The sequence below is a fragment of the Peromyscus eremicus genome, chromosome 6 (genome assembly GCF_949786415.1).
Source record: "Peromyscus eremicus chromosome 6, PerEre_H2_v1, whole genome shotgun sequence".
In the NCBI taxonomy this organism is placed as follows: domain Eukaryota; kingdom Metazoa; phylum Chordata; class Mammalia; order Rodentia; family Cricetidae; genus Peromyscus; species Peromyscus eremicus.
Genome location: NC_081421.1, coordinates 106,703,037 through 106,847,215, shown reverse-complemented (window position 1 = coordinate 106,847,215; position 144,179 = coordinate 106,703,037). Strand labels below are relative to the sequence as shown.

General features: G+C 40.2%; 1 protein-coding gene, 1 long non-coding RNA gene and 1 pseudogene across 2 annotated transcripts; 2 read left to right on the top strand and 1 right to left on the bottom strand.

The window, feature by feature from the left end:
* Window positions 1–31,342: 31,342 nt before the first annotated feature.
* LOC131912723 (uncharacterized) lies at window positions 31,343–33,952 on the top strand. The gene is made up of 2 exons (XR_009379697.1): window positions 31,343–31,460; window positions 33,661–33,952. It is a non-coding gene; the product is annotated as an uncharacterized LOC131912723 (long non-coding RNA).
* Window positions 33,953–52,401: 18,449 nt separating this feature from the next.
* On the top strand, window positions 52,402–56,063 carry LOC131913873 (transmembrane protein 126A-like; annotated as a pseudogene).
* A 13,650-nt stretch (window positions 56,064–69,713) lies between these two features.
* Window positions 69,714–128,609, bottom strand: Slc39a8 (solute carrier family 39 member 8). Its single transcript, XM_059266311.1, has 9 exons — window positions 128,525–128,609; window positions 127,654–128,099; window positions 100,676–100,838; window positions 95,956–96,125; window positions 94,370–94,492; window positions 93,708–93,878; window positions 72,703–72,910; window positions 72,259–72,443; window positions 69,714–70,248 (listed from the first exon to the last, which is right to left on the bottom strand). The coding sequence occupies exons 2-9, from the start codon at window positions 127,870–127,872 to the stop codon at window positions 70,099–70,101; spliced, it is 1,389 nt and encodes a 462-aa protein (XP_059122294.1). The 5' UTR covers window positions 127,873–128,099; window positions 128,525–128,609; the 3' UTR covers window positions 69,714–70,098.
* Between the last annotated feature and the right edge of the window lie 15,570 nt (window positions 128,610–144,179).

Below are 144,179 nucleotides of genomic sequence, written 5' to 3'. Positions count from 1 at the left end.
AACAAGCACAACATGCACTTGCTTCTAACACACCCCAAAATTTCTTCCACCAGGACTGCAATATCTACCTTCTTTACGTCAGATAGTTACTTGGTCACCAAATGAAGAATTCTAAGGTCACCTATTTAATGTTTTATAATTTCCTTTTCTTTTCTTTAGTCAAGTGGGCTTCACAAAACTCACGAGTATAGAAAAAAACAGAGATGAAGGCCTATACGTGAATATATAATACATTACAAATGTCACTATAGTTACTGTTTATATTTGCATTCTAAAACATAAAACCATGTATCAATAAGCTTATCTGTGTATTTTGTTCACTTTTAAATTCTCAGAATCTATAACAATTACAGACAAATAGCTGAGGCTTAAAATATGTTGAATGAATTAATGTATATATTTACATTTTAGAAGATATAATGTTTCATTATTTGAAAACCTGTCTTGTAATTAATACAGCCTTCCTCCTGAACTTCCATCCTTTACACCCAAATTTAAGAAGAAAACACTTGATCTTAATTCCTTGATTTGGCAGCTTTGAAAAATCATCATACAATTGCTTCATTTCAAAGTCATGCAATTTTCATGTCTATTCATTGGTGAAAGCAGGAGGTGGAATTGATGGCTAATATTTTAGAATAATTCTCCCTGAAGTACTATTGTATAAGACAATACATGGTTTTCCTTACTAGGACACATGTTCTTGCCTTGGTATATATTTAGATAGTGGAATCCCTTTGAAACTGATGGGAGGTCTAAGGGCCAAATATATTCATAAGAAATGAAGGGATGTAGCACAGTAAAGGCAAGCTATGGAAAAACATCTTGTAGCTTGCTGTCACCTCATCAGTCAATGTAGACTTATTTTAACATTTGTATCGGGCAAAATGAACAGAGAAATGCCATATATAGTAATCTTTCCATTTTCTTGCCCTGTCTATAAATGACTCCTCTTCATTTGAGTCATGTATTGAAGTAGGAAAAAAACATAGAATATGAATTTTGCTTAAATTATGTTATAATATACCTAATATTGCAAAAAATAAAAATTTTTCAAAAGCAAATAAAATCTTGGAAAAATCTAGAAGTTTTTTTACATTTTCAATTAAAGCTATCACTTCATCAGATTACTTTTCAGTTAGGGTAGATTTTTGTTTGTTTAATTGGTTTTGCTTTTGCTATTTTGGTTTTGGTTTTGCTTTTTTAAAGATAGCTAGAGGTTTGTTCTGATGCTAGCTATTGTTTTAGCCTCAAAACCTAGCATTTTTAGCAAAAATACTTAGCATTTCCTCTACCACATCCACATACTCATTCATACTTCTCTTTGACATGTCTTTATGGACATAGCCATTTGTGAAATGGAGCCAACTTTGCTTTGTTTCCCCAGTCTTTGTTGACTAACACTGTTACTCAGATGGTGTCTCAGGCATATTCCTGGTCTTCCGGACTCTTTTATAGATAAGAACAATTTCATTAAAGTAGCTATGATTCTCTCTCAGAACTTACCACTTGTCGATCTTAGGATCTCAATTGGGATTCTGCCTCAACAGCGGAATCCCAATGCATCCTCCATCACTTACCTCTCCACAGCAGATCTCTGTTCAAGTCAGAACTGCGTTTTGAAACATCTGGTAAATGCTGGGTAGGCTGCTAAACCCTTGGCACAGATTACACAATTGCTGAACAAGATCCAAATGCTAGTGGGAGGGTCAATTTAAGGTCAAAAGGCCTATGTGGGAAATTGAGAATAACTTCTCTTTCTAAAGATTCCATGATCAATTAGCAAAAAGCCAAAGATATCTCCAAGTCAGACTGTTCTGGGAAATCTTTTGCATTTTTCTTTATAATAAGCATAACTACATTATTATCTCTGTCCAAACCCTAAGAGCCCCATCATCCCATTGAGTCAGAAGAACTTACTTTGATGGCACTTGTTAGCATTGTCATTCTGGGCCTAAGCACAGACACCAAACACTACTCTGATGACACAGAGATGTCTTCACGGGTTAATGTCTCACATCATGGCAAAGGCAACATCCTCTGTACTGTCTTGACATAATGGAAGGTGGGGAAGCAGCCTGTAATATCATCCACTCTGGCATTCCATTTCTCTTACGCCTTTGCATACATTTCAGTGTCCCACAGAAATTCTAATATTTTAATTTTATTTTGCAAAAGACACCCTGGGTTTAGGTTCTATAATTAAATAAAAATTCAGAAAAATTATTAGAGCCACTCTCAGCTATTCCAGTCAAAGACTCCCAAATCTCTGCTGAGTGCACTAACGTAAATGCACGCCTGTGACATCATTCCTAAGTCTAGTTTGATATGTTCTACAGGTTTATGTCGTTATAAATCAGTAGAAGTTCACAATTTTTTATTGCTCACTGCCCCTGGTTCACACACTATACCTCTCCCTCTTCTGGGACTTAAGTCTGATTTAGTTCTAAACACAGTAACAGCTGCTAACAGTCAGTCATGAAGTGGGTTAGCGATGTCCTATAAGGCAAGACTTCAGGAGAGGCCATTAACAGGTCCTTTAGAAAAGAAGAAACTGGCATCCTCGGGTAGGGAGACACAGGCTGCTAAAACTGGCAAATGGAGCTTGGAGCATATGTGAGTTCAAAGTCCCGACAGCAACAGAACTGGCCTACAGATTTCTAGCCAAGTTTTGAGAACCCTAGTCTTCCCCAAAATTTTAACTTTTACATAAAAGACAACTCAATGTTATAATACAACCACTTCTATAATTGGGCTTTAGGCTATACTTTCAGAAAATGGCAACAAGGCAGCTACTAGCTTTAATTTATCCCATACAAACAAAAGCCCACACACTGTATGTTGCACAAACATTCACCACAATTTCTCTTGAGTCTTCTCAGAGGAATTCTAGTTTGCTGTAATAAAATACTTACTGAGTCCAACTTAGCAAGCAAGGGGGGTTTTGGCTTACCCTACTAACACCTGCGGGAGCACACAAGGATAAAGCAGGTCCAACATCAGCCACGATATCGAGCATGGATGTCTTTAGTGTTCTGTGGGAGTTGGGATCCTTCACCCCGAGATGCACAGGCCTTGAGGACCTGACAGGGAGAGAGCCAGAAGAACCAAGGGTGATGCAGATGCTCCGAGCCGAGCCAGCAGGTGAGCCACGGGATACACGCACCCTTTGTCCTATCCCCGCTTTTACAGCCTAGGAGACACTGCTTCCGTAGCAACTTCTACAGCTCTCAAACTTCTCCTTAACCCAGCCCGAGCTCTGAACTGTGTAACCAGAGAACTCTGGGAGACACAGACCCAGCTTAGCATGACTGATGAAGTCTGAAGTCACCACATTATCCCGCCAATAGTATTGTCTCCTCAGTCTCTCTTTTTATCTTCCTTACACTTAGAGCAGTCTATCCCCCCCTCTTGTCCAATGGAAGCCCTCATTCGCTTGACTCACTCAAAGATCTTTGAGGGGAAATGTTTACAAACTCTCCCATGTCTAATCTCCTCAAGCTTAAACTCAACTAAGTCACCCTATCACATATGCATTTATATGTGAGTACATAGATACATATATGTTATGTACATATAAATATATAAGTATATATTAACCATGTATATGTATGTGAAATCAAGTCCTTGGTTTTTATTTTGAGATAGCATTAATATTTCATACTTCAAATTTTCCTTTGAAAAAGCAAAGATATCTAAGACCATAAATTCAAATATACACAAAATAATATATAGTGAGTCTATGACAATAATGTGGATAGCAGGATGCATTTCTGGAAATCTGCATTAATTAAGTTAAAGCTGAGTCAAAAGCTCCTATATTAGAGCTGGTGATGTAGCTCAGTAGAGAGAGTGCTCACGGTGCATACCTGAAGCAGTGGTTCAGTCCCCAGCACTGCACACAATGGGCATAGTGGAACGTACCTACAATCCTAGCCCTTGGGAGGTCTATGGAGGAGGATCATCCTCAGTGCTACATAGTGAGTTCAAGGCCAGCTTGGGCTACTTTAGACCTTGTGCCAAAAAACCAAAATCCTGTATAGTATTTCTTTCCTGTCTTTTTTTTCACTTGACTATAATTATATAGAGTATAGGGTATAACTATGAGAAAGGTTTATCACCTACCTTTTGTGATGAGTCTTTGTTAAAAAGCTTCTAATGTGAAATTATTATTATCTAGAATTCTACTTTATTAAAGATTGACTTCGAAAATGGTTTGAGATCCTTATAACATTCCATCTTTGGTAATTTCACTTAAATTTGACATTTTTCTGATTAAAAAAAATAACTTCACTCTTCGATGATTCACTTCGTTCTTCATACAAAATACCCTTTGTATAAATTAATTGTGTGAACGGCCTCATGCCACCACCCACACATGAATGTGCAAAACTTAACCAATAGTGTGGAATCCTAATTCTTCCTCACTGCATATCCTGCCACTGGGTCTGTGGACAAGAATTACAGCAGACAAAATTCTAATACAGTCCAACTTTAGCCTGCTGTACTCCTGTGTTCCTACTTGGTATTGTTTTCTTTATCTCCTGTATCCTCACACATTCTGACTGAGTCTCTTTTCTGTATACCTGTGTGCCACTAAGTGAAGTCCTTAGTACTCCACAATTACATGATACCGGCTCCTAGTGTTGCTGACATTTGAAGTAGAAGCACTTCCACAATAAAAATTCAAAACTGGCTGGAAAGATAGCTCTGTTGGTGCAGAGCTTGCCACACAATCCTGAGTACCTACATCTGGATCCCCAGCACTCACATAAAAATCTGAGAGCATAGTTGTGTTCCTCTGGAACCTCCCCCATCTCTGGGGAGGTATGGACAGGCTGTTTCCTGATGCTCTCTGGCTAGCTAGCATATACAAATTGGTAAGTTCCAGGTTTAGTGAGAGACTCTGTCTCAAAAGATAAGGTAAACTGGGAATATTGACACACCCCTTTAATCCCAGCACTCTGGAGGCAGAGGCAAGTAGATCTGTGAGTGTGAGGCCACACTGGTCTACGTAGCAAGTTCCCGGTCAGTCAGAGCGACATAGTAAGACCTTGGCAAAAAATTTAAAAAAAAAAAAAAGGAAAAGAGAAATAAAAAGAAAATGAAAGAGACAAAGTTCAGGAGATAGGTGGGTAAAGGTATTTACCACCAAGCCTGACTATCTGAGCTTGATTACGCAGACTCATATGGTGGAAGAATAGAATCATCATCTACAAGTTGTTCTGACTTCCAGATGCATGACATGTATGTGTCCCACCATACACACAATTGTTTTAACAAAAAAGGTAGGTAGAGAGTGAACAAGGAAAACATGAATGCACCCACACACACACTCAACATGTCCAAATGTTATTCTCAGTCAATGTGATTGAAACATTACTTAAATTAAAGTTACTTAAGTTGTTGGCATTAAGCTCTACCTTCCCATCTGCTCATAGAGCTGAATATTCCTGCATTGTACTTTGCAGGTAGATAGGAACGTAAGTTCAAGACTAGGACCCAATTTCCCCAAGCTGAGATATTAAACAAGGACTACTATATTGCTGAGTTCTTCCAAAGGAATTGGTCTGCCAATTGTGTGATATTTTATGTTCAGACAAATAAAGCTTGCCTGGAGATCAGAGGGCAGAGCTAGTTAACCATAGAGGCCAGGTGGTGGTGCCTCACACCTTTAATCCCAGCACTTGGGAGGCAGAGAAAGGAAGTGATAAAATGGGGTGGAGACAGGATCTTGGCCCTTTCGGCCAGAGGATCCAGAAAGGTTAGAAGTCACTGGTGACTGCTCCTCTGCTTCTCTGATCTTTCAGGTTATTACCCGGATATCTGATTCCTGGTTTTTATTGATAAGACTAAGTAGGTTCACTCCTCAGCCAATCACAGTTCTATGTGCATATTTAAAAAAAAAAAAACTTACTTCCATGACACTTTATAAAGGTACATACCTGTTGCAAATTAGCATCCTTAACGTATGCATATAACAGCCATGCACAATCGGGAAGCAAGCAGAGAGAGGTTTCTCTTCCACACTTTCAACATATAGTTAAAGTCTGCACCTGAACAAGACCTGGCAGAAACTGAGAATTTTGCTGAGAATTGCAAAATTCCAGTCAAAGGATATTGCAAGGTCATGATAAAACTCAAATTACTGCCCAACGAGAGCTTTCACATTTTCCCTTTTGAAATTCTTTATATATTTTTTGAAACTATAATATAGTAAATCATCTTGATTTGTACTGTTTGCTTTTTTTAAAGATTTATTTATTTATTATGTATATAGTGCATGTATGCCTGCATACCAGAAGAGGGCACCAGATCTCTCTATAGATGGTTGTGAACCACCATGTGGTTGCTGGGAATTGAACACAGGACTCAGGAAGAGCAAGCAGCCAGTGCTCTTAACTCTGAGCCATCTCTCCAGCCCACTGTTTGCTTTTTCACTAAATATTTTGTAGGAAACTTTGATATTAAAAGTTAGTTTTAGTCTGTTTATCATAGTGCAGCATTTAGTACAATTCAGGATTATTATCTGTTATACCAGAAAAGTACCAAAATACCAAAAATAAGACAAAACTCAAGCTGGGCTCTTTCTTCCCTTCAAATCCTGAGTGTTTGTAAGGGGCTATCTCCTAAGAAGGAGATCCCACTCAGGGCATATACTACTCTCTCCTTCTCTTACATGCCCTCCCCTCTTTTTATTCAGGAGCTTTAATTTATATTAAAACCTTTTCTTTTTCTTTTTTTTTTTGATTTTTTGATGATAACTTTTCTTAATAAAGTCAAGCTTTGCCTTCAAAACTGGGGTGTTTCTACAAGTCTGTAAGTCTTAAAGGCTTCTCAACCCATACTCATAGACTAAACGGCACATTTTGTGTTTATGCACTACCACCATTTTGCAAATGTAGACATCTTGGACCCCACCCCCTCTGCTCAGTTTAACAAGTTCTACCTTCTAGTTTATTCTCTCTTTCTCCATCAGTATCTACCATGAACAGCTCTCTGTGCATCTCAACTTTGGCTGAAAATTGAAATCCATAACGAGATTTTAGAAAGCACTAGCACATGCATTCTAGTTCTGGAAATCCAAGTTTAATTTATCTGAGATGGAGCCTGGACTTTGGCCTTTTTTTTTTTTAAAGCTGAAGGGGTCATTTTAACATAAAGTCAAGATTGATAGAGTAAGGTAAGCAATCCCCTCCACACAGGACTCCCTGGCCCTGATCTCCCTCCCTCCTAGGTCCCCACCCCATGCCAGCTAGTAAGTCACCTCTATAATAAAATGAGACTTGACCCGTGTCCCCAGTTCCCCAGGAGGCTCATTTCTCACTACTCCCTGTACAACTCCTTCCAAAATTCTATTGGCCCACACTGGGTGGTACTCCACTGGACAGTTTTGAACCCTAACTCCCCTCGTCATGGTTTCACTGCCCATCATCATGCCCACCTGGAGCCCCATGGTCCCTAACCTTTCTCTGTATAAGCCTTCCCTGCAACTCCGGCTGCACATTCACCAAGGCTTCTCCTGGCCTCTCACGTGCAAAGCCTCAGCTGCTCTCCATGAAACTGACAATCCTGCAGTTTTCATACCACTAATACCATTTTCACAATGGAGACTCTTACACATTATCAAGTTCAGCTGCCAGCTTGACCGGTACCCTTGAGCCCCTCTAGACCACTGTGTCTACATGATGTCTCTAAGAAGATTTCACCTGGATGGTGTTGATATCTTAATAATCACAGATTTTTCAGCCCTGGATAGCCAGCATCAATTGTCTTGTAAAGCAAAGTTTTCACTTCCACAGATTCTTAATACAATATATCATAAAATGTCCTGATAGAGTCTTTGTGGCCCTCTGAAACTTTGTAAGCCAGACCTCCATCACGTGCACTGCTCTCAACAAGCTCCGACTTTTCAAACTTCCCTAACAGTTCATTAAGCTCAGAGAACTCAATATGCTTTACTAGCCCAAATCTCCAAAATCCTTTCACAGTCTTTCCAAAAGCCACATGGTCAGGCCATCACAACAACATCCCACCCTCTGTTACCAAGTGCTCTCTTAGTCGGGTTCTCAGGTTCTCAGCTTCTCAGCTGTGTGATAAAATGCTGACTAAAACCAACTTGGAACAGGAAAAGGTTTAGTTTAGCTTACCAGTTATAGTCCATCACTGAGGGAAGCTGAGGGAGAAACTGAAGAAGAGATCATGAAGGAGCACTGCTTATTGACTTGCTTCCCATGGCTTGCTCAGTTACCTTCCTCTTATATAGCCCAGGACCACCTGCCCAGGGGTGGAACTGCCTACAGTGGGCTGGGCCCTCTCATATCGATCAGTAATCAAGAAAATGCCTCACAGACATGCCCACAGGCCAATCTAATGGAGGGGAAAATTGACTCAATTGAGATTCCCTCTGCCCAGTTGACTCTAGTTAATGGCAAGTTGACCAAAACACCTTAACAATCCAATCCTTTAAGGTTTTCTCTATTTAAAGTGTCTGTTCTATAATCGTTCCCTCTTTCTCCTGTATCTTCAGTCAATTTTCCCTTCTCTGTCTCCATCTATGAGCAAACCTGATAAATATCATCTGACTAAAAGCTCTCTTGATCCTGCATGCCCCTACCCCAATCATTATTTTATTTCCTTTCAAAATAAATTCAATCTTTCCAGTTTCCAAACAATAATCTTGGTGCTATCCACCAAGAATTGACCCTTTTTGATTTGACACTTCCACATCCAGAATACTCCTATGGGTTCCACCTCTAAACTGTACCTGGAACTTAACATGTTCACTACTTCCACTATAACCACGCTAATCCAGGCCACTGCCTTTCCTGGAACTTTGTAAGGCATCCTAACTAGTCTCAGTGTTCTTTGCTATTAGAATCTTTCCTCATCTCCTCAAAGCAAAAGCCTCCACTAGCATTTTGTTATTCAAAACCTAAGCCAGACTTCATGTTATAGCCAATGGGTCCCCTACCACATCTCTAAACCGACTGTCTGCCACCCCAGATCTCCTGCCATCCTGCCATCCTGGCTCAGGATGGTCTGACATTTCTTAACCTGAGCTAAGACATAGAAAACAGACTCACAATAGGCCCTTGTATTTACTTGCCCTTCTGCCTGAAAAGCTCATTGGAATATCCCTTCCTCAGACCTTTCAGATCTGTCTTTGACCATCACCTCAGTTTGAGTTCTCCATTACCATCTTATATAAAAATCCCTATTGGCCAGTCATGATACACACACATGACACTGTTATAATGCCAAGCAGGGCAGATTGTGCATTATATGGGCTGTTTAATTCATATTCTCAGCTGTAAGCATATAGTCTGAGATGATTGTATTTGCCTCTGGACTTGTTTTCTCTGTTCTGTATTGTTGGCCCTTGGGACCCAAGACCATTCTTGGCACGTAATAGGTGTTTATCTTTGATTTGAATTAAGTTGACCTAAACTGAACTGTATGTAGTTTGTTTTCCTTCAGTTCATTCTTTCAAGGTACTGAGATGAAAGGAGCTGGTACATTGAGCACCTAGGAAAATGCATGCCAGTCTAGACTAGAACTTAGAATAGTCATTTGCAATAAAGGAATTTTAAACCCACATACACAGTGTGTTTTATGTGTATTGATTTTATAGCCACCAATATTATCACATTTTATAACAACTATGCAAGATCTTCTGGTACACATTAATAATGTGCACAAATTAAATATAATACCATCTACTTTTTATTTTTTATTTGTGGAAATTAAAATTCCAAACACTTGGTATATGCTTTACCTGATTCTGAGTTTGGGTAAAAAATATTCTTTACAAAAGGCATAGATCTCCTGTTTTGGTTCCCAAAGAATTTCATCACTGAATCATAAATCAGATCAAGCACCTGAGCAGGAAAGATGAGCATTGCATAACCTTGTACAAAGCTAACTTTGCTGTCTGCTCTAATGTAACGTTTACCTTGCCAGTATGAAATACTGCACTAAACTCATGAACGTCTTGTTCTCATCGTAAGGGTTCTTTCACATCATACTCTCAGTGTTGCTCAAACTTCTCCAACCCCATGTTCTTCAGAACTCTGAGGTTAAAATAGTTTGTTTAAGGTCATATTCTGATTTAAAACTTTTGTTGCTAATTTTAAACCCCTCAGGCCCATGATAATGCCCAATGTTGACGGAGAATAATAGTCCCAACAATCTTAAGAGACAGCTATTATTATTATTTATCATCATCATCATCATGATTATTGTTATATCCATATTGCAAATAATCAAGTGGAAAACAAGGAAGTTACCCAGCATGCTCAAAATTGCACAATTCCTAACAGCAAGAGCTAAAGCCAGGCAGTAAAGCTTCAGGGCTGACGCGCCTGTTCTCTATGTAACACTGGTTCCACTCACATGCACCCAGCATCATCTCTGAGTAATATGTACCAGGGTCTAATGATGACCTGGCACCTTTGGTATGTTAAAAGATGGATTGAGAAGGGCTGTAGGAAGCCTCCTTTAGAAACACTACCTGCTACTCTGAGCACCTAGGAAATTAGCCCTTGTCGGCTGATGCTAAAAGTGACTGAGCAATTGCTTGTTCCTGACTCCAAGCAGACCCTCAGTGACACTTTTGTGATGAATAATCAAGTCCCAAGCAAAGGGAATTTGCAGCCCATGTGAAACAAACAGGATAGCCCTCAGGGATGCATGGACACAGGAGCAAAGACCATGCCTGCCTTTTCTAGGGTCCACTGGGTCTATACTGCTTAATGCATGACATGTCTAAAAATTGGAAATAATCATTTTGGAGGTAAGAAAAGTCATTTCTCCCTCCCTTTAATTGTTCTCTGCAACTCTTCTTCCTGAATATTGGGATCTTCTCTGCTTCCTTTTTATTAATTTACTGGGGTTATTCTTGTTCCTAAAAAATCTAAGTGGCATTTACTTCTGAAAGTCCAAAACATTTTCTTTCTTTCCTTTAATGGGTCTCTTTGGAGAAGAGACAAAAAAGAGTTTAGCATTATCACTGGGGACAAACTGTATCCTCATCAATATTCTAAGAGACAATTAGGGCTGGTATGGGAAATTCTGTGTGCAAGCTGCTGTGGCAATTATTTTTAAATATGTCTATAAAAAAAATACCATGGGAAAAAATCTTTCTGAACAATATTTGAAGAATAGCAAAGAAAAATTTTCTAGAATTTTTTTTTCAAACAAACATCCCCAAGAGGATAAACAGTAAGAAAGAGTTTAATCAAAACCAGTAACTAGAAACACAAACATTTTTAGCAGAAGAAAAAAAAAAAGCAAAACCTCAAGACCCAGTTATATTTGAAATAGTTTCTTAGATTGCCAATTTCAATGTTTACCTCAGAGAAGATCAAATTGATAGTAAAATCAAAGGCTGTCTTGTCTGTAATTAAAGACTGTTTTGGCATGTCCCATTTTACTTGGGACTCTTATAGTTGGAAATTACCCAATTATTTGACCATATGCACATACAAATATCATGGCTTGATGCTTGCTCTACTGGTTCTTATCACAGCCACTGAAGGTCATTATTTTGAAAAATAAAAGGTCATTATTATGATTGGTAAAGGTAGAAGCAGATATAATGGAAATCCACTCATCTTAGCACTTTGTCTAGAAACATATTCAGGACATTATGGAATTTATCTATTATGAATTTATTTTTGTATTTATTTATTGTGTAATAGAAAACAATGAAAATGTTACAATTTTATGTCTGATAATTTTCTTCTTTATTTCTTTTTGACTGTCCTAAATTGCTTATTGGGTGTGAATTTCACAAGCATTACCTGTATTAGCAATAACAGTGTTGCTGGTGAGGATTGAGCCTTCTCCAGGCTTCAATCACTGGAGTGGCTTCACCGTGACAGCCACAAATAGTGTGATGGAACTTGTGGCCATTTCAAGGCCATAGCTCTTGAGATCCTCAGGGGTCAGCCCATGCATCTTTTTGTACTAGTTAACACTGTGATGGGCCAGGCTTGCCATAAGTTGCACCCTTAGGAACTGGGTGTTTACAGCCACCATGTAAATTTTGTATATGACCTTGATAGGCCTTGTATCCCAGATTGCTCATTTTATCCAGCCGAGTGGGGCTGGAGCCCTCTACAGAACAGGGAGCTGGCAGAATTGCCAACAGCAGACCCTCAGAAGAAAGCACATCATGTTAGACTGCTTCTTCCTCCATAGGTTGACGTGTATTTGTATGCACCATATTGGCTCACCTAGTGGCTGCTGCCAGATGGAAAGGCTATTTTCTTCTTTAAAAATGACACATCTCAGAAACTGGAATTGAAGAAACTTTGTACTTACATGTGCATGTCCAAGAATTAAAAAAAAAATGTTTGAAGTATGTCATAGGATACAAATTGAAAAGAAGAAGTTAAAGTATCGCTATTTGCAGATGACACAATAGTATACATAAGCCATCCCAAAAATTCTACCAGGTAACTCCTACAGCTGATAAACACCTTTAGTCAATTGGCTGGATACAAGATTAACTCAAAATAAGCAATAGCCCTCTTATACACAAATGATAAAAGGGATGAAAAAATCAGGGAAACAACACCCTCCACAATAGCCACAAACAATATAAAATATCTTTATAAAATATAAGATAACTCTTAGCCAAGCAAGTGAAAGACATGTATGACAAGAACTTCAAGTCTTTGAAGAAAGAAACTGAAGAAGAAGATATTAGAAGATGGAAATATCTCCCATGCTCATGGATTGGTAGGATTAACATAGTAAAAATTGTCATCTTACCAAGAGCAATCTACAGATTCAATGCAATCTCCATCAAAATTCTAACATGATTCTTCACAGACTTTGAAAGAACAATACTCAACTTCATAAGGAAAAATAAAAAAGCCTGGATTGTAAAAGTCTTTCTTTTGGGCCACCAACCAGCTCACAAATCATGACATGGATAATTATTAGATATGAATGCTAGGCCTTATCTTATGCTTGTCCCACTAGCTCTTATAACTTAATTTAACCTGTTTCTCTTCATCTACACTTTGCCTTAGGGCTTTTTTACCTTTCTTTCATTCTGTATTCCCTACTCTGGCTGGCTAGCCCCAGGAATCTCCCTCTCTATCTCCTTCATTCTCTCTCCATAGCCTAGATTTCTCCTCCTACTTATTCTCTCTGCCCACCAACCCCACCTATCCCTCCTCTGCCTAGCTATTGGTTGTTCAGCTTTTTATTAGACCTATCAGGTGCCTTAGGCAGCCAAGGTAAAACAATAACACACCTTTACATAATTAAATAAATGCAGCATAAACAAATGTAATACATCTTTACACAGTTAAAGTAGTATCCCACAACACTTCCCCCTTTTGTCTAAATAAAAAGAAAGATTTTAACTTTAACATATAAGACTGTATATAATAAGAACAAATTATCAGGTAAGAATTCCATTTACAATATCCAGTCCATTTTTATTTGACAAATTCAGAGAAAATATTTCATAATTTATCCTATCTTGATGAGTTCAAAGCTCTGTATCTAGTTTACCTTTCTCTCATAACTAAGGAAAACTGCAACTATAACTATCTAGTTTTCGACTCCATCAAAGACTCTAGGAGGATATAATATTGCCTAAGTAAACAAAAAATGCAGTGAAGCCACTTCCAAAACTATAGAAATGACAGAGATATCTGGCTGCCTGGACAGGCACCCAGGGTTCTTCTGCAATATTGGGGCATCCATCTTTAGCCTATAGACCTAGAATATCTGGCAGACTTTTCTATGAAGCAGGAATTATGAAGGATTGTCCCGCCTTATCTTGGCAAAGTTCACAGTCTTTTTCCTTTGTGTCCTGCTTGTCCAGTTTGTACAATATATTGTCAGCACTCAAGTCTCACTACTCTGAGGTCTTCTATTCACAACCCTGGAGAAGTTCTGGGAGCTGGCCTCCACCTGGCTGCATTATATCATTATACCAAAATCCATGCCAATGTAAAATATTTGAGGTTAATAGTTGTCTTTTTATCCTATATCCCCCCTAAACAATAACAAACATCCATAACCTCCTGAATGACCAAAAACCACCCACCCACCTCTTGGGAATGTGGGTGTTGTATTCTCTAGACTGCATTCCTGTTGTTTGAGGGCAATGGCATCTTTAGGGAACCCTCAAAAATTTGAGATAATGGTCAAGTCCTGAAAAAACTAGTTGTAACATTTTTTGTCCAATCTCAGAATTGTTTCCATGCAGAGAAATCAGTATATATGTCATATGTCTTGTAGTTTTTCCTAGTTTATTTCTTTATGACTATAGCCAAAATTTTCAGGAGGTCTCCCCTAATCCAATCTTGATCTCCATTAACTTTGAATGAATCCATAGCCTTTCATTTCCTGTTGAAACAAAAGCATAACCTCTTCCACAATGCAATACATTTTTTGAATTCCATTTTAAAGTCAAGACATCCCTAAAGTATCCAAGCTAGTTTAATTCAGTAGTCCCTTTTATAATCCAATGTCTCTCAGTGGCTGTCATTCACTCATCGGCATTAAAAAAAATTCAAAGTCAACACAACACAATACAGGATTCAGACTCTCTGTGTATTTTCCATCTTGTCATGGCTTTTTTCTTCTATATTACTTTACTCTCTCTTTAAAGACTTTACTTATTTATAAACTATTTACTTTTTTCTATGACTGTCTATACCCATTTTCTTTTCTTAAGCCTATGCACCTTTTTAGACACATTGTATCCTGTTTAGAGGATTTTTACTGTATCTGTAGCCTTTTCTGACTGAGTGAGCCAAACCTTAAACTGCTAAGCAGGTTTACACTGGCAACTGGGTCCATGAGAGCCAAGCTTTATGGGAGCTATATCTAATTGGAAGCTGCATTTAACCACCCCAGCTCTAGGATGTTGTTGCCCACATGGTAGCAGGTGCTTTTACTTAGCTTATTGTTTCTACTTAACATGTCAGTTACTCAAGTGTTCACTGATAGGCAGATTCTCTTAAAGGATCTGTATCTGTTGTTGGGTTGGTTTTGTTTCTTTTCTTTTCTTTCTTTTTTTTTTTTTTTTTAATTTTTCAGCTTTCTCAGGCTATATGTGGAAATTCAATCCCTACATTGTAACGCCAAATGTAGGAGGCTTTCTTAGACCACCAGCCCCCAAATTATGACTAATAACAGAGACTTGTTATTAGTTATGGATGCTTGACCTTATCTTATGCTTGTCCCACTAGCTCTTATAACTTAATTTGACCTGTTTCTCTTCATCTCCATTTTCCCTTGAAGCTTTTTACCTTTCTTTCATTCTGTATGCCCTACTCTGTGTCTGGCTGGCTAGCCCCTGGCAGCCTCCCTTTCTTTCTCCCTCATTCTCTCTTCATAGCCTAGATTCTTCCTCCTACTTATTCTCTCTGCCTGTCAATCGAGTAGAAGCCTCATGCAAGGGAAACTTCTATGAGTCTACAAGGATGGCCCCAGCCAAGATTCCTACAGCAGTAGATATATAGCCTGAACTGGCCATCCCTTGTGATCAGATTGGTGACTACCCTGGTTGTCGGTGGAGAGCCTTCATCCACTGACTGACAGAGGCATATTCAGAGACCCATGGCCAAGCATTGTGCTGACCTGGGGGAGTCCTGCTGAGCAGAAGGAGCAGGGATTGTAGGAGCCAGAGGAGTCAGGAACACCAGAGGAAAACCCACAAAAACAGCTAGCTAGCCTGCCTCATGGGAACTCACAGAGTCTGAACCAACAACCGGGGAACCTGTGTGGGACCAACCTAGGCCGTCTGCATATATGTGACAGTTGTGTAGCTTGGTCTATTTGTGAGACTCCTGGCAATGGGAGCAGGGTGGTTCCTGGTGCTTTGACTGGCTCTTGGAAACTTATTCCTCATGCTAGATTGACTTACCCAGCCTGAATATAGGGGGAGGTGCCTGGTTTTATGGCAGCCTGATATGCCATGCTTTGTTGAAGCATGTGGGAGGCCTGCCCCTTTCTGAGCAAATAAGGAGGGGTGGAGTGAGGAGGGTGGAGGAGAGGGGGGATGGAAGGAGAGGAGAGTGGGGAAGCTGCAGTCAGGATGTAAAATAAATTAATTAAGAAAAAAGAAAGAAAGAAACTCCAGTGAGCACAGATTTATTTAAATAACTAGGTATTTCCATCAGCCTGGGAACTTAAGTAATGATGTGGGTGGTCAGTCTCTGTTCCCCAACCCATGAGAACTACGTACAGTGAGTGAGAATAAACTTTGCTTTGCTGAGCCATGAAAAAAGAAAGAATAGAGATTGCTTCTATGAAGAATCACCAATTCCTTAATTTTTCACATTCCATATTTCTGAATGCAGTATCTCTTGCAACAATAATCTCATCAGTATTATGAAGCCCTGAAAGTAGTTCATAGGTCACTGGCAGTATTGAGATGTGATGAATTACGTATATATGTTACAGGCATGACATTTCCTCACAGAATGAAAATGAAATGTAAAGAAGAGAAAGAATTCAAAGGTTTTGACCTAAGAATATAGAATGCTGGAGTTGACATCAACTGAGACAGAGAAAGCCACAAATGGAACTAATTCAGAGGGGAAGAGCAGAAGTTCAGTTATAAGGATGTTGACTTTGAAATACCTATTAAAGATTTAGATGCAGATGTAGAAATGAATAGAAAAGTCTTGAGTTTGTGTGTTCTAGACATAGTTTAAAAACTAGTATCCAAGCCAGATGTGATGGCTTATGCCTCTAATACCAGTATGTTGTGAGAATTCGTTCCTTTCAGCCAATGGTTTTGGAGTAGTAGAAAGCCCTAGGGTGTGGCCTTGCCTACATACATGACCGCTTAACAGCAGAGAAATAGGGGTCATGCCCTGGCTCGGGTGAACAGAGCAGGATGGTTGGTTCCCATGACCCCTGGGCAGAACAAAGGACAATGGCAGCTGGATAAGCAGCAACATCTACTTTTTTCTGTATCAATGAGTATATTATCCCCATTTTATACCTTAATAAATTCTTGAGAGTCTTTAACAGACTCTCACGGGTTCACATAACAAGTGGCACCCAACGTGGTCATGGATTCACATAACACCAGTACTTTCTAGGCTGAATGAAGAGTTTGTTGAAGTTCAGGGCCACCCTGAGCTCTTGTGGAGTTCTAGACAAGCCTGGGCTACAAAGTGAAGACTTGTTCAAAAAAAAAAAAAAACTAACTAAAATAATAAAATTAGAAAGACATCACATGTGAATGGCCTTCAAATCCATGAAAGCGCATAGAGTCACTAAGGATGTGAGCAGGTAGGACGACAAGGACAGATCAAAGTGTGAACCACTAGGGGCCTTGACATCAACTGCTAAAGGTAAACAGGAGTGTCTGCTGCTAAATACTGAGAATAAATAATGAGACAGGAAAATCTACAGGAGTGTGAGGCTTGGAAGCCAGGCAAATGAGCATTATGGAGAAGTACATCAGAAAAGAGAAGACCAGCCATGGTACTTTGCAGTGTAAATGTTACTGATGATGCTAATGAGGCTAAATTAGAAAAGCAAAAGAAAAACCTTAACAAAACAATGATCACACAGCTTATATCAGTTTACAGTAGGCAGAAAAATTGCCACCCAAAGATGTCCATTCCTTAGTCCTCATGTCATACAACATGGAAAAGAGTAACTAAAGTTATAGGTAGAATCTAATTAGCTGGGCTTTAAAGAAAAAGGTTATACTGGATTGTCCACACGGTCCAATGTATTCAAACAGTGCTTGAAAATGGAAGAGGGAGGTAGGAATAAGTGATGAAAAGTGGGAAGGAGTCCATTTACTGTTGATAATCTTGAATGAGGAGCAGGCCATGATAGGAGAAGGTAGGTGGCTTCCAGCAGCTGGAAGAAAAAGGGAACATTTTTCTCTAGAGCCTTTGAGAAAATAACACTACTCTGCCAACACTATGATTTTAGCCCAGTTAAGCCCTATATTCTAGGCTTAGATAACTATAAAATAATAAATGGTTATTTCAAGCCACTAATATTGTGTTAATTAGTTATAATAGCAATAAAAAACTAGTAAGAGGAAGCTCTTAGTTGTATCATGATTTTGCCTTAATTTTCAGCATATATATATATATAGTGGCCAGTGTAGTGAAACTGCAAATATGTTTTGTGGATTAGTGTAGCTAAAAGTAATCTTCCATAATCCACCTACCAATAGTGCAAACTTTTACGAAACGGATCCACAACAAGGAAAAGATTAGCATGAAGACAATCTAAAACAAGTGTTAAATGTAAATTCAAAGCATAGATTTGAGAGAGAAACAGAGTAATTGACAATAGTTTTCTTATGTTCACAGGGCATCTGAAGGCCCACAGTGAATGAGAACAAACTGAAAGTAGTTTTTCTTAGAATTTTTACATTTGTTTGTTTGTTTATGTGTATTATGAGAAGGGACATGCCACAGAGTGGGTGTGGAGGTCAGAGAACAACTTACATGAGTCACTTCTATCCTTCTATCACTTCTATCCTTTGACCATAAAGGTCCCGAGGGTCAAACTCAGATTGTCAGGCTTGGTGGCAAGTGCCTTTACTTGCTGAGGTATCTTGCTGGTCCCCATAAAACTGTCAGGAGAAGCAGCATTTTTAGTATATATTTCATGACTTTACTTGGAGAGGGGTCAACAAACATCTATCCACACCAGGCACCAACAAGAAACCAATGAATCCACCTAAGTCTAGTTGGGTGAACCAATGAGACTAATATGGATTATTTGCAGAAGTTTGGGAAACTTATGTGGCAGCTCCCCAATTAAAGCCCCCTCTCTAGAAATTGTTAAGCACTTACACATCCTTGAATTGGGGGCGGGGCTCACACTCCACCTCTGCCACCTTATGTATTGCCTCCTGTGTATGCTGCCTATGAGCTACTTTTGAGTGGTCTTTTACATCAGCTTTTGTTAGTAGACCCAATCTTGTGAGCCCTTCATGCAGGAAATCATATATGCTCTCATATTAAGGTGTCAGTGCCCATATAATACCTGTATTAGTTACTTCTCTGCGGCTATAATAAAACACCATGACCACCAGCAATTCATGGGAGAAGAGTTTGTTTAGGCTTATAGTTCCAGAGGGATGATTCCACCATAGAAGGGAGGCATGGGGATAACCAGCTGGTATGACAGCAGAAGCAGGAAGCTGAGAGCTCACATCTTGAAAGACAACAGGAAGCAGAGAGAGTGAACTAGAAGAGGGAGAGGTTATGCCCACTCCCAGGGACAAACATCCTCCTGCAAGGCTGTACCACCTAAATCTCCCCAAACAGAACCACCAATGGGGAACCAAGTATTTAAATATCAAGGCTGTGGAAGACATTTCTCATTCAAACCACCATAATCCCCAAAAGGACAAGTTTCACAATGTTCCACCCCTTTCTCCTACATTCTTTCTACTCCCTTTTCCATATTTCCTGAGCCTTCGAAAAATGAGATAAATATATAATTATTCTCAAATTAAAGGCTGAGTATTGGACCTCTGTGATATAGAAACAGTCTGTCTCTGCATTTTGCCAGTTATTAATATCCACAGCTGCTGTCGTCCATTGGAAAACAAGCTTTCTTGACCAAAATTTGCAACATCAATAAACTATAGATATGAACATAAATGTTTAGAACTCAATTTGACAGGCATACCATACACACCTAGCCAAACATAGCTTCCACACTAGGACCTATGAACTCCCCAGCTCTAAGTTTTCATACTTGTTTACAGTATAAAATCTAGTCTCCTTTCCATGAAGTGAGCCTTAAATCTAACAGGAAAGCAATTGGTTGCACTCCTAAGAGTCATGCCGCTATTTCACCAGTGAGCAAACCTTGCCTTGTATGGTGAGGTCCATAACCAAGCAAGACAATTGGTAATAGTACTCTTCACCATGAATCAGCACAACCCTTTCTGGCACTATGAAAGTTAGTTAGTAGGGAGGAAGCTTCCTGCTTAGTCCTAGTTTGATTTCTCCGTGACCCATAACCAAAGCATATGGTAACTAAAACAGAGCCTTACCAACCAATTCTAGCACACAATCCATAACAGTAACAATAGCCTATGGTATTTCGGGATCTCCATGGATGAAAACTCACAGAAAGATAACCCACCCCAGCACTTGGATATTCATTCAATAAAGATGATTCGGGGTATGCCTTTTTTTACCTACACACAGTGGATTTTTTAATTTAAACTTCTTACCTAATGTTCTTACACTTATCTGCACAAACAGTCACAGAATTTTTCTTACCCTGTTGAGTGTTATCTATGCCATACCCAGCCATAAAATTCCCATGAATTTCACAGCTGCACCTGACCTTGCACCTTGTGCACACCGATTCCACTGAGTGAGCCTCTATGCCTTTTGGATGCTTTTCTAATCTGTAGGACACTCAGAGGTCAGCATTATATTGTCTATTCAATGAAGCATTTTCACAGCAGGTGGGGAGGTTAATAAAAGAAAGTTCTGGGCCCATGACAAACAGTGAGGCTACAAAGGTAACCTAAGACAAGTACTCTGAACTGAACTGTTGTCCATTCCTGGAGAATGGAAACTGACCTTGGAATTCAGGTGCTAGGAAAATACTAAATAAGGCATTGACAAGGTCTGATACAGCATGGAAAGATCTTATCAATTATTTAATTGTTCTGCCAAAAAGCAACATTGAATACAGTGGGATAGATAAGGGTCACTTCTTTACTTATCACTAATCCACAGTCATTTCTCTTGAGCCATTCAGCTTCTTTTCCAGACTTTCGGAGCTGTTGAAAGGGCTTTGGACTGAGCAAATAACCTCCCTTCTCTAAATCTTTGCGGCTGCTCTGATTTTTTATCACATCATCCAGGCATCCTGTATTTTGGGGTATTTACTACTCTATGGGGAGTGAGCAACTTTATAGACTCCCTCTTTACCCACCCAGGAATGCCTGCCTTTACTATTTGCTGGTCAAATCCTTCAACAACGGTATGTAGAGTGTATCCTAGCAGTACATCCATCCTTGGTATATTTTATGGCAGGATCTATCTCGGGAAGAGGAAGCTGTATTACTCATTGTCTATGTCCCCACTATAATCAAACTGACCTTATCTGCCCCATGTCCCATAACCTCAAAAATCAGGCTGTTATTGGCTTTTTCATTTCTGGCTTAAAAGTCTTTCCCAGTTCAAGGGATTTGGAGGCAGACTGCCTCCTGGTTGTCATAGTTTCTTACACCTGGCCATTATTAGGACTCCTATTTGCATCCTGAACCATAGACTTTTCCCTTTCTTTGTATTAAAGGTCAAACTTGAGGGTGTTGGGGGGTTTTTGTTTGTTTGTTTGTTTGTTTGTTTGTTTTCATCACATTACCTCACCCTCATCACTGTTTTATCCTTCCCATGGACTTCTGGTTTGGGGATCATAAAGAAGTTATTTATCATAAATCTAATTTGTCCTCTCTGTTACATACTCTCCAAGCATAAGAAGAGCAAGCCAACATCTCCATCTCATTGTCCTTTCTTCCATTCTTCTTGGGAGTTCATAGGACAGAGTAAAGGATAGCAAATGTATGTCTTTTTCCCATTTAATTCCCTCCTGATGCAGGCAAGTCCTCTCTTGGCAAACAGTTAAATTTCAGTTGCTGTCTTACCACCCGTAGCAGGGGAAATACAACTTTTGCCACAAAGTACCTTTGATCGTGTATCTTATTTGCTACTTTCATAGATGGCAAAATATTTTCTAATACATCTGCTGTTTGGGGGCAAACCCCTGTGTTCACCTAGAATACCCCATCCATCAAGATGACTCACCCTATGTCATAAAGAGAAAGATGTTCACTGTGGGATTCCCCTCATAGGTACCCCCACCTTCAGATGAAACAGCCTGTTTTATATTTTGTCACCCACAAGAGTCACAGTGCAACTGCTACTACAGCAAGAAGGCATGCCATTCCATTCTTCAGGGGGAAGAGTGGGCATATCAGGAATGCCCTCCATGAGCCCCTGGTCTACTATCTCAAGAGTTCCATAAGAGCCTTTAACTGATCCCAGTCTTGAGAGGTCTTGTGGAGGTAATCACAGCCGTTGTTATTTTGAGATGACTCTGGTTATGTCATACTTAAATGGTGAGCTCCAAAACATGAGAATGAAAACAAAATCCATCAGAAGACAAATTAAATAAGTGTGATAATGGTAAGAAGTCTTAATATGTAAACCAAACTGTGAATCATGGAGAAAAAAAGCATGAGAGTCCATGAGAAGCTGATGGAAGAACAATAGCAAGTAGACAATTTTGCTTTTAAAATCTTAGACAGCACAATTTCCCTTTGATTCTCCCGTGGAACTATCACAATCCACCACTGACTTAAACTGTGAAGGATTCATGGGCTTGAACTCTCTAGGTCTAATCGGTCACTAACTCCAGTTCCTGCCAATAGCCAAATATCTCAACACTGTCAGCTGCTTCTGCAGTTGGAGCCAACACCACTTCTTACTTGGTTTATTGAAAAGCTTCCCAACTTCTCTCCTGGCTCTAATTTTTTGCTTTCCAGTTTCCACCATTAAAATCTTTCCCATGGAGGCCTAAGAGTGGAAATCAGATCATGTATTCCCAGTTAAACACTCCACTGGCATCCAAGGCTTTGTTTGAAATGCAAACTCCTTGTTGTAGCTAGAGTTTTCCTGCCTGGTCCACGGTCAGGGCAAATCTCTATCACCTGCCAGTCCCACAGCTGCTCAGACCCAACCAAGTAAACACAGAGACTTATATTGGTTACAAACTGTATGGCCGTGGCAGGCTTCTTGCTAACTGTTCTTATAGCTTAAATTAATCCATTTCTATTAATCTATACCTTGCCACGTGGCTCGTGGCTTACCGGCATCTTCACATGCTGTTTGTCATGGCGGCGGCTGGCAGTGACTCCTTCTGCCTTCCTGTTCTCTCAATTCTCCTTTCTGTTAGTCCCGCCTATACTTCCTGCCTGGCCACTGGCCAATCAGTGTTTTATTTATTAACCAATCAGAGCAACAGATTTGACATACAGACCATCCCACAGCACCTTGTCATGGATTATGGAGTAGTCCTAAAAATCTAATCACTCTCTTTCTTGTCTTCGACTCAGTACTCTAGTTGTAAACATAATGAACTTCTAACACCTCTTGCAGCACAACAATTTTCATAGCCTGAGCCTTTAGTGTACATTTTACCTGCCTCAACTACACTTCTACATCCCCTACTCCTTGTCCACTGGCCTTCACCAGACTAATTTTACATGTTTTAGATCTCAAATACAAACATTACTTTCTATAGGCATTCTTCTTTTATTTCCAAAACTGAGTCAAGTGACATTTCATGGGCTCCCAATCAAATGCATATTATATTGTAGTTGTTTGTGTGTGTGCTTTCTAATCTCCTTTAGTAAACTGTTAGTACTGTGGAGAGAACAACTTCATCTTGAAGAGCAAGTTAACTGTTACACCAATCAAAATACCTGTCATATAATAAGGTCTCCATATTTTTTCATTCAAATGTGAAATAAACAATATATATCTGTAAAGACATAGAAAGAATGGGAGGTATAAGACCCACACAAATCAAATGTCGGTGTTATTTATTAGAATGAGCTGTTATGGCAAAAGGTTTGGACAGAACACCATTTTCACAACTCTAGAATCTGAGAAATACAAATATTCAAATCCTGGTGGACACACTGTTAGGGATGAGCTACATTCTGTTCATGGACAGTTGCCATCTCATGCCTTCACATGGCAGAAGGGACAGGGCATTTTCTGGTGTCTATTTTATAAGGGTACTAATTGTATTCATGGTGATTCTGAGCCAGTTGCCCCTCGATGTTCCTACCTCTTAATAACATCACATTGGAGTCTAGGGTTTGCATATGATATGTGGAAAAACCAAACAATCAGTCCTATCATAATGTAATTAGTTAAAATTTATCTTAAGAAATTAGAAATTTAGCAATAGGAAATATTATAGCCATTTGTCATCAACTGAATGCCAGATCACTATGCAGGACTTAAATCTGTCCCTTTTCAATGAGTCTTAGCAATATAAAATAGTATCTGTGTCTGTGTCTCTGTGTGTCTGTGTGTGTGTGTGTGTGTGTGTGTGTGTGTGTGTGTGTGTGTGTGAGAGAGAGAGGGGGGGGTATCAGTCCTCATTTTTCCACCTTGCTTGAGACATCTCTTATTGTTCACCAATGTGTATACCAAGTATAAATAGTTGTCTCAGTTACTTTTCTATTGCTATAAAGAGACACCATGACCAAGGCAATTTATAGGAGAGTTTATTGGGCTTACAGTCTTAGAGGATGAGTTCATGGTCATCATGGTGAGGAACATGGCAGCAGGTAGGCAGGTGTGTCACAGAAGCAGTAGCTGAGAACTCATATCTTGAGACACAACCACAAGGTACAGAGGAAGCTGAGAGTCATTGTGGGCTTTTGAAGCCTCAAAGCCAGCCTCCAGTGACATCTCCTCCAATAATGCCACACCTCCTAATCATTCCCAAACAATTCCACCAACTGGGGACCAATTATTCTAATATATGAGCCTATGGGAGGCTGGGGAGTAGAATGTAGTGGTTTGAAAGAGAGTGGCCCCTATAGGCCCAATATTTGAATACTGGGTCTCCAGTTGGTTGAACTGTTTGAATGGATTAGGAAATGTGTCCATGTTCGAGGGGAGCTGTCACTGGTGGTGGGCTCTGAGGTTTCAAAAGTCCACACCATTCCCAGTTAGCCCTCTCTCTTCTTCCCGTGTGTGCATCGGGGTGTAAACTCTGAGCTATTGCTCCAGTGCTCAGCCTGTCTGCCTGCTGCCGTGCTCCCCACCGTGATGATCCTGCACTCACCCTCTGAAACTGTAAGCCTCCATGTTTCTTTTATAAGTTGCCCTGGTCATGATATCTCTTCACAGCAATAAAGAAGTAACTAAGACTGAACTCACAGACACTACAGCACCTGGTTTTTCTGTAGAATCGGGTCCTCTCACTTATATAACAGGCACCTCACCCACTGAGACATCTCCTCAGTCCAGCCTTAGCAATATTTAACCAAGATATAGTCCTGCTCCCTCAGTAAGCAGTGCTGAATACTATCTCTAAGAAAGGACCTCGTGGCTTTTCTCTTCATGGAGACAAGTTACATGAGTTACAGAAAAACCTATCTCAAAAAAATTTCATTTTTAAATAGCCTAGTGTGTTTCTCAGAGATGGGGCAGGTAGGACCCTAACTTAACTATGTGTCCACACTGAATACTCTCTTAGCAGCTCAGGTATCATGTCTTGGAAGCATATAAAATGCCAAGTCTCAGCCTTCTCCAACACTCCCTACAAGGTGAACTGAACTCCTGAATTCAAGAGCCACTGGCTGCTCCTTTTCCATGGCCACTGGCAGACAATATGTAAATAAATGAGCGGAAGTGGGTCCCAATAAAACATTATTTACAAAAATATAGGTAGGTTAATTTTGCCTCATTGTCAATATTTTCTAATATTTGCCCTATTATATATTTTTAAAAATCATTTTATTGTAAACTTTATTAGCATTGTATGCATCAAATAATAACCCACTGGTGGGAAAGTCTACACTCATATACCTTTTTATTCCACACCCCAAAACAATATTCTTAGTGACATGTAGTATGTGCTTATATATGATAGTGGTATATAATGTGTGCTTAGAGTATGTGTGGCCCTAGGCTCAATCTTCACTACCAAAAATAAAATAAAAGCAGTGTTCTGTTAGCCAGCTTTGGCACCGAACAGTCTAGTAACAGTACAGCTCTTGTTAGAGTCAGAAAATGTATGTTTAGTCTCTGAAAGCTGTTTGAATTTTCCTTAGGCTTGAATCTTTTATTTTCTCACCAAAGTATGTACATATGTAAGACTGTGGGAACCCATAAAGATTCTAACTTGTCAGAGTTTATGTTGCTCTCCAAGGCTGCATAATAGGGTGCAAAAGTATGATTACCAAGTGTCTCATCAAGGCTTAAATATAAGATGTTTTGCCGTGGGGCGTGGTTACCAGGTGTTTTGAAGGGTCTACACTTGGTTGTACTTTGTGCTTTGATCTTGAAAGGGGGAGGTATTTTGCCTCTCCTCTTGCTAGTGTATAAAAGGCCCATTAGAAATACACTCAAGGCTGCAGGGTATTGACCCAGGGCCCTCCCAAAACTAGCCTGTGTCTCTGTCTTTTCTCTCCATCTATATTTCCTATCTAACATTTCCCAGTTCCTCCCCTCCCCACTTCAAGGGACCCTTCGATAGATCGGGACTGAACCCCAACACTGGGCCCCAACCTAAGACTTTGTTTAATGACTCTGTTTTACACTGCATGGAACCTTTTTGTTTAATTGTGTGAGTATCTTTCCTTAACACTAGGACAGAAACACCACTAGAAATGCCTCTTATTCTGATATTAATGATACCACACCACCCCTGTTTTCCAGAGCTCTTAGTTTTGTGTTATGTCCACATATTTCTCACCTTGCTGATACCTTCTTGGAAAGGTTTGATGATCCAATTTGGTAATTTATCTTCCATTGTTTCCATTCAGCTACTTAACCCCTCTACTGAGTTCTTTATTGAAGACATTCATGTTTTTCATGCTATTTCCAGTAGAATTTATGCAAATGTATTTTTCTGCTGTAAAAAGCCAATTTCCAATTTGAATCAGTTAGGAATTACTTATCCTGTAACAGAAAATCTATTTATACTGTGGCTTACACAAATTACCCTGTTTATTTTTCACTAACAGCAAAAAATTTGAGGGTATTTTTCAGCATTGACTCAAGAGTTCCAAGTAGGACTGGAGATATGGCTCAGCACTAAAGAGCACTGGTTGCTTTTCCAGAGGACCAAGGTTTGATTCCCAGCACCTACATGGTTCCCAGAACCTCATGGTAGCCACAACCACCTGTAACTCCAGTCCCAGGAGATCCAACACCTTTGTCTGGCCTCCTTGGCCACTTCACAAATGTAGTGCACAGAGTGCAAACTGATGTAGCAAAGGCCTCTTCTCCTACTGCTTTTTCCTAGTGGTAGTGAGATGGTGACTGCTCGCCCCCCCCCCCCCCCGCATCTTGTAATAGAAATCAAGAAGTAACAGGAGAGGGGAGGAGCGAGGCAGAGGGACTATCTCTGTTAGGCAAGCAGTCTTCTCAGAAGTCCTCAGCAGATTTCTGTTTTCCCTACCTCATTAGCTATGAATATGTCATGTATCCAACTCCAGCTCCATGTCTTTATTGCAGACCAGTTGTTGGCTTTCTTAGAACATGAAGGCAATGCAAATTCTGGTTGGAAATGGTACTGAGTGAGCCAACCTGGAGTGTCTGCCACAGTCTCCCTTGTCTGAGGTTTTCTTTGTTTATTTGAAATTCTCTCTCTGGTTCACGAATCTGTTCACCCGGTGTGATGATTAGTCTGTTTTTAATATATTTAAAAACTGAAGAGAAGAAATGAAGACAATAGCTTAAATCCAAGTGTAAAGGAGGGTGAAAATGGCAGAGCTGTTAAAAGAATGATAGATAGAAAAAAGAGAGAGACATTCTTTTGTACTTACTAAAATTAGGATTAGTCCATAAGTCCAATCTGGCACAAAACTATGCTTGAAAAACATTATTTTGTCCTATAAAACTCATATAATAAAATTTCAGTATCCATGTGTTTATATATTGTTTATGACTGCTTTACATCAGCAGAATTGAGTAGTTTCAATACAACTTTATATGGCCCACAACCAAAATTATTTACTGCCTAGTTGTTTTCCATATATATATATATATATATATATATATATATATATATATATATATATATATATAAACAAGGACTTGTGTCATTATAGGGTAGAATTATGTTTTCAAGTTTCAATATAAATGTAGATTAAATTCTAATTAAGTTATTTAGTATTCCTTTCCACTTACATGGGACCTATAAAATCCTTTTTTTTACCTTTGAAGTGTTAAAAAAAAACTGTTTGCATTCTTAGATGCAGGGTGTATAATTTTCAATAAATCATTCAAAGCTGTACACACTTATCCAGAAAACTGATAGACTGTGCCATCCTCATTTGCCCTGCTGGAGGTTTCTGTCAAAGTCGTTTTGATCTCCCTTGCTCCTCCTTCCTCTTAGATGCTTATCAGCATGCAGCACACAGCATGCTGGGTTATCATAGTTCACTCCCATGATTCTGTCAGCATGCCTGCTAATGAGAAGGATCAATTCACGAGTCAGCTAAGTGGTCTTGCATTTGAAATTTAAAAGACACCTTAGAAAAGTAGAAATCTAAAGAGTACAGGAGTCCTATAAGCTGATCTCCAGCACTTTTGCTGCCCATTTTAACCACAAAACGGTACATATTAACATTATTTTAAATAGTCCAAATTTATAGCCACTCTACTTAAACATGGGATAACTTGAGTTGGCCACATAAATTGTAGTTCTATAGAGAGCATAAGCCATTGTCAGAACTCAGCCATGAGTATGATTGCTTTTAAAAGAGAGAATACTCAGTTCTCCTTTCAGAAAGATGACGTCATGGAAACCATCAACTACAAGAACTGGATAAGAAAAAACAATCGCTTGTCAGTATATTGAACTGACGTCAGCCAACTCTGAAGAGCAGCTACCACAGAAAATTTAAATTTCCTTAAAAAATAAAAGTAGATCATACATTAAAAAAAATTTAATGGTCAAACACAAACATGAATTCCAATTAGTATACAAAGAGAAGATATATATATATATAACTTAAGTACCAGGAAGATCATTATCTTCAACCTTTTCAAGGTCTATAAAATGGGGCTGAGAAATTATTTTTTGTAAAATGATCCTAAACCCAGTGAATTATCTTAATACCCTTTGACTTGTGTATTTTTCACTTGGCTATATGCACAAAATGTTAACAAAATACAAATATAGGGTTTTAAGATATAGAAAAGACTCTTAGAAGGGGCAGTCTGCAAGGTCAGTTCTAAAAGATAAACATGGTTGTGGTTATCACATTTTGGTGATGAAATGTGAGCCCTGACCTCCAGGTAAGGTGTAGGTGGCACACATGGACTGCCAGAAAGGCTAAGATGTGATGGTGTGTCTGACGCAGATTTAATTTTTCCCCAAAATTCTATGAAATGTGCAGATAGGAACTCAAAAAGCCATTCAGTGATATCTCTGGGATCAGATAGCCATGCTTCCTACTTTATCCTTTTAGTAACAGTTAAGACCATGTGGCATGATTTTAAGGTATAACAAACCCCAAGGGGAAATAACCTGCCATAATAATTAAATTCTTGGGGTTTCAAATTAAAATTGAGTTCAAACCCTTTCACTAATGCTGTTTGACCTCATAAAGATGAGCCCAACATCTCAGATGTCACTAATTAAAAACAGAGGGAATAACAATGGGAATTTCACTGCAATGTTGCAAATGAGAAAGAAATAATGTATATAATTTTCTTATTCCTGTTTCACAATTAAGAATTTGTTACATGGGGCTGAAGAGTTAGCTCAGCCGTGGCGGCTCTTCCAAGAGGACTTGATTTGAATTCCTAGTACCCACATGGGGCTCACAACCATCTGGAACTCCAGTTCCAGGGGATCTGATGCCCCCTTCTGGACTGCTTGAACACCAGGCATGCACGTGCTATACAGATAAACCTGTAAACAAAACACCCACACACATAAAATAAAAATAAATCAATCTTCAAAACAAAGTTAAAAAGACAAAACATGATGCTAACATTTTTTTAAAAAGAATTTGTTAGCCGGGCGGTGGTGGCGCACACCTATAATCCCAGCACTCGGGAGGCAGAGCCAGGAGGATCTCTGTGAGTTCGAGGCCAGCTTGGGCTACCAAGTGAGTTCCAGGAGAGGCGCAAAGCTACACAGAGAAGCCCTGTCTCGAAAAACCAAAAATAAAAAATAAAAAAATAAAAAAATAAAAAATAAAAATTGTTGCATAGTATGTATGTCATGTACATCATGATGTTTTGTTTTGAAGTATATACACATAATAGTTAAATATAAAGTTAGCAAGTTCATTAACTCATATATATACTTGGGGGCAATAGCACTTAACATACATTCTTTGAATTTTTTTCAAGAATAAATGCATCATCATTAAATTTAATTTTTTTCTTCGAAGAATATTTTATTAAAATTTTTACTGTGTTCACATCAAAAAATTCACCAATGGTAACACAAAGTCTCTGCAGATTGCAGCTTCCTAATAGAAGGAAATAATACACATCACCCTCTGCAGAGGGTAGCAGCAAGCATTACTGGAAAAAATAGAAATCATGAAAAGGAGAAAACTACCTACAGCTGCTTTTGTAAGGAGTTCATGTTTCTGACATGTAAAAATCAAAACAACATAATACAGTGGACAAAGAAGTCAGTCACTGATGCAACCTAGCAAAATAGTGTAGGGAAGAGGTGGGGCTCTCCAGAAACAATGACTTCATAGAAATCAGACAGGTCACTCCCCAAAAGATGATTCACAAAATTCCCACTCAGAATCAAGTCCCAAGCTGGAGGAATGGTTGGTGTTGGTTGTTAACTTGACTGGGTTGTGCAATGTCTGGGATTGGTGAAGTTCATCTGGGTGTCAAGGGAGACACTTTCGCTATGGTTTGGGTCTAGAGTGTCCCCAAAATGTCCATGTGGTAACAACTTAGTCACTAACCTGTGGTGGAAGTTAGGAAATGGGACCCAGTGTGAGAAAGGTCATTGAGGAGTGTCTTCAAAGAGGATATTGGGCCCCAGTCCCTTTCGCTTCTCCTTGCTTCTGTCTGCAGAGAGGTGGACAATCTGCCTCCTCTGTGCTCTCTTATACGGCACCCTGCCTCACTACAGGCTCAAAACAATGGGGACAAACAACATAGACTAACACTTCTAAAACTCTTGGCCAAAATAAGCCCTTTCTGTTACCAATCTTCTCCGGCATTTTAGGACAGTGACGGAAGGTCAGCCGACACACGCTCCTTCCCTCCCATTTCAAAACCTGAGTCCTCTTCCTTTTAACCAGTCAGCCTGCATAGTCTTCCCGACAGGGGAGGACAGTTACATGTGTGAATTTATAAATAGGGAATGAATAAAACATTATCAAAGTAAGATGGACTGGGCACCCAAATCTGAAAAGGCGGAGCATTTAAAAGCCCTGCTTGGAAAGGGTCGGCGTGTGGTGAGGGAGAGCAATGGGGAACAAATGTGAGCAAAGTTCAGTCACAGGTGTGAAAACGTCATAATGAAACCGTTATTATTGTCTACGAGAAAACACATCATTTGAAAGCTCACTCTCTTCCGTCATTATGCAGCTCCTTTGTGACAGCTGATTTTCCAGTGACATTTTTTGCAGCCCCTTTAAACTTAGCTGAAAGGAACTTGGAGGCCACAATGTCAGCAGCTGTTGCCTCCAGGATGAACTACTATTTGGGATGAAGCATTCATAGGTTTGTACTGTTACACTCTTCTTGGTTCCTCCCGGTACCACTGTGGCTTAGATATCCTGAAGCATGCACATTATTGTGATGGTGAAATACAGGTCATTTTTCCATGATCCATGGGTTAAACCTCTCTCCCCTCCTAGGTAGTAGATACCTTTAATGTGACTTTTAGAGATTCATCCCTGGCCCATAAAAAGAAGCCAAAGTATTTCTCCCCACTATTTTAGTCCTGGGCACACTAAATGGAGACACCCTGAGTAAATTTGGAAGCATTCTTCCAAAACAACAGTGTCTCCACCACATCAAGGCTGAAGATGAATGGAGGTGAGCTCTCTAATTTGTTAACCCTCTAAAGACTGCCAAATGAGTCAGTAATGTTTTAGTGTAGGTAAGCATAGCATAATTCATTTATGAATGTATTTGTTAAAACAGTCTACCCTAAACAAAGGGGCAGATTGAACCAGGGCAGGAGGTATAAAATGCCATTGTAAAAAGCTTTGTTGTTGGTTATTTGTTGTACTCTTTTGGCTCTTTGAGGGGCCCACCACCCAGCTCCCAAGTAAATCACGTGGGGGTTTATTATTTCTTATGAATGCTTGGCCTTAGCTTGGCTTATTTCTAGTCAGCTTTCCTTACCTTAAATTAGCCCGCCAACCTTTTACCTTTGGGCTTTTACCTTTCACTACTTCTGTTTATCTTTTCTTTCCTTCTTATTCCGAGTCTGGCTGGGGAGCTGGCCCCTTCTTTTCTCGATCTTGCTCCTCCAAGATTTCTCCTCCTCTTTATTCTCTCTGCCTGCCAGCCTAGCCTATCCTTTTTCCTGCCTTGCTATTGGCCATTCAGTGCTTTATTAGACCATCAGATGTTTTAGACAGGCAAAGTAACACAGCTTCACAGAGTTTTAAAAAATGCAACATAAAAGAATGCAACACATCTTTGCATCATTAAACAAATATTCCACAGCATAAACAAATGTAACACATCTTAAAATAATATTCTAAAACAGAGCTTCCCATGTATCGGGAGTTGTTAGCTTTCTATATTTTAACTCCATTAAGTCTTAGAACCTATAGCTCATGCTCACAGTGTAAGAAATGTGCTAAAAGTCAGCCAAACTGCTTAGGCTCCTAGCAGCCACACTTGTTTCTGAATTCGCATTAGCACGGAAAATGAGTGAGCTCGTATCAGTGGATCTGGAGCTCTGGTCTGGTAGCAGTCTGTTTAGTTGCTTCTAGGACTTTAGGCTAGGGAAGTCATAAAAGGGGGAGGCCAGCACAAACCTTAAACTTACATTTCTACCCAAATCAACAAATCAAGCAAACAGTGACAACCAATAACTACAGCTCCAGAATAGGAGGTAATATAAACCATGGTGCTACAATAAATGCACAGAAACATTTTATTTGTGCCCAACATTGCTGAAAATTGGGAGAGAACAGTGCTCACACCACAAATTTATAATTTACTTTCAAAGAACTTATAATCCAGTGATCGTTCTCAATCATGGAAGACTACAGAGTGGTCAAGTGTTATGTGAGAAGCTCTGAGAATTAAATGATATAAGAATTCAGAAATATATGTATGTAGGTAGGTAGGTAGGTAGGCAGGCAGGTAGGTAGCAGGCTTTCTTTTGGGCTACCAACCAGCTCCCAAATCATGACAGAGAGAGTTATGAATGCTTGGCCTTATCTTATACTTGTCCCACTAGCTCTTATAACTTAATTTAACCTGTTTCCCTTCATCTACATTTTGCCTCAGGGTTTTTTTTGTTTTGTTTTGTTTTGTTTTACCTTTCTTTCATTCTGTATGTCCTACTCTGAGTCTGACTGATAGGAAGCTGCCTGGCTAGCCCCAGGTATCTCCCTCTTTTTCTCCCTCATTCTCTTTCTCTCTTTTCTCCCTTTTCTCAAGCCTAGATTCCTCCTACTACTTATCTCTGCCTGACAGCCCTGCCTATCCCTCTACTGCATAGCTACCGGTCATTCAGCTTTTTATTAGATCAAATAGGTGCCTTAGGCAGGCAGAGTAAAACAGCAACACATCCTTACACCATTAAACAAATGAAGCATAAACAAATGCAACACACCTTTACATCATTAAACAAATGTAGCATAAACAAATGTAAGACATCTTTGCCTACTTAAAGTAATATTCCACAACATATGCACATATATATCATATATGTGTGTGTATGTGTTTCTTGTAGAAATGTCCTGAAGAAGAAGGGTTTGTGGTTTGGATGGGAACAGAAACTTGAACAGGATGGAGAAGAGGGGAACAAATGTACTTGCCTCAGCACCTGAGCCAACAGGCAATGCTACCAGGACTTGTTTCAGAGTCCAGAGAGATTGACACTCAGTTCCTTATTCCTCCCCTGGAGATCTCCGGGTTGTTCCTTAGAAAAGAAAAAGTTTCACAAGCAGGACTTTGAGAATCAAGTCTCATTTCAATTATTTATTATTTACACATCTGGAATAAAGTCCTCTGCAATATCGGAAGAGTGATATGACTAAGTCTGTCTCATAAAATAAAATGGGTCAGAGAACTACACATGTGTAAATTAGTAGCGTTGCCATTCTCAGTGTCTGTCCTGCAATTTGTGAGACTGGAGGAGGGAAGTGCAGCTCAGATCACAGCTTTTTGAACTGTGGGTTCGTTACAACGCCTTATGGAGTCAAGGTAACTGACGGTGAGGGCTGTGAAACATCCGGCCACAGGAATCATAGGCTTCTGAATGCACATGCAAGAACTAATTCAAAATCAACTATGTGGTTAATCCAAAGTCGCTGGCAGGCTTCCCATCAACCATCCTATGACTTCACTGAGGCTGTTTGGTCTGAATATACAGCAGTCACACTGCACTGTGCATGACATCACACCAAGGAATACCAACAAATGCCTGAAACACCTCAGCTCAGATTTAAGATTATTATAGTCTATGAATCACAGTGTATTGTTATACATATAAAATTTTCTGTTATTACGGTATAGTAGTTTAAGTCAGACTTTTAATATTTTCCTAATGCTATTCTCAGTATGTAAGTATCAAATCAGTGTATCTTCAGGTTCTATTGCACTAGAATGTTTGGTTTTAAAAGTTGCTACTTGGGTTTCACCGATATGAATTTGAGTTGAAATTAAGCTAAAATTTCCACCAATTTCTGTCATGGCCTCAAATATATCTTGCAATACATATTTATGCAAAGCAGTATCATCAGCATTGACAAAGCATAAATTCTAAATAGTGATCAACTCTGAAAAGGGTTGAAGACACTTTATATCCTACAGTGTAAAATATTCAACTGAGATTTAATTCTTTAAGTAAAAATTAGCAAGCATATCCATTCTATCCATATGCAAATTTGCTTTTTTTAATAAATAGCAAAAGTGTAGGTATACCAAAATCGTTTTAAAATCAATTTATTATCTTTTTTAATTGTCTTGATTTAATTTCTTTATGACTAATGTTTGATTTGTTTGCCTGTCTTAAATTCCTATACATCAAGGTTGTGCGAAAACTTCTCATACCAAAAGGACCTTTAATGGAAAATGTTTATGAAGTCCCTGCTTTGATGACTTCTATTATCTTTAGGGTCACATAGCTGAATATTCAAGCTATGTTTTCTGTCATTCTTACTAAGATTTTGGGTTTGGAAGTGGGCACAGGCCTCCAGGCATGGTTATGAAGTTCACTTATGCTGTTAAACGGCCTTGAGGGGCAATTCCAAGACTTCCTGGATGAGCACTTTTTCTTTACTCATTGGTAGTTCCCACTGTTTCCAAGGCAACTCTAGATCCATTGCACACTCATCAACTTTCAGTTCCTGCTCATTATGTCATCTCTTTAGCAGAGAGAGACACTGAATTTAATGAAGTAGAAGCATTTTAACAAAGGGTAGTTTATAGAGAAGCTTTTGACTGTTTTGGGAGCCCCACGTTTCTCTACTTGTTCCAATAGATTTCATAGTTTTCCCCTTCAAGAGAAAGTAGGTACTTTCAAAAAATTCCTTGTAATTATATTGAGAAAATGTTGTCCTGCTAACTTTCTGTCATACAAGTATGAACAGAAAGTCCTAATTAATGCTTAGTTGAGCTTATTCTCCCCAAAGAGAAAGTATGTACTTTGAGATTTCTTTGCCTATACATATATCTTCATGATTGTATCACACTCGTTCCCCTTCTCTGCTTAACACTGTTCACCAGGGACAGGCCCACCCAGCCCAGACCTGGGACAAGGACCACAGCTCTCACCATGAGTGGTGTATCAGCTTCCTACCATCTCACAACTGCCAGTCCTATGAGGTGATATTATTTTTTCCATTTAGATCATTGACTCTCAGTTTATCTGAATGAGTGGCAGTATTATAAGATAGTCAAGTAATAGAGCAAGGATTCATGCTTGCCTAGGACAGAAACTTGAATATAGGAATTACATTTATGATCTCACGCTAAAAAGCAGGAGTCTGTAAGTATAGAGTGTAGCTAGAGTTTTCCTGCCTGGCCCACAGTCAGGACAAATCTCTCTCACCTGCCAGTCCCACAGCCTTCAGACCCAACCAAGTAAACACAGAGACTTATATTGATTACAAACTGTATGACCGTGGCAGGCTTCTTGCTAACTGTTCTTACAGCTTAAATTAATCCATTTCTATAAATCTATACCTTGCCACGTGGCTCGTGGCTTACCGGCATCTTCACATGTTGCTTGTCCTGGTGGCAGCTGGCAGTGTCTCTCTGACTCAGCCTTCCACTTCCCAGCTTTATTCTCCTCCTTGTCCCGCCTACACTTCCTGCCTAGCCAATGGCCAATCAGTGTTTTATTTATTGACTAATCAGCAACACATTTGCTATACAGAACATCCCACAGCAATAGAGGATGATACATGGATGCATAAAGCCTGGCATAAAGTGTATTACCAAAGTCACTGGCAGATTCCTCTAGAATGGCTCTGAATTCTGCTAATCCCTCTAAGAAGCATGTAGAATGTCTTCTAAAATTACCCACTTGACACTGGGAAGTTGAAGCATCTATTATGCTGATCTCCACCATGACCACCTTGGGCTAAGCAGTTGTAATGGTTTGAATGAGAATGGCCCCCATAAGCTCATAGATTTGAATGCTTGGTCATAAGGGAGTGGCCCTACTTGAGAAGGGATTAGGAAGTGTGGTCTTGTTGGAGTAGGTGTTGCCTTGTTGGTGGAAATGAGTCACTGGGGGTGAACTTTGGGGTTTCAAAAGCCCTAGCCAGTCCTAGTGGCTCGCTCTCTCTCTCTCTCTCTCTCTCTCTCTCTCTCTCTCTCTCTCTCTCTCTCTCCCTCTCTCCCTGCTGCCTGCAAATCCAGATGTAGAACTCTCAGCTCCAGCTCTAGTTCCAGCACCATTTCTGCCTGTGTACCACCATGCTCCCTGCCATGATGAGAATGGACTAAACTCTGAAACTGTAAGCAAGCCCCAATTAAATGCTTTCTCTTATAAGAGTTGGCATGACCATAGTGTCTCTTCATAGCAACAGAACATTGGCTAAGATAGCAGTCTATTGAGGAATTAACAATGTCATATTTACACGCTGCCTTCAGTACGTAGGCAGCATAAAGGACTCCCAGTGTAACTAAGCTAAGCTCTTTTTGCTTATAATACACTATGCTAATCACTGAAATGATAGGTTTTCAAAAAAAGTTTATTCCTGAAGCAGCCAAGTCTATAAAGATAAAGGAGCAAGTCTTGAAGATTCTATTATTAACATTTATCATTGCTATAACCAAATACCTGAAAGAATATAATTTAAGAATTATTTTGGCTTACAGTTTCAGGGGATACAGTCCATGAATTGGAAAAATGTGACAACAGATGCAGGAGATAGGGACTCATATTCTGTCTACAGTTAAAACTGAGAGAGGTGAGTGTACAGGTGTCCCTGCTCAGCTTTCTCTTTTTTAGGCAGTCAGGAACCCCAGCCCATGGAATGGGACTATCTACATTTACAGTGGGTCTTCACACCTCAGCTATCCTAATTTACAAACTCCTTCACCAAATGTGCTCAGAGATTTGTTCGCATGATGAGTCTAAATCCCATCAAGCTGATAACATTATTGTCACAGAGACATTTGAAGTTTAAAGCATGGGGAAAGTAAGGAGTAGTAAAGTAACAAGAGGTCTGCGCATGCATGATGAACTCCATTGCCCTTCACAGGACCCATGTTCAGAAAATGTCAGTCAATGTAATCATTGGGTGTTTTGACACTCTACCATCAAAAAGTCACCTACCAGACACTTGCATAGGCTCAGAGGAAGCTGTTGTTGTCAACCATTTAAGCTCAACAAGGATATCTCCAAATTTCAGACAGACAACTTACACAATTATTATCATTACATCTTAGGGGTATTATTATTATTATTATATAAAATACTAATACTTCATTGTTCAAGCAAGCTATTTTTAAAACTGATGATAAAGCAAGTAACTAGAAGCAAATGAAGCTAGAATTTGCTCAGTGTTTCCTTTGAGCTCATTGAACTAACACAATAGACCCAGTGTACAGCATAGGAAGGTCCATTGCGATTACTGGGCTCCAAATAGGGCTATCTACTGAATTAAGATTGAATCATCAAAAAAACATCTACCACTGGTACTGCTGAAAAGAGGTAGACCAGTAGCCGAGGTGCAGGCATCTGGAGTGGAGGTAGCACTCTGAGTCCAAGATGTTTTGCAACTTATTGGAATAACTGCTGGTTTGGCCTTAGGACTTACATATTTACATTTACCATGATTGTGACCTTACTTATGGCTATAGAGAAGTGTTTTTATTAAGTACACAATTGACTACACAGAAGTTCCTATGGAGCAGTGTCCATAGTTCAAGTATGGAAGCTGCCCAGATCTACTCCTAGGTCCATCATAGACAATCACTAAAAGACAAAGACTTGCAATTCACCTACCATGGTGGTTTGAATAAGTGTCCCTCAGTCTCTGGCATTTGAATGTTTGGTCTTCAGTTGGTGGCCCTGTTTGGGAAGACTTCAGAGCTATGACCTTGCTGGAGGAAGTATGTCACTAGGGGTGGGTTTTGAGAATGTTAAGACTTATGCTATTTCAAGTGTACTCTTTAACCTTCTTGTTTGTGATTTGCAATTTGTGCTCTCAGCTCCTGTTCCAGCTCCAGCTCCCATGTCTTCCTGCCACCTGCTACCTCCACTCTGCCATCATGGACTCTAACCCTCTAGAACCATAACTCCAATATAAACCCTTCTACAAGCTGCCTTGGTCCTAGTGTTTTAACACAGTAACAGAGCAACAACTAATACATCCACTGCAATAATAGAATTCACTTCATAATTTGAGGGAGAGTAAAATGAGATAATGTGGGTAAAACAGAGACAGCCTGGGCATAGTCACATATTCAAAGGGGTCAGGAGAATTTTATCAAACACATTGTAATTGCTTCTTTCACAGCAGGAAGTAAATGCATTGAAAGCATGCTGTGCCCCCTTTCTCGTGGGTGTAAGGTGCTTAAAAGGCTTAAAATAAAACAACCACAAATCCAGAGACCAAGTGTTACAGTGACAGGAAGCTTAAGCACCCAAATCCCAGTTCTTTCTTGGCACTGTGTCTCAGATCACGAAAAGAGTGGCACTCAACCCTCATGCACCAAATGAAACAATCTTTGAGGTTCATATTCCCACTTAGCAAAAACCCTTTACTCTGCTAGAATTACAGCTGGTGGGAGAGAGCAAGCAACCAGCATAGGAGCTGCATAACTTCCGGTCTCCATGGTAACAGAGTGCCATATTCTGACCCCTTTAATCACCTGATTCTCTTAGGATAAAGAAAGGAGCGAGGAGACAAAGACCTTAAGATAAAAACTGTAGCCATCTGTGGAATGGATGATGGCAGGTCACCAAGTGTGGCCCAGAGTTGACTCTAACTACCTACACTTATGTGGCATGTTTTTAGAACTGTTTTTTTTTCAGTAAGAGTGATAGGTTAATATTGATCAAGTGGGACTTAGTTGAAATTGTTCATTCTCCTCTCTCTTCCTCTGGTAAGTCACTGCACACAGGCAAGACGGCACTCTGGAGAGAGTGGACAGCTTTTAGCCAAGCCACAATTTGGAGCAAGATAATTCATGTCCACAGGAATGAAACCTCATCTTTGTCTTCTTACTATGAACCTCTGCTCAGCTTGTAGGAAAGACCCTGAACATCTTTTGAAAGATCAGAGCAGCGAATCTCAAAGCACGGGCCTCTGTGCTCCTGCTGCAGAACCCCAGAGGCATTGTTAAAGCAAGCATCAGGGGTTGCTCTGCAGAAGCTCCACAGGGCGAGCCTGGAATAGAGCCAAGGATGCTGTGTGGCAGCTCCCAGGGTTCTCGGGCACCCTGAAATTCAAAACCACTTGGGAGAGCTCAAGAGTTACTAAAAATACTAACTTCCACTAACTTTCTCTTCGGTTTGCTTCTGTTGACATACAAAAGATTATTCATAAATGTGACAGACTCCATTTTCATATAGATGACCTATGGAGATAATCCATTTTGAGACCAAAGTGGAGTGCAGGAAGAAATATTAAAAACCACCAAAGTAGGAGCAAACAAAATCTACTCTGGAAATAATTCTAAAGTAACAAAGACAAGTGTGAACTCTGACTTGCTTAATTTTGTTTAATTCCCTATATCACCTTACCAGTTATAATAATAGCCATCTAATTTACCATAAAAGAGTGCCATCTACTTTTCATTCAAGTTAGTTCATATGGTAAAAGACAGAAACATAATGCTACTTTATTTCCTACCTCCTGAGACACTGTACAGGTTACACGTAGACACCACCCATTTTTCTATGCATTTCATGTTCAAGTATTTATTAAGTATTTATTGCACTGTTAATTAAGACACAGGCAGTGTTCTGTGAGAGGTAGAGTCTTTGAACTTCAGGCCATTGCAGAGGGAAGACAAACAACTAAGTGAAATGTCTATGGCATCAAATGGTAGAAAGTGCAATAGAAAAACACACAGCCATGGTAGCTTTTAAATAACCGGTACAGAAAGATCTCATAAAGAAGGTGGCATCTCTGCAGCCAGGGTCTGTGGAGAGGCAGGAAAGATGGAGGAATGAAGAGAGGTTTTTTATTTTTATTTCTATTTTTTATTTTCTTTTCAGGAGGAGGCTACAAGGGTGGAGGGGGAACATGGAAGGACTGAGAAATGAGTGGGATTTGGGTGCATGATGTGAAATTCCTAAAGAATCAATTTAAAAATTTTTAAGAAGGAGGAGGAGGAGGAGGAGGAGGAGGAGGAGGAGGAGGAGGAGGAGGCATCTGATTGAAAACCTGAACATGATGCAGAGCCACACTTTACTCATCAGTAGCTGGTAAGACAGAATTTAAGGCAGAGGAAATATCAAGTACAAAAACCCAGAGGCAGAAAACCTGAATCCAGGTGTGACTTCAAAGAGGTCGCCAAAGGGAAGAGAAGTATATAAGATATAATTCCTGTAGAGGAAGAATATAACCTGACCCTGTTTTAATTTTATATTTTATTACTTCTATCTATCTATCTATCTATCTATCTATCTATCTATCTATCCTCATGTGTGTGGAGGAGGGGAGTGTTTGTTTATCTATCTCCCTCTGTACGTAGTGTGTGTGTGGTGAGTGTGTGTGTGTGTGTGTGTGTGTGTGTGTGTGTGTGTGTGTACGTACGTACGTACGTACGTAAATATGGTGATGATGGGACTAGGTCTCTCACTGAACCTGGAGTGGAGCTAGGCTGGAAGCCAATAAGCCCCAGCCATCTATCTTCCGGTCTTTCCATCCACCCCTACTAGCACAGGAGTTACAGGTGTACACACATCCATGCTCAGCTTTTCCCGCGTGTCCTAGGCATATAATCACAGGGTCCTCACACTTATGCTGCAAGCACTCTTACCTGCAGAGCTGTTTCCCCAACTTCCATACCACGATCTTGGAGTTTCATTTCAGCGAGATTTAGAGAAGCTAGGGGAGGATTTTGAACAGAGAAATTCTATCAACTGACTTACGCTTAAAGGGATCACTCTAGCATCTGAATTGAAAATAGACTGTCAGGGCTGGAAAGATGGTTCAGCAGTTAAGGGCACTGACTTCTTGTCAAGAGGACCTGGGTTTGGTTCTCAGCACCCACAGAACACCTCACAACCATCTGTAACTCCAGTTTCAGGAGGTCTGACTCTCTTTTCTGGCCTCCATGGGCACAGCATGTAGGCAGTGCATGGACACACATGTAGGCAAAACACCCATACTCATAAAATAACAACAAACAAAATATCAAAAAACAGAGAGGACTTGAAGAGACATAAAGACAGAAAGGGGGACCAGACTGAAGGCATTCTAGTTCAATAAATAAGTACTCTACAAACTGAGCTACATCCCTAACCTCTGAGTTTATCCTCTTCATCTCAAATAACACTTCTCCTTCTCCCTAAAGAGTACTGAGTTGTGATTACTATCCCTGCTACCAAAGACGGATTTTAGAGGGCTAGTTGCAGATATATCAGTCTTTGGTCTTATACCTTATAAGAAAATTGAGCTATAATTTTTAAATCCCTCACTCTTCCCAACTGCTGTGCTCTATGGCCTAAAAATCTGTATGACTCAAAATGGTCTGACATATTTTCTCAGTTTATTGATTGTGCTGAGCGCTCAGTGTTGAACTTTAGAGTTCCTGCTTTATAACAAAGAAAGATATAAAATTTCTCAAAGCAAAAGTAATTTCAGTGCAAAAACCTATGGCACACATAATATGATGTAATATAATATAATGGTATAATAGTATAATGGTATACATGATATGTTAGTAGTAAGGGAGATTATACTAAAATTAATTAAGAAATGGTTTGGTAGCTCTTATAAATCCCAGGGACTCCTAAGGTCAGTACTACCTCCAGTTTGTCACATGTCATGAGTTTCACTAATTGTCTTACTGCACATTCTATATACCCATCAGTTTCTGGACAATGTTTCAAATAAGAATATATTTGACATTAATATATTATATAATGCCATATATAACATATATTTATATGGCATTAATAGAAAAAAAGCTAAGTGCTTTGTGGTTTCCTAGACTGCCATCACTAGAAATGGCTTCTTTATCTTTTCCATAGCTCACACATCACATGCTTACCTCCACAGGTTTGGAGCTCTGAAGTACCCTGAGGCTCATAAAGGAGATAAAGGATAGGACACTATTGCTCGCACTGGTGGTACTATTCCTATGCTTTCCTGACCCTTCACATCACAGATAATCCACCCACCTGGAAAGTCACTCCTAAAGAAATGGAGATTTAAATGCTGCAGATCTCACAGCTTGAAGAAATAGAGACATTCATTCGTGGTTCTTTTCTCTTTCAAAAACCTGTATAAACTTCTCTTTCCCTGCTTCACTTGTAAGTCCTGAATATTTAGGTAGTCCTTTTAAAAATGCAACTACCTCAATACAATGTCATTACAACACACCAAATTCTGTATTGAATCATTTTAAACATATCCTACTGTATCCAGGAATAATGAATTTTATGAACATATTAATAAAGTGAAGACATATCAGAGCACTGGAATAAAAATTTTAAAAAGCCTAAGAGGAAAAAATACTTTTGTCAAAATTTATAACATTAACTTGACAAAAATGTCTTTAGGAAGAATGCAGCATCCCACACCAACAACCACTCATTCTTCTCTTGTGTCAGTTAACCGAACTGAACCCTTCTTAGCAACTCTAAAAGAAGCCAGTGGCTGCAAGATAGACAGAGGCTCAAAGCCCCATGGATAGCCTGGAGTCCACTAGCTCTAGTACCTTTTGCCACACTGGTTTAGGTTAAGGACTATGAGTCATAAGAGTCTGCAAGAGGTCCAGTGAAAAATACAAGAGATAGTTCCTTTCAGAGACTGTGATGTGAGCACACAATTCTTGGTGATTCTGGGGCCATTGTGTAGTTGTAGTTTTTATTACTTCTGAAACTAAGAGTAAGCCCAAGATAATAGAATAAAGATGATGCCACCCCAAAATACGTCATATGGGCATTAGGATTATTTTGCATTAAAGTACAAAAACAGCAGATGGAAAGGGGGCACTCTGACCTCTCCTTTTCCTGTACTTACAGAACATAAACATTTTATCACTTGGGATGGGAAATTGAGGTACAAAATCATCTTTATGAACATATATTGTTAAAATATCTTTTATCTTCCTTGTTTTCCCCACATACTTAATCTCCCCACAACCATCATACTTTATTCAACATACCAGTGTATGTGAGCATTTGGGTTAGGAAACTCTGAGGACCCTCCATTTCTGTTAGTACCTGTCTGTGCATGGAAAATCTGTGTGTTTGTGTGTGTGTGTGTGTGTGTGTGTGTGTGTGTGTGTGTGTGTGTGTGTATACTTTTCTCAAGTCAGTTTCATTCTCAGATCCAACCAGATGTCCTAAGAGGATAAAAATTTTAAAGTTTTGCCTCCCCTGTAAGAATAAAGTCTCCAAAAATCAGAGACTAGTTGTGTCTAATGTCAAAATTAACTTAAAAGGAACCAAAGACAAGTAGCTGGGATCACTTTGACACTCAGCTAGATGAGGATCAAGAACAAATTGCTGAGGGAAATTGCTACTTCCAGCTCTGGATTTTTGAAGAGTTGATAAAGAAAATGTTCTTATCAGTAGGGCTGGTAACATCTTGTTCTTGATTCTCATTAAAAGTATTGCCTTTGAAAATTACTCTTTTGTTTAATGCTATTTATGTAAAGCACATACACGGAATTGGAAATTCTCATTGCTGAAACAAAGAAAAATTAAGCAGTAAGTGTCCTTCTATGATCTCAGACAAAATCCTCAGAAAAGACCTAACCCTGCATTGTCAGCATTTGGTGCCAACTCTTGATAATTAAAAGGCCTATGGTGCTACTTGAGGCCATGATGACACCTAGGCCTAAGCTGCTGCTGAGGGCCACATCTGGCTCCATGGTCCTGTTTCAGCTGAGGTCTGTGTTGCCCATGTTAACACAGGCGTCCATGCAAACCATGTGTGTTGAAGTCTGAGGGCTGTGCTGAGGCAACCCCACCAGCTGCAGGCCCTGGGAGAGCTAGCCCAAGGACCCTGGCATGGGAAAGCTGGCCCTGCCCCTCAGAAGAGCTGATCCCACCCACCCCAGCCACCTGCACTTGGAAAAACTGGTCCCACGCCTCACCATGAGCTCAGGAGAGCTGGCTCTGCCCCTTACCTGAGGGAAGTAGTCCCAGTGGCCCAAACTGACCAACTCAGTTACCACACAGACCCACATCCAGGGCTTTGTGTCGGCCCACCACAACATCTACCCCATCTATGACCTGCTGGAGTGTGTGATGGGACTGGTCCTGTGGAACCATGGCCATAGGATCTCCATGATTTGGGGCAACAGCAAAATATCAGAGAGGAGTCTCAATGAGGGACCAATGTTGATAGTGTACCAAAAGCCAGAGGCCTTAACCTAACTAACAACTCATTACACAATGAACATTTGCAAGGTTGAACAAAAGGGTACACTATGTGACACATCACAGCTCCTAATGACACTAAGATGAATCTTGAAGAGGTGATGGAGAGGCAAGAAAGACACGAGCGAATTAGCTTTTGGTTGGTTGTTTTTGTTTTGCTTCTTTGTTGTTGTGTTTTGTTTTGATTTGTTTTGTGTCCTGTTTTTTGCTTTTTAATTAATATTTTTATTTTTATTTCTTTTTAAATTTTCTTTCTTTTTTAAGCTGGGTGGTGATGGTGCACACTTTTGGCCTCAGCACTCGGGAGGCCGAGGCAGGAGGATCTCTATGAGTTTGAGGCCAGCTTGGTCTACAGAGCTAGTTTTACGATAGGTTCCAAAAGCTACACAGAGAAACTCTATCTAGAAAAAAAATGCGGGGAGGACACTACAAGGGTGAAGGGTAGATACTGGGGAAGAGAGAAATGAGTCGGATTGGGGTACAGGATGTAAAATTCCCAAAGAACAAATGAAAAACTTATGTTCAAAAATAATAATAATAATATGAAAGGAATCTGGGTTTCATGGTATATGCCTATAATCCCAGCACTGAGGAGGCCAAGGCCAAAATATTTTCTGGCCATCCCAAAATATAACAAGAGTAATAATAATATGAAAAAATCTAGAGTTCATTAGTAGCATGTTTGCCTGGCAAGTATAAAGCTCTAGGTTCAATCCCAGAATGCACAAAATTTAAAACATGAAAAACAGTAACTGTCAGAATAATAACAACCATCGGTCTGAATGGATGAGATAGGAGTGCTTTCGAATTATGAGTCAATCTGAATTTTGTATTGCCAGGAAAATTACTCTTTATGTAGTATGATCCTTTCATTTTCAAGGTCACCATAATCTGGTGTCTATAGATGAGGGGTAGGAGAATATATCCTTGTGACTTATGATGGACAGTATTGTTCACAGGACACTACAAGATCCCTAGCAACTGTCTGGGAAACTAGGTTCCGTCAGAGCAGAATGGGTCTTCCCAGCTGTAACTTCAGTGCCCAAGGAATGCAACGAGTATTTGTTAAATGAATAGGTGAGTGGGTAGCAACTAAAATGAAGACAGAGCTACTGTTATTTATATACTATTCCCACTCTGCCCCCAACTACTATATTTTAACTCTATCATCCTTCACTGTATAATATGATTTTCCCTACTCTAAAATTACTTGGAATCAATAAACTTAATAATCCTTAAATTTTCACCCAAAACTTGGATTCCTCTTTATAATGACATTTTTGGCATTCTGGTAATTGAATCACAGCCTTACACATTCTAGGCATGCATACAACCAATGAGCTACATCCCCACCCTTTTTTATTCATTTTATTTTGAGACAGGATCTCATCAAACTGCCTTGAAATGGCATGAATTTGTTATGTAGCCCAGGCAGGCCTAGAACTTGGTCTTCATGCCTCAGCATCCTGAGTAACTGGGATTATCACATCCATTTTATAACTAACCACTTTGAATTTAGAATTATCCAAAATTTTTCCATGCTTCTTCTATGTCCTACCTATGTGTCTATGACCTGATATTGTTTCACAACAGACTATTTCAATTGCATTTAATAAAACTATGGAGGTGGGTATATTGGCACACGCCTATAATCTTAATACTTAGGAGGCTGAGGCAGGAGAATCGTCATTAGTTCAACACAGCAAATTCTAGGCCACCCTGGTCTCCAGACTGGGAACGTGTGTCAAAAGAAAGAAACAAAAAAGAAAGAGGAAGGAAGAAAGAAAGGAAGGAGGAAGGGAAGGAGAGAAGTAAGGAGGGAGGGAGGGAGGGAGGGAAAGAGGGAGAAGGAAGGAGAGAGGGAGGGAGGGAAGGAGGCAAGAAGGGAATGAAGTAAGAAGGGAGGGAGGGAGGGAGGGAGGGAGGGAGGGAGGGAGGGAGGGAGGGAGGGAGAGAACTATGAGTCTTCTAATCTCCCATAGGAGATGAACTTACCCAGATGCTGTTTTCAAGGAGCTGGGAACAAAAAAAAAAAAAAATGTGATGAAGCAGTCGGGGGAGGGGGCAATTGATCGTGCTGGTTCTGCACTATAACCCAGTAATCATATAAACCAAAGTGTAAGATGATCGTTGACCTTTGGTGGCAGACCTCATTATCCTAAAGAGCAGTTCAGCAGCAGAAGACAATTCATCTCATTCAGCAAATAGAAAATGTCCACCTTTAATAGCCATTGTTTTTTACAGCATCCTCAGCTGTAAAAATAGCACTGAGGAAAAAATAAATGTAGCATGAAGTTTAAATCCAGGTGATTATTTGTAGTAGACATGTTATTATCCAAATAAGCACTCACGATTTTCATTTGAATAAGTTAAAATCCTCTGGAACTAATGCTGTCCCTTGACCAAAAATTAGTAAACCATTCCCTATTCCTGTGCCAGTTCTAAAAAGCTGTTAGAGTCAAACTACCTCTCTAAGCCAAGGAATTTCCCTTAAAGGTACACATGACCATTCTTCATGGTAGAGAAAGCAAGTTTAGGGGAACTAAGTCATAGTGCTAAGGCGAATGGAGTGCCTGTTCTTGACAGCAGTAATGATTTTTACCCTTCCCAATCTTTATAGAAATGTGGAATAGTGACAGGAGAGCAGTGCTGATTAAACCTGCAGGGCGACTCAAAGTTAATGGACTTCTACCCAACGCTCTCATTTTCAGCTTAAAAATGGAGCTAGAGGAAGAATAATAAATTACAAGAGGAAAGCAAGTGAACTTATCCAGTATAGAAGACAGCACTACAAATTCTGGAATCAGGCAGATGTTCACACTTTTCTATGAAACTGGAAACTCGATTTGACTCCTTGAAACTACAAGCCAATCATCCTTTTGGAGGGATAAGGATTTCTGCTTCACAGTATTAGTGTAAGGATTATGTGAGCTTATGTATGTAAAGTATTTCCCAGACTACCTTGCCAAGCATTCAAGAAATATTACTTATTATTACAGTGCTAAAAATGTTGATCTCCATTCCTCTCCTACAAATAAGCACTGCTAATATTTTAATACATAGGGTTTTTTTAAATTTTCTTTCCATATGAATCATTGCATGTATTTTTATGACACAAGAGAATGGCAGCATGTTTAAAGTCTGTGGCTTAATTACTTAAACAGTTTCATCAGTATATTATGAACGGCTTCCCTGTCCACAAATCAAAATCCATAGTAACTCAGAATGCACCCATAACAACCCCTTTTATGTCTACAGTAAATTCTATTACTGATAATACTGATAATACTACTAAGATGTGCACAGATTTTTCACTATAATGGACAATGAATAACCTTGCTTTTAAATACTCTGATACAATCCTCACTGGGTTAAATTCTTAGAAATAAAATTAGTGGGTCAAACAAAGTATGCATGTACTTTTTTTAGCTTTCTTGACACATTTTGACAAATTCCTTTCCAGAAAAGACTCCTGCAGAGAATCTTTGAGTTTCTTTTTACTAAAACTTTATCCACACTGGGAGTTGTAATTTTACCTGGGAATAGAAAATATTACCCAAATAATAACAGTAAGAAGATGGCCCATTGCTCTCAGTGTGAAGTAAAATACCTCAAAGCTCATGTCTCTGCATCTGTATGTTTCTTGAGCTTTTTCTTTGACTCTTTTTCTTCTGTTTGTTTTGTCCTGTTCTATTTTGTTTGTTTTATCATATCTAATTTTGTTTTGTTTTAGATTTCTGTTTGTATCCTAATGAGAGAGAGAGAAAGAAACTGTAGATTTGGGTGAGTGAGTAACTAGAGAGGATTTGGGAGGAGTGGGAAGATGGAAAATCATGATCAGAATATATTGTAGTTTTAAAAAAATCTATTTTCAATGAAAAATATAAATAAATAGATAGATAATTAATTAGATGAATGAAGATAGATAGATAGATAGATAGATAGATAGATAGATAAATAGACAGATAGATAATCTAATTGTTGCTTTCCTGATGAAGTTTATTCCAGAACAGGGCTCCACAACTATAACCTGTTAAATAAAATTTGCCAGAGATCTTTAATTTGGGCTAAGCAACTTTACTGATCCCAATATGTCAATCAGATGTGGAGATTCATGAGAAATGAAGTCAGTTAACTTAGGAGTGTATTTGTGCAACGAATAGATAGGTCTCTGTTGGTTGCCATTGCTGATTGTTAGCCTGTCTCCACCTCACCTCCCTTCTCTCTCATATGCATGCAATAACAATTAATGAAATAAGAGGCCATGAATTTGAATGAGAGCAAGGAAGGGTACATGGGAGGGCTTGGAGGGAGAGAAGAGGAGGGAGAAATGTTGTAATTATGATCTCAACAGTTTTTTAAAAGTTTAAAAAATTAGAAAGAAAAGGAAGAGACACACAGAATCAGCCTAAGTGGCAACAGTCAGCTTGCCTGATACAAGCACAGTATTAAGGGGCATTTCCCTTCTTTGGATATAGTCTGATCTGCTGGCAGCTCATGACTGGCTCAATCCTTACTGCTGTAATTGGCTGAGGCCAGGCAAAAGGATTTCAGTTGCTTGGTTACAGATGGACACTGTATGGTCAGGTTTTTTTCTACATCGATCCAGCATGCCGTTCAATGTTTGGAAACTGTTTTGAGCCAAACTTTATCAGCCAATAGAGAGTTTTAGGCTAAACTTCTTTCAGCTTAATAGCAATTTTGTCTTTTGACAGGGCCATGAATCACAGCCCCACCCGCTGTGTTTGCGCAGCTCACAAGTTAAGGGCTGTTTGTGCAGATGAACATTTCTAATCAATTTCTGATGGGGAACATTAACTTGAATCCCAATTAAGCAAAATGCTATTTTTCAAAAAGAGAACTCAATTCCTCTCATTAGCCAACCTGCATTATAGAGGCTTAGATACAGTGGTGATTAGAATTATTATTATATTTTTAATTCTGGGAATTTGTCTTCTCTAACCATGGACATCATATTCTCAATTTTGCAAATTGGCCCAGAAAATGTAAAACATTTATTGCCTACTTGTTTCTAAAATTTTGCCAGATCCTCTTTATGATTATACATTAAAAATATGAAAAAATAGGGACTGTATAGATGGCTCAGTGGTTAAGAGGGGACATATTACTCTTGCAGAGGACCCAAGTTTGGTTCCCAGGACCCATACTGGTGGGCTCACAAGCACCAATAATTTCAGTCCAATACCCTCCTCTGGCCTCTGCAGAGGTATGTTCACATACCCACATACACACACATAATTAAAAGTAAAATGAAGCAATTACAAAAATGTTTAACATCTTAGAGTATTTCACTTAATATCTTAGAATGACAAATTTAACAAAGATATTCCTGGATTCTATTTATCAGTATTTTTCAAACATTGAGGTTTTTTTTTATTTCTGAGTGAAAATCTTGGGGAAATTGAGGGCCAGAACTGACTGCCATGTGTTCACAGGTCTAGCATTTTTATGGCATCTTCTTTCAAGTTGGGTTCAAAATAAATTCTCACGTTGATAACTAGTCCTAAAATGAAAAAGCTAAGAAATGGTAAGAGTTGCTTCCTGATAGACTCTGGAGCATCCTCTCTGAGTCTTATATATCTTCACCCCTTGGCTGCCAACTGGAGAGTTTACCACAGACTCCCCAGCCCATCTGCTTTCAAATAAAACTGGCCCAGTTCTTAAAAGGTCATAACTGCAATTAGTGAGACATGGCTCTCAACCAATCCAAACAAATCTAAGTTGGTATTGGCTATCTTTTCTTCTCTCAGAAAGAAATTAATCATCATACAAATGATTTCACACTTAACACTGCTAAGCACCTGTTCCCACAACAAGGGGGAGGGAATTGTTTTATTTTTTTTTAAGACCATGTAAGCACAGACAGAAAATAAAGGCTGAAATCACCTTTAGAGCCTACACTGAAGCTATCCCTTCATCCTACCACAAATGCAATGAAATGGTTCAGAGTGCAGAAATCAACACAGGAATAAGAACTGTTCTGTCATTCACTGTGGCTTCCTTGATGGCTGTGCATTTGCAGAAAGTTTAGCATAATTGCCTCTTCTTCTCCCTGAAGCTTACTGAAACCCATCCTGACACATTCCCACACCCACAGCTCTTCTGCCCTCAGGTCCAGTTTGGCTCCAAAGTTCAAATGAGCAAGAAAACAGTCTGTACTTTACTGGGCATGTCCAATTAAAAATCAACAACAAGATAATATATCAATTTTATAACAGGAGCTCTGGGCACCAGAACTGGAATCTCTATAAATAGTTTTATCAAAATTATCCTCTAAAATGAATAAGTTAAGACAATGAGAACACAATCAATATTATTATTGTCATTTTAGATGTCTAAGGATATAACTCAATGGCAAAGCATTTGCCTAATTAAATGAGGCCTTGGATTATAGCCCCAGCACTGAAAATAGATAGACAGAGAAATTGATGATGATATAGGTACAGATGTAGAGATAGATGGGTAATTGTGATGATAGCAACAACGGCTGTCCAGGTGCTTTATAGATATTAGCAGGGCCAACAAGCTCAACTGACTTTTACTGGTAATGACAAGTACTCTTTACAAACCAGGCCCAGTTTTAAAAACCATGAAGATGTTAGCTGCTTCAGGCCAGTGGTCCCTGAGGTAAGCACCATTCCTTCCTGCATTTTGCAGGTATGTTTTGGCTCACAGAGTTAGTTCACGGTGACCTGGGATTTGAGCTTGAGTCTTCCAGCCCTAGAGCAATGGAATTCCATTCTGCTGCCTCCTAAAGGTAAATGGTGATAGAAAATTCCCAGGAGGAATCCAGAAGGATGAGCTTCCCTCTCAACCATCACTGAATAGCAAATAGAATAGTTTTTCAAGCAATGGGGGTATAGGACTGGGGAGGTGGTTTGAAGAGTAATGCCTGTTGCACAAAAATGGGGACCTGAGTTCAATCCCCAGTACCCAAGTAGGAAAGCTGAACACAGCAGTGTACTCCTGGAACCCCACCGCTGGAGAGGTACAGCTAGAAGGATCCCTGTGGCTTGCAGATCAGCCAGTCTTCAGTGGGCTCAGGTTCAGTGAAAGGCCATGTAAGTATGTATACATGCATCCATAAAAGCAAAGAAAACACTGACACTACTGGAGCACTTCTATGTGTGAATTTTCTTCCTCTTGTCCTTAAAATCTATTAGAATAAAAACTAGGAAAAGTCAACTCCATATGTTGCTGCTCGTGGCTGGCAGCCGCAGGCAGCGGCCATGCCGGTGGAAGAGAGTGCTGATGGAAGAACCAGAGGCCATGGTTACATTTTTAGAGCTTTATTGGGAGGGGAGGGGGGAAAAGGGAGAGAGAGGGAGAGAGAAGACAGACAGAGGAAGGAGCGGAAAGGAAAGAGAGGAAAGGGGAAAGAAGGGCGCACAGAGGGCCTACCTGCTTTTTTAAGCTGGGACGCCAATGCAGGCTGATGACGTAATTAAGGACCGAATCCTTACACCATATCCACTTCAATACACTGAACTAGTAGACAACACAGAAATGGTCTTGATCTCTGGCTCACATGGACCTGATTACTCCAAAAACAAGGAAGGAACTAAGGATCTAGTGTTCCAGATTGCCCAAATGGTGGCACAGCTTCACATTGTGAACCAGTGCTGGGATAAACGGTGGGTGTGGAGAGAGCCACAGCAGCCACTGTAGTTCCCGGTGAGCCTGGTAAGAAAGAGTCAAACCGGCAAGAGGAAAAATACTATGTGGTCTGATACTATGTGGAGAAGCTGAGTCAAAAGACTTACACAGGAGATACAGCTCAGAGGTTGAGGGCACTTGCTGCTCTTGCAGAGGACCCAGGTTCAGTTCCCAGCACCCACATAGGAGTTCACAACCATCCATAACTGCAGCTCCAGGGGACACAACACCTTCTTCAGACCTCTGTGAATAGCAAGCATTTACACGGTACATATAGATCCATGCAAACAAAACACTCACACATGTAAAATAAAATAATAAATGTAACAAAATGTTTTTAAGACTCTCACAGGTCGTTTTACTGTGGAGTCTGGCACACTGCTGGGAATCTTTATGCCAAGACAGCAACGTAACTATTTGAATGCAGTATTCTTTGTTCTTAGTTAGGAGCTGTTACCATGTCCAGCTTGCCCATTTTCCTGGCCTGTCCTGGGAATTAGCTAATCGTTATCCATCTTCTGGAGTGAGATTGATGGGAGGACATTGCTGGGAGAGTGTTTTGTGTGTCTTGGGGCTCACACCCACACACACTTGTAAGGATCATGCACCAGCAGAATTAGGATGCCTTATTAGGTAGGAGTGTAGGAAATGAAAACACCCTGGCCCATTTTCAAGACAGCCCGTGCAAAAAAAATGCCTTAAGGAAGCTTAGGCTTACACATCACAGATAAGTGGAAGGCACTCAGCCCCTGCTAACCAGCTCCTGCTTATGGAAACTTCCTGGCTACTCTCACTCAAACCAGGCATTAGTTCAGTGTGGAAATTACAAAATAGCTTGTAGCCATTACTAAACACGTGCCTCTGAAATGTCCCTTGACAATCAGGATATCTGGGAAGGGATAAGTCAGTCAGGAAAGCAAAGTCTTTATTAAACATGTTTAGAGAGAGACACACACAAAGAGAGATGTAAGTAGGGAAAGGAAAAAAGGAATACTCTATGAATAAATAATAATACCTAGACATCTAGGAAGAATGTTCCCCATATAATATTTAGCCAATGGAGAATGTGAGGAGGTACCTGAACTGCAGGAAATATTAGTCACTGCTGCTGCCCTGGGTATTCCTGCCTACCAACCCCATCATGCAAGATTATCATTAAGTCTAGCTTCCACTACCCCCATGCCACTTTCATTCTTTGGATTTTGTTGGGGTCCTTTTTTTTCTCACCAGTGGCAATGTGCTCTGTAAGTGAGACTACTGTACTAGAGTTCACTAATGAGCTGAACTGAGGATCCAGGAGATGTTGACATTTGTTTTTACATACCTGCTATGATATGGACAGATGCACAGTCCTGTGCACTAAAGATTCAAAGAATTTCAGGATCCAAAACAGGTGGGTGGCCAAGTGTGCTTTATTTAAATAAAATTAATCTATCAGAGTCTGCAAGATGGCACAGCAGGCAAAGGCATGTGCCACACAGGGCTGGCCACCTGAGTCTGATATGTGCAACTCACAATGAGAGGTGAGAAGTGACTACTAGGAAGTTGTCCTTTGATTGCATTCAGTGGCACACTCACCCCCCACCACACACAAAATGATGATGATGATGATGATAAATAATAAGCAAATTAAAACAGGCAAAATCATGCAAAGGAGATGTTTTAACATCTAATTGTAACCAATCGCCACTTCACTGGAGCTTACTTTCCTCATCTAAATTATAATAGAGGTACTATTTGTTCCACATATTTTGTAAAGTTAAAATGACTACAAAATTATGTGAATTATTAAGAGAAGTTTCAATGAACATAGAGTTCTATGGACATATTAGCATCTTATTTTGGTTACATTAAATCATATCTCTTCCAGGAAAGGTAATATAAGAAAGAGAAAAACTGTAGCATTTTTAGATTACTCATGTTTATCTGAAAAACACCATAATTACAAAGAAATTGGAAATCCCAAAGAGAAACTAAAATTAAAGCATCTCTCAGTTGGGCAGACTGGAAATGACACATTATTTAATAAGTGCATCTGAATCCAAGAAGAAATCCCAATAATCTCACATAGCACTTGCTAAGCATCAGAGATTTAAATGAAAATGTCATGGGTGTGCTTCAATAATATCCCGACTAAACATAAGAGTCCTGCTCTAGGGCAACTGTGAGGCCATAAAAATAGCATCAAACAGCATAGTGGCCAGTGCCTGCAATCCCAGTACTTGAGAGGCTAACGCAGGAGAATCAAAAGTTCAAGGCTAGCCTGGAACGAACTGTAAGACTCTAAAAAAAGTTAATGAAAATAAATAAAATAAAATAAATTAAAACTGTTGGCAATTGACAATTATTTTGTGGCCTTGTAACCAAGAAATGCAAATCATCCATAGTTCCTAAGTATTAGAGGATTTTGGATTTATAAAATAATAAAAATCAAGGTACTCACAAGGCACATCTGTTAGTTGCCAGGTATGTTTCATGCAGTCACATTTAATTCTGTGAGATGGAAATTATTATCCTTATTTTACAGAATTGGAAACTGGCCTACATAGACATGTGACCTGCTTCACACAGCTCATAGTCATCAGAGGTAAGATTAAAGACCTGTTCTCTTCCATTCCAAAAACACTTTACTCACAATATATCTGTTGCTTTTCTAAATAAATGATTATTTCTAAGTAAATATTTTAAAAATTATAAAACTGAAATCAAATGTAAAGAAATGTCCGAGTAAAGAGGAACCCAGGTAACCAGAGCAAAGGTGGTGGTGAGCCCCAGCACAGGAGAACCCAGACAAGCACCCACTCGCTGGGAGGCAGGCATAAGGTACTGTCATCCCACAGGGTGGGCCAAGACAAAAAACCATAAACCAAGTACTAGCAAAAAAAACTAATTTTTGATATCATATCCAGAAGAAGTAAACAACTTCCAGAATTAGAAAGGAATCCACTTGAACATGGACCAACAAACATTGTACTTAATGCTGTTTGGTGGCCTCCTAACAAACTCTTTCTTGTCTCATCTTGTCTGTGACACAATCTTGAACAGCTTCCAGTTCACCAGCAGCAGTAATCACATCTTAACAGTGAACATGCATCTTTAAAAAGTTTTGAAACTTTACTTTTGAGTACAGGTGATTTGAACTGTGAAACACATACCGTGATGCCAGGTGGACTATTCGGTTTTGCTCTGGGTGGTCTATTCCCTATCCTTTTGGCTACACCCGTGAATGGTAGCCTAGAGGCCAGGTATGAATCAAGCCCTCTGCCACAGAAACACATTAAATTACTGGATTAGAGTTTCTAAATCTGTCTTCAGAAAGATGTTATCTCCCATTTTACTTCAGACTGTGTTTGCAGCATAAGTAAGGTCTAGACAATATCAATGTCTCATAAGGCACTCAGTTACTTGAACCTGGCCTAGAAATTCACTGATTGGAAACAAATACTTTTAACATAAATAAAATGGTGAAAATAAAAAAATCGAAAAAAATATTCTAATGACATAAGATCAATTTTTAAAGCCTAAGTAACTGAAATAAGCAAATTTTTAGTAAGAAAATATGCTATAGCTTTCCCAGAGACATTTTGGTAATTATACATATACAGGAAATGTTTTAAAAGGAAACCATTTTTAGAGGAAGCAGCACCTAGTATATAACAGCTATAATAGATGGTGAATGAACAAAGTAATATAACATCATTTAAAGCGCTTCTTGGCTAATACCTATCGACTGACTGATAATTGGCCAATACTAAAAAATACAAATGCTAAATTTAATGAAAATTTCCCCACTCTACATTATCTATTTTTATACCTGATCTTGAAATAGGAACTGCAAGTTCTGTATTTTAAAATCAGGTTGAAGGATGATCTAGTTTCTTCGCACCCGCTGAGTCCTTTTCAGAAAGCATTTTTATCCCTACATGTTCTGTGCAGGTATGTCATAAGACATTCATTTCTGCTTTGAAAAAACATTTGGGAAACACACTTTCCAGTCTTAATTCCCCAACAGACAAACAAAACACCGTCTTTAAAATGCCAGGCATTGAGCATCCATCCACTACCATTTCTTCAATGAATGAATAAATAAGAACCCAGTCCAGTGACCCTGGTAAAAATTCCAAAGGTTTTTTGGTGGATTCCTTAAATCTGTGCCCAACAACACAGATAGAAGCAGGGTAGCTACTTAGGAATTCCATCTAAAAATCAGGATTACATGACTTATATAAGGATAAAGAATTATTCTCCTCCTCAAAATCTACACCTATTTCCAAAGTCAAATCAAGTGTATCTCAAGAAAGAACAGGGACCTGCTGTGGAACAATCTTTGTACACTGTAAATATGTATTACTCTCCTTGGTTAATAAAGAGCTGACTGGCCTATAGCTGGGCATAAGGGATTGGGCAGGAGAGCCAGACTAGGAGGATGCTGAGAAGAAAGGCAGAGTCTCAGGAGACAGGGGCAGACATGGAGAGAAGCAAGATGAATGTTCTGTGCTCTAAGAAGGTACCACCACATGGCAGAGAGTAGATAAGAAAGATGGGCTAATTTAAGTTGCAAGAGTTAGTTAGTAACCAGCATAAGCTATCACCTGAGCATTTATAATTAATATTAAGTCTCTGTGTGGTTATTTGGGAGCCAGTGTTCCCAACAAAACACTTCACCAACAGGGATCATCTCCCTTATTCATTCTAAGTGGCCAAATCCCCAGCATACTCTGTCATGCCCAAGTGGTCACAAATACCTCAGGTACTTATTTCTCATTCATCATTTTCAGTGTATCACAAAGATTTGGAGGTAAATGTTCTAAGGATTGAAGTTACTAACACATGTGATAAACAAAAGGGAGGAGGGAGTTGGTAAGGTGTGAAATGTATCACATTTTCCTAAAACTTTCACATTTATAAATTATAAATTTTTCCCCTAGTCATATCTATTAACATTTACAATATGCCAATTGAAAAACTGGAAATCTTAAAAAAAATTTTGGATAACTGAAACCAAAATCTGAACTGGCATTTCATCATTTGTGGTAGTCTGAAGGAGAATGGCCCCTGTAGGCTCATATATTTGAATATCGGGTCCCCAGTTGGAGAAATTGTCTGAGAAGGATTAGGAAGTATGGCCTTTTTGGAAAAAGCATGTCGCTGGGAGTGAGTTTGAGGTGTCAAAAGACTTGAGAGATTCCCAGTGTGCATTCTACCTCCTGCTTGCAGTTGGAGATGTGAGCTCTTAGCTGTTCCTGCCACCATATCGTCACTCATGGACTCTAACCATCTGGACTGTAAGCCCATTCAAACACTTCGTTTCATAAGTTGTCGTGGTCATGTGTTTTAGCACAGCAATAGAAAAGTAATACGTCATTTAAAGCACTTATACACATGTTCATTGAAAAAACAAAAACATTAACATTTAAAATTCACCAACTTAAAATAATCCTAATCCTACAGAAATATCTCCTACTAACAGAAAAAGTTGATCTTTCATATCTGTGTATTTCCTACAGAATTTCATGCCTATATAGCAAAAATTGAGATTATTGTGAATAGCACTGGCTTTTCAAATAGAAATAATTTACTTGTTCACATTTCCTTTCTCTATGTAGAAATTCTAGTAATTGTCATGCTGTCTGCAACACCTCATTCCCAGTCTACACATACATTATGGTTCTCTCAGCACCACTAATTTCAAAACTTTCTTCTCCTGTTGAGTCAAAGGGTAAAATGCTGGATTCCAGTTGTAGGGGAAAGGAGGAACTACCAAGGCCTAATAGTCAAACATTTGTAGCTAGAGTTTTCCTGCCTGGCCCACAGTCAGGACAAATCTCTCTCACCTGCCAGTCCCACAGCCGCTCAGACCCGACCAAGTAAACACAGACACTTATATTGGTTACAAACTGTATGGCCGTGGCAGGCTTCTTGCTAACTGTTCTTATAGCTTAAATTAATCCATTTCTATTAATCTATACCTTGCCCCGTGGCTCGTGGCTTACCAGCATCTTCACATGTGGCGGCTGGCAGTGTCTCTCTGACTCAGCCTTCCATTCCCAGCTTTATTCTCCTCCTCCCCCCTTGTCCCGCCTATACTTCCTGCCTAGCCAATGGCCAATCAGTAATTTATTTATTGACCAATCAGCAACACACTTGACATACAGACCATCCCACAGCAAACATTGCTCTTCCTGTGAAGCATTTCTGACTGATCCTGATCCCTCCCAAAGAGAATTCTCCCACTTGTGCTCAATCTCTACTTCTGTGTGTCTCAGTTCTCTGCTGTGATATCTATGCATTCAGTTTCTTTCTCTCTTTTTCTTTCACATGGCATAATGCCCCTGAGAGCAAACTGAACTCTGACTTACTTTTGCATCTCCTAGGCCTGCCATCAATAGACATTAAATAGATTTTGTTGAGCAGATGTGTTCAGTAAGTCACAGAATAAACTCGTTTTTCTCACTATCTACAGTGATGTCCTAGAATAGTTTACCTGATTTTAAAAGAAGCAAACTTTGAACAATTAGTTTTAAAAGTATTTTTAAACAGAAGAATGCAAGTATTCCAGCACTAACCTAGATATCATCTTAAGTATCAGTGAGGCCAGGACTTTAAAAAGTCAAGTATCTATAAAAAAACAATCAAGTAAAAACTTGATGACCAGGTTATGGTTGCTAAGAAACTGCAGTTCTCTAAGAACACATGGTACAGGAAATGTGCCCTAAATACATATCCTACATTAAGCATCATCCTTAGAATTATCTGAAAAGTCTGCTTCTGTCTGGTTTGTCAAGGTATATAAGTTACCCCCTTGGTTAGCCTGCTGTCGGCATTCAGAACTTATTGTTCTGTATGTGGAATATTATTTCAACACCATTATCTGTTCTGAATCATCATGTGTTTACGTGACACACTGAGACCCCTTTAACTCCAAAGCACTTTGGTGGCACCAAATGTTAGTTTCTATAGTCGCCAGTGACCAACAGCCATCATGTCTGATAAGCTAACTATGCCAAATGCAACGACTAAAATATCTGCAATGTCCCTATCTAGTTCAAATTTAAATTAAAATGAAATGGAGAAATTTCTGGGAATTTTGAAAGACTTTCACTTCCACTACTGAAAATTAATGAAGATGTTGCTATACAGTTCAAAGTAAGAAGTTAACTTAGAACTTGGCAGTGGAGACCCCAAACCCTCTGAGAGAATGTGCTAAAATAAGAGCTAGGATTGCAGTTGAAATAAATGTTTATGTATTTAACTGCTATTAATAAAAAATAACTTAATTGAAAGTAAGAGAAAGCCAAGGGATTGGGGAGATGGTTTAGTTGGTACAGTGTTGACACACAAGCACAAGGACCTGAGGTTTGATCCCCAACTCCCATGTAAAAGCATGCCTGGCATAGAAACGCACATCTGTAATCCCAGCACTGGGGGTATACGAAGATGGAAGGATGCCAGAGGCTTGTCGGCCAGTCAGCCTGGCTGAGTCAGTGAACGTGAACTTCAGAACTTCAGGAAGAGATCCTGCTTCAAATATAAGGGAAAGAGCAGATGAGCAAGACACCCAATGTTTACCTCTGGCCCATACAAACACATATACGTACATACACATGCACAAACACACACATGTACACACACACATACACATAAATCAAAGTAAGAGAAACTTAAATCGAGTTCATTAAAAGCAAAAAAAAAAAAAAAAAAAAAAAGATTTATGAAGATGTTAGTAAAGTGGATAACTCAGAAAACTGGAGGAATTGCCAGAAAACACACACACAACACTCACTCACTCATTCACTCACACTGTAAAAGAGTGTCAGGGACTAGAAGAGAGGTTAATGCAACAGCTCTATTTGGCGCCCCACACATTTCTTCTGATTTTTCTGAGATAGTCTTGTTTTCTCTGGTTCCTCTTTGTGCCTGAGATGCAATCTCAAAGCTCACCCCCACAGTGACACACTTCCTCCAACAAGGCCACACCTACTCCAACAAAGCCACACCTCCTAATAGTGTCACTCCCTGTGAACTTATGGGGGCCAACTACACTCAAACTACCACATTCCACTCCCTAACCCCCATAAGCTGATAACAATATCATAATGTAAAATACATTTAGTCCAACTTCACGAATCCCCACAGTCTATTGCAGTTTCAACAATGTTTAAAAATCCTAAGTTCAAAGTCTCTTTTGAGATTCATGCAATCTCTTAAGTATGATACCCTATAAAATCAAAATTAAAAAAAACAACAACAACAGAACACAGACTTCCAAAATATAATGGCCCAAGATATACATTATCATTCCAAAACATAGGGAAGGGAACATAGTAAGGAAATACTGGACCAAAGCAACACTGAAAACCAGATGGGCAAGGTCCAAACTCTGCATCTCCATATTTGTTGTCAAAAAGCTCTTCAAATCTCCAATTCCTTTCAGCTTGGTTGACTGCAACACACTTCTTTCTCTTGGGCTGGTTCCACTCCCTGTCAGTAGCTCGCCTCAGCAGGTAACCCACAGCTCTGGCATCTCCAACATCTTGGGATCTCCAAGGCAATCCAGGCTTCACCTTCAGGGCTTCACACAATGGCCTTTCTAGGTCTCCATTCAGGGACACCCCTGACACAGGCCTCAGTGGCTTTCCTTAGTTGTGGAGGGAGATCCCATAATGGCTTTCTTCCATCCTTGACCCTAAAGCCAGAACCATGTGGCTGAAGCTACCAAGTTCTGCTGCTTGCTGAGGCTGGAGCATGGCCCTCTTGTTCAGTTACATCTTCACCAGCTTTATGTTTTCCATTATTTTCTTCACTGCCTGAGCTTGGCTGCTGTGGAATTTGCTCTGTAGACCAGGCTGGCCTCAACTCACAGAGATCTGCCTGCCTCTGCCTCCCAATTGCTGGGTATAAAAGCATGCAATACTACTGCTTGGCTCTAAATTTTTTAATTTCTTTTTAGAAGTTGGAAACTTAGCTGGGTGGGATCTTGCCCTGAGGTCATCATTCCCTTTATTCCATTTCTTAATCTGTTTTCTCCTTGAACACAGGACTTAACTCCATTCCACTTACTGGTATTCCTTTTCCCCTCAAATTGTTCTACATGTTATATTTTTCCTTGCTCAGATTGCTCCTTTTTATTACATATCTTCATCAGAGTTACCACTAATAACCACATGACAGAGTCTATACTAGGCTGTTTTGAGATTTCTTCTGCCAACAGAATTAATTCAAATCTCTTCACTTTAGCCTCAGGCAGACTCTTCAGAGAGGGGCAAAAAATAGCCACTTTCTTTGCCAAAATATCATAAGAACAATCTCTAGGCCACATACTATTTTTCTCCTCCAAAACCTCTTGATCCAGGCACCCACGTTCAAACCACACTCAACACCACTATCTTCCATGTTCCTACTAAGATGGTCCACTAAGCAGCACTTAAAGCATTTTGCTGATTTCCTAATTCACAGTCCCAATGTCCATATTCCTTCAAACAAAAGCATGGTTAGGCTTATAGCAACAATACCCCAGTCCCTGGTACCAACTGCTGTCTTAGAGAGTTTTATATCTTGATATGCAGGCAACAGGAAGTGGTCTGAGACACTGGGCATGCCTTGAGCATATATGAGACCTCAAAACCCACCTCCACAGTGACATACTTCCTCCAACAAGGCCATACCTACTCCAACAGAGCCACATCTCCTAATAATGGCACTCCCTATGAGCTTATGGGGGAGGATTACATTCAAACTACAACAGTATTTTTTTAAGTAGTTTACTCATGCAAATTAATCAACAACTTCCCAAAAGTTAGCCAGAATGTGACTACCCCAGACCAAGGGGTCGGAGATAGTAATCAGAGAAGCTGAGGAGAAGCCTGGCTGCTGCTGGTTCAGGAACTGGTCCTTAGATGAGCCAAGTGCAGAAACTGAGAGAGGTATAGAAACCAAGAGCATGCATCAGTAAGTCCCAACAGCAATTTGATATCATTGCACATATGTCTATTATTATCTAATATGAAACAGAGTTCAGATTTTCTCTCTTTATTCTAAATTTTATTTCATTTTTCTAGTAATTCTTGTGCATTCTGTTTACAAAAGTACCAACCTGAGACAAACTGGAAATGACACCCACAGACATGGCCCTCCCTATAGACAGGATAAACAGTTCTGCTCTAGAGAAATCTTTCTTATTTTTTTTATTAAGACATAATTATACCTATCTATGGGTACAGTCTGATGTTTCAATATATGTACGCAGTGTACAGTGATTAGGTCAGGTAGGTGCCAAGCCTATCACCTCAGACATCTATCACAATCCTCTGTATTAGCTCTGTTTAAATAATCAATTTGTTGTTGTCAATCATGGTGTCTGACATAATTTACTCCTCCTAGCTAACTGAACTTCACACACTAACCACCTTCTCTTCCTACTTACCACCCCAACTCCCAGCCTTCACTTGCCCCTCTTGTGGGATTAAATTTTGAGCTTCCATATGTGAGTGAGAACACGAATGTGTCTTCTCTGTCTAACTTGTTCTACCTAATATAATGTCCACATTGCCAACAAATGACAGGACCTCATCTTTTGTAGTAGAGGCACTGTTCCACTGCATAAATATGTCATATTCTCTTCATCCATTCATATGCCAAGAGACACCTCAGCTCTTTGGTTATCATGACTAGTGCTGAATCTACATACACGTGCAGATGTTTCTGGGAAACACTGATTTCATGGCCTTTGACTAAGCCAGTAGCAGACGCTTTGGTCCTTTGGAGGAGAAGGCCTTCCTGAGCCATAAGGGAAAAAAAAAAAAAAAAAAAAAAACGCTAGTGGGAAGACAGCCGACCAAAATCAATAACTAACCTTATTGTCCATTCTCCCAATCCCTTGTTGATGCTCCCTATTTTGCTAAACAACTGAATTTTGGACAACTCAACCTTCTGTAGAAACAAAAATACAGATGGTGGCAAATAGATCTCCATTCATCGTGATTGCTAACAGGGTCATGCTGCCTGTATTATTTATTGACAACCACCACCCTGCTTTTGATTGACATCTCAATAAAGCTCTGTCACAATGGACAGAATATACGTAATCACCATTCCTTTATGGGAAGCAGGCACCATAGTGAGCTCTCCAGGACTGGCATTGGCAGGTGTTTCATGAGAAAGGGGCTCCCCTGATGTGTGTTGAGGTGTGGGTGAGAGGACCCCTGCCATGCTCTTCCCACATGTGTCCTGAGAGCATGCAATCCTTTTGCAATCCTTTTGTGACTTCTCAGCTGCAGCTAGCATTCAAAAATAGGACCCATTTCTTTGAGTTACTGTAGGCACTGATTTTTGAAATGCATATTTGGAGTAAAGAAAATTGGTTTAATTTCTTATTGCAGTTTGGTTTAATTTCTTATTGTCTTTTGAAACCTGCTTTGGAGACAGGACTGACTAGGCCTTCTGGTTGAAACTTGGGATGACATGAGGATTGTTTTAGCCCAGGACTCTGGGAATGTAAAAATCATATAATTACTTTAGGTTGTGAACAGAGTCTCAAGTCAAACCAAACTATATGAAATAGAGATTTGGTGTGTAGACCACTCAATTATCTATAATTTATTTTACTTATTCTAAATAAAATGTTTTCAAATTGTTTTCTGCAAAATATCATCTAACAAATAACATTTCAGACCTAATGTTCCTTATACAGAATGTCTACAAATAACTGACCTATACATAAAACACATGGTTTTTAAAATTTATTTCTAATTTCTTCTGATAGCACTTAATTTCATAGTCATGGACATGAACCTACTAATCAGATTTTTTTTAATTCATAAATAATTTTTTTTAAGTTTCCTTAAATTTTATACTACCTTATGAAAAACAAAAATTTCGGAGGTAAATAAATACCACTCATAATGGACTGAGGCAGAAAAACAATGAGTACAAATGTGTACTAATAATACTAGGTCCATCTCCTGCCATGGAGGGAGGAGGGGCTTGTAGGTAAGACTCTCCTCCCCTTCCCTGCGGTTCTCTTGGCATTAATGGCTGCTGGGGAAGGCAAGAGGGTTTCATCGCTGGTGTAAGATGTCTCTGCTCCTGTAACTAAGCCCTCACTCTTGCTTCTGAGGGCAACACTAATTAAACTCCTTGGGTCACCAAAAGGTAAGATGTGAAGTTAGAGGAAGAACAAGTTGGAAATGAAGAAGTAGGGGTTAGCAACAGTGAGAGGGGAATAATGGAGGTGTGATCAGAGTACACTGAGTGTGTGTGTAGTCAAAATACATTATGTGTGTGTCAAAACACTTTGTGTTTGTGGAAATGGAAAAATACATCCTGCATGTAAAAATGTCAAAATATACTATACATGTGAAAATGGCAAAAATACAGTAGTGTGTGAAGAATGCAAAATACAACCTGTATATGAAAACGGCATTATGTGTATGTATGAAAGGTATAAATACACTGTGTATGCATGTGAGAACAGCAAAATGAAACTCATTCTTCTGCATAATTAATGCATGCTAATGACAAGAATAAAACTAGCCATAATACTGGTCATTGGCTAGAGACAGGTAAAGTGCTTATTGCATAAGTATGAATGCCTGAGGTCAGATCCCCAGCATCCACAGGGAAAGCCAGGCATGGAAGTCCATAACTATAATCTCAGAACTGGAGATGTGGAGACAGGAGGAACTCTGGGACTTACTAACAAGACAATCTAGCTGAATTGGTGAACTCTAGGTTTAGTGAGAGACTGTCTCCAATAAAAGCAGGATTGGAGAGGCTTGAGAAAGACATTGAACATCAACTTCTGGCCCATACACACACTCAGAACCAACTAAATGGGTGCAAGCCTGTTTAGACCAGAATGATGACCAATATACATAGCCATTCTTTGCTTTTCTTAGTGACAAAATCTTTATTTTTTTTCCCCCAAAGGAGTGCATCCAGCTGAATGCAGCATTGCCTAGCTAAAGACTAGTCTATACAGGTGACTCATAAATAAATGTTGTAGGATCTTACTTCTAACAAGTATTGCTCAAAAAGGGTGAAGAAAGAGCTGAGCATGAACTGTTTGCCTTTCTATCCAGTCCTCTTTCCTGCTATGTGGAGTTCAGAGTTCAAAGCCAGATCTCTAGGAACCATCTTAAGATATAAAGCCTCTTGGAAGTGGAAACCTTCCTACTAAAAGGCTAAATACAGCACAGCAGACAAATGGAAGGGGGTCTAGGTTTCTAAGACTGTTGTGCCAGCCCTCTGTTGCAGCTCACAGCTCTTCTATAAAACTGAGAGAAAACCTTTTACCCTTAAACCCTAGTTACAAATCCTCCACACCACAATACTATCATTTTCTTACATCTAAGAACCATCTTCAAGGTGCCATGTTATTCCCAATGCCTGCAGAATGCTATCTAGCTGAAAATACTAAAATATGGTAGGAGGGAACATGCCTTCTAATTAACAAAATGATATTTGGAGTTTCCAGTTTATCCAGTTTCTTTCACTGACTTCAAATTTTATGAGTAGAATCTCTGGTACTGGGACCACAGAGAAGTTAAAGTTTTCAACTAGAAAGCCAAATGATCATGAGAAAACGCTTTGTGCATCCTTAATACAGAAAGGAAACTGACAGAAAAGCAACCAAGTGCAGGGATATAGCCCATGGTGTGGAAGGCAAAGCATCCATTAAGAATGATCTGTGGTAATGTAGCCAAAGAGGATCCATTTGAGAACTTCTTGTACTGCAACAGATCTTAAGTAAACACAAAAACTGTCTGAAAATCATGGTAGCCTCCTGATAAAAATCAAAGAGACTTAGAGGAAGATAATGTCAAGCAGATCAAGGCAAGACAGGCATGTAAATGTGGTAAATCAGAAATACTCAAAGGGTCTAGGGTCTCACTGAGCATCTAGAAATCATTATGACCCTCTGTAGCCTCCAGAAACTTCAAACACTGAGCTCAAAAGTTGGCTACATTTCACTGCTGCTGCAGCAAGTAGCCAGGACAGAAGAGCAACTGGAAGCTAAGCAAACATCAATTATCCTCAATAGGACTGAGCCAAGGTACAGTTGCACATCCTAACCTATAAGCATAAGGAAAAGAAACTTGACATTAGAAAGATTTAGATAAATATTAGAAGGGGAAGGTAGCTCTGGAGACTTCTGATGGATTATCATTAATATTAGGTAAAAATGAAATAATAGATACTTCGCCAGGCAGTGGTGGCGCACGGCTTTAATCCCAGCACTTGGGAGGCAGAGCCAGGCGGATCTTTGTGAGTTTGAGGCCAGCCTGGTCTACAGAGCGAGATCCAGGAAAGGCGCAAAGCTACACAGAGAAACCCTGTCTCGAAAAACCACCAAAAAAAAAAAAAAAAACAAAAAAACAAAATAATAGATACTTCATAGGGACTACTTAAGACTGATTAAACTTGTTTGCACTTTACTCACAAGTGAACTTGGACATCTATGTCCTTTGCCACATGAATTTACAGTTCCAGCCACTATAATTGGAAAACCCACCCTGAAACCATGACAATATCAGCTGGCCATCCATCAGCACCTCTGTAGTAGAAGAATGACCTACTCTGTGAGCCTCAGTTTCCCAAGGTGTTTTGTGACACAGCATTACCATGATAACTGGGTCTGCTACAGTACCCTATAAATGCCAGCTATTAGTACACATTCTTTAAAGTTTAACAATGAGAATATATATGTGTATATATATGTGTGTGTATATATATATATATATATATATATATATATATAGTGTGTGTGTGTGTGTGTGTGTGTGTGTGTGTGTGTGTGTGTGTTGAAAATCTAATGATTATGCTGGTTTAGTAAGTAGTGGTTGTAGGTTCTCCTCCAATATCCATGACTTCACTAGCACTGAACCGTCAGCTAGGCTTCCAGTACCAGCCCTATTTCCCTCTTGTTGAGCAGGTTCTAAGTCCAATTGAGAGCTGTTACTAAAGTGAGCCAAACAAGCCAGAGAAAGAGCCAGTAAGAGGTTTTCCACCATGGTTTTTGCTTCAATTCCTGCTTGAATTCCCACTCTGACTTCCCCGATGATGATTTGCAACCTGCAATATGAAATAAATTCTTTCTTCTTCAAAAAACTGAAGGTCATAGAATATTCATCTAGTATACTGAATGCCTCCATAAAAAATAAGTTAATTGACAGGATTGCGCTTACTTGAGAAAAGCTAACTGGAATAATGTAAATGCCATCATGGCTTTCCTTCTACCTCAACAAGCAACGTCTTCTGCTCTTGAGCCATCACTGCCTAGTGTCCTTTGTTCTCCATGGTAAAGGAAAGTGACGAAAAGTCAATTACATAGAAAGCATGCCAAAAAAGTCTCCAGACAATCCACATGTACAATGAGGATCACTAAACTATCTTTTTAAAATATTGTGCCATCAATTGTTTCTTTAAAAATTCATATAACTGGGCTGGAGAGATAGCTCAGCAATTAAGGGCACTGACTGCTCTTCCAGAGGACCCAGGTTCAATTCCCAGCACCCACATGGTAGCTCACAACTCCCTATAATTCCAGTTTCAGGGTACCTAATATCTTCACACAGGCAAAATATGAATGCACATGAAGTAAAATTAAATAAATTATTTTTAAAAATACATACAACGTACACTTTTAAAAAGCAAAGATTATTAAGCACAGATAGGAAATATGTAATAATATAGATTATGTTTATTGAAATGAAAAATAAATCTTTGTAGGATTTATTTGCTAGATATCTTTGAAATAAACAATACAACATCAATTTCCTATTTGTCTCTCTCCCCCATAATACCAGGTACATGATAGTCATTCAAAACAGAGACATATTAAAAGAAAAAAAAACTGACACACTACATGGCTTCAAAGTTATTTACTGTTTGGTCACATGATATTTTTCAATTGTCAGACATAGAGTGATATATACATAAACATATACATGAAATGGCTATCAAATTTGCATTGCTATAGTATGAAAACGTGTTTTTTGGCTTGTAGGAAAGCATAATTCCTGAGATAACTGTTGGTTTCTATGAGTGATTTTCATCACTGTCAAATCATGATTTTTTTTTTTAAGTTACTTGGGAGTGTGAATTGAGATTAGGATGTTCAATTCGGACTACTGGTCTACTACCTGCTCAAAAACTCAACAAGCTCTGTCTCCTACAAAAGGTAGAAAAAAAAAATCACAGTATGCTGAGTTTTTTCCAAAGGTACACCATATGGAAAAATACATGCTGAACATAAAAGAAGATGTTTCCAACTGACTGTCAATCACCCCTAATGAACACATGCTTCCATTGCCAGTCAGTCTCTGACACAGCACAGCCCAGCTGTTGTTTTGCATTTATTGAAATTTTCCCTGCTAAATAATTATGCTTATCTCTAAAAAGTAAATTGCTCAAGATTACATTCAATTTCTCTCTCCCACCCAACATATTCTTCACCATCACAAAGCAATCCCAGAACATGGTGAGACTGAGTTCTGAACAGTCTTGCACAGTCCTCCACCATTTCTGAGGGTGGAAACCACAACCTAAGTCCCTGTGAAGCCGTTCTGACCTTTTACAGAGTCTGGTTGAGTTTACACTCAATGACAAACCCCTAAGCCCAAGCTTCCTGGGCCTAGACAGCCTTTCGTAGTTTCCTAATTCGTGTTACTTTGGAATAGCTTTCAAAAGAAGCCTATAAGTCACTAATGGAGACATAGAACTGAACCAACACTGTGAGCATCTTTCTTTCTGGGGATGGTTAAGGCTCTGGAATCATTCATGGATGCACTGGAGCTCTCTTGAGTTTCCTCTGCATTTGAGGCACCTGCCCTTATAAGCAGCCGAACACATTAACTGAAGGAAAACCACTTTGAAAGCACTTGAATTTTTTTTTTGTTTTGTTTTGTTTTTTTTGTTTTGTTTTGTTTTTGTTTTTCGAGACAGGGTTTCTCTGTGTAGCTTTGCGCCTTTCCTGGAACTCACTTGGTAGTCCAGGCTGGCCTCGAACTCACAGAGATCCGCCTGGCTCTGCCTCCCGAGTGCTGGGATTAAAGGCATGCGCCACCACCGCCCGGGAATTTTTTTTTATCTGACCAAATTTTAAAGTCTTACGTGATCGAGATTGTGTTTTTCTCTGGGTCTGTGTGTCTGCTTGTGAATGCATGTGTTTTGCCTCATGATAACTTTCTAATATGCATAAAACACTGAAAAACAGGTATTTACCAAAGGCCCACACATGCCAGCCATTTCAGACTGAAACCGAAAACCTTTTAAAGAATTTTTTAACAACAAATTTCACCTATTTTATGTGTCTGAAACCAGTCACTAGATTCCTTAGCTTCTAGTTGAAAATAAAAATCTCTTTTAACTAAATAGGATACGCTTTAAAAAAAAATCCCTTTGGAGATGTTTTGTTTTATTGCTTATTAAATGCCTTCCTTCATTAACACTATGTTCCACTTCTGACTACTGCAATTCGATTTCTCCTGCATACAAGGTGATGAGCAGGATGGCGGTGAATCCAGTTAACATCCCGGCGTTCTGGATCATGAAGAAGGTGAAATCCGTTTTTCTTCCAGTTACTTTTTCTCTCAGCATGTCGTTCATCTCTGGAAACTAGAAGACACATTATTAAACAGCTGTCGCCATCTTGTGGTGAAACCTGAAATGTTTGTCTGGAGTTTCTACAGAGGAAATGAGCATTTATTCCGGACATGTAGTTTTGGTTCAGGTCTCATAGTGAGGAATTCTAGTACGTTGGGGCATCCAGAGTAAAACAATTGAAATGGTCACATGAACCACACAGCCACATGGAACGTATCTGATGTGAAACATTCTCCCCCCCCCAACTCTCTTCTCATATGCCACTGTCTACACCTCAAATTTTAAGGAATTCAACCCCTTCAGGTTTCACCCTCAGGCATTCATTCCTAGTTACTTCTTTTAGTCTTTCCTGAGTTATATTAGGGTCCTCTTCATCTCCCATTATGTATACTACTTTTCCTCTTATTTCACAGTATTTTTAAATTATTTGTTAATATTCAGTCTTCTGTACGACTTGGTTTTTGTTGTTGTTGTTTCTTGCTTAGCCCAGGCTGGCCTACAGCTCACTATGTAGTTGATGACGATCTTGGACTTCTAATCATCCTGCCTTGTGCCACCACACCACGCTTGGGTGGTCTTGGGGATCCTTCTTGTTAGACATGTGGCATTTTTGTTTGCTTAAATTCTGACTTTGCTCCTCTGAACAGGAATCCTCAAGAAAGCAGCTACTCCACCTGTCTTACAATTTTCAAGGCTGGCTAAGGGAAAGAAAATTTTGTGTAGCTGACTGAACCAATGTTTTGAAGTAACTTGATTTCTTTCTTGTCTTTTCTAGTTTGTCCCATTGTACTTGCTCTATCTTCATAGAATAACACGGTTTTATAATGAATTGTGCATTGGTCTAGGGTTGAAGACTATAGTCATTTCATTATAATGAAAACAAATAAAATCCTAGGTGTTTTAGTAAAAAGTAAATAAATACATTTACTCTTTCTCAGCAATAGCATTCACTGCAAAGGCTCCATAAGGGGACGTGTAAGTCAAGTTTTAGAAACACATTCAGGGTTTCACATACGCTGTGAAGCCCTGAATGTAGTCATGCTAGGGATTTCCAGAGTCCACAGGCAAGCCAGAACTGCTGTGAAGTTCTTCCTGGGATAAAATGGGTGACAACTCTAAAACGAGAAAACTACTATGTCACGTAGAGTATCATTGTGTCACTTCTATAAAAGGACTAACTTTAATAGAGCCTTTTTACATCATGGGACAAAGTGGCCATCTGGAATACAGTGTGTGGCATAATTCTGTGAAGAAAAATGTAAGTGCTGTGAGGGTTCTAAGAGCTGAGTCTTTACTTTTCCAAGGGTCTTCACTGAACAGTGAACTGAAGAACTGAACCAGAAACTTAGAATTTGGAGCTTATAATAGAAAGGAGAGATGTTAAGTTATTAAATTATATGTAATACACTAACTTCCAAATGTAAACAAATATTCCTTGATTTTCATACTCTTACATATCATTTTCTAGAAAACTGTCCATGACACCCTTGAAAACATAAAAGGCATTTATCTATATACACATACACACACACACACACACACACACACACACACACACACACACACACACACATACACCTACAGACATAAAAACATACTGACCCAAATAAATATTGTCAAATTTTAACTGGGTGTGTTGGCACGCACCTTTAATCCCAGCACTCAGGAGGTAGACATAGGCTTATCTCTGTGAGTCCAAGGCCAGTCTAGTCTACAAACTGAGTTCTAGGACAGCTAGGGCTGTTACAAAAAGAAACCTTGTCTCTGAAGCAAAACAAATAAATATTTTTAAATTTTAACTTTTCTTAACTTAGTATAATAGTTTTAGCTTAACTTCAAAAGCTTTCATTGTGAATCATTTTTAATTAAAAAAAAGTTATTTACTCTACCATGTTGTTTATTCTGGATTACCTCTCAGGCCTCAAAGACAATGGGAAGCCAAAGGCTGCTCTACAACTCATAATCCAGATGCTCATTTGTAAAAGTTAAATTAACATAAAATAAAATACTTGAATTTCTTACCATATCTGCCAGAGAAATGTAGAGAAACATGCCTCCAGCGAGTGCAAATATAATATTCGGAGCAAAATTGTTGCCCACCAAAATGCCAAAAGCTAGCCCAACATAGCAGGAACACGCAGAAAGGAAGTTGAATAGTAAGGCTTGTCGAGTGCTCATCCCTGCATTGAGCAAGATCACAAAGTCCCCTAGAAGAAGAAAACATCAAGTGAGCTGTGCTTCCTTCTGTTTGAGGATGAGACTTATAATAATTATTATTATATTATATGATTATTATTATTTCTAACAACAGGTCATTCATTTCAGTATAGGAGCTGGATTTGCCCAGTGCACAATTCCATCACCTCTTGTCCTGTGAGCAGGGTCTCTCAACTAATTCATGAGGAAACTCCTCATACAGAATCACAAGATTCCATCACCTACTGCCCTGTGAGCAGGGTCTCTCACCTAACTCATGAGGAAACTCCTCACACAGGATCGCTATGGAAGTACTAAGTCCCTGAAGAAGAGACAAAGTACAGGACGCCCCGATTGCCAAGCCATCAATGAAATTGTGAAGGGCATCACAGAGCGTGATCATCCAGGCAATTGTTCCTATCTCTGACAGTTTGGGCCCCTTCAAACAGGTACATGAACTTGACTCCGTTTTTCCATCCTGTAAAATAGCAGAAAAATCAAACAACATGAAAACCAATGTGGCTTGAACATTCAAATAAATCCAGAGAAGTAAGAGATGAGTTTTGTCCCAGGGGAGACAGATTGTTCCAACTAAAAGACATTGGTAGTGTATGAGAAACCATAATAATACACCAGAGAGGGGAACAAAAAGCTTATGGCAAGGACAGAGGAAATGAATCACTTGACACACCTTCAACAAATCACTTACAGACATTTTAAGTTAGTTGCCCCTTAAATCAATTCTTTGACTTGTATGAGCAAAGTCTTACAACTGCCTTCCAATGATGTAACAGATGCTAACTAGGAATTTGATAGATTCGCACATCCTGAAGTTATTAAAAAACAAAATTGAAAGTCATCTTCATATTACAATTTAAATATCACATCAATAATTAAAGCCTAATGACATCAAGAAACGTTCACTCCACTTGTCATGTCACTGCGTGACCATTAGCAAATGATCCTCTCAGTTTCTTCTGCCATGAATTGAAGTGAATGAACAGTAATCCATTCATTCCTCAACAACTCAACAAGTTCACTCTGTTCTGGATGCTGTTCTCGGTGCTCTACATTTCTGTTGGTCTTAGAAATTCTGGAAAGTGTGCTGAGCACAGGCTTGCCTTTGCATTAACACTTATTTCATTTCAAAATAACAATAAAAGTCGGGCGGTGGTGGCGCATGCCTTTAATCCCAGCACTTGAGAGGCAGAGCCAGGCGGATCTCTGTGAGTTCGAGGCCAGCCTGGGCTACCAAGTGAGTCCCAGGAAAGGCGCAAAGCTACACAGAGAAACCCTGCCTCGAAAAACCAAAAAAAAAAAAAAAAAAAAAAAAAAACCTCAAAATAACAATAAAAAATAAAAATCCTGTAGCAGATTCCTTGTGAAAATTTCAAGTTCCATAAATTTGACAATTTTTAAAAACTCCAATGATAAATGCCTACTAAAGCACTTTCTAGAATGTACAGAAAATGATAATACAATGTAAACTTGCCTGTAAGTAGGAAAGCACTTGGAAAGAACTGGCAAACATTTTGTTCCTAATTCTTCTCCCCAAACAAAGCAAGCGAGCTCTTTTGGCAATAGTGAGTGGTTAAAGACTGCTAACTCATGAGATAGTCTTTTTTGCAGTGGGCCCTGAAAGCAATTCACATGGAGAATTTTTCCTGAATTCTTCCCCATCCCCAAAACTCTTCTAAACACCAGAAGCAATGGCAGAATAAACTTCTAACCACCTTTACTTTAAAAACCCTGTCATCTGAACAAAGAATTTCATCTTCTCTGAAGACGAGGTCCTTTATTTTACACCTGTATCTTTTTTTTAACTGCATGGTAAGCCATCCTTTCCACTTTTTTTATTTAAGAAAAATTTTTATTAATTTTACATACCAACCACAGATCCCCTTCTTATCCCTCCTCCTGCTCCCCCTCAGCCTCCTCCCCCAACCCTTCCCCCATTCCCTTGTCCAAAAGGGTAAGGCTTCCCATGGGGAGTCAGCAAAGCCTGGTACATTCAGTTGAGGCAGGACCAAGCCCCTCCTCCCTGTATCAATGGTGAGCAAGGTGTCCCACCATAGGTAATGTGCTCGAGAAAGCCAGCTCATGCACCAGGGATAGATCCTGATCCCTTTGCCAGGGGCCCCTCAAACAGACCAAGCTACACAATTGTATCTCATATGCAGAGGGCCTAGTCCTGTCCCATGCAGGTTCCACAGCTGTCAGTCTAAAGTTCGTGAGTTCCTACAAGCTTGGCTCAGTTGTCTCTATAAATTTCCCCATCATGATCTTGACTCCCCTTGCTCATATAACCTCTCTTCCCTCTCTTTGACTGGACTCTTGGAGCTCAGCCTGGTGCTTTGCTGTGGATCTCTGTATCTGCTTCCATCAGTTACTGGATGAAGGCTCTATGATGGCAGTTAGGGTATTCACCAATCTGATTATTGGAGTAGGCCAGTTCAGGCACCCTTTCCACTATTATATAGTAGTCCAATCTGGGGTTGTCCTTGGGGATTTCCCTAGCACCAGGTTTCTCCCTATCCCATAATGTCTCCCTCTATCAAGATATGTCTTTCATTGCTTTTCCACTCCGTCCCTCCACCAGCTTGACCATCCTGTCCCCTCATGTTCTCATCCCCCATCCCCTCCCCTTTATTGCCCGTCATCCCCAGTTTACTCATGGAGATCTCATCTATTTCCCTTTTCCAAGGCGATCCATGCGTCCTTCTTAGGGTCCTCCTTGTTTCCTAGCTTCTCTGGAGCTGTGGGTTGTGGTTATCCTTTGTTTTATATCCAGTATCCACTTATGAGTGAGTGCATATCATGTTTGTCCTTCTGGGTCTGGGTTACCTCACTCAGGATGATATCTTCTAGTTCCATCCATTTACTTGCAAATTTCATGATGTCATTGTTTTTGCAACTGAGTAATACTCCATTATGTAAATGTTCCACATTTTTTTTTTATCCATTTTTTTGTTGAGGGGCATCTAGGTTGTTTCCAGGTTCTGGCTATTACAAATAATGCTGCTATGAACATAGTTGAGCAAGTGTCCTTGTGGTATAATTGAACATTCCTTGGGTATATGCCCAAGAATGATATAGCTGGGTCTTGAGGTAGATTGATTCCCAATTTTCTGAGAAGTCACCATACTGATTTCCAAAGTGACTGTACAAGTTTACACTCCAACCAACAGTGGAGGAGTGTTCCCCTTGCTCCACATCCACTCCAACATAAGCTGTCATCCATTACACCTGTATCTTAAGTGCATGACATAATGAATAATAATGATCTTTGGTGAAAGTTCCATGAGTCCAGAAGCAATGACTGCTGAAGGTAAAACAAAGGTAGCATGGGGAAGCCACAGAGAAAGTGGCCTTGGTGTGGTAAAACATGCTGCCCAGTTACACTTAATAAGTCAGATTTGAATTACAGCTGTTTCACTTTCCCATCTGGCTTACCTAACTATTCACATGTTTACAATTTCCTGATTTACCTGTGATGATTTAGGGAAACATCTGAAAAACTGAGTCTTGAAAACCTACAAACAAATGTCTTTGATTCAACAAAAGATTACATTCATATATCAGGCATGGCCCTCTTACCTCCAAACACATACCGCACTGACTTTATCAGACCTCCTTTGAGCTCTATATGTTTAGGTCTCAAATTATACTGTTGAGAAAGTAAAGGGCTATATATTTTTAATAGCTTTGGAACAAACCACAGTCATCAAGTAGGCAAACAATTGCATTTCTTTCATAACTCACCTGGAATAAGTCACTAAGCAAAGAACACTAAATAAGCTAAATATGCTAGTGGAGTTTGTTCCCTTCATCCTTCTTTTTAAATTTTTGCTTAATGTTACTGTTGCCAACCTATTGCTATCACTGACTTGCTTGGTTCCTTGTTTGATTTTACTCTTGATGATATTTCAATCCTCAGCTGTGATAAGGCTAAAGCCTAGTAAAATAGACTGTAGCCCAAGATCTACAGCTGTGTTTTGGAGGGGTATTTCTGAACAAATTGACCCTGTGAGTTTCAGTAAGACTCTTCCCCTCCTCCCCCTGCCAATTTTTTTTATTGAAAATAGATTATTCTTTCATACAATAGTCCCGACCCCAGTATCCCCTCCTTCCACTCCTCCTAGCCCCCCCCCAGCTCCCCTCTACCCCAGATCCATTCCCCTTCTGTCTCCCTTAAGAAAGGAACAGTTCTCCAAGATACAACAAAATAAGATATAGTAAGACAAGGCAGAAGCCCTCACATCAAGGCTTGACACGGCAACCCAGTAGGAGAAAAAAAGACCCAAGAGCAGGCAAAAGAGTCAGAGACACACCCATGCCCACAGTTCAGAGTCCCACAAGAACACCAAGCTAACGGTCATAGCACATACGCAGAGGACCTGGGCAGACCCCGCAGGCCCTGTGCTTGCTGCTTCAGTCTCTGTGAGCCCTGCTTAGCTGATTCGGTAGCCCTGTTCTCCTGCTGTCCTCCATCTCCCAGCTTAGTACCTCCTGTTTGACTGATTAATGCAAATGAAGTCAGATGAAATGTAGAGTGATAAGAATGGGGGTAGGTAGGAAGTTATGAATGCAGACGGGAACCTAAGGAGATGCAGCACATAGGCTGAAGAGCAGGAAGCGAGAGCAGGAGGAGGAAGTTCTAATAGTGGTTTCCTAGGAGAACAGCTTCAACAAGGCACAAGGAAGTTGAAAAGGGAGAGGAGGCACAGGAGGGGCAAGGAGAGGAAGGAGAAACATGGGGAGGGAGGAAGAACGTAAGGGGAGAGGGGAAATGAACAGGAAGGGAGGATGGAAGAAGAAGAAGAATAGAAGAGAAGCAGGAAGAAGGTGAAAGGTCAAAATGGGGAAAGGGACCTGATGGAGAAGACTAAGAGGGCAACCAGAAGGAGGAGAGAGACAAGCAAAGGACAAGAGTTCATGGCTGCCCTCCAGGAGAATACTAATCACATAAACATGGCTCACCCCTCCATGAAACACTGGGAATAGTCACATTTTTCACATGCAAACATGTCCAAAGCACAATGTCAGAATAAAAACAAAAAAATAGCATGGCTAATGGACACCTTTCTGTAAAGTCCTTCATAGACTAAGAACAAATATGTTTGGAAACATATATACAAAATTCTCATCATAGTGCTCTTTGGGTACTATTTGTAAAGAAAAAAATCCTTCATATTTTCTAGATATTCTAGGTATCTTTATTCTCATAATATATCTTAATATGGTGAAAAAGAAAATAGTAGAGCCATGGTTGGGGGTGGGGATCGAGGAGAGAATTACCCAAAGGGAATGGTAGATCCATGAGGACTTGGAAGGTCTTCCCGCTAACAGGAAGCATTCATGTAGCAGGCTGCCTGCCAGGTTTGTCTGCAGGAAGGAAAGGGTGTCTATCCCACCAGAGCAAGGCTCGTTTGTTTCACAGATCCAGATAATGCACAGTCAACTTCATCATGTACTGAGAGAGGCAACATGACTGTTGTTATGGCTTATTGTCTCTGCACTTTATTGGTGAGAAGGCAAAGAAAAGAGACCATGTGAGGGAAAGGTTACGTTCTGTATTCCCACACTGCAAGATAATTTCCAGGGTAGAAAGCTAAAAGGGAATGTAGCAACCTACAGAAAAGTGCATCAGTGGCAAAAGGGTCTAGATGTCAAGAAATGAAAACCTTGTAAATAAAGGCTGAAAAATGTGTCTGTGAATGGGAACTAATAGAACATAAGTAAGAACTAGAAAATGGAGTTGAAAGACTTCACCTTCAAACAGAAGATGATTAAAAAAAAAAAAGCAGTTTGAGCCAGGTGTGGTGGTACACACCTTTAATCCCAGCATTCAGAAGGCAGAGGCAGGCAGATCTCTACGAGTTCAAGGCCAGCCCTGTTGACAAAGTTCCAGGCCAGCCAGGGTGACATAGTGAGACCCTGTCATGTAAGCAGGACTTTAGATGGAATGTCTGATTTGCTACTTCCTACAAAGGAAAGGACCTAAGGTATGGTGCTACGTTAACCCAGGTATAACTTTGAAAACATAAAACTGGAAAACTGATAGCAAAGATGTCTGTAAAGAAATGTTAAGGACGGGGCTTTTAGTAAAGCCAGGATATGAAGCTAATTCTCTTTGCCTAAATCTCATAGAGGAGATCACAGAAAATAGCATCTATAATAAAGTGAACAAAATCTGATTGCAAATGTCACTGTGTGCCTTTCAATAGCCATCCTGATATTTGCTGAATGAGCCCACATACAAAATAGTAGGGAGAGAGGCAACTGTAGCCCTAACATCCCCTTCCTCTACAGATCTGACCTGGCTTTCCTGAGCTCAGGAAACAACCAACTTGTGGAAAGCGAAGATGACACTGAGTCCCCTACTCAAGAACAACATGGACCAGCTGGCTATGCTTGGCCAGGACAATGACTCTAGACCCCCTGTCACTGTTACGGGATACTCATTAGACTCACAAAGACAGACCTATTTGATACACCCCTTCTTTGTCTCTAATACTTGTGCATGACGCATCTTCTAGAGATTTATATAGTACACCAAGGTCGTCTCTAAAAATGGCCTCCACACTATTTTTCAGCAAAACAAGAAGCACAATCAATTCATTTATAGAATGTGCAGGTCAGGGCACTTAGTCCCATAGAAGCATCTGGGTGGGACTTTGGGTGCCCTAGTGAAAGCTCAGCTAGAATACAAGCCAAGGGACCAGCAAGTTTAGCATGCTGTCTATAGACTGTGGATAGATGCCTCATGCCAGCATGTATGTGTATATGAGTGTGTGTATGTGAGTGTGTATGTGTGTGCATGTGTAAGTGTGTGTATGTGTGTGAGTGTGTATCTGTGTGTGTATGTATGTGAGTGTGTGAGTGTGTATATGTGTATGTGTGTGTATGTGTGTGTAGTATGAGTGTGTGTGTGTGACTGAGTATAGGTGTGCGGATACATGTGTGTATGTGTGTGAGTGTGTGTGATGGTGTGTGTGTAGTTAACTCTGACACAGAGAATTCACAACTTTTGGAGCAGCTACAGTCCAGTTTCCCTAAGTTAAGATCCCGATGGGGTTCACATAATTAAATGTAAGGGTAGTCACAAAAAATTTGCAACAATGAATGTACATCCAATGACCCAAAATGAATTCAAAATCAAATGAGAACTGAATCAGAAGTGTTCAGCAGTGTTCTCCTACTTTGATCATGTTACAGTCTTGGTTCTGAACACATGTGTACTTGATACCATGCATGCTGTTACACCATGCATGCTGTCACACCATGCAATGCTGTCACACCATGCAATGCTGTCACACTATGTAATGCTGTCACACCATGCAATGCTGTCACACCATGTAATGCTGTCACACCATGCAATGCTGTCACACCATGCAATGCTGTCACACCTTGTAATGCTGTCACACCATGCATGCTGTCACACCATGCATGCTGTCACACCATATAATGCTGTCACATCATGCATGCTGTCACACCATGCAATGCCAATGAACGTTTGTCAGAATCACCTCAGCTCAGATTCAAGACTACTAGCTAATAGTATTCTGTACACACAATATTTTCTGCTTTTATAGAAACATTAATAGTTTAATTATGGTAAGCAGACTTTTAATATTTTTCTACCATCATTTCTCAGTATATTTTGATTTGTGTTATATTCAAGTGTTTGATTTGTAAATTGCTATTTGAATTGCTGATTTCATTTTTCAGAATAAATCATTGAGTGAATTTTGGTTTGGTATTAGCAAAAAAAAAAAAAAGAAGAAGAAAAAAATCTGAAATAGCCTTAAACCTATTCCTCCCATTCTTTACTATGTATTTATGTTAAGTAGCGTTTTTAGCATTTGCAATCATAAAATCAAAATATTAATCAACTCTGAAAAAGGTTGAAGATGATCTATGTCCTGCAGTATCAAACATTCAGCAAAGATTGAATACTTGATGTAAAAATGAACAAGCTCATCCATCTCATTCACAGGCAAACTTGCTTTTGTCTTTTTAATGAGTGGTGAAATTATACCTGTCCCAAAGATATCTGAAGATAAATTTTTTACAAGTTATTATCAGTACATGCTTTGCTTATATACTTACTTTATATATCTGTATTCCTAGAGTCTCATAAAAATTTCTCCAGTGCAAAATAGTCACAGGTAGCAGCCCTAGCTATGAAACGCACACCTTCAACTCCAGCTACAGGGGAGAGCAACCAGTCTTAAATTAAAATTTGAAGAATTTTTATTACCTGTCCCCAAGACCTTGAACTTGGTGATTTCGAAGAGCCTACTGCTCAAGACAGTCATGCTTGTACCAGGGAACAGCATCATTTTCTGATCTTTGAAAGAAGAGTAAGCCCCTAGTAATATAAGGTTCTTATGGACCTAAGCCAGCAGATAGATGAAGTCACTACACTAGTCCCAGGAAGAGTTGGTGTCATACAGAATGAGACAGCAATCATCCTTAGGATGCAGGGAATTTGGAGAGGATGTTTTTCATACTCCACTCTCAGCAGTCCTGCTCAAGGGAGACCAGCCCAATAAAAACACGACCACCAAGGGCTCAGTTCTTGAAGAAACCTTCCTTCTCTGGTCCTTAGGGTAGAGACCATTGCTGTGGGATGTATGGCAAATGTGTTGCTGATTAATCAATAAAACACTGATTGGCCGTTGGCTAGGCAGGAAGTGTAGGCGGGGCAAGGAGGAGAATAAAGCTGGGAAGTGGAAGGCTGAGTCAGAGAGACACTGCCAGCCACCATGATGAGAAACAGCATGTGAAGATGCCGGTAAGCCACGAGCCATGTGGCAAGGTATAGATTAGTGGAAATGGATTAATTTAAGCTGTAAGAACAGTTAGCAAGAAGCCTGCCACGGCCATACAGTTTGTAACCAATATAAGTCTCTGTGTTTACTTGGTTGGGTCTGAGGGGCTTTGGGACTGGCAGGTGAAAGAGATTTGTCCTGACTGTGGGCCAGGCAGGAAAACTCAAGCTACAAATGGCATCCAACGTGGTGGCAAGAGTTTCCACCTAAAAACTGAGAAAAAAGATTCTAAAACAGAGCTAAAAACAGCTTCCTAATTGTCTCTCTCAAATGAGCGGCAGCTGCTGGTTTGAGCTACTTGTGGGTTCCTAGCGTGTGTGCTCGACCTGCAGTATGGCGGGAATGAGGCCTCTGGAAGTGGCACATTAAGCTGCGTGGTGGATTTAGCCTTTGCAGGTACAAAACAAAAAAAGAGGTTTCGGGACTACACGCTGCTTGGATAAAAGCACAGACCCACGATAGCTCCCAGAGCTGGTGGTAAAACCGCCATGATGGGAAGCTGAGGTGGGCAGAGCCAGCAGCCACAGCTGCTGCAGCTTAAAGCAATAGATTCACAATAAGACAGATTCAGATGTAATAGTTTAAATGTGTGTAAAATATACGTAGGCTTGAAAGAGACAAAAAAGGTGATATATACAGTTATATAAACAAATACATAGTTTAAAAAAATAAAGTCTTTAAAGAGACAGTAAAGGTAGTATAAAAAATAAGCCACATAAAGATGGATATTACACAGAGAATCTGGATTGTGTTTTTGGGATTTTTAACTGCAGAAAAACATTTGATTGTAAAAGCTGTTGAGTTATGCCAATATGTATATTTTAAAGATACCTTGACTTCAAAATTTGAATGTAAGGATATGTTATTTTGGAAAAGAGACTCTGCTTTTGTTCCCACAGAAAGCCAAAGGCTATGGATTTGTTCAAGATTAAGATACATCAGGTTTGACCAGCCAAGACCCCCTGAAAGGTCTCCGATGACACCATGGCCCAGATGATCCAACATCCAGAATGGTTTGAAGGCATCTGGCTCAGATAATACAGCCTCATGGACTATTCCATAATTCTAAAATTTTCTTTGTATCCCCATAAGATACAGCGCCCCCCTCCAGCAGGAAGTAGTAAGAGAAGCTACGCCCAAATTCCCAAATTATATGTAATTTTACTTTGTTAAGGTTAAAACCTTCCTTTTTGGAAAAAAAAAGGGGGGGGAAGTGCTGTGGGATGTATGGCAAATGTGTTGCTGATTAATCAATAAAACACTGATTGGCCGTTGGCTAGGCAGGAAGTGTAGGCGGGGCAAGGAGGAGAATAAAGCTGGGAAGTGGAAGGCTGAGTCAGAGAGACACTGCCAGCCACCATGATGAGAAACAGCATGTGAAGATGCCGGTAAGCCACGAGCCATGTGGCAAGGTATAGATTAGTGGAAATGGATTAATTTAAGCTGTAAGAACAGTTAGCAAGAAGCCTGCCACGGCCATACAGTTTGTAACCAATATAAGTTTCTGTGTTTACTTGGTTGGGTCTGAGGGCTTTGGGACTGGCAGGTGAGAGAGATTTGTCCTGACTGTGGGCCAGGCAGGAAAACTCAAGCTACAGACCATTAACTCCGCTAATTCTAGCTTCTTGTTACTGAGCCTCCCTACGCAGCTCACTGACTGCCTCCCAAAGTCCTGTGAATTGTCCCTCTTCTCTTTACTATTTATCTTCATTTAAATGCCTCATCTCTTTCTGGAAAGGGCAGTCTAATTTCATTCCCAACATAGCATTTGCAAATAGTATATGCACCATTACACATATTTTAATGAGAAAAATAAAATCGTGTTAAGTAGACACAAAAGGATTATAAAGTATTAAAGGCATTCTAAAAATATAAAATATTCATAAGTCTTGCTGTTATGACTAGGTTTTCTAACGATTTCAATGTTTGTATTTCAGAGCTAAGGGGTCCTTAGCTCTTTGTCACCAAAGTGAAATTTCATGTAAAAAAGGAGAAATTAATTCGGTTATTAACACATATAGCTAAGTAGAATTCAAATGCATTAAGTTGACAGGAATTTGATTTCAGGAAAATCTCAAAGCTACTTCTGCAACTTTCTTGGCTAACAAAAATAACCCTTAACAAGAAAATAACCATTTCCAGAAACTTTTAAAAAAATTTTCTTTCTCTGGAGAGAAAATTCTTCTATGGAATATGAGTCAAGTTGTTTTGGTCATAGTTTAAATAATCGAGTAGAAATAACTGTCACTCATGTTCCATTTGGGACCACATCACTTTACTACTTTGGGGAAAAAAACTAATTTAAGAGAAACTTTAAAGGTTTTTGAGAAATGTGCTACTATTTGCCACTAGAATTTAAACTACATACTAATTAAATATTTACAGTCATCCTAATGGACTATTTCCAGCTCTCTGCCTCCTGTTGCTACAGATGCCAACAGCATTGATGCTCTGGTACATTCAGGAAACAGGGTACCATTACCTATAAATCTGTATAAAGTATTCTCCAGCCTATTTATCACTGAGGAATCTTAAAGGAGCTTTCAAGAGATACCAGAGTTTGGTTAAGTTTTAATATAAGCTAGAAAAATCAGCAGTCGGCACCTTGAAAAGAAGCATTTCCAAAATACAGAAATATGGATTTGTGGGGTTCCACGGAGGATGGGACCCGGTCCCGCCACTGCCTGCTGGGTACACAGCATTCAACATGTATGATGTCAAGAAGAACTAAAATATGAAGGATCTCACCCAGTGCAATACAAATGACTGATTGAATGAATGGGGGGAAGAAGTTCTTTCTGTTGGCAGAAGTGATTAGGGCAAGGAGCTTGGGCAAAGTGATAAGAGGCAAAGAATGACGGATGAGAAGGGGCCTGAAAGCCAGTGGTAACTGCAGCCCTTGTTGTAGAACAAGCAATTAGGACGGCGGTGGGGTGGGAGGAAACAGGCAGGCTGCCAGGAGAGAACTGAGCAGCACAGAAGTAGAATCAAAAGCCCTTCTCTGTGAGAGGTGGTCTGTATTTCCATATTCGGGAAAACAGGAAACGTCTGTTCTGTAAGAGAAAAGTGTAAGAGGTGGGAGCCACATTAAAGGGGGGTGTGAGGGGGTGCCATGCCATTCTAAAGGTTCACTGGATACTATGAGAAATATGTTTTCATAGTGAGGAATTTAAGATGAAAGATGCAGAATCTACTCCTAGAGCACACACCACACAGCATTGGTAATAGCAGCTCACACAGCGCTGCACTTACTCCAATCCTAGGGTTGACATACAGGTCATTTAGTCCTCAGAGCAGTCTTGGGCACATATTATTCCCATTTTACAAATGAGGACATTGAGGAATGAGGAAGTCAAGTAACATAACATACCTCTAGAAAGGAAATGAGACAGGGTCTGAATGCTTATACCAAGCAAACTAAGTGTGATCTCTAGGAAATGTGGGGCCTTATTACCTGGGGTTCACTTCTGTCCAGCAAATATCTAGCGTGATAAGCACTCCATGAATATTCATTGGCTGAATAAATTAAAGCATGCTCATAGCAAAAGTATATTTTGTTTTTCTCAGAATACCCATTCAGTTCTTTCTCACCTAGAGACATGTTACTGGGTGTTAGCTCAGCCAAAATTCTTCTCTACAGTCTTTACAGAGATAGCTCCTTCGCAAGGCTTAGAGTTGGACTTAAAAGTGTCCTCTTCAAAGAGACCTTCTCTGACCACCCAAATCAATGTGTCACTTGGACACAACCTCATGGCATTTTAATTCCATGCTCGGCATTTGTAGCCCTATGATGTTGGGCTGTGTATCCCATAATGAACAGAAAGATTGTCTGACTAGTCATCTCTTTGCAGTGGTATCTCCAGGATGTAAAGCATAGTCTAACACATAGAAGTGATCACCTGATATTGCATGAATGAAAGAACAATGCTATGAAGACTACTTCCTACACTTTCATGTAGCTTCAGGGATGTAATTCATGGAGCAAGATGTCATGTAGGGGATAAAATGTTTCTACAATGTAGCATATGTAATCTGGAAACTCAAATTAAGGTTGTTATTATTGTTTTCATGTAACAGTTCAAAATTATGGAATCTGGGCAAAAACTAATACATAAAATACACATAAAGTATGAGCCGTTTCTGCGCACATGGCATCTACCCAATGAGCAATTTGTGATTTTACTTTCCAACTGCAACACAATTTCCAGATTTGAGTTTTGCTTTGAAGTCTAGAAAACTATGAACAATGTTTGATCTCTCACTTCAGTTTTTTTTTCCCAAAGGCATTTTATAATCTAGCAGTAAAGGAGGGCAAACTATAAAGTATCGAATCAGAGACCTGAAAGGCTTAACAAGCCTTCAAAGGTAATCTTTATTGGTGCACTTTTTCCACTAGTAAATGTTTCCAACTTCTATCCACCTCCACTGAGTTGCTATGAAGGTTCAATGAAGTCATGTTCATTAAGCTCTTTGATATTCCAAGTAAGATATTTGACAAAAATACAATCTGCCTGCCGACAGAATTAAAAAGCAATAATATCTCAACCGCTTCGAAAAGAATTGGGCTCTCTACTGATTAGAACTCAGAACTTACCAGACTTTTTGATAAAATGGACCACTAATAAGCATGGTGGGCAAAACTAAAGGCCAGAGAAAATCCCCACTTGGTTAGCATAAATGAGGATCCATTAATTTAATCGGGTTGAGATTCTCAGGACGAAAATTCTCTAAAGAAGCAGACACATAGTAAGATCAACATTACCAGCCAATCAATGATCTGCTTTTACCCTGAAGGTCCATTTGTTATGAATGAACATTTAAGTTGCCCTCCAAATGCCTTCCATCATGTTTTATTCATTATCATTACCTGTAAAGCAGTAATCATTATAAAAATGAGATTTCTTTAATCTGGATGTTTTCCTCAGTCATAAACTAAGTAAACATCATTACAGACAGATGAATATAAGCAGGTGTTATGTGGTTATGTGTGTGTTCATGTATGATGTGGGGGGAGGGAAGGTGTGTGTGTGTGTGTGTGTGTGTGTGTGTGTGTGTGTGTAAGACTATACTATATAACATAATAATGTCAGACCCAAAATCATCTTGTCAAAGCCATACTTTATCTGCAGAGTACTTTAGCTTTGTGGTTGTTCTACCTTGGAATCTTTACTTTAAATATATAGAAAAAACAGATCATAGATTAATTAATGCATTAAACAAATTCTGCCTCCCAAGAGCTTTGCAAGAGACATGTATGCCATTCATTGAACCACAAAGCTCCTTTTGCTTAGCAAACTTTCCATCATGAAACCAATGAAGCAAATGGTAACTTACCAGGTCCTGCTTCAGTATCCCCAAGCTGCAGGATGTGGCATGTAAAGAATAGAGCACAAAATAAATAGTTTTGAAAGGGTAGTAGCGGAAGTAAAAAAAAAAAGAGAAAGAAATCTACTTTAGCAAGACAAATAATTACAAGATAGAGTTTTTTTAATAATGTAATATTTAAAAAAAAAAAAAAAACAGCCGGGCGGTGGTGGCGCACGCCTTTAATCCCAGCACTTGGGAGGCAGAGCCAGGAGGATCTCTGTGAGTTCGAGGCCAGCCTGGGCTACCAAGTGAGTTCCAGGAAAGGTGCAAAGCTACACAGAGAAACCCTGTCTCGAAAGAAAAAAAAAAAAACCTTGAGAAAGCGGATGCTGAGGACCCACTGTCACTGGGTGCACAATTAAATGTTGTGTGGCTTGTGCTGGTTTACAGCTGGGCTCTCTCCTGGTAAAAATTAAGCAACTCCTCTGATAGCCAGAATAATTTACTCAAACCTCTCCCTTCTCTCTTTGTTTTCCAAATTTAAAAAAAAAAGTTTGCCATTAATTTTCAACTTTTCATCAATCCACATGCATAATAGAGCAACACAGCAATTCTTCATTATACTAATGGGGAAAAATTAACTTGACATCAAGCCTAATTGAGTAAAACCTCACTAATTTTTATAAATAGGGATAAGTCTTGCTTGATTAGTGAAAGCAATTTAGTATAGAACATGTTTAGATAAATGCACTTGTACTGATTTCAGGACGTATGCTACGAACGAGGCTGCAGCAGCAGGCACAGGTATGGGTGGGTCCTTAAGAAAACTCACCACCATCTATGGGTAAGTATCACAGCCTGACGGTTACATAAGAGCAATTTCTTTAGATTGGCATTTTTTTTCAGCTCTTAAAAATTAAAATTTAAGAATCATGTGGGGAAAAAAAACCTCAAAGACAGTTTTTATAGATATTGCCAAGATATTCTACAGCCCAGACTATAAGCAAAAGGATCAAACTGTAATTAACTATTGTAGAGTCAAAACTAACAAGGCCTCACTCTGCAGGTCATCTATCCTCTGTTCACTGGCAGCTTTGTCCCTAAAGTGCTTCTGTAATCAGAGCTGATTAGAGCAATGCTTCCGTTAGGAAGTCGTGGGGAGCGTGGGGAACAGGGCACTGGACACCAGACCCCAGGGGGAGATCTCGCTGACGCACCCGAGTCACTTCTCACAGACAGTATTTGGCGCTGTGCTGCTCAGTGCTGGTACAGAAGGAAAGAGTGACGACTATGAAGGACACCTACTTGCCTACCCAGTAAGAAGTGGAGAGGAGAGAGATTCTGAGATTCCAGTTCTCTGTAACATTTGTAATGCTTTGTGTATATTACATACCGAAGGGCAGATAGTATGTCCCTCCATCCCTCTGACACATTACCAGGACTTAGAAGAGCACCAGGAACACATTAGATACTTGGAAAATACTTACTGGGTGACATAGTGTGTTTAAATCTGTAAGACTCTCACAGAGATCCAAGCATTTCAAAAACACTTTTTTATTTACAGAGTATCACTTTATATCAGCTGCTGATGTAGTCTGTTTCCCTGACATCACCTACTTTGTGGATAAATTCCACTTCATTGTACCTCAGTTTTAAACATAGTATGTGCAGTAATCAACTTCTGTAAATGGCTGAGTAATTTTTTTTCTCTTATTATAAACAAGTAGGAGACTGGTTTCAGATCGCAGAAAGAATGAGCTAGATGGTCCCTCTAGTGGCCTGGAAGTGCTAACACATGCCACCAAGGATCTCATATTCCTAAGAAATCAAGATCTAGTGATAGCAGTCATTCCCAAGCTGTGTGTCCTAAAGGAAGAAATGTTCCACATACAGAGGTTAATGTGACCCCTCCATATCAAAGGAAGGAACAAGTCAACCTCAAGGTAGGATGCCTCACATTATCTAGTGACAACTGAGTAACTGGATGTGCATTCCACACACACATCCCCACATCACACAGACTGCTATGTTTCACATTTACTAGGTGTAAAGAAATCTCAGTGTTTGTCTAAATACCTAAAGGTTATAAATGGAACTGTCAACTAACTTCTAACATTTACTGTGATAAATACATGATGATAACATATTTTTAAATTGTCTAAAGCTATTGGTTTTACATGATGGAACACAGACAAAATAATATTAGAGACTACTAGATTTAAACAGCTTTGCATACTTAGTATTCTGTGATAAGCCAGACTGTTTGGATAAATAAAAAAATACCACATTTCTTAGTCATACATTTTAATTATTCTATAATATTTCTTTCATTCTCCTTATATTTCAAAAAGAATAAAGAATCATTCTATTAAAATCTAAATTACTATATAATTTATATCCTATCAATATCATATCAAGTTAAACTACTTTTCTCAACTCATAATTTCAATAGTTCTTACTGTTTTCAATTTTTGAAAAAACATTTAACTCTGTTGAAACATTAACATCTGATGTTGTTGATTCAATTCCTGAATCCACACTTGAATTCAAACAAATCATAAGTTTTAAATACTGTGTTCTATTATTTCAATGGAGTCATCTAGGACTTTTTTATGATATTGAATATTTTTATTCAATATCATAAAACGCTTTTTTATTGTGACCACTGTAGCTTACCTCACAGCACCTACTTTGTGAAGCATCACCAGGCCCTTCAACTTGGTTCCTTAAATTCTATTTATATTCTATATCATGTAAAGACCATTTGAAATGGCAGTATGCTGGCCAGTTTGTTTAAACTTTTGTTCTTCTATGACTATTCCTTCAACAAAATGTTCACAAAATAATTTTCACAAGAAATCAATGTCCATGCCAGGCAGGGGTGGCGCACACCTTTAATACCAGCACTTGGGAGGCAGAGGCAGAAGGGTCTTCATATTCAAGGCCAGTCTGGTCTACAGAGTAAGTTCCAGGACAGCCAGGGCTACACAGAAAAACAAAAACAAAAACACAAAGAAAGAAATAGAGAGAGAAAGAGGAAGGAAGGAAGAAAGGAAGGAAGGGAGGGAAGGAGGGAGGGAGGGAGGGAGGGAAGGAGGGAAGGAGGGAGGGAGGGAGGGAAGGAGGGAAGGAAGGAAGGAAGGAAGGAAGGAAGGAAGCAAAGGAAGGTCAGTACTATTTGTACAGCTCTTGTCAAGACCTGATACATAGGTGTCATCCAGGGCCGTATCTTCCCTCCCTCCTCACCAGATGTGTAGTTCCTGGAAGTATGTTTTAGAATTCTAGCCTCATTCTCACCTGTCCATTGATTTGTTGTTCATGTTGGTTAGAAATCCCAGTCATTTCTATTCCAAAAGTAGAGAAATCACCTCACTGGTGTACTGTGCTAACACACAACAATCTCATACCACTTAAGTTCCAGTTCCCTTTGCAAGACATGACTGACTATATATTATCAGGACACTCTTTTCTTAGATACCTTCATGGCTGGCTCTTCTCATTACCTAATCCTCTGCTGACCTGTTAAGGGAATCTTTCCTGATTGTTCTGTCCAAAGAAGCTCCCATATGTCAGTCACCAGGTTTTATTTCCATCAAAGGGCATATTGCTTTCTCATAGCCTGTTGTTTTACTCTTTGCCAGTATCTCCACTATATAAACTAAGAGGTAGAAGAATGTGTTTGCCTCTAGCCCCCTGTGTCTAGGGCACTGAGCAAGGACTCAGTAAATATTTATTAGAAAAATTAATGAAAACCTATACAAGTCCAGCACAAATAGTCTTTTGATTGATATTTCTAAACCATGTAAATCAGGACACACCTTTGTCATGGTGCTTAGATTTACTGGAAACATCCTGAGGCAGAGCTAATTCTAAAGCAAAAGTCTTAATACCTTAATTAACCTTAGCTTTTGAGCAATTTGATTTGCTAAAAAGAAAATATTTGTGGGGGCAGAAAGATGGCTCAGCAGGTAAGGGTGCTTGCCATCAGCCTGATGACCTGAGTTCAGTTCTCAGAACCTGCTGTGGAACAATCATTGTACACTGTAAATATGTATCATTCTTATTGGTTAATAAAGAGCTGACTGGCCTATATCTGGACAGGAAGAGATTGGGTGGGAGAGCCAGAATAGAAGGATGCTCAGAAGAAGAAGGGCAGAGTCTTGGCAGTTGCCAGCCAGATGCAGAGGCAGCAGGATCTGTACAAAATGAGGTAACAAGCCATGAGCCACATGGAAGCAACTAAAAAAATAGAAATTGGTTAATTTAAAATGTAAGAGCTAGTTAGTAACAAGCCTAAGCTATCAGTCAAGCATTTATAATTAATGTGTGGTTATTTTGGAGCAGCTGGTGGGACAGAGCTGACCGGCAGTGCCTATGAAAAACTCTGCCTACAAGAACCTACATGGCAGAAGAAGAGAATCAACTCCTACAACTTGTTCTCTGTTAATTCTGTCATTATCCCTTTAAATACTTTTAAAACTCTATATTGTCAATGCTTCATATAATAGAACCTGAAGATCCCAATGGAAAACCTGCTCAAGTCTGGATCAGGGTCACACTCCTCCATGGAAAGGAGGCCCTGCCTGACCTGGTCTTGTTCATTCTAGGGGACACAGAAAAAATCTTCCTCAAGATAAGAATTCAAATCAAGCTTCAAATTTCATGGTAGAGCATTACCTTTGCCAGTTGATACCTGAAGGGATTTTTGTTTGGTTTGTCGGTTTTTGTGGTACTGAGGATTAAACTTAGCCTTGACCAGAATAACCAGGCACTGTAACTCTGAGGTACATCCCCCGTTCTTTTTCTTCGTTGTTGTTGTTTTGAGATGGGATTTCACAAAGTTAACCAAACTGACCTTGAACTCACTGGATCCCAGACTGGCTTTGACCTTGTAATTGTCCTCCCTAAGCCTCTTAAGAGTTGAGATTACAGACCTGTGTCTCCATGTCTGGCTTAAAAGAATCATTAATCAGTGTTTAAATTGGCAGCATAGATGACTGGTTTTTCTGCAATTTTCATCAAAGTTCAGCCATGATTTCACAAGGATGCGTTATTTGCCAAAGCCTGCATAAAGCAGCTATAATTTAGATACACGGTGGAAGGCAGGTTTTCACTATTATTCTCTATGTTCCCTCTATTGTGCCCTGCATGATCATGTCCTCAGAAAACAATATTCTTTAGCTAATCCATCTCTCTCTTCTTAGTAAAATAAATATGTATTGAATGAAGAGTTAACATTATTATCTTGTTTCTAGCATGGTGGAGAAGCAAGAGCCCCCAGCATCATACAGCCCAGTGCAACCCAAGCTTCCGGTCTCAGAAGCTGAATGTCCTTGGCTTGACTGACATCTCTAAGTCAGTATCCTAACTATAACTGTGCTTAGCCCTAGTTTATGAGGATCAAATAAGATAAGCCATCAACTGTTCCAACACAGACATGGAGTACTTACAATTGTTCACTTTAACTATTACAAGAAATCATCTATTTGGACATTAGCATGTTCTCTGATAAATCTTAACTAAAATCATCATTCATTACACTACCTGAGATAATTTCCAGCTAGTTTAATATTAACACAAAGCTGCTTCAAACACACTTGAGAATTATACCTTCATCAGATGGGAGAAGAATATGACCAAGAATGTTTTTTCTTTCCAAAAGAAAACTCGTGTTTTTTTCCTTAACAACCTCTTTCAAATATTTCTTTTCTTTTATTTTTCTTGGTTGTTTTTCCTTCTCATCCCAACTGCTCACTTTTCTATTATGCTTGACTTCGTAGCTTGTGGATCTGCATTTACTGGATGAGTCACACTGAAGATTTAGCCTCTCCATCTGCCAGATGATAATTACAGTGCACACCAGTGGCACTGTCCTCCCAGCACCCTTTATAATCACCGGTCTACTCCATCTGTATTCTATATTGGGTTGGTTAGCATCTCCAAGTCCTAGAATCCTAATTAAAAACAGTATTTGTCCTCTAGTTTATGGGGATGGCAAGATAATTAGTCTACCGCTAGAGGCACAGGCCTGGAACACTCAGTAAAATGTTAATTGTAAGTATGATGTAAAATTTTCTATTTAGACATTGCTGTATTCTTTGAAAATCTTAGTAACAAGCATCATTTGTTACACGACAATAAATAACTCCCTGTTAGTTTAGCACTAGTGTTCCTTCAAAGCCCAACAAGGAGCCTGGCCATCTAGACACTTAGTTCAGTCCAAAGGGACCGCCTAACAGAGGGTGGACCAGGGGAGTGTTTACAAGGAATTGGGGGTTTAAGAATGAGAGGTCGGTTTCATCCTAAATTCTGAAACTGTAAAATGTAAGTCTCGGGAGCCGTCAGTGGCTGTGTTTCCCACTGTTGGAAGCGAACAGTCCAGGGTGAAAGGAACAACATGATGCTGCGATGCATGCAGAGAAGGAGAAGCGTTGCTGAGGCCCTGCTGGGTCCAGCTTCTTGCTGTCTCAGAAGCTTGGCTTTCCTGTACAAGACACCAGTTTCTTTCCAACAATGAATTCTTTGGTCACAGATTATTTGAGTTTGATTTCTGTCACTTGAAATGAAAATAGTCATAATACAAAGAGGGTAACCTCTACTGTCAGTAGTTGTTATAAAAAAAATAAATGAGATAAAAATCAATAATTGCCTAGCATATTACCTGGTGTATAATGCTTGCTTTAAAAATGGTTCCCATTAATATTCTTCAGACAGTGCAAACATAAATTCTAAGTCAGTTAATTAATGAACACAACTTTCAAAACCTTCAAATCTTCTTGCAATTTCAAAACCCACTCAGAGGATCCTTTGGATGGGATCTTGAAAGAGTTGAAGTGACAGAAATGTCTTGAATTAATTTTACTAGAGGGATTGTGTGAGTCTAACTGAAAGGCTCACGTATGCTTAAACAACCCTAGAGAAAAATCAGTCCCAAGACCAAGAGTCCACAGTTCCTTCAACTCGTGTATTTAAGCATCCAGAAGGAGAACACAAAGAAGGCATGCTTATCCCGTGAAGGTAGGCGTGTCTACACATATGGATGTGTGAAATACTGACTTGACTGTTTCCCCACCCCCTTCATAGTTAAAAGTACAGAGAAGAGTAAAAGAAAACACGATCTGTATAACGTACCTGGAGGGACACTACACTGACAGTGTCAAAGTGGATATGTCCATTAGGCTCTGTGACCGCAGGGTTGGCATAGCATGTCACACCATTGATTGCGGGTAATGGTAGTGTTTTGGGTTGATGGGTTTTTTCTTTAGAACCAAAGTCATCATTCCCGAAGTGGGTATGGTCATTCTACATGTGAATAAAACAAGAAGGTTATAAGAAGGAAGAAGATGAGCATGCAAATAAGAAAATGGTCCACTGTTTTTCATTTATAAAAGAAAAATGTTTGTATCTACTCTATCTGAAATGCAATCTCTTTGAAGTGCTGACATTTCTTCTTCCTCTTTTTTTTCCCTAACATTTCCTCTTTAAACAGATTCTTAGGTACTGGATTCTGTGGTTGTTTTCTGCTTTCTCTGTGTTAGGGAACATGTATGTTCTTATTTGATGAATATAAAGGGGATACAAATTATCCATATCTATTATTTTGCATTAAATTGAGGTTAATAGTTCCAAATTCTACATGAGTCAGATGTTTTTCTTATACCTGTCAATACACTGTTTTTTTTTTTATTCTCTTTGTATTTGCTAGTATAAGAGACAGACTGTTCGTATAATTTACAATTCTTGCCTTTGTTAGGGAGCCTGGGAAAGCAGGACATCCAATGAAGTTCATTTACCTGTCCATATGTTTTCAGTAGCATCTTAAGCGTCCTTTCAACAAAGAAAAGCATGTAAAATCCACCAAACACAGCAACTGCCTTCTCAACATAATTGTCAACTTTGGGATTAAATCCAAACGCCTAAAGAGGAGGGAACAGGACAATTCAGATAAAACCAAGTAGTTTAACTGATTTCTGGAAAACAATACCATAATTTCTTAGTATACAATTTTCCCCAAAGTTGTAAGTCCACCCTCAAACAAATACTCTGAAAGTCACCCTGTGGACTAAAACCATCAGATCTTACAGATTCTTCCCTAGAACATCCACAGCAACATTTGCCTTGAGTGAGTCATGACGCAGACAAGATGCTAAATACACAAACATAGAACACTGAATTGTGCTAAACATGTCATACAAATGCATTTCTAATGAGAAAAATGTGCATTGTAATTCTCATTAGTAACCAGCCAATTGTATGGCTGTCATCAAGTCACTCAATCTCTTTAGATTTTCAGCTTTCTTCTTCACATTTGAGGGTTTTTGGTATTTCTCTGAGGCTCTTTCTAGATAAATATTAATAAAATCTATAATTCTAAGAACATATGCCTCATTTTTATATGTAGATGAAAAGCTAGAAGAATCTTTTGTTATTTTGTAACCTTACAAGAGGGGCATGGCCTGAATACTAGTTTTGCTATATCTGGGGCTGGTCTCTCCGTCTTCACGTGTGCAGAATATGTGAGGGAATCCATATACATGGATTTCCCTCATTGGCGTTTGTGGCTTGTTCTCTTCAATGTCCTCTTTCTTTCCCTCTGTTATTTCCCTTCTATTATTTCTTTTTCTTATATGGCCAGATATTAAATAAAACATGCACATTATGTATTGATTAAGTGAATAATGTACTACAGTCAGTCAGGTAATACACTTTAATTATAGGAAAAAAAAAGTTGGTTTTTTTTCCTGTTCTTTTTTTTTTTTTTTTTTTTTTTTTGATAGAGTTTCTCTGTAGCCCTAGCTGTCCTGGAACTTGCTCTGGAGACCAGGCTGGTCTCAAACTCAGAGATCCACCTGTCTCTGCCTCCCAAGTGAAGTTGTTCTTTATTTGCTGGCCTATGACAGATCTTCTCCTCTCAGTCAAATGGAAAAAAAAAGGTGGAGGGGGGCCCTCTGTCAACTACACACACAGTTAATCTTTCATGTGGCAGAGCTGTAATAAATATAGGAGGGAATTTTGTAGTCTACCTTCAATTAATTTGGACATTAGCTATTTTATAGAAAATAATAAACAATAAAATTGCAGAAAAATTAAATTTGCCAAATGAAAGGCAGAGTGAGGTGCAGAGTCCCCAGAGGTGCCCCAGCTCTGTCTGAGCATGTCCTGATGGCTGCCCTCCTAGAACAGTAATTTTTTCTCTGACCCCAACATTCTTTGAAGCTCCAGACAATCTTTGACCCTTGCTGTGGTTCTGTTTTTTCTATCCAAAGCCTTCTAAACCTATCATAAAATGCTGCGAGGATTAGGAAGGCTAAAATGTACAAAGTGCTAAAATGTTTAAAATAAGCAATTATTCACAGAAACATATAGCCCACCCCCTTACCTCTGGAATAAGCTGGAAAATGGCATTTGAGAAAAGGGTCCCGATAGCCAACCCCACAAAATAAGTCAAAATCTTGGGGAAGTATGACTTCTTTATCAATGGGGTCAAAATCAGTCCCAGGAGAGATGCCAAATTAATAATTGTCACCGACAGGATTCCATAGCTCCAGACTATGGGGAAAAGAGTAAAAATTAGTTACAGCCAAGGAGTCCACTGCATTACTGCACATTACACTTGAGACATTTCCTCTTTAAAGGCTTCAACAAATACCTTCTTCAAAACTAAAATTCTCATTGAAGACTATACAGAAAATTGAGAACATACATACAGCAGACTGAAAATTAATAGAAATCAGATTCGTAAGTCAGTTGGGGATATTCTACAGATGATAATAAACAATAAAATTGCAGAAAAATTAAACTTGCCAAATGAAAGGCAGACTGAAGTGTAGAATCCCCAGAGGTACAGGGCAGTTGGTACAACACTTGTTTACCATGCAGGAGGCCCTGTGTCCAGTCCCCAGCATTTCATAAACTAAGCATGGTCATGCATGCCTGTAATCCCAGCACTTGGCAGGTGGGATTAGGAGGATCACTATTTCAAGGTCATCTTCATCTACATTGCAAGTTCAAGGCTAGCCTGGCCATCTACATTTGGTGCCCAAACATGATAGCAAGAGTTTCCGCCTAAAACCTGAGAGAACTTACTAAAACAGAGCTAAGAGCAGATTCCTACTTCATATGTCTCATGGGGGCCGTGGCACACAGAGGCATCTCCAAGCTGTGCAGCACACTTTGTGGTGGATTACGCTTTTGCTAGTACAAAAGGGGAGGGCCATTTCTGGGCTACACGATGCTTGATAGAGGCATAGACCCGCTGCTTCCCAGAGGTGGCGGTGAGCATGGCTCCCAGAGCTGGCAGTAAACATACCTCCACCATGGTAAAAAAGGTGTCCTGTGGCAGGAACCAATTATCTCCCCCTTTTTTCAGAACTGTCCAGTGCCTGAGATAGTCTAATCTGCCAATTCTGAGAGACAAAGGGAGCCCACCGTACCCATGAGCATAAAAGTTTTGGTTCTGCCAGACAAATTCAGATTCCAGATCCCCTCCTCCCGGTGCAACTGTTTCTTTGTGTGGTGTGTGTGTGTGTGTGTGTGTGTGTGTGTGTGTGTGTGTGTGTGGTATGTGTATGTGGTATGTGTGTGTGGTGTGTGTGTGTATGTGTGTGTGGTATATGTGGTGTGTGTGGTGTGTGTGTGGTGTATGTGTGTGTATGTGTGTGTGGTATATGTGGTGTGTGTGGTGTGTGTGTGGTGTATGTGGTATGTGTGTGTATATGTGTGTGTGGTGTATGTGTGTGTGTGTTATGTGTGGTGTGTGTGTGTGTTTGTGTGCACGTATGTGGTGTGTGTGTGTGGTGTGGTGTATGGTATGTGTATGTGTATCTAGTGTTTATGTGTGGTATGTGTGGTGTGTGCTATGTGTATGTGTGTCTGGTGTATATGTGGGGTGTGTGTGTGTGTGTGTGTGTGTGTGTGTGTGTGTGGTATGTGTGTGCTTGTAGGGGGATGGTGTGTATGTGTGTTTGTGTATGTGGCATGTGTTTGTGTGTGTATGTGGTGTGTTTGTGTGTATGTGGTGTGTGTGTGGTGTGGTGTGTTTGTGTGTGGTGTGTGTGGTGTGTGGTGTATGTTTGTGTGCATGTGACATGCTTCCAACAAAACATGGCCAAGTGTTGAGATCTTTCTTTTTCTGTTTTCTTCTTCTTTAAATCAGCAGAGAAAAGGAATCCGTTCCTGCGGTCCTACACAAACTCACTGTGTAGCATCAAGTCCACCTTTCCAAGCTTGCAGCTCCATCACTGGTTGTATTGTGATGGGCAGTGTGATCTTTAAGGATGCTTTAAATAAGAACATATGTTCCTAGCCCGGCAGTGGTGGTGCACGCCTTTAATCCCAGCACTCGGGAGGCAGAGCCAGGTGGATCTCTGTGAGTTCGAGGCCAGCCTGGGCTACCAAGTGAGTTCCAGGAAAAGGCACAAAGCTACACAGAGAAATGCTGTCTCGAAAAACCAAAAAAAAAAAAAAAAACACATATGTTCTTACATCTTATTTAGATTAAATACTACTCTGTAAACTCATCCAAGAAAATGAGACAATTTTGGACCTTTAAGTTACTGCTAAGATATGATTAATTTCTCTCCTAAAGAAGCTAATTTATCATCAGTTTACTGATGATATATATATCAGTGTGGTTTATAAGGTAAATGAAAGGCAACTTCAAAAAAAATGACAAAATGTAAGATCTCTAAAAAATGAGACTATTTTGTCTTCCCACCAAAATGTCAATGTAAACATACTCGGAGCGTTTTTGTATGATGGCCTCCTTTGAATTAAGTTTCTTTTGATTTTTCGGTCCCTTGAATGACCTTGACTCTAACTCACGAACAGTGAAAAGTTATATTCAAAATCTGATACATTTGGTGATTTTCAGTTTCTTTGTGAGAAAGTAATATCACATAAGGGCCGGGGAGTCCAGCGAACCCACGGACACTTGTGAGATCTGTAAAGAGTACTGGCTGCAGGGCTGTGAAGATCGAAGTTCACGTCTTACCACTCATATCAAAAGCTCGTGTGCCCACACGTGCCTAGAACCAGTGTTTCGAGAAACAGACAAGGAGAATTGCTGGGACTTGATGGCCATCAGCCTAACTCCAGGTTCAGCGAGAGCCCCTGCCTCAAGAGAATAGGGCGGTGAGCAACAGAGCAGGACAGTTGATGTCCTCCTCTGACTCCCAAGTGCATACACAGGGTACTCCCACCCATGCATGTGTATAGTCTCCACGCACGCGCGCGCACACGCACACACGCACATGTGCACACACAGAAGGATCAGGACATAATCCTCTCAAGCTGTAGCAAGCACTGTTCCAGTCACTTACACACATTGGTTCATTGTGGTGCTACCCACAATTCCACACTAACATAAAACTGGTAAGTATCACATCAAATGGTAACTCATTGCCAAACTAAACAGATTAACAGAGTCAAGCACTCTACTCTCTTCGTTAGGTTCTCTGTCCAAATATTTGGTGCCTTTCTGATCTTGTAACTGGGAACTGTTGACTCTTCTGCTTTATGACTTTGCAGTGTTGACCCTAGAATTCGCTCTCACTTCCTGCTTCCTCCTTTCCTGTTCTCACCTCCTGGCTCCACCTGACATAGAGGAACCTGAACAGTTGAGGTCAGAAAATCTCTCCATCTCCTTTCTCTCCCTCTCCCTCTCTTTCCTTCTCTGTCTCTCCCTCCCTTCCTCCTCCTCCTTCTCCTCCTCCTCCTCCCCCACCCCCTCCTTCTCTCATTTGCTCCTTCACTCTTTGTTTTTCTGGCACAGACGTCCTCTCTGTCCCAGACTGTTCTTGAACTCATGGTGATCCCCCTGCCTCAGGCTCTGAAGTGCTAGGATTACAGGCCTGAGCCACCACACCCAGATTTAGAGATATTTTGGAATCTCAGTAGCTCTCCTTTACTGGTATCACTTCCTGCACCCGTGGGCCTTATGCAATCCTGAGGCGAACATTGTTCCAGGTACTTTATGAATGCTGTTATTGAATCCTTACAGCAACACTGTGAGAAAGGAGCCACACGGGATGAGGAAACCGGGGTAAAGAGGTCAAAGCATGTTCCCAAAAGGGCCAGCAAAGTATGGAGTTGGGCTTTGAAGTCTGGGCCTTTACTAGTGTGTATTACTAGTAAATGTTAGTATATTAAAAATTCTATTGCATCCATTTTCAGTTGTAAAGTGTAAAGCATCAAAATGTAAAAGGCTTATAGAAATATAAACATACTCTAGCAAACATTTGTAATTCTGGCATCTTCTTTCATCAACAGATGTTAAAAGGTTTGTAACTCCGTGCTTTAAGAGTTCATCTAGAAGCACATTAGTTTTCCTATACCTTCTATCACAACTGCAGACAAACTGACAAATTTTGAAATAACGTAATAGGCAAAAGGTGAAAGAAACTGACTAATCAATTAAGCCAAATAATTTGCAGCCTGGTATCACAGTGTGTGGTTTAAAATCAAGAAGTGAATGCATATAGACACATAAAATTATATTTATGACATGAATGTAGAAATAAAACTCTAGAGCAGTGGTTCTCAACCTTTGAGTCTCGACCCCTGGGGTCATACATCAGATATTGACATTACCGTTCATAACAGTAGCAAAATTGCAGTTATGAAGTGGCAACAAAATAATTTTATGGTTGGGGTCATCACAACATGAAGAACCATCTTAAAGGGACACAGCATTAGCAAGGCTGAGAACCGGGGTTCTAGGGGAAGAAAGAGGACTACTGGTAGGGGGAAAATGGGAAGGGGGAAGGGAGGGTGGTTTGGGGGTAAACGTGGTCAACGTACAATATATATTTGTATGAAAAGGTCCATATGTAACGGAGCACAATGTTCGATGAATATACACAATAAAAACTAAATAAATAAGTAAAAAGGAAGAATTAGATTTGGGAGTATTAAGGAGCTGCTTACAAAGTTTATATGAGCCCCCATTATTCTTATTTAAATACTCGCTGAATCTTATTTTACCAAGAGGTCTCTTACAAATTAATTGAAAGCGATAAACGAGAAAAGGGTGCGTGTGAGCCTTATCTCCTGCTGCCTCTCAGACTTTCCGAAGGAGTGAGAAAGCGGCTTCTGGGTACCTTCAGAAAGACTCGGCTTTGCACTGTGCTTCTGCTGATCCTCACAGGGATGAAAATTCAGCTGCTGTAAGATCGCAGGGCAGATGGCGGAGAAGTTCGAGCTGGTTATCTGGGTAGCATTTGAGAAGCCATGAAGAGAAAAGATGTCTTCTGCTGACAAACACTGAAACAGAGGAAACACAGGAGCACAGGTAGACGCAGTCAGCACACGTGGGTGAACGCTGGGAGCCTTGGTGTCTAAGGAGGCATACTCTATTCCATCCAGGTACGCAGCACTGGTTCGACACCAGAGCCCACTACAGAAATGAATGGACCTCCACAGTGGTGAACCAGTCCATTCCTCTAAAACTAGGAAGAAAAAAAAAATGGCAAAAGGAGTAATTAATCAATAGCCTGCCTAATGTAAACAAACAAAAGTAAGATTAAAAATAGGTTTTAGAAGTTGAGAAAGACTTCAAAATAATAATAAGAGATGGGCTGAGGCTATAATTCAGGGATAGGGGGCTTGTCTGGCATATACAAAGTCTGAGTACCCTAATACTATAAAACATGAAGTGGGTAAAAGCACACTGGTAGCGTTTGAACACAGGGCTCTATCACTGTCTCAATACACCTTTTTGGTTGTTTAAATGGATACTTTGAGGGACTGTCAGTGTAGTTTTCTAGCATTCCGTGTTGATAAATACTTGGTTCCTTACAGTTTCATAGTTGAAAAATGTATCCACCTATGTAGCAATAATAGTTCAAATATGTAAAAGTGTTTTAAAGTGTATCTTAGCACAAACTGCTGTTTACTAAAATATGCATTATTCTAAATGGTGATAAGTAGCTTTTCTATATTATGGAGAGTTTGGGAGATAGTGCTGGGCCATTCAGAAATTCATTAACTTTTTAATGAGGCAAAGAATCTGCATTAAGAAAAGAAATCTCTGCAAAAATAATTTTTAAAGGATCATTTACTCTCAAGTGCATTTTCACTGTAAACTATATTCTAAATACTTGCATTACTAAGAAAATAACTAACAGATTAAACATTAATAAATTAATGCTATAAAAATTAGAAAATATGGGAAAACCCATTCACTCAAACAAAAGTCTATCTTTAGTAAAATCAACTTAGAAATGTTTTTGTCCATTTCAGCCAATACTCCAACCCCACTAAAATCTTAGCTTTGTACTATAAACTGTGTTCCTCAAAATTCATATTAGATCCCTAATCCACAGTGTGGTGTTATATGGAGATAGTCTCGTATAAATAATTAGGGTTAGAAGAGGCCATGCAGCTTTCTGTTCCAAGAGGATGAGTGTCCCATGAGAAGGGACACCATAGAAGGCACAGTTGAAAGGAGCCCGTCTGTGAGCCACAGAACAGCCCTCACCTCGTGTTCTAGCCCTCTGACCTTGGACTTTCAGTCCCTAGAACTTCTAGAAAATTAATTTCTATTGGTTAAGGTGCTTCACATTACCATAGCAGCCTGACCTGAGTAGTGTACCACGGACGGTGTTGAGTTGAGAATGTAAAGGTTGATGTAGGGGCTGGAGAGATGACTCAGCAGTTAAGAGCACTCTACGCTCCTGCAGACAACCAAGGTTTGGGTCTCAGAACCTACACAGGGCTATTCACAGTCACCTATAACTCCAGCTCCAGGGCATCTGATACCCTCTTCCAGTAGCAGTGGGCACAGCATGTACATGGTGCACATACAGGTAAGCAAGGCACACACAGATACACAGAAATAAAAATAAATATTATGAGTTAATGTATTTGACAATAAAGCACTTTAATACCTTTCACAATAGAAACAATGAAATTAAAAATTCTAAATATTGATACAGGAAACCAATGCTTTTGTCCAGGAAAAAAATGAAAAGACACCAAATATATCAAACTGCATGTGAATGTTAAAAATTAAGACAGCAATTACTTTACAGAAAATGCATGTTCAGATTTTTTGAAAGATTTTTATTTTTTCTTCCTTTTTTTATTCTTGAGGCTTTAAAATTATCACATTTCTTCCTTCCATTTCCTCCTTCTAAACCTGCCCATATGCTCTTCCTTGCTCGCTTTCAAAGCCATTGCCTCTATTTCACTGTTATTATATGCATATATGTATACATACATGTATGATGTGTAAGTATATAATATGTATGTATGTATAAGCTATTCCTTAGTCAACCCATTCTCTCCTTTGGTGTATGATAATGGCAGCTGCATACTGACCATCAACATTCAACACTGCTCTACTAATAGGCTTTACGATCGCTGCAAGTACAGGACACTAGACTAAGTAGCTGGGTGGCCAATAGGAGAAAAGTAAGGAAGTACAGCTCATTCACGATCCAGAGGATGCCCAGAGGCAAAGTTGCCAGACTCAAACCTACAGAGCATACTTGGGTCAGTCTTGGTTCCAGTAATTAACAGGTGTGCTAACACAGACACAAAGCAGTACTGGTTCCCGGCAAGGAAGTCTTAACCCACATGGACTTCAGGTTCCTCAGTAAAAACATGAGGGAAAAGAAGAACAACCTATAAATAATGCCCAAAGACTTCTCAGAATTCAAATGCTCTGACATTCAAAATGTGATGATTATTAAGGAATTCTTTTTAGATCCAAATTGTGATCAGAAAGTCAACTTGCTAAGATATAGTTAGTATTTCTTCATGAAGTAATAGTTTAAATGCCATGGCCTTTAAAGATGCCCTAATTGCCCATTGTGCATTATTAAAAATTCTCCCGTGGGTAACCGGAAAAAAATAATCAGTACAGTCAAATGAGAGTAGACTGAATGCCATGAGAGAACTTAGAATTCATGACCAGTCAGTACTTATATAGAATTTTTGCTGGGCAGGTGGTCAGAAATCACAGTGCTTGACAGTTGCAACCGCCCAATAGGCGCACAGATGTGGAGAGATGGCAAAACTCAAGGGAGGGCTTGCCTTTTGTAAAGAGAATGAGAACAGGCTACAGAATCAATGCAGACCTGCAGAATCAATGCAGACCTGATGGGCTTAAAATTGCTTATCCATGAAGAAGAAGAATGCAAATAATGTTGGACAACAGCCTATTTTTGTCTGTTTCAGTCTTGATTTACTAAGGTAAGCCCAAAACTAAAGAAGACAATGTCTATGATCAGGCAGAGTCTCCACTGCAGGAGTAATCAGGAGAGCCCAGGGCCTATGTAGGGAAGGCACAAAACCAGTTGGACTAGTGACACTGCTGAGGAAATCTGACCCCTCCAGAGCACATCCCTTCACCTCCAAACAATGATACCTTCTGGGAATTACAGGGTCACCAGAGTTCCTGGGAAAACAACTCAGGGTGATAGCACCAAATGACATTGCCTTAAGATTCACTGCACTTCCCCAGACTGTCATATTTACCCACTAACAGCTTTTTTTTTTTTTTTAATGATATTCCTAATCTCTAGAGTCCCACCCAGACCGTGGCCTTCCAGGCTCTGTGCTCCCGGGCCCAGCTCTATTCTGCAGACACTCCAACGTCAGGGGGTTGCTGTTTGCTCATCTCAGCCACAGTAAACCGATTTGAAGCACCTTATGAACACAAGATAGCAAAGAAAGGTAGTCATGATGGTAAGGGGGACTTGGATCGTATTACACACAAAGCCCCCAAGTAATACTCAAAATCACTTCAGCAAGTGGTTTCACGCATCTCTGCTTCTGTGCCCCCTACTCCTTCCTCATCGGGTCTCACATTTCTCTGCTTCATTTCCCTAACTGTGGAATGCTGGGGACTAGTGTAAGGAACAGATGAGGGAAAGATTACAAGTTCCTCCCTTTGCATTTTGTACAACTAAAATTATTACTATAATAATAATTCCAACGTGTATGGCATGACTTGAAGTGGGAGACTTCCAATACTCATAAGGATTCTTTTCTTGGTTAAATTTTAGCCTGACCTCAGGCCTCAACCTTGATGGTCATTGTTACGGGCCTGCATCTCTGCTCTATCAAAGACCTTGCAAAGTTATTTAGAGAGAATGCTCCCACTCTTAATGGCGGATTACTTTCAAGTCCAACTCCCCATCTCCCACCCTTAGTCCCTGTCACACTCACCTGCCTTTCGGGGGAAATTCTGTTGTTTAATCAAAATACTCTCTGTACTTGTGTTTCCTCTTGGTAAACTCCTACCCACAGATGCCTCCCACCCTAGTTCATTGTCTGCTCCAAGATATTTGGAGGGACTCCAGTGTGATGCTTTCTCCTGAAATGGGTAATTCTGAATGGATTTCACTGGCCACAGGGTGGCCAGATTACATTGGGCATGTCGTGAGGATGTTTTCAGGTGAGGATTGAACCAATGTCAGGGAATTTGAACCAATGATCTCAGTAAAGGAGATTCTCTTCCTGAAATGAGAGAGCATCAACCAAATTATGGTAAGCATGACCAGAACAAAAGGCAGATATAGGGGGAGTTCATTCATTTTCCCACCTCCCTGACTGGATATCATATTCTTTTCTCTGGGCCCTACTCTGGAATTTCCACCATCAACTCCCTGGCCCTCAGGTCTTCAGACTCAACTACAACAGTGATCAGCTTGCAGATGGTAGATCCTAGAACTTGAAAATTCCTAGTAATCTCCTTTACTATCCCACTCCCCCTCTCTCCACCTTCCTTACCCTTTCTCTCTCATCCTCCCTCCATCCCTCTCCCTCTCTCTGTCTCTCTGTCTCTCTCAGTCTCTCTCTCTCTCTCTCTCTCTCTCTCTCTCTCTCTCTCTCTCTCTCTCTCTGAATCTTCTTCATGCCCTCCAGCCTTTCTCTGTTTCTCTCTCAATGAACATAAGAAGGTATGGTAAATAAAGATCTAACCATCTTTAGATCCTACTGATTCTGTTTCTCTGGAAAACCCTGGTTAATACACCTGACTGTGATGTGTAGTGCGATGGCATGGCTGTTGTGCTGGATCATTGTTAAAGAAAATCAGTTTGACAGCATTTAAAGTAATAAAAAGAGATTGTTGCTTACACTGTCAGAACTGTGATTTTCTTCAACAGTAATCAAGTAAGGCAGCCAAACCATCACAGTACACATTGCATTGATTATTTCTTTCATTACACAAATATTTATTGAAACATAAAAGTCTAACAAGAATGTTGATAAGAGAAGTGGAAGGTAGAAGAATCTGGAAGATGACAACCAGGGAAGAAATAGAATAGAAATAATAAATGATAACATCACCTTCAATCAAGAGACCTCAACAACTGTCGGGGGGAACCCCACATACACCAAGAACTCTAAAAGCAGAGTAAAAATGATAAATCCTGAAGACATATGATAAAGAACTAAGAAAGCTCATGTGAGGGAGAAATTGTATGCAGAAGAAATCATGCAAAACTACTTTGAGACTAGAACTCCAGGAAATGGAAAGAGGGTGTTGGTCCTGGCATAACACTGGGTGGCCGTGTTCCACTTTAGGCATCTGAACTTACGGTACTCACAGGACACCAGATGGAGATGAGAGGCGAGCTTTCTCTGAGAAGCACAGAAGCCAGAGATAAGGCTGTGGCTGTCTTCTGTAGAGCAGTGATAGGGGGGAGCATGGGGGTGCATAGGCGAGACGATCAGGAGAAAACGCATATGGAAAAGAGCGAACACCTTGGGAACACAGGAAAGCAGGAAAGAGACCCAGGAATGATGATATCTGTGTGTCATCTCAGTATTCAGGAAGCTGAGGTGCCAGAATCATAAGTTATAGGCCAGCCTGAGCTAAAGGGTGAGATTGTCTCAAAAACCAAAATACAACAGGTGAGAATACACCTGAGCTCTAGAGTGATTGCCTAACCTGTGAAGCCTCAGAGTTAATCCCCGGCACTACCACCACCACCCTCAAATCTAGAAAGAGAGACAGAGAGTGAAAGAAACAATGCAAAGGGGCCCAAAACATAAGAAATAATCAATGCCAGTAAATGTAGGGGATGCTTTTGCCTTCCTGAATTGCATTCTCCTTGAGCCAGCACAGACCACCTCACTGTCATGGCAGTGCCCTTGCAGGTGACTTGTGACCGAGATCTATACATCCAGAGCTACTGAAGAAGTCATTCTCTATTATGAGCACCATGAGTCTGAAGACTCCTTTGGCTACTTTGGCCACCATGTGAAAGAAGGCTAAGGGAGCCGAAAGAAGGATTTTTAAACCATCTAGATTGAGGGTGTGGCTATGTCTGAAGTTCATATCCCCTTGACTCTTATCTGAATGAATGAATTCTCTTTCTGGCTGAAGAGAAGTTATGTTTTTTTTCTTTTATTCTTCAAATAAGAGTTCTGATTGATACATAAAAGTACTTTGTTTGTTTGGTTGATTGGTTGGTTGTTTGGTTGGTTGATTGGTTGGTTGGTTTGCTTCAAGACAGATTTTTCTCTCTCTCTGTAACTCAAGCTGACCTTAGAAATAACTATGAAGTCCTCAACAGCCTAAGTGCTGGGATTACAGGCATAAGTGACAATGTCCAGCCACTTCCTGTGGTGACAAAAAGACAAGCTCTCTTATTCTTCAAAGCTTGTCTAACTCGTTCTTTGGCCAGCACACCTGCACTTGGCAATCTTGTCAAGTAGCAACCATTAAATAGGACAATAAGATCACCTCCCTTGTGCTCCTGAGGCCAACCTCTTCATACCATACCAGAAGTGAAATGTCATCTCAGTCAAAGTCTCCCCAAAGACTGATTATGTCATAGATCGAAACTCTGAGGAGAACTGAGTGGCTCACATACTCAACAAGGACTTTACTATGGATGACTGCTGCACAGGCTTGTGGTCTCTCTGTACTGGTGACTGTCACACAGACTGTGATCTCTCTGTACTAGTGACTGTCACACAGGTTGTGTTCTCTGTACTGGTGAATTTCACACAGGCTATATTGTCTCTGTACAGATATAGGAAGGGAGAGTAGCATATAATGCTTGCCAACTTACTGGTTATCAAAATTAGAAAGAAGTACCAAGGCCAGTTCATTTTCCTCGATTATAAAGTAACTCAGTTATACAAACAGTAAATTCCATTACAAAGTCAGAGTGGGGACAAGGGCTTTGAGTCCAAGGTGGAAAGAACTCTTCTTTCTTTTTAGTGACTTCTGACCCCTTCCCTGCTCTACCACTGACTGCTACAGCCATTGGTTTCTAGAAAAACTGAAGCTTCCTTCTAGAATCTGCCATGCATACAGCTGTGACCCAAGCCTCGGAAGCCATTCTTCCTACATACCACATGACAGACAACCTCCTGTTCTAAGCAGGGATGCCACAGTGAGGCAGCTGCATGAAAACCTGCCTGCCACTTACCATGCCTCTGGTCATTCAAGGTCTTTCTGCTTCTTCCCTGTTCTCATTCAACGTATTCATTAACCAAACAGGGTATTTACACTTTCTCCAGATGGTGCAGATGCTGGAAACAAGTTACGACTCCCACCCTCAACAGACAGGAAACAGATATAAAATGGGTAAGCACAATAAAGGTATGATGAGACAAAGGTTTTCATTCAAAAAAAAAATCAACTGCAATTTCCTGACAAATCAGTTTTCTGAACAACAATAATCATAGGCATTCTGAGAAACAAAAGCTATAAGTTCATTATCTACTAATAACAGAAAAAATATGGATGAAGAAATCATATTTTGGAAAGGTAAGTTGTCCAAGATTAGTTTATGGGAGGTGAAGATCAAATTCAAGTCCATGTATTCTCATGTCTTTTCATTACTAATCCATTAGAGATTGACTGTTATGTCTTCATTAAACATGAAAAGTAACTCAAATAATAAACAGAAAATCACCTAGATTCTGCAATGGAGTGCATTTTATTGAGCCTATTGGTTCTTTGATTCATAAAGTTAAATTACTCTTTAAACTATTTAGGATCCTAATGGGGGAGGGGGAGGAGAGAAAGAGAGAGGGAAGGGAAGGAGGAGAAAAAGAGAGAGAAAGAAAGAGAGAGAGAGAGAGAGAGAGAGAGAGAGAGAGAGAGAGAGAGAGAGAGATCACTCAAATGCAATTCTACCACATCTTGCCCACCCCACCATTCAAACAGGAAAACTGGTGTTCAAGAGGTTGAATTCAAGCAACAGAAACTAACAACTGTCCCAGTGCCACAAACACAGGCTCACCTTCCCGACACAGCTGGGAAGGGCCGGTCATGGTCACACGCCTTCAACAAGCTGTATGTGTACCATCTGGATGCATTGATTCTCTACAGCTGTTTAAACCCAGGACATTTTTTTTCAGCTCCCAGAGCAGAGCCAGCAGATCAGTGGACCTGATCCGCCACTGTGGAACATGACTGTGAGATTAGGACAATGAGGGGCCACAGAGCAGACCGGAGAAGGAAAAAGTGAAGACCTAAACTGACTTTCTAATGGGAAAGAAGCCACACAGATCCCTTGAGCTCATGTTACCTCGGTATTTACTAATACTAACAGGAAGAAGACTATGCCTGGCACACAACAGTTCCTGGTAAACAAGTGACAAGTAAAATAAATGAGGAAATGAATGAATGACCTCTTGCTTGGTTTTGTAACCAAATATAAAAGTGATTTAAGATCACAACAGTAGCCTAAGCAAAATGACTGTAGAGAATAAAAATCTATGTGAGAGTGATTCGTATGGGACAACTGCCTTAGCTCCCCACCATTCAAATACAGAAATTTAAAGTGCTGGTTTGAATGTAACTACTGGGAGGTCTTGTTAACCCAGAAAACAAGGGAACATTTCACTAATTTATCTCTTTAAGGGTCACTGGCAGGTGTCACGGAGCAGGTAGTTTTACAGGCGTGACGCTCCCAACAGGAACAATCATAGCGGGAGTGGTTGAGGAAATAGATGACCACCAGGTTCGTTTGCTGTAATAATGGAACTACCTAACTCAGTTACCAGAAACGCCATCGGTATCCCTCCCCTTCACACTAGCTGTTCACTGTCTACCAACCTTTGCAAAGGTTGCCATCTTAAGTGCCTCTTCAAAGTTGATGCAATCTTTTCTGGCTTGGGTTTTACACACATTCTTATCACCATAAAAGAAAAGGTTTGAGCAAAGAATACTCTGAGTGCAAAAGAATAGCCTCTAGGTGTAGGAGGCTAGTGATGCCAACTGTTTCTCTGAAATTAATGTTTTCATTTTCAACTCATGTTTTCTTATGCTTCTTCCTTAAGCCTGAATGGTGCACATGTATTCTGAACAACACACACCACTCACATACATACATACACACTCAAACATGTACTCACATACACACAGACATACTGATACTTATAGATACATCATACACACATACACACACACACACACACACACACACACACACACACACACACACACTTACAGTTCTTCCTAAAGAGCAGATGAAAAGTTCTCCCCCTAAATATATTATTTAAAAGATAAAAATGGGGCTGGAGAGATGGCTCAAAGGTTAAGAGCACCGACTGCTCTTCCAGAGGTCCTGAGTTCAATTCCCAGTACCCACATGGTGGCTTACAACCATCTGTAATGAGATCTAGCGCCCTCTTCTGTATATATAATAAATAAATAAATCTAAAAAAAAGATAAAAATGCCTTGCTTAATTATACACTGTTAGAAAAAAAAAAGAATCCTTACGAAGCTTTGTGTAGAAATAATATCGCTACTACAAAGCCTGTAAAGTATACTTTAGAGACAAAGGCTCCTAAATGTTGATGGTGTTTCTATACAGGTGCTAAAGTTATGAGTGATTTTTTTTTTCTTTCTGCCTGTTTAGCTATCATAATTGTAAACTATGTACCTGTGTTTCTATTTGTTTAGAAAAATAAAAGTAAATCATTATTTTCCCTTTCATTTTACTTTCTTTTTCTAGGTTCTTAGACACATGGAGGATGAACTAGAAGTTGACTTTACAAAAGAAAAAAATGGGAAATAAAAAGAATTTTAAAAGTTAAAGCTGATTTTTCAAAGAGTTTTGCAAAGTTTCCAGACATTACCAATAGCAACTGGCATGGTTCCCACTCTGTATCCATGGCTCAAGGCCTTCTCATCATGAAGAGCCTGGTATAGTATCAAAACAGAGATGCTGGGTTCTTGCTCTCAAACCTGACCTGTCCTGATGGCAGGGGCCCTCCTATTTTGTGTCACTATGAGGGAGCCCCATGGACTGTTTCTGTTGTCTAAGTTCAAAGGGCCGTGTTTGCCTCATGGCTTAATCTCTCTGTAAATGAAGTATGTTCTGGAAACATCTTCCAGTCACCTTCACAGCCCCTCACCTCTGCGTACGAGGACTGCATTTGTCCATCACAGGCACACTGGTTCTCAAAGCGTAGCCCTGGGTGCCCGTGGTTGCTAGATCCGTGACAGAGAATACACATGGTCAAAATGATTCTCATCATGTTACTGTTTCTCCTTTCCACTCTCACTCTTTTGTGAATGAACCCGGATGTGTGGCTCATGTCACAACAGACTGAAGACAGCAGCAGATGTGAAAATCCAGGGACCTTTTGTTAAAGCAGCACTGGAAAACGTAAGAGCAGTAGAGGGGTTTCTTTTCATTTAAAAATACACACAAGCTGGAGAGATGGCTTCTGGGTAAAGAGCACGAGCGACTAAAAGCATGTACTGCTCTTGCAGAGAACCTGAATTTGGTTCTCAACATCCGCTTCAGATGGCTCACAACAGCCCATTACTCCAGCTCCAGGGAGACTCAAAGTTTTTGACCTTCACAGTACCAACACTCACATGCACATGTCCACATACAGACCCACCCACAGATGTACACGTGACTAAAAATAATAAATCTTTCAAACTTAGCATATCAGTGTGCGATGGTTTATTATTGTTATCATTCATAAATTGAGTAAATATTTTTTTTAATTTTCTCTTTTTTTCTTGACCCTGGGTCTCATGTGCCTGAGAATGAACTTAAAGCAATCCTCCTGCTTCCACTTGCAGAGTGCAGAGATTACAGGCATGAACCACCATGCCCAGTTTTATTCAGTACTGGGGATTAAACCCAGGGTTTTATGTTTACTAGGCAAGCATTCTACCAACTGAGCTTCCATAGCCTTTTACATTTTTTGAATGCTAATGTCTATATTCCTAATATTAAGAGACATGTCACATAAGCTAAGACTTTTTATGTCCCCTATATAAGAGTGTGGGGCAGTTTTGGAATTAAAATATTTGAGAACCTAGTGTATAAAAATAAGACACAGGATTGTTGGCATGGGAGATGTTTTAGTTTGGGTTACTACTGCTATGATGAAACACCATGACAAAAAGCAAATTGGGGAAGAAAGGGTTTATTTGGCTTATGCTTCTGTATCCATAGTCCATCACTGAAAGCAGTCAGAACAGGAACTCAAACTGAGCAGGAACCTGGAGGCAGGAGCTGATGCAGAGGCCATGGAGGAATGCTGCTTTCTGGCTTGATCCTCATAGCTTGCCCAGTCCTCTTTCTTATAGAACCCAGGACCACCAACCCAGGGATGACACACAGTGGGCTGGGCCCTCCCCCATCAATCACTAATTTCTTACAGGCTTGCCTACAGCTTAATCTTATGGAGGCATTTCCTCAACTGAGGCTCCCTCCTCTCAGATAACTCTAGTTTGTGTCAAATTGGCATGAAATTACCCAGCATAAGGGAGGTCACACAAAGCTTTATAGACTACTGTCTTAGTCACTGTTCTATTGCTATAAAGCAACATCAGGGCCGAGGCAACTCTTATTTTATAAAAGAAAGTATTTTATTGGGGGCTTGCTTGCAGTTTCATAGATTTAGTCCATTATCATCATGGCAGGGAGCAGGGTAGCAGGCATGGCAGGTATGGTGCTGGAGAAGGAGTTGAGAGCTACATCCTGTTCTGTAGGCAGAGAGACATAGACTGGCCATGGCATGGACTTTTGAAACCTTGAAGCCCACCCCTAGTGACACTCTTCCTCCAAGAAGGCCACATCTACTCCAACAAGGCCATACTTCTTAATCTTTCTAGTCCCTTCAAATAGTGTCACTACTGGTGACTAATCACTCAAATATATGTGCCTATGAGGGCCATTCTTATTCAAACCACCACAACTGCCTGCGTAGCAGAGGACTCAGGAGTTCCTAGTGTAATCTTGTGTACCCCTCATCCTATTTGTCCTACGATGCCACAAGACTGTTTCTATTAGTAGCATCACTAGTACCACCTCCTCTAACTCATTCTCTCCCAACACATACACACATACAACAGCAAAAACAAGCTCTCAAAGCTGTATTTTCCCAAGTGTCTGAACACTTAAAAACCTCAATTATCTATCTCTGATAGTCCTTTCCCTTTTCCAAGGGCTACCTCTTCCCAAATCCACAAACTCTATACTCTAACCAAGCTCCAATAAACCTCAAATTTTACCTTCAGTGTGACTTCATACCCCCATGACCAATAATTTTGATATCCTTTTTTTGTTGTTGTTGTTTTGTTTTTTGAGACAGGGTTTCTCTGTGTAGTTTTGGTGCTTGTCCTGGATCTTGCTCTGTAGACTAGGCTGACCTTGAACTCAGAGAGATCTGCCTGGCTCTGCCTCCTGAGTGCTGGGATTAAAGGCGTGCGCCACTGCCACCTGGCCCATAGTTATGATAGTCTTTCTCAAGCTATCAAACTGCTTTTTGTTCTGCAAAGCCCCTTTTGAAACCCACCTTCAGGGCTTGACATTGTCATGTTAATCCCTTCCTCTCCAGAACCTCATGTTACTTATTTATTTAGCACTTATTACAATTTCCTTATAGTATTATCTAGTCACAAAAATACATATGTTATTCATCAGACCACAGACATCTAGAGAGGATGTATTTCTTGCATATTATGTTTCCTCAACCCCTGCCAAGGCCGTGGACATAAAGGAGGTACATGAAGGGTTTAAAAGCACAAGTTTTATACTCATTCTACATGAATTTCCCAGGATCAGTTTGATGATTCTCAAATAAACTGACACCAGTGTTTCTAAAAAACATAGCTATGAAATATGGAGAAAAGTTTCTACATCAAAATAAGAGAAAAGAATCTTGGAGACTTCAGAAATTAAATATAATGGTACCTCATTGTCTTTCTACTCAGACAATGTATTGTTGAAATTTTAACATGTATTCCTTTCATGTTACTTTTAAAATTCATTTGCATGAAAAACAAAGAATTACTGATTTATTTTCAATTAAATAAACCATTTAGGTTGACTGGACTAATTTAGAAAGTTGTGCTGGAACCAATTTCTTAAAGTTAATGTCAAGTTGGCAGTAGTGGTATGTACCTATAATCCTCCGCCAGGATACTGAGGCAGCCAGCCTGGGTTACGTGGTAACATAGCTAGACCATGCCTCAAGAAAGAAAAGAAAGTTATTTATCTCTTCACTCAACAAACGTTTCCTGAACAGCAGCCATGGGATAAACATATGACTGTGCCATTGCTAGGATATAGAAGGTAACTCAGTGTCTGTCTCTCATGTCACAGATCTTACAATCTCTTGGGGTTTCAGCTAAAACATCATTGTAGCATGGTCTGCCAAGTGCTGGGTAACCTCTCCTAAAAGCAATGAGATTGCCAAAGGCTTCCTAAAAGAAGCAATATCCAAAACATCATTGGAAGGGAAAAGTAGAGATATGTTTAAAGAAATGTGATTGTGAGGGCCACACCTACCTGCAGGGTCACACCAACCAAGCAAGGAGTTTTCAAATGGTTTGAACTGTACTGCGAAGTCATTTGGAGCAAACATATTCAGGTTTGTTCATTGTTAGAGCAAAACATTTGACCAAGATACAGAGGACAGAAGGGAAATGGGGATGTGATGGGTGTGAGGGCATCACTCACAGAGAGACCTACATCATGCCCTTCTCAAGACAACATGCTTGGCCACATTATCTGGCTTTATCAACACTGCAATCCTGGTAAGTGGCTACATCTTTTTCCTCCATTACACAAAGAGGACAATGGAGTTGACATCAAATAAAAGACATTTAGGTTACTGTGATAGGACTCGTGCACATTATCCATGAGAAAGAGAGAGAAAAAATGGTGGAAGAAGGAGAGGAGAGGCAGAGAGGGAAGATGAAAAACAGTTAAGATCCAGGTCTTGGCTCAGTACAGTGCCTGTGAAGCCTAACACCAATGGGGAGAAAACAGGATTCTCAAGTTTCTGATGGTGAAATGGGGTTGGTGAATTCAATTTGGGGCAAGTGTAGACATGCTGAGTTTAGGAGTGGGGCAGAGTTACCCTTTATGTCCAAGGCTGAATCCAAGAGAAAAATCTACACCAAGGCAACCCAGGTAGAAAATACATACAAATACAGAGAGAGATAAGTGTGGAGACTGAAGTGATTGAGAGAGTGCGTGGACTCAAAAGAAGATGGGCCTAAGGAATTCCAAGGACCACAATATTGAAAGATGCAGGAAAAAGTCATAAAACATTAAAAAGAACCTAACAACAATGTAAGTAAGACATGGATGCAAACACGGAAAGGGTGGGTTTCAGGAAGTTATCATGGCATCATAAAACTCTACAGAAAGGTAAGCCAGGAGACACATCCATTGTGTTTAACACATCAAGATCCAGGTGACCTTGCGGAGAATAATTTCACGGAAATGGTGGGAGACATCCGACCATAGTGTGCTGAGGAGCAGTTGGGAAGGAAATGGAGGAGGCACTCAAGCAATTCATGATCCAGTTATACACACACAGGAGGCGCCAAAACCAGGGAACACTCAGGGGACTCGGAGCAGAGCTGCCTAGCCAACACAGCATCTGCTTCAGATCAACAAGGGAAAAGAACTGAGATTCAAAGTTGGAAGCCCAGTCTCCCCAGAGGACTGTGAGAACTGACGGGATGGTACCGAAGGAAGTACCAAGCACAATGCCTGGCACACAAGATGCACTCCACAAAGATTAGCCATTGTTCCAATTAGAATAATAGGAATTCAATGCTTCCTGCTACAGTGAAGACACTGCCCACATGTACTTCAATGGCGTTCATCCCAAGATCAAGAAGTGCTTCTCGCAATAATAGGTACGCGTACAGTGGCACATATTGACCGAATTGTGAGAGCACAGCTCTTGAAGAAAACCATAGTCCACCATACCTCTGTACACAAACCAAATGATCTAGTACCAGTGACACCATGTAATCTTTAACAGAAGGGTCTGTGTGCCATACAATAAATGATTAATTTATGTGGCACACGATCTGTTTCTCATCTCAAAATCCAACTACTGATTTTGATGTCCTCATCAGTCTGAAATAGTCTCTTTCCCCATCCTGGAAGAGCCACGTGTTTTTTCTCTTTCCAGTGAGACTAAAATGACTATTCTCTTATTTTTCTTCCAACTAATAAGGTTCAACTAAACTAAGAAGGCCCTGGATTCTTTGGCGTGCAAAATTCATATCTAGGTTTATATAGATTTAGAAGTAGATCTAAGCTTAAAAACCACAATCTAAACAATTTCTAGAAGCACAATATGGACCCCAAGCCACTCACATTTTAGTAATAATGTAAAGTTTATAAAGAAATAATAAAGCAGAGACAATTCCTAAACACATGCCAAGAAGTCCTCTGGGAGGGAAGGAACAATTCCAGTATCTATTCAAGTACTCTTTCTTTCAGTCAGTTCTACACCTAAGGTTGACATCTTCAGGAACTTACCAGTGTTTGATGAAGGCAAGTAGAGGCAGAGTGCTAGAGCCTTTCTCAGAATGAAAATCACAGGAACCAAAGTCACCAAGCTGACATCCTTCTCTGTGAACTCTTTATTTCACTAATCCTTGCTACCTTTTCACAGCCACACCGCCCTCTATAAACTGACTGATCCTAAAGTGTCCGGGTCCCCAACAAATAACAATTGCATTACAGGTACTAAAATTATATCAACTAATGGTATTATGAAGACAATAGCTACGCATCAAGCACATGATTTGAGGCAGGCCCCTGCTGAGCATTTTCTAAGCATTGTCTCTTTTACTATTCTTTGTAGGATGTGGTACAAGGAATAGATTTTGATTTTATTATTAGTTCAGGTCCCACACTGGATGCTTGAGTGTCTGAAATGTAACAGATGCACTACAGCTGTTACTATTGTTACAGCCCCTATGGGTGGGGCTCATCCATTTAGAGCACAAAGGTAAAACCTGGGATTAAAGAAGCAAGTTATTTGCCTGGGACTAATACATTACTAAGTGAAGGAATCTCAATTTCAGTCTGACTCTAGATGACACACTGTTAACCATTATGGTACATTGTCTAAAATGGTTAGAGATCTGAGGGACTCACACACCCGAGTGATGACAAGCATGGATTACATTGAACTAGGCTCCCAGAACTAGAATTGCCTCCAGGGCTTTGTCTGAGCTCATGTATTTTAGGAGCTTTGTTTTTCTTTTTCCTCTCACTATTCACTTAGGCATGTATATATTTAAAAAAACAAACAAACTTCTGAAGCAAAGATGTTAAATATTTGGATTAAAAAGACGTAACGCTACTTTTCGGGTTAGCGCCATTGATTCACCGACTTTTGTTTTTGTTCCCCTTAAACTTCAGTCCAAGAAAAACAACAGAGGATCTTTGGAAAGAGACAGAAACCAAATTAAACAAGGCTCCATTCTGAAGCTTTCTATGCTCTCCAGTCCCAGCATCACAAAGGTAACTCGATGATAGTTTCATTTCTTTATAAATCTCAAGATTCAGAAAACACACTTGGCTACAGAAACAGACAAGTGGGAAATACTCTGAGGATAAATTGATTGGTGTCAATTACAAACAAGACTCTACCATTAGGTGAGCTGAAAATGGGAAGGTCTCTGGCAATGGCATTGTCTAAGATTGTCTAGGGTTTCCAGATTTTTAAAAAAAATAAATAAATAAATAAATTACCCAAAGATTAACTTTTCACACTTGGTAACATGTACATCCCTTCAGGAACACTGCTCTGCATGCAATTAACTCACAAATTTCAGCAACCAGCCACAGCGTTCGTTACCTTCCCTGGGGTCAGTTTGCTGTATGGAGCACTTATCAATCCTTCTCAACTTCAGGCCTTATTTTCCATTCCTATTTATGTTCTCATTATTATGTTCTCAACAGGTAATTCCTGTTACCACCAAAAGTAAATAATGATGTGGGATTCCAAATGCATTAAATTTAAAGAAACTAAAACCGTAGTCATGGTTGAAAAGCAATGGGTTTCATAATGGGGAAATTACACCCCTGCCTGTCACTGTCCCTTATGATGGGAAGAACCAGGAAACACGAACACAGCATGAAGCATGGAAATTCTAGCTGCCACAAACCTTTCATTCACCTACTCTACTTGCAACAGCCCGAGAGAAAGCACAGCTGGTCAAGGAGGGCTTCATTCTCCCTGTCCTGATAACTAAGAACTTAGACTGTCTTCATGCCAATGCCTTGTTATATTGGAGCAAGTGATTTGGGGGACATGCTCTGGTCACCTGCTTTCCGTCCTTGTTGCAACTCATTCCCCAAAGCCTGTGCACAACCACATCCCCCAGCAGGATGCAGTCAAGGACTGTATAAAGGAAGATGTCCACTTGCATTTGCCAGAAGGGGTTTGGGGCAGAACCATTCTACAATGTGCAGGTATTTCTCTCATATTCGAGTGTAGCTTAGAAGAAGGAACATTCTACAATGTGCAGGTATTTCTCTCATATTCGAGTGTAGCTTAGAAGAAGGAACATTCTACAATGTGCAGGTATTTCTCTCATATTCGAGTGTAGCTTAGAAGAAGGAACATTCTACAATGTGCAGGTATTTCTCTCATATTCGAGTGTAGCTTAGAAGAAGGAATGGCTGCGGATCAAAGTGTCATCTCTGAGGGTGGAAAAAAAAATCTTTAGAATTAATGGAACTTTCATTCCATGAAAGGGAATGGGTAACTCTCTGGGAAATCTAACATGTTAATAAAAGTATAGACGCAACTGGCATAAGTAGATGTTCCGTGAATATGTATTTTTAGAACCAAAGCAGATAAGCAGAATTGACTGAGTTGCGACTCTTCCAAAGTCATTCCTAACTAAAAGGATACCTCCTCCTTCTAAATCGGGAGTCCATGTTATCTAGCAGACTGGGAGCAAAAAAAAAAAATTCAGGAGTCTATGCTGTCTAATAGACTGGGAGCAATCGGGAGTCCATGCTGTCTAACAGACTGGGAGCAATCGGGGGTCCATACTGTCTAGTAGACTGGGAGCCGTGGGTGTGCAACCTTGTGATATGACTTGCATGCTCACTCTGGTGATTATTTAAGCACTGTGGCTTTCCTAGTTACACCATTTGTTTGCTTAGTGTGTGTGCGCACAAGTTGAGGTCATCTGCTCTCAACCCAACCTTCCCATTTTTAATTGGCAAACATGAAGAATAACGAAGACATCCTCCTTTTCCACAGCCCCCAATGTATGTCTGGTATAAGCTGCAGTTTTTCTTTTCATTAACACTCAGTGCATGCACATGCAAGCCATGACACTCCTGTGGAAGTCAGAGGACGATTTGCAGGCATCAGTTCTGTCCTTCCACTCTGTGGGTCCTGAGGATCAGACTCCGGTCATTAGCCTTGGCAGCAAGTGCTGTTGCCTGCTCAGCCATCTCCAGCCCAAGACCTGCAGCTTTATCTCACCCTCTGATTTCACACCTTCCCATCTTCTTTTCTAATTGCATAAAAGGGCCTCTGAGGCATTGAGGAGACAGCTGTGCAGGACATAAGGACCTAAGTTTAATTCCAGAATTCATGTTTTAAAAAAAAAAGCCATGCACAGTGGCACACTTATAATCACAGAGCTGAAGGATAAAGACAAACAAATCCATTGACTAGTAGGCTAGCCAGTCTACCCTCCTTGGCAGGTTCCAGGCCAGTGAGAAGAGAATCTGTCTCAAAAATAAGATGGGGGGAACCTAAGGAATGACAGCTGAGGTTGTCTGCTGGCTGCTATGGTTACACACACATGTCCATACACACGTGCACACACACACATGCACACAAACACAGGTTCTCTCTCTCTCTCTCTCTCTCTCTCTCTCTCTCTCTCTCTCTCTCTCTCTCTCTCTCTCTCTAAACAAAGACCAGTCATCTTTCCTGGGTCCTTTGTAGCCCTATGACTGTCCCCTTCATGTGACAAAGCAATGGGGCCAGATAAGTAACTTATGGTTAGTAACTTCTGGTCACAGTTCAAAATATGAGGTGATAGCTTATCTACCTAGATAAAATGTTTTCTTAGACTATAACAAAAATGTATGCACCACAGCAAAGTGTGTAAGGTTGTCAGGATCCCACCACTTATGACATTAGTCCAGGTATTTAGCCTCTCTGTTCTGTATTCTCCTGATATGTAACACAAATCATGGTGCCCTTAACATAGGACTGTTTTGACAACAAGATGTAATATTACAAATAAAATAGTTAGAAGGGTTATATAGCATAATGAAATATTAAAAATCCCTACTATAATTAGCTGTATGTTATACAAAAGGGTCCACATGACTCATGGAGGAGTGGATATAGACACATACTTGGGAGTTATATATGAAAAGAATGAAAAGCATCCTCCTTCCTAAGTGGATCCCACTCACACCTGGTGTCAAGGCGAAGGAAGCTCTTGACATCACAGTCGGATGAATGAGTCATACAGGTCCCCCTTTTTACCAAAGCCTGCAAACACAACAGCTTGTGCACTGTCACCTGTGTGAGGGATGGAGTGAAGCAGCAAGAAGCCCTCACCTAGGAGACTTAACAAGGAACCAGGCATCTCCTTACTACATCACACCCCTGGGGTCTCAGGAGAACCAACAGGTTGGAAGGCATTCCTACCAGATGTATTCCTATCATACCTCCACACAAAAAGGAAAAGAAGAAAAGAGCATGTCCCCCCCATCGTTAACGCTTCCTAGAATGCCCCCCAACACTATGTCTATCATTGCCTTTAGCCCAGGAAAAATACACAACAGATGACGATAAGCAATACATACAATAATAATGTAGTGACCAACACACCTTTTTTGTTATACACTGCTACCCTGACCATCCGTCAACATGAGTAAGGAATTATCTTTCCACTTCTAGAGACCCCTAGCTTCATAGGATCAGAGAGAACAAAAGGAAAAGACAATCATTAAATGACCATTCCAGGCAAAAGATTGCAGCGGCAGAATAGGGACGTAGTAGAGTTGAAGAAGATGCATACTTGGGGGGCTTTTGCATACTCTCTGGGAGGAGAGCCTTTATATCACCTTCTGCTATCTCCAGATTGAAATGGCTGTAACATTTTGTAAAACCCACTGCAGCCACCTCCTCAATCCCCACCTTCACCCATTCCCTGCATTCCATGCTCTCACACTAACTTTTGGAAATGCAGGTCCGATCTTGCCTCATTTATGTTTGTATTCTCTAAACAGACATGTCATTCAAGCATGCATTACAATCATTTGCACGGGTGTTCTACCAGCTGCAATGAACTCTAAATATGAAAATCCAGATTTCTATCCATCTTAACAACCTTCCCTCATCAATTCAAACAATGCTAATGAAATTGGGGCAAGGTGGAGCAACTCCTCTAATCCCAACACATGAAAGGGTGAGGCAGGAGCCTCAAGAGTTTGAGACTCCAGAATTCCAAACAAAAATGTCTAATGCATACAGGGTATGAACCAGGTACTATATCAGCCCCTGAAGGGATGAGCGGGTCATTCCCATCCACCCGTTTAAAGCATTACTGGAGAGAAGAGTTGGTGTGGGACACAGTCACATAAACAGAAAAGTATGATAACACAAATAAAATTATATATACATTGTACTATGATTGTGAAGGGCTAGGAGTTAGAAAGATCCCTGATAGGTAGATAGATAGAAAAAAGGGTCACAAATAGATAATAAAAATGGTGAAATTATAGTTTCTTCCTGATACTCCTGACCTGAGACAAAGGCCTGGTTGTTTAGGGCTCCCTGCCTGGGGATCAGTATGGCAATAAGTTGTAGGCTTATTCAATTCCCTGTCTTTGTTCAAAGTGACCAACCCCTAAATTAGGAGAAGACTATCCCTCAAAGAACTTGAACTACCTCCCCTCAAAGAACTTAAACTGCTCCCTCAAAGAAAGGCCGGATTTGGGGCTCCCAAGTCCCCTCCCCAACTCCCAGCCCACCCCCAGCCCACCCCACTTGGCAGAGTGCCTTTCTCTCTGTGCGCCTTACTGTAGTATGTGTGTCCCTCACCCCTATCAAAGCCTTTCTCTCTGTGCGCCTTACTGTAGTATGTGTGTCCCTCACCCCTATCAAAGCCTTTCTCTCTGTGCGCCTTACTGTAGTATGTGTGTTCCCTCACCCCTATCAAAGCCTTTCTCTCTGTGCGCCTTACTGTAGTATGTGTGTTCCCTCACCCCTATCAAAGCCTTTCTCTCTGTGCGCCTTACTGTAGTATGTGTGTCCCTCACCCCTATCAAAGTCTTTCTTTCCTGGCTGATTCTGCGTGCTACGTCTGAGATTTTTCCATGCTGCTACCTATTGTACTCCAGATTTTTTTCTGACTTTTAATTTTTTAACTGTCAGAAAAAACAAACCCCATCAAGACCCCCTAAGATGGTAGCAATTGCATCAACTAATGTAGAGCCACATAGGAGAAAGGAATTCCTCCTAAACTCTTGGCCAGATCTAAAAAAGCTTCTTGGAATGTGATACCTAAACAGATACCTTAACGTAAGTGAGCATATATGGTACCAAAGGAGAGCTTGAAAGACGTACAGAGACCCAACACGAAAAGGCTTTTCAGCCATCTTAAAGCACTGGAAGTTTAGGGACTATGAATAGCCAAGCAATTGAACATGAACCTAGCTCCTAAATGTCCCTGGGTTCCACTACCAGCACTTCAAAATAATAACAATAGTAATAATGCTAATAAAAACAATAATGATAATAATAATAATAATAATGTATTTATAGTTTATTTTAAAGGGATTGAATTGCTTAGAGGAGTGATATAATAAACTGTGTATTTAAAATGAGCACTGCCTGTTTGGGGGGGCACCCGGGCAGGGGGATCGGGATCTGTCCCTGGTGCATGGGCAGGCTTCTGGAATCCGGTGCCTGTGGTGTGACACCTTGCACAGCCTTAGTGCAGCCTTGGTGCAGTGGGAAGGGGCTTGGACCTGCCTAGGCTCAGTGTGCCGGGCTCTGCTGAATCCTTATTGGAGACCTTCATTTGGGGGATGTGGGGATGTAGGGTGGCTTGGGAGGGAGGGCTGGGGGGTGGGAGGAGGGAGGAGGTGGGATCTGTGGGTGGTATGTAGAGTGAGTAGAAAATTTCTTAATGAAGAAAAATGAAAAAAAAGAAATATTCTAAAATTGCAAAAATAAAATAAAATGAGCACTGTCATTTATAGAAGTCAGTAAAGGTGTCCGTTGAGCTCATTCATAGGTAACTGATAGTAGCATAATAAAAATCTTGCAAGAATTCAGATAATAGAGAAATTGTGGATTACATGACTCTAGCATAAGGTTAACTAGACTTTTCTAAGATGTTCACTTTGGTTGGAGAACTCAAGGGTAAGCATTTCTCTCTAGGTGGAGGCAGAAGGCTCCAAGGAAGATATTGAGTGAAGACACACGGAAATTCCCGGTTCAGTGGGTGCCATGTCTGGAGAGGAAGGTTGGCACAAGGGGAGCAGGGCCTGGAATGCCAGGCTGAGGATTTGAATTTCATTAGTGAAAAAGAGTTTATGGAGGGTTATTCAAAGAAAGAATGCCGTGTTGCTTTAGGAAGATTGTTCATACATTCAAATAGAAGATTGTTTATAAATTCAAATAGTCTAAAAGACACCCTACCCAAGAATCAGCAACCTGATGATAACAGGAACGTGAGAGAGAAGTATCTGATACAGGAGACAGCTGTGAGATACACAGCAAAAGAGCTGGGGAACTGAAGCCCACGTGTCAGGGAGAGGGACAGTGTGGAACAAAGGTCACAGTGCCACCTACCATCTACTCCAGAACCTCAGGAATGTTTGGAGGTGTTCCTGGAGGTCAGCATGATGATCTAGAAAATGAGCTTTTCCCTTTTGTCCAGCTGTTTAACTAGTGTCCACAGGAGAGAATGTGGCAATAAGGTTCCTGAGAAGAGGAAATAAAGGAAAAAAGAAAGAAGGGAAAGAACGAAAACAAACAGAAGGTAGATCCATCATTCCTAGATAGTCTGACCTCTGGGCCTTTCTTGTGTATTATAAGCATTTCCTGGGACAAATCAGGTCTCTATGTCAGTCAAGGGGCATTCCAGAGCCATTTCGCTACCAAGGCGCTCTTTCTCACAACAGTTTAGGTTGCTCTACCTGACTCTTTTTACCCTCACTAGCCATTAAAAAGCAAAATGGTAAACTGAATTGTTTTACTGTCTTCACGGTGAATGCAAGGTGCTTCTGTTTCTCAAAGCAGCAAAGTAATGGTACCTGTGATTACCCCCTGCCCTGCCCAAAAAAAATTCCAAATTCATCAAACAAACCTGCCACGTCCAATAGTCCATTACCTGAGAGAAGCTGATTCAACTGCTATCAAAGCTCTCACCCAAAAGTACAATTTTGTTGACAGACCTTGTAGAAGATTAAGTAAATTTTGGGCCCTGGAAAGCGTCTACATTCTCAGACTCTTTCAAAGTCAGATAATTAAATTTCTCGCAAGAGACTTCCCTTTGTTTCTACTCTGTAGGTGGTGGACAGGGAAGTGAAGTTTATTCTTTCGAGTATGAAGACATTAAAGGTCCTAAGTTTCATTTCGAATTTGATGGCTTTATGCTGGGGCACATCTGAGTGCCTTGGCAAGCCTAGCTATCAATTACCAGTGAATTAATGGATTCTTCTAGATAAGCATTGCCATCATTTCACCAGTGATTGCTGTTTTCATTGAGACTTCACAGAACTGCAAATAGATGTTTGTTAAGCCTGATTAGTGCGGGAGTTTTTCTTGGCTTCTCTCTGTTTCCAAGCTAATTATGGGCTTCTTCCTGCCTCTTTTTGATGCTCATGATGAGAGAGCACATGCAAACTTGAGAAAGAGAATAAAGCCATCAACATATAATTTACCTCCTGAGACACTCCACCAGCTTATAAACCAGGAATTGTATTACTAGTAAATTTAACCATTTTCCTAAAATGTTTAGGCATACCCTCTACTATCTTTGCAAGGGTAGCTTGGGGTCTTTGGCCCCTTCAAAATTCACCTCCAGACACTGCCAGATAAGGCTATCCTTTAAGTCAGCACAGTATGTGAGCTAGAGATACAGTTCAAGCCCAGTCCCTAAACTTCATTCCAAGCAAATGGCCACACCTACCTAGAAACTAGTCAGCTCAGCTATTTTTTTTTTCCTTTAAAAGAAGATAAAGTAATTAGCCCAGAAAATACCTACAATGATATTTGCTTTATTTCAAAATATGTCATTAAAATGTGTGGACATTTCAGTCTTTGCAACATGTAATTTTTCAAACATTGAATCAAATATAAAAACATGCAAGAAATGGAACTAGAGACTGTTTATATTTAAAAACTCTGCACAAGGGCATCACAAAATCCTTCTAGATCAAAGAAAGACCATGTTCATGACACTAGAAACCTCTGCATCTTGAATTGTATACATTTTAACTGGTGAAAGACATTACTAACAGAGACAAAATCATGGGGCTGGCCTATAGCTAGCAGTAGAGTGCTTGACTCACATGCAAGACATAATATGTCTAATTTGAATCCCAAGGAAGGAAGGAAGAAGGGAGAGAGGGAGAGAGGGAGGGAGGGAGGGAGGGAGGGAGGGAGAGAGGGAGAAACCAATCTAACTATAGTACTGATGAAGGTCAAGGAATTTATCTGAGTAAAATTTCCTTAGTTATAATCAAAAATCATACTTGTTGGAAAATGCCATGTTTCCAAAAGCAGAGTTTGTAGAACGTAGAATTTCCCAAAATATCTTAGTCATTAGAAGCTTTCCTAGCCAACCACCACTGGCCCAAAGTGATAAAGGATATATGAACTGCTACATCTGCTCTTTAACATGAGTCGGTAAGCAGGAACTGGAGAATGAAGCATTGATTTAGCTGCCCCCTCCCTTGGCTTGCAGTGCCGGGGAATAGAACTCGAGGCCTGTGGGCCTCTCTAGCACTTTGTTTCTTCCTATTCTCATGTGGTCTTCATTTACCATGGTCTCCTATTCCTTGTTCTCCCTCTCTGTTGTTGATCCAGCTGGGATCTCCCACTCACCCAAGCTCTCTTTCCCTCGACCCTCGCCCTTCACTACCCCCACTCATGTCCAGTCTGTTCATGTAGATCTCATTCCATTTCTCTGTCGTTGGGCGATCCCTGTGTCTTTCTTGGGGTCCTGTTTTCCAGGTAGCCTGCCTGGTGATGTGAGTAGCAGTCCAGTCATCCTTGTTCCACATCTAGTATCCTGTTATGAGTGAGTACATACCATGTTTGTCTTTCTGAGTCTGGGATACCTCACTCAGGATGATTTTTTCTAGATCCATCCATTTGTCTGCAAACCTCATGATGTCATTGTTTTTCTCTGCTGAGTAGTATTCCATTGTGTATATGTACCACATTTTGTTTATCCATTCTTCAGTTGAAGGGCATCTAGGTTGTCCCACAACAGACTGCTGGCAATGGTCGAGAGACAGTCCGAACTGACCTACTCTGGTGATGGGATGGCCAAACACCCTAATTGTCGTGCTAGAAACCTCATCCAACTACTGAGGGATCTGGATGCAGAGATCCATGACTAGGCCCCAGGTGGATCTCTGGGAGTCCAATTAGCGAGAATGAGGAGGGTTTATATGAGCGAGAATTGTTGAGACCAAGGTCGGATAAAGCACAGAGACAAATAGCCAAACAAACGGAAACACATGAAATATGAACCAATGGCTGAGGGGTCACCAACTGGATCAGGCCCTCTGAGTGGGTGAGACAGTTGATTGGCCTGATCTGTTTGGGAGGCATCCAGGCAGTGGGACCGGGTCCTGTGCTCATTGCATGAGTTGGCTGTTTGAAACCTGGGGCCTATGCAGGGTCCCTTGGCTCGGCATGGGAGGAGGGGACTGGACCTACCTGGACTGAGTCCACCAGGTTGATCCCAGTCTGTGGGGAAGGCTTTGCCCTGGAGGAGATTGGAATGGGGGGCGGGCTGGGGGGAAGGTGAGGGGGGCGGGAGGGGGGAGAACAAGGGAATCTGTGGCTGATATGTAGAACTGAATTGTATTGCAAAATAAAAATTAAAAAAAAAAAAAAAAAAAGAACTCGAGGCCTCCTCCATCACCAAGCCCCAGCCCCAGCCCTGTGACAAGTGTGACTTTTAATTGCCCTCTAAAGTTCAAGCTTGCCCTCAAATCTAAGGCTGAGAAACATGTTTTATTATTTTGAATGAATTCTAGAAATAAACACTTTATATGGCATGTCGATGACTAGAGATTGACTCCAATCCCAGCCTGCCACCAACTGAATCACCAACTAAGCTGTGATCTGAGTTTAAGGTGTCCTCAGTTTCCCCATCTGAACACTGTGCCATTTCAGCTGCAATAGCCTTAGGCAATATACACAAAAGCGCTTTTCAAGTGGGAGTGGTCACTCACCCTGAAGCTGATAAGGACCGCATGTGACAGGTTCCTTCTGCTGACTGTGTAAGTTAAGTAAATGCCTCTTTCCGCAAGATTGAAAAATACCATTCTTTTCTAAAACGCATGTCTTTGGGTGGCTTCCCTCCCTCAACTACTTCATAAACCTTTCTATTAATTTTCTATAGACCAACAAGCCTCTGATGGCTCAGTTAATCATTCTGGCTGCCAGATCCCTACAACTGATCCCTGAGTCCTGGTGAATCAACAGTGAGAATCAAGTGCCACTCATCAGTTACCGCCTCAAACTTAAAAAAAACTTACAAAATCCTTTTTCTGGAGCTTCTCCCTCCTAGAAAAGGCTGCTCTGGGGATGGAAATCTGTAGAAACCATGGACCACGGGCTGCCCGTTACCTGGTTGAAGTGCAGCTGCCCCAGCTCCAAAGCTCCCTGGTGGGGTGCAGCCCCCAGCCGCTCCAGCAGGCGCCCCAGCTGCTCGGCGGACAGACTCTGGTTGGCGCCGAACACTCTTAACACGTCCTCACTGAAGGCGAGCTCGGGTCCCTCGGCGGGGTGTCCTAGGCCGGTGGCCGCCAGCAGCAGCAGCCCGGCCACTGCCCGGCCGGGAGTCATCGTGGAGCGCACAGCACCGGAGCCGGCGGATGCAGGGACCCGCGTGGGTGCCCTGATGTCAGTGCCCTTGGGGTGGGAGGGCCGACGGTCTCGCGTCACTGCCTGGCCCAGTTAGCAAGACACTCCGTGTCCCGGGTCCTCTGCAGCTCCAGACCTTCAGGGCATTGAAGAGCTAGCACAGCCAGGAGGCGATAGGCAGCGTGGCCCCTCCAGGCCTCCTGCGGAGCCTGAGATAAAAGGAACAAAGGGGGACAGAGATAAAGGCCACAGGGTCAGCAGCCTGCGGGGCCGGAGCACAGCGTGGCCAGAGTCTCGAACTCCAAGCCGGGCGTGGGGCCAGCTGCCCGGAGCTGGGTTTGCTGAGGCCCCAGGATTTGCTTACAGTGTGGTGACTCGCTCGCTTGTCCCGGATAGAAAGCCCTAACCGCGCCACACTTCGGGGAACTAAATCCTCTCTGACTGTGCAACCCCAACTCCTCTTCCTGTCTTGAGGCTTTATTTTGGCGCGGCAGACGTGGAAGGGTAGGGACTGTTACCCCCCAGGGAGCTGCAGAGAAACACGCCTTCAAGATCCCCAGGTTCTCATCTAGGCAGGACCCTCTACTGGCTGTGGATTTGGCAAGCTGATAGGAAGGAGACAGTAGCCTCTCACCTCTCGGTCTATGTCGGTCTCTGAGGTTCAAAATATATTTCTCTCTCTCTCTCTCTCTCTCTCTCTCTCTCTCTCTCTCTCTCTCTCTCTCTCTCTCTCTCTCTCTCCCTCTCCCTCTCCCTCTCCCTCTCCCTCTCTCTCTCTCTGTTTCGCCCCTCTACCTCGGGGAAACTCTGAGATCCTGCCCTGCACCCTTTAGAGATAAGAGGGGAGGGAGAGTGCTGTCCCCGCCTCTGTAGCACGTGGTGTCACACTCCCCTAGGCTGAGCTCCCAAGTGTGTCCACACTGCGGCGCAGAGCCCAGGCGCTTACCTCTGGGTCTGCCAACCCAGCCGCTGGGGTGCCTGCTCCCTCCCTGGAGCCTGCCTCCGGGATGGGATCCTTAGCCCCCTTTCTGGTGTCCGGTCCCACTTTTTTGTTACCTCCAAGGAATCAGCTTCCTGGAACGGAGTCTAGACCCCTTGCATTGTCTGAGAAATTAACAGGAATTGGCTTTTTGCCTCACTTCTTAAAATCAGAGGAGAAAGAGGAAACTAAATCAGTCGCATGTTGGTGGGCTAGCTGAGCCAGCACGGTCCTTGCGGGCCCTTCCTGACGCCGCTCGGGATATCCGCAGATCACAAGGAATGTTTATTTGTTCAGACGAAGGTTCAAGAAAAGCTGACTTGGGTGTGAGGTCAACAAGTTTGTGTAAAGTGAATGTGGTGTTTGGGGACAAAGGTTGTATCCGGTGGATGAAACGATCCAGAAATAAAGTGAAACCAGCTTGGCTGTCAGATGGCTAAAAAAGAATTCAAAGTGCTGTTCATGCCTTTCAGGGTGGGTGTTCTTACCCTCCAAAGAACAGCAAGTTCAAAAACAGACCCACAGCTAACAGAAGAACAAGGAGGTGGAAGGAAAAAGAAACTATTACTCATAAGAAATTTGGCTCTCGCGCCTTCTCTCTCCTCTCTCTCTCTCTCTCTCTCTCTCTCTCTCTCTCTCTCTCTCTCTCTCTCTCTCCCTCTCTCTCCCTCCCTCCCTCTCTCCCTCCCTCCCTCTCCCTCTCTCTCTCTTTCTCACACACACACTCTCTCACACACACACAGAGACAGACAGAGAGAGGAAGAGAGAGAGAGAGAGAGAGTGTGAGTGAGTATGGGGAGTGGGGAGGATGAGGAAAAATTCCAGGAAGGTGGGTGCCTAGGTGAGAACAGCTGAAGGACTACCCTGTGAAAGAAGGTGGGGTTATATGCTGTCTCTCAGCAGGGGAATTGGGCAGCTGTACTAGGGCAGTTGCCAGGAGGAAGTTTTCTGCCTAAGTGCACCCAGCATCGATGTGGAGAATAATTTCTTCATGACTGGAAGCAATTCAGATCAACAGATCCCGGGTGAGCACTCATCTACACATGACACAAAAAGCCCTGCCTTGCAAGGCAGTGGACTGAATGATCTTGAGGGTGGATTCTTTCCAATTGAAAAGAAAAGAAAAATCTATCCATTCGTTGGTATTCATTTATAGAAGGGCACTGATGCCTGAAGGGCAAATTTCTCACCTAAGGGCCAAAAGTAAGTTGATGATCACACAAAGGAGCTCTTACAGGACCCAGCTGACAAGTCTCTTTAAGCTTTTTATTGGAGTTTTAAATGGACTGTGTCTGTCCTATGTTTCTCCTTTTTGCTTTGGTGACTAACAAGTGGCATCTGCATATGAATGGACGTTTTAAAAGGCTGGCCTCCATCCCATAAGTTGTTCTTTTCTTGCCAGCATATCCACAACTAACTTGGTGGATACAATGATGTGTTGGGTTAGGGGACAAGTGCAATGAATGGATTGTCAATAATACAAACATTACATTGTGATTTTTTAGTATAATTTATTTGACAGTCACTGATGTCTATGCAAATATTTGCCCGCCAATCAAACCCTATAAAATAATAAAATAAATAATAAGCTGCTTGAAAACTTAAGTACAGTTCGTACAATGCAAGTATGTGATTAAGAGAAAATAATCGTAAAATTGCAAGTTAACAGATAATTAGGGCTAATTTCTAGTCTTCTACTTTAATAAATTATAATCGTCGTAGATCTACTCAGATTCTGTTCAGTACCCAAAATGTGGCATTTTATCAGTACTATAACTAGTAATGGAAGGCTGCCAGTTTAAACCATAAGGTACAATGCACAAAATATATACTGTCTTTAGAGATGGACTTCGAAGTTCAAATAGTTTTAAATTATAAAAACAAGATTTGTATGCCATGAATATTGGCCAGAGGGTTTGAAATATGTCCTTCCTGTTTCTGACTCAATCATGTAGAAAGTCACTTGACAAACACAGGATTCTTCTATTCAGTTTTCTCACCTAGAAACAAGATAATTTGCCAAGTTGAGAATCCATCCAGACTTTTTGTTTCTAAGTATCTAATTTGAAAGTCATGTAGAACATGAAAAATGAAAACACTTAGAATTAAGAATTTAATTCTGCAATTGAAAAGACTGCTGATTTCAATTTTTTAATTTTTACAGGGGTTTTTGTTTGTTTTTGTTTTTTAAGACATGGTCCCATATAGGCCAGATTGGCCTCAAACTCACAATGTATGTCACTGAAAACAACCTTCACATTCTGATCTCCACCTCTACCTCCCGCGTGCTGGGTTTTAGGCCTGTGCTACCACTCCTGTTGGTGGTGGGACTCCAACCTAAGTCTCAACCTAGGCAACACTCTACCCGTTCAGTTGTATCCCCAGTCCAATTTTCTTAATAACTTCAAGATTTTCTGAACCCAAATCCTTTGTTACTGTAGCAAATATGGAGCAAATTTACATTTTTGAACTGTGTGTCTCTCTGTCCTAGTGGAAATACTAAGGACTCTAAAGCAGTGGGTTCTCAACCTTCCTAATGCTGCAACCCTTAAATCCAGTTCCTCATGTTGTGGTGACCCCAACCATAAAATTATTTTCATTGCTACTTCATAACTGTAATTTTGCTACTGTTATGAATCACAATGTAAGTATTTTTAGAGATAGGGGTTTTCCAAAGGGTTTCGACCCACAGGTTGAGAACTACTGCTTTTAAGGACAGTACTTCCGGTTTACTTGCTTCCTCTTCCCTCCCATTTACTTGCCTCCCTTTTCCCCCAAGGAGTATCAATAAATAGCATCCACATGGAGAAGATCGTAGTGACACAGCGGAGCTTGACTAAGGCAGAAGGGCCTGGAGGGCCGGAAGGATCTTCATAAGAAAGTAGAGACTAAACAAGATTGTGAATGTGTCAAAGGAGGGGAAGAGACAGACAAAGTCAGAAAATGTATCCCTAATGAGTCAAGGCTATATACATGCACACAGGCAGGCCATTGGAGTTCAAAGATGATTCAGGAAGCATCCTTCTCAGTGTGCTTTGCCAGAGCCCACCTGGAAGAGAAGGGTATATCCAAAAGAAGCAGTAGCCTGGCATGGCCTGCAGAGCCCAAACACAATGGGGAAAAAAATTCATGGGTCTGGGAGAGAAAGAGAGACAATTAGAATGGTAAGTATGAGCCTTATATAAGCAAATCTGTGAATCAAACAAGTATGGCTATGTTATATGTCTTCTGCTGATGCACGCACTGTCCAAGAAGGTACTTGCAAATATGGGGGGGGGGGCAGGAATTAGACTGAACTATGGGGCTATATGGAGCTAGAATTGAGATATCAGTGTTAACTGTTAGTTTCTAGTATTGAAACAGGCAGATAGAGGAATCACTGCAATTAGATCCTGCCTTATCCATTGAGAGGGCTTGGAATATCAGTGAACACAGCTCAAGCACCAAGCTTGACTTCTAAGTACTTTTCTCCTCTATATGGAACCAGGGCTACTTGTGGAAATGGATGGTTTCCAGGCTATGAAGACAACAGTTAAAAAGATTAACCTGGAATACCTTCTTGTGCTTAAAATCCTGGAAATGAGCATGTTCAAATAATGGAAGAAATCTATATTAAATCATCCCAGGTGCTGAGGCAGGGGATCAGCATTTCACATAGTTCCATGGAAGAAGAAAGGTTTTCATTGCCCATATATAATTTTATGAGTGTTTTCAATTTTAAAAAGTAAAACATTGAGTACTAATAAGGAAGGGGAAAATTCCTACAACAAATTACATTGGAAGTATGACCGAAGTTTTATTAAAATGTTAACTTAAAAATCTTCAATGAAGCTAATATAATTAATATATATTTTCAGAATGTGTATCATGATCTACGCTATCTCAGACCACAAGAGTGACCAGATGCCCCCTGAGATGGAGCTCATGGTTGAGAGGCTTGCCCAGCATGCATTGAGACTGCAGTATCCACTCCCAGTGCTAGCAAGAAAAAAAAAATGATACTTCCAATTTTACCTTTAGGAAGCTTAGTTACAAGGTAGAAAGAAAGGAAAGGTGTGCTCCAGTGGAGACTATAAAGGTTGTAATGGAGCATTGTATGAGCAATGGCTTGTGTTCAGTCCCCAGAACTACCAGAAAAGAAGAAAGGAAAGAAGGAAGGAAGGAAGGAAGGAAGGAAGGAAGGAAGGAAGGAAGGAAGGAAGGAAGAAAGGGTTGCTGTGAACAAAGATGGGGCACCTATGTCTGTGGATAACTATAAGCAAATAATTAACAGGGCAGGTAACCCTTGAGCTTAAAGAACAAATAAAACTTTGACAAAGACAAGAAGTGAATAGCCATTGCAAGAAGCAGGAACCAAAAAGCCCCTAGAGACCCAGGAGACCAAGAGCTGCGAGGGCTTCCTTGTCTGCAGATCCTGGAGAATAGAGGTAAGATCCAGGAGTCAGGGGAGCCTCCAGCTTCCCCGGGATGGAAGATGCTGCTTATACAGCAGAGCATTCCTTATGCTTGCCTTCAGCTAAAAAACTAAGTCTTCACATTAGAGGTAGTGGCATACACCAGTCATCCTAGCACTCGGGAGCAGAGGCAGGAGCATCAGAAGTCCAAGGCCAGCCTGCTTACATAAAAACATATTTCTTAGTATCAAGAATCAGTTCCTTATTGTGAAAAATATACCACGCCTAAAACTTTCAAATAAGATACAGTAATGACTGCAGGTCATTCAGGCATGTCAACTCACTCATCAGTGCCAGAGACAACACAAGCAGGCATCAAATTTCTGCAAGGGCCCTGTGAACTTAATCCTTGATTTATGAAATAGAGATTAACAGAATATTTGCCCTATTTTCATCACTGGACAACTGGGAAAAAACAGATGTGATAAGGTATGAAAAGGCCCTTTCCAGCCGCACAGAGAAATGCAGGCAATCTCCGAAAGTGAGGGTGTAATGTGACCTGGGGAACAGACCTAGCAAACTCACCTGGGAAGCAGGGAGGAAACATCGAGGATATCTCAGCACAAAGACTGCTTTGTACCTAAAAAAAATTCTGGAAGGTTTTTTTTCCTAGGAAATCATTGTATTAACCAGTGATAGAACCACAGATAATATCAAGTCTATTCTGATCACTCCATCAGCAAGTAAAGGCAAGTTCAAGAGAGTTAAGTGACTTGGTGAATTAATATATTTAGGCAAAAAAAAAAAACTATGCTTCAAAGATTAAAATATTAGTTGAGCATTCCTTATCTGAAATGCTTAACATCAGAAATGTTTTATATTTTATATATTTCAGATTTTGAAATATTTATGTAGATTAATTGAAATTTCCAAGTTTAAACACAAAATTTACTCTTATTTAAACCTAAAACACAGGTCATTTTTATACAATGTTCTGAGTTTGTGCATGAAATGAATTGGCACGACATGGAATTTTCTACCCATAGTGTCACACTATGAGTATGATATTTTAGGGTTTGGTGCATTTGACCTTTCAGTTTGTCTGATAGTTCACATCCTCGTGATGTAATTGTGAATTAATTTGATTAAATAAATGAAATGGGAAACTATACTGACCTCTAGCATCCCTAGCTATTCTTCATCCTTTTTCTTTAATTCTTTACAATAAACCAATAGCCCTTGTCCAGTTTACTTAGCATTATCTCACCACAGTCTCTGGGTTTTATCTACAAATTGTCTTAAAATATGCCTATAGTGTGTGCAAAATGTGCATATACACAGGAAAAGATTGGATGAATGAATGAAAAAATAAGAGAAAATATGCTGTGTAGATAATAACAACTCTGTGAACTTGTAAGTGTGCACACTTGCATTCATGTTGTTAAAGGTCTAGGGGAACATGTACAAAGGTCTAGGGATACAATGTTGTCCTACTATGGAGTTGGCTTGAGGATAGGGGTTTGAAGAGAAAGAATTATACCTTTCTCTGAAAGGTGCCCCTCTGTAAAGGTTTCTACAGTATTTCCTCTGCTGTATGAAGACAGATGTTGCTCAGTGACAGAGCACTTGCTTAGTGTGCACAAGGCCTTGGGTTCAATCTCCAGTACCACAAAAGGGTCAGCATCTATGTCTCCCTCTTATAATTAAAGAAATAAAATGTTACCAAGGTGGTAGAAAAGTTAAGAATCAGTCAGTGTGTCTACACCTGCCCATACTTCTCTGAGGAGCAAACAGGAACCCCTCAGGCTGTGTAGCTGGTATGCTTTCTTATCACAGTTGACAAAAATAACATAGATTTGTTTTATTTAAAAAAAAAAAAAGTGCCTAAACGCATCCAACTCCTTTCATCCTGTGAGCCCTGAATGGCCCTGGTCTTTGATGGAGAATGGGGTAAGTTGAACAGTGGGTAAGATTGATTCTCCATGGAAGGCATGCTTCCTACATATCAGCTCTCCAGGATCAGTTCCCAAAGTTTGGTTAAAGTTGATCTTCTTGGAAATGTAATCATATCACAGTAGTTTAAATTTTTGTTTTTAAGATTAAAAAAGTACATATCATTGTCTATGCTCAGACATAGACAACTTTATGGAATGAAAAGTCAAATTAGAATAACTCTACTTAAGGAAAGAAAAGAGTTTGTTATGAGCCAGTGATTGACAGTGGCCAAGAAAACAGATTCAAGTTATCCTGGATGACCTGTTTTTTGTTTTTGTTGTTTTTTTTTTCTTTAGAAAAGGGTACATGAACTTTTATATTCATGTAACAAGAGATCATAAATCAGGATATTCACCAAATACCTTTGTGGAAGCATCAGGTCATCAGCTACAGCAAAGAATGGAAATTGTTTCTACAGGACTCAGAAACTCTCTGCTGTTATCACCTTTAAGGTTGGAGGAGGCTAGAGGTCTACTAAGGTTTGAGACATGCTCCGGGAGTTTCACCTAACAGTCACAAGGATGTTAGGTCACATACAGAGGTTTGAAAATGAATGACTATTGAAGAACTGGGCTAGATCAAGGTAAACTGGGCTCTCAGCCAGCAACATTCCACTTCTCCACAATCACGATGCTCCTACTCAGCCAAGATCAGTCTGCAGCAACTTCATTCAACACAAGTAAGGCATCATGAGAGGACTTCAGCTCCTCAGTTCATCCTGTTGACGAAGCACCACACTGGGTGTACACAGACGTCGTATGTTTAGTGTCCCATGGAACTGAGAAGGCCCATCCTTAAGATCTGATGAAGATGAGGATGGGTAAAAGAGAAGGATCTTCGGGACAAGGAAATAGCTGTCATTAAGGTCATTAAGGAAGAAGTCTCTGGATTGCATAAGTATTTATTCTGTTCTCAATTTTCCTCTTTCTGGGTCCTGAGCATCTGATATTAACACTTACATGCAACATATATAGGGGTGTGGTGCCTCAAGTTAAAATAATGCAAAGCACAGTGTAGCCTAAAGAAAAAAACAATAACAGAGGAGGGAACCAGGCATCCTCACCAGCCAGACACTCCTTCACGTGTGCACTTTCCAACTCTTCAAACTAACAATGTATCTGCCCATTGTAACTACACCTATCTGTACTTTACAAAGGATTTTCTTGCTTAGATTTGTATTTGAAATAACTATCTTTAAATTCTATTTTTTGTCTTCTGGCCAATTGCACTTTTTGGCTCTAACCTTGTATGGCATGACTAATTACATTTCTAAGAAAGACTGATCCTAACTCTCATTCATTGCTAATTATTTGATTTACCATGCTTCTTTAATGTTACACCGGATTCCAGCTGAGGAAAATAAATGGTTCATGACACTACAGAGTTATCTGTGGGCAGTAATGCGGTTATCTCTTCACATTCCTTCTGAACAACAAGACCTTATCCCATGTTACAAATACTTTCAGCAATAAGAGTGAACACAGAAGTCCAGACAAATAAAAAACGTGACTTGCACTAATTTTTGTGAGCATAGACAAATTATTCTTCTTAATTCATAGACATATTCAGAAACAAGACTCCAATAAGTCTTTTGTAAGTATTGCCATCGACTTTACACTGGAGACTACATGAATGTGTTAGCAGTTTTCTAAGTCTAGCCAGCATATGTAACTGGGGAACACATACCCAAGGTATAGTGTCTTGCTAAAAGCATCTCCTTTCTTTCTATAATTGATGCTTTCCAGAAGACTTCAACATTCACAGTAGCTTCTGCAATAAAAAATTGGTCATTGTCCCATAACTACTCCTAATTCTGTCTATATCAGTATTGCCAATACTCATTTTTTAATTAAAATCTAGGCTCTGCCCACCGTTAGGTTTGGGAATTGTCCTACATGGACAAAAATGTCCTAGCATTCTTTGCCCACTGCTTTCCAAGCCCATTCACAATTCTCTCAAGCTTCCAGAACTTGTCCTGACTCTTGGTTCTCCTCTAAACTCTTCCTTCCCATTTTGGACTCATAATTTTTAGGACACAAAAGAATGTCCTCCCCTTAAGTGTGAATGTATGTGAGTGTGTGAGTGTGAGTGTATGTTTGTGTGCGCGAGTGCGTGTGTGCGTGCGCGTGTGTGTGTGTGTGTGTGTGTGTGTGTACTTGTGTGCATGCTGAGACAGAGTTTTGCTATGTAGGCCAGGCTGGCCTCAAATTCACAGTCCTCCTACCTCAGCCTCCTGTGTGCTGACACGTGGGCTCCCATGCCAGTGACAGTTTACCTTCATTTTCCCTCAAAACATTTTCATACACTCTAACTTCCCTTTTATACATGCCTATACCACCTTCCTCACAGGCCACACTGCCTACTTCCTAGTTTCTGTGTTCACTAGTATTCAACAGATGTCTATGAGGCAGACTAGACAGGCAGGGAAAATTAAAGGGAGATGGGAAAAGAAAAGAAATCTGGTTGAAGCCAGCTGAGAATCCAGAGTTATAACACAGTTGACAGTACTGACTTGAGGGTTGTTCAAACAGAGACATTCCCTTTCTAGAGAGATATTTCCAGATAAAATTGCAGTAAATAATGTTGAAGGCCTGAGTGCCTGTGGCCTTTAAGTATGGCCTTATTCCTTTCCCAGATATTTCCTGGGAATCTCACCAACATGAAAATAAACTTTTGTTTGCAGTAAAAACATTTGGCCTTCCCCTGTCCTACTTGTGAGCTATGGTCTTACCTCACAGGCTGTACTCATATCTGATTCATATCAGGAACCACTCTATGATCTCATTTAAAAAAAAAAAGTTCCTTAGCAACCCTTAGAGATGTAACCTCAGAAACAGTACTTCCAGCTAGTGCACAGGCCCTTGTCCAGGCTTCTCTCTCCGTCCATTGGGAAGCCCACAACTGTGGTGATATATTGTGTATCAAACAAAGCTTGCCTGAGGATCAGAAGGCAGAGCCAACCACTAGATTAGACATAGAGGTCAGGCAGTGGTGGCACACACCTTTAATCCTGGTACTCGGGAGGCAGAGATCCATCTGGATCTCTGTGAGTTCAAAGTCATCTCCTCCCACTGTGTCTGAACTTTATCCTGCACATGTTGTGGAATGTGATGAGAATCAAAACAATGGCTCCAGACCCCTTCAGGCTGAGCCCCTGGATAAGTCCATAAAGTTCCTCTGGCCTGGGAAAGTGAAATCACTGTATGTTCTGGGGAGTTCTCTCCGGCACCACCATGAGAATCATGGTTACCCAACTGAACACTGGATCTCTGCTCCCCGGCCACAGCACTGGCATGCCTTGGAATAAATGGCATTCTTATTCTATTGAGGCAGAACTGTTGTTTTAGGTCTACAGAGACTGTGAACAGGAGTTCTTTTCTTTGGTTTATCAAATCCTAGTACCTGGTACCCATAGACTCTTCTTATTTCCTGGTCCCTTGCCCTCCCTCCCTCTTTCCCTACACATCTCCAAGTCACAGTATCCCTATTCACATTAAAGTATAAACATGAAGAACTAAAATTAATAACTGATAGGCGTTACTTGCTCTTTGCCCCCCCCCCCACACACACACCATGATATCACTGATTTATTCACAAGTATTTTCATCTTCATTTAAATTAAGGACTTAGAAATCAAAACTTCCTTTTTAAATACTATTAGGAGCTTGAATCTATGAAAGAATCTTCTTGACTAGTTTCACATCTAGTCTTCTCCCAGATGTACTTATCTCACATCCTTGTTGTAAAATAGTTTCTGAAATGGTGGCGTTTACTCTCACTGCTACTAAATATTCATCTACAGCTGGTGGTGGAGCAATAGAGCCCCGTTTGAAAGAGCTGTTCTCTAGGGAATGTATCAGAGACAGTTCTATAAAAGGTCTGCTGCACAGTACAGAGAAAAAAGCAAAGAACTAAGAATTGTTCAACCTGGACTCTCACACTATGTGAAGAGGTTTGCGGCCTTTCAGTGGAACTGCCTTAGCTATTCTGTGCATCTCAAATCTTTGTTATAGGAGTTAGTTGAAAAAAATAAATTATAGCATTTTATAAACTACAACTCTAAGGAAAACTAAAACATCAAACTGACCAGACCAGATCAAGAAGTGTTTTGAACATGATTGCTGGGACTAAGACCTAATTTAGCCAAGTGTATCCACATAACAACATCAAACAAGAATCCAGTCTTCTTTAGACTGGAAAGTTATCTTTTGGTGGGGTCAGAAAGCTCACTTCAGAAAAGTACGATGTTCTCTTTTCTTTTCTTTTATGCCTGAATAGAATTAGTCACTGTATCATAGAACACAAAATATAATTCTTCCTAGCTTCACTTCCTTTAATTTTTTTATTTTTTTAAATTAAAATATAATTACATCATTTCCCTGCTTCCTCTTCCTTCCTCCAATCAATCCCATGTCTGTCTCCACCCTCTTAAATTCATGTCTTTTTCTTTCATTGGTATTGTTACAAAAATATATGTATACATAAATCTATAAATATAACCTACTAAGTCAGTTTAATGTTGCTTGTATGTACATGGTCTCAGGACTGGCCACCTGATATTGGATAACTATCCAATAATTGAGGTTATCCCTGGGAAAGGATAACAAAAATCTTCTAATCTCAGCCTTCCTTTGTTGCTTGTTCTTTATTACCCCTTCTAAGTCAACATGTCTATGGATGTGTGCTTGTTCAGGTATAATCTAGGCAGCCATACTGTGGAGGTATTATATGTGTTCTGTCATTTCTAGGGGACACAATCTCACCACAGCTTTCCTGGTCCTCTGACTCTTAAAATCTTTCCACCCCCTCTTCTGTAATGTTCTCCTCGCCTTTGGCACAGGGGTTGTGCTGTAGATGTATCCTTAGGCACAGGGGCTGTGCTGTAGATGTATCCTTAGGCACAGGGGCTATGATATAGATGTATCCTTAGGCACAGGAGTTGTGCTGTAGATGTATCCTTAGGCACAGGGGTTTGCTGTGGATGTATCCTTAGGCACAGGGGCTGTGCTGTAGATGTACCTCTAGGCACAGGGGCTGTGCTGTAGATGTATCCTTAGGGGGTTTGCTGTGGATGTATTCTTAGACACAGGAGTTGTGCTGTAGATGTATCCTTTGGGACTGGACAGTCCACAATCAGTTGTTCTCTGCATTTTGACCACTTACAGTGTTCCAAAATAATCTTTGTCTATTGCATAAAGAAGTTTCTTTGATGAGGAGTAAGAGCTACACTAAACTGTGAGTTCTAGAATAAGTATTAGAATGCAATTAGCAATTATGCTGCTTTTATAGAATGGTGGTAAAGGGTTTTCATTTAAGATCCATGACTTCACAAGCCTTAGGAAGTTAAGTAGGGTTCCAGTATAGGCATGATTTCTCTTCTTTTAAACAGGCCTTAAGTCAAATTTGATATGTGTTGGGTATCACCTAGATTTGAATGCCACTATTGCACCCTTGGGGTTATCTTGCCATGCTGGTTGTGGTTGGGGATCATAGGCATTACCGTTGGGTGGGACAGTTGGTGACTTTCCTTCTTTGGAAGCTTGCATGGCACCTTCTGATGTTGTGAAAGCTGGTCCTCAGGCAGGAGGTTTTCACGTCAACTATGAAATCTCTAAATTCTGTGTCCAAAATATGTGATGTAGTCAACAATAGGGACTCACTTTCAACCTCTTGGAGAAAACCAAGGGCAACCGCAACAATGTACATTGCTTTGGGAGTCTCCTGGATCCACTGACAGAAAAGAGGGAGGGTTCTCACAGCTGGTCCTGGGGTTTTCATTATACAAACTAAGGCTCTCGTGGGAGGCATTGTCAGCCCAGGTGGCATAAATTCATTTAAGTTATGTATGTGTATATGCATACACTTAGATACGTTATATGTGATTTTAAGTAAACAAAAAAAAATAATATAAATCCTCACAGCTTTTTCAAATATGCTTCACCCCTGCCTCCTTCTGTATTGACCTCTCACCCCACTCCCCAGTTGAATCCTCCCGAGTTTTCCCATTTTCCCTGTCATATTATTTGCATCCTGCTGATCCCCTCTCAAGCTCCCTACCAACACCAACACCATGGTACGTTTTTACTTTCCAGGTTTCTGCAATTACTCCTGGTTATAGGCTCCTATATGAAGAGTTGGAGCTAGGAACCACTGATGAGAAAGAATATACAGTATTTGTCTTTCTGGGTCTGGGTTATGTCCTAGTTCTAATTCTTGTTCTGACTCTTGCTCTTTGGGAGAAAGAATTATTTTTGTGCATATTAAAAAAACAACAACAACAACAAGATTTGGTACCTGTGATTTTACATCTCAGTATGATCCATTCTTGTAGGAAAATCTTAATGTATACAGGTACATTTGGATACAATATTATTTATATACACAAAAACAATGAAAAGCAGAGTAGCTATTATAAGGAAAGGTAATGGTTTGAATGCAAAGGACACTTACAACACAAAACTGGGGTTTTCCTTAAAACTAAAACCTAAGAACTGGAGGAAAGTGTCCCCTTGTGTTTATCAGAGGAGAACAGTCCCTCAGATAAAATAAAACATGTGAAGATAAGATGGATTTACTTATGTCCAGGGGGTTCCACATACCATCTCCAGAAAGGCCTGCTCTGATGGGCGTATATTTCTTCAAGTCTGATGCCTTTGACTGTCCTATAGAAACTTAGAGTAGAGTTCTTCATTCAAGCTATCCCAAACATGGTTATTTTCTTTCTCAAAGTGAAAATTTTACTTAACATTGAGGTCTAGGAATTAAATTAGATGGGATTTTCTTCCATGCTAAAAGAAATCAAAATGTTTACTCAGGAAAATAATTATAATTCTTAAGTTTAACAAAAAGCAGGAAAAGTGGGTGCTATGTTCCAAAGTCCCATTGTCTATTACCTAGACTTCTCTCATCTAAAAGCTGAATGAACTGACATAATGACATTAATTCACTCTATTTCAGTGTTTCATTGTCTATCACTTGTAAATTTGAGGTAAGAGAAAGTATAAAGTAGGAAGTGATACAAGTTTGATACTATGTATGATTCACTGGATTAACTGCTTATTTCCTTTGACATAATCCTGTCAAAGGATTAAAATCACATAATGTGATTATGTGTCAAATGGTAATTTCCAAATTTTTGTTTTTAAACTAACTTGAGCATTTGCTATCTGTCTGAGCCCTTAATTCACCACAAGAAGAACTGAGTCGGTAAGTCCTGTGTTTATCGAGGAACAAGATTTCCTCTAGGCCAGAACCGTTATGCTTCATAAAATTTTCCTACTGCAATTGCACCTGCCCACTGTTGAAAAGGAAATCTAGACTAAAACATTAACATCTAAGTGAGTTCGAGATAATGAACTCAACGAACTCTGGGAAGCCACTATTTCTCAGAATAATACCAAGAAAGTGTTGCTAGCTCAGACAGTTTTAATCTAAAATATCACTATCGAAATAATACTAAATATGTTATCAAAATACTAAGTATTCAATCAAAATTTGAGTTGTCCAAAATCTTTCATCAGAAATATCTAAAACTGAAAGATAGGAACCATCTCCAAGCTGTTTCTTACTGGTTAATCCACAGAAACTTAATTATAAAGCAAACTTTTGCCAACATTATGCCAAAGTTTTCAGTCCTTAGAATATAAAATCATTTCTATTTTGTTCTTTGTGATTTTATGATTCTAGAATTTGAATTTTTTAAAAAGACTCCAAAAATTTTTAAGACAAAATTAATTCATCATATACAGAGCTGAGGGTATATGTATATAATTTCAGTGCTGATAAACATTTGTATTTTTTGTCATCAGAGGGATTTTTAAGATATTGACTATATAGTTAATTATGCAGGTATTGAATATATTCACATATAGTCCAATAATATAATGAATATCTATGTCTTAACTAAGGCTGGAAAAAATACCAGAAACATGACAATATTTAGGAGTGGTTGTATATGCTTTATCCTGAAGCACCGCCCCTAGGGAGGCAGCAGGTAACTGCTAGGTACTTGCCCTCCCCCCTGTCCGCCCCCTTGGCCCCCAGGCGTGGCCAAGACAAGGACCCTTTAAGATCTGGGAGGAGTACGTACGTGCTCACTCTCTCTTCACTACCTCGTGGTCTTGGATGCTGGTGCTTCAGATCAAGGCAGAGCTTTCCTGAGAACCATGTTGGACTGCGCCCCACCCCTCCTAGCTTCAGCGACCAACTCAATTATTCTTGTTGTGAGTTAAACCCTGAATAAGTTCCTTTGACCTTCAGATATACTCTGTGGAATTATCCCATTATCTGGCGTCCCTTTCCCTATTAACAATGATGAGAAAGGAAGAGAAATGTGGGGTCTTCCAATCTGCATGCATTGCACCTAGTCATGAGGTCCGCATAGAACCAAAGGATGGATGTCTTCATGCCACCACACTGAGGATCTGGGTTTTAAGATAATTAAAGCACCTTGATATCAGTGTGGTTTTTACTCATCTGTTTTCTGCGGACACTTTAAAAATCAATGTTTATGGAGACAAAACCAATGCTATTAACAAAAATACTATCTATAATTATTTTCCTGACTCCGCAGTGAGTATAGTGACATCATAACAGGGGTAATTTGCCTGTGGGGCAGGTCTGGTCAAAACCTACAGTAAATAGTATTCTCACCATATCATTCAGATTCATGCAATCTTGGCCAACTGTCAGCAACTTCTGACATGTTATTTTCCTCAAACAGCCTTTATGTGAATTGTTACCATACATTCCAATTCTAGTATGCAATCATTTGGAAAATTAACTTATTGCTTTAACCAGACAAGAATAGTTTGCACAGAGTCTATATTCTTAATTTTTAGGAGTAAATTTAAGTCAAAGGTAGGCACAATTCAGAAAAGAATTTTTTTTTTAGTTTTAGTTTTGACTCATTTAAAAGGCCA

Coding starts and splice junctions, on each gene's coding strand:
- Slc39a8 (XM_059266311.1), bottom strand. CDS start 127,872: ATGACTCCCGGCCGGGCAGTGGCCGGGCTGCTGCTGCTGGCGGCCACC. Junction 72,911..93,707: donor TCAGTGTAGTGTCCCTCCAG/GTACGTTATACA, acceptor GCTATTTTACAG/GATGGAAAAACGGAGTCAAG. Junction 70,249..72,258: donor ACATTTCTCTGGCAGATATG/GTAAGAAATTCA, acceptor TGTGTCTTCTAG/TTTCCAGAGATGAACGACAT.